This window comes from Lissotriton vulgaris, chromosome 1_1, assembly GCF_964263255.1.
Source record: "Lissotriton vulgaris chromosome 1_1, aLisVul1.2, whole genome shotgun sequence".
NCBI classification, from domain to species: Eukaryota; Metazoa; Chordata; class Amphibia; order Caudata; family Salamandridae; genus Lissotriton; species Lissotriton vulgaris.
Genome location: NC_141685.1, coordinates 877,086,187 through 877,230,365, shown reverse-complemented (window position 1 = coordinate 877,230,365; position 144,179 = coordinate 877,086,187). Strand labels below are relative to the sequence as shown.

The 144,179-nt window shown below is 46.6% G+C and overlaps 1 protein-coding gene across 3 annotated transcripts; it reads right to left on the bottom strand.

Moving 5' to 3' along the window:
- Positions 1-42,480: 42,480 nt before the first annotated feature.
- Positions 42,481-83,305, bottom strand: POFUT4 (protein O-fucosyltransferase 4). 3 transcript variants are annotated; one of them, XR_015308544.1, is made up of 4 exons: positions 81,906-83,305; positions 67,285-67,910; positions 44,963-45,342; positions 42,481-43,437 (listed from the first exon to the last, which is right to left on the bottom strand). XR_015308544.1 is itself a non-coding variant. In XM_086958388.1 (3 exons), exons 1-3 carry the CDS (start codon positions 82,929-82,931, stop codon positions 45,195-45,197), a joined length of 1,800 nt encoding a protein of 599 aa, XP_086814514.1. In that variant the 5' UTR covers positions 82,932-83,067; the 3' UTR covers positions 44,575-45,194. The 3 variants fall into 3 exon arrangements, 1 of the variants encoding a protein (XP_086814514.1); XR_015308543.1 differs by having other exon boundaries at positions 42,481-43,459; positions 44,985-45,342; positions 81,906-83,067; XM_086958388.1 differs by lacking the exon at positions 42,481-43,437 and having other exon boundaries at positions 44,575-45,342; positions 81,906-83,067.
- Between the last annotated feature and the right edge of the window lie 60,874 nt (positions 83,306-144,179).

The following is a 144,179-nucleotide window of genomic DNA, read 5'->3' as shown; positions in this document are numbered from 1 at the left end:
GGACGCACGAGGGGCGGCACAGACTTGGAGGGAACAATAGGGAATATACCCAGAAAGAAAGACTGAGAAGAGGCCCCAGGGAGAGGGGCAAATCCCAGCCACAGGCGGAGCACCCTGGAGACTTGACGCTTTAGGACATTCTGCAGGGTATTACCTCCTCAAGCAAGTAACTGGAAGCCAAAATTGATTCCCTAGGTTCAGACCTGGGCATCCTCAGAGAAGACCACAAGTGCCTAGCAGAGCAATTAACGACGAACGAACGCCAACTATTGGAGACCTTGCCTGGGAATAGCAGGAATGAAGAAATAGTTGACAATCCTTGAAACAAAAGTGCGCATGCTAGAACTTCGAGCAGAAGATGCTGAAAATAGATTGCGCAGGAACAATCTACACATAGTAGGTCTACCTGAAAAAATAGACGAGCCCAGAATGGTTTACTACCTCGAAAAAGGGCTACTCAATCAAGTGGCATCGGAGGGTTTGTCGGGATTCTACGCCCTGGAGAGAGCGCATGGAGTACTGGCGAAACCGCCTATACCGGGGGCTACACCCCTAGTGGTCAGAGCGAAACTACTCCATTACAGTCATAGGGACCACATCCTTGCACAACCACGCCACAAGGGGGACCTAATAGTGGGCAACTCCGCAGTGCGAATTTTCCTGGACTGCTCCAGGGAAGTGCAGAAGCAAGACTGTCCCAACTGAGCTACAAATACAGAATGCAATACCAGGCCCAGTTGCAGGTGACCACAGAGGATGGAACAGAATTCTTTCGAGCCCGGCAGGAGGCCTGGGAGTGGCAGGAGAGGCATGAAGGAGTAGAATCTCTGCGAGAGGCTGGACAGCGACAACAACGGGAGAGACGCTCCCGTACCGAACGGGCCGTGAGCGAGGCCATGGCCCCCACACAAGAGGAAATGCAACTGGAGTGATGGAAGGAGATGCAGGTGGTGATGCTGTTTAGCGGGAAGGGAACGAACCCCGCACCCCCTGAAGGACAGCGACGCAGCAGCAGAATCTGGCTCTGAACAGGGGTCTAGTGAGTCGAAGGCACAGAGCGTGGGCTCCCAGATGTGACACCGCAGATGACATTGATTTGAACTTTGAACTTGATGGGCAACGCAAGCCTTAAAGGGGCCCAGAGGGATGCATGAAGCCCCTGACCCAATAATAAGGTATTGGGGTTCTCATGGGGAGGACGCTGTGGGGGTCTCCTGAAATCCCAGAACTGGGTGGCGGCTGAGGAGACCAGGGAGCGACAGATTGGCCTTAATCCCCCTCTCATTTGACAGATCGAATGGCAAGCATTCACTTGCGGACACACGGTTCTAGTTGGGATGGGGGTGTTTCCCTGCTTGTCCTGGGGAGTAGTAGTTGGGGGACCTATTTATTGTTCATGAAGAAGGGACACCTTGAGTTGCATTGTATGCAGATTCAATTAGTAATAGCTGGGAAATGTATGCTAATAACAGGGCTCTGGGAGGGAGAGGGGCAGAGAACGCTAACACTGTCATATGGCTGACCTACAGAAGTACAAATGCATTACATGGAATATCAGGGGCATGCATTCAACGGCAAAGAGATATAAAGTGCTATCCTAACTCAGCCGGCGGGGCTTCAGATAGCCCTGCTCACACAAAAGGAGTGAACCACACTTTAGAGGCGCTGGAGGAGCCAAATCTATTCTACTACATATTTGGCATACGCAAGGGGAGTGTTAATATGGATACAGGCAGGGATCCCATTCCAAATGGTGGACTCATTAGTAGACACAGAGGGCCGTTATGTAGCAATTCAGGGATGCTTAGAGGGTCGTGAACTAAATATAGTAAATGTTTATGCCCCCAATGCGGAGCAGTCAGCCTTCTTTGCCCAATTGAACCACTGCTTGACACCATACTTGGCAGGCACTACCTTAGTGGGCGGAGACTTTAATAGCATAGACGATATACACATGGACAGGTCCCACCCTCCACTGCGAGGCTCTCAGGCAGCGTGTGCCTCACAAGCATTCAATACCTGGTGGAAAGGCTGGGGACTGTTGGACGCCTGGAGAATCCTACACCCCTGAGATAGGGACTTCTACTACTTCATCGTATTACACGCAAGACTAGACGCCTTCCTATACACTGCAGATATACAGAGCCAAGTCCTCACAGGGGAATATCTCACACGCACAATCTCAGATCATAATCCAGCTGTTCTAACGCTTGAAGGACATGCCCCATACCGGCGATTCCCACCTGGAGGCACTGCCCAGATACCTTGGATGACAAGGTCTTCCGAGAGGATCTGGGGAAAATCACACAATACTTCACAAATAACACAGGCACGACCTCCTCGCTGAAAGCAGAATGGGATGCCTTCAACGTGGTGCTGAGGGGACAATACATAGGGCACACCACAGGGGTCAGGCATACCATCCTGAGAGAGGTTTATGGAACTGGACCCAGTAGAGACTGAGAGCTGCAGGAAGTGAGGGCTGCCATCAAATACATGGCATGCAACAAGACACTGGGCACTGATGGCCTACCGGCCAAATTCTATGCGGCGTATGTGGAAGAGTTTGCTCCCAGACTGGTCTCATTATGCTAGGCGGCCCGCGACATTGGAACACTGCCGGAAAGTACAAGGGAGGCTCTCATTGTCCCGTTGCTGAAGCCTGGGAAGTCGGCACACAACTTTATGGCCTCAAGGCCATTATCCACGCTGAACATGGACTATAAAATATTAAGCAAGATACTAGCGACCCTGGTCCACGCGTAACAGACTGGATTTATCCCAGGGCGGAACACTGCCATTAACATAAGGTGGCTCCAAAGAGTACGACAAACCGGAGGCAGCATTGTTCGCAATGTACATTGAGAAGGCCTTTTATAGCCTAGAATGGCCTTTCTTGTATGAGGTCCTGTCTACGATGGGAGTGGGGAAGCTTCCTCACATGGGTGAAGCTGCTTTACGCATCCCCTACAGCCAGAGTACGCACTGGGAAAACGATTTCACCTAGCCAGGCGATGGAGAGAGGCACGAGGCAGGGATGCCCCCTCTCCCCGCTGTGATTTGCCCTTACCATGGAGCCCCTGGCTTGCAGGGCGAGGAACGGGCAGGACTATAATGGCTTGTGGACAGGAGACGTGAGGCACTACATAGCTCTATACGCGGACGACCTCCTGCTGTTTCTCCGCAATACAGCTACAGAGCTGATGGGGTGCGAGACATGCTGGCCCAATTCGGCAGGCTTTCCGGCCATAAGGTCAGCTGGCAGAAATCAAAACTGTACCCTATGACACATAACAGACCCCTGCTGCCCAATTTGGAAAATTTACAGTGGGAGCCCGACTGCCTGTCATACTTAGGAATAAAAATATACAATTGCTCAGCTAAATTATTAGAGGGCAACGTAGGCGGCGCAAGACGCTCAATACTGTCCTATATGGATTTCTGGAAGACCTTGCCGCTCTCAGTGGCTGGACGAGTGGCAGTCCTGAAGATGGTGGCACTCCCACGGCTGCTATACTTTTTCAGCACTCCTCCGGTGTGGATACCGCAAGCGACATTCAGGGACCTTGGCTCAATGATAGTGTCTTCGGGTGCAGAAGAACTCGTCGGGAGACACAGCAGAGACCAGGGTGGTGATGCGTTGTTGGGCCAGATACCTGAGGCGAGTAGGCGTCAGAATTCCTTATTCTCTGGACCTACCCATAGCAATGCTTTGTTGTCTCCCACAGGGAGAGCACAGGGCAAGACTGGAGGATTGGGAAGAGGCAGGTCTGAAAGTGATAGGAGACCTATACCAAGAATCGGTAATGCTTCCTTTTGAAGAACTTTGAACGGAATAAGATTTGCCTTGGGGACAGTTCCTGAAGCATAGAGCACTTATACAGAGGATTAGGAAGCACTGGTGTTCGGGCAACTGGGGTTCAGGCACTGGGGACCTGGGGAAACAAATCCCGGAGAAAGACTGCGGCACAATAGTGGAAAGTATCCCGAAAGCATCCAGGAACGCATGATTCAAGCTAATAAACTACTATGTGCTCCACAGAGCATACCTTAACCCATCCTGCATAAGGCAGTACTTTGGAGTAGACTCCGCAGCATGCCCCAGGTGTGGGGAGAGAAAAGCCCTCATACTACACATGTTTTGGGACTTCCCTATCTTGCATGCATTCCAGACCACTACCTATTGGGATGGTTCCCACATACAGCCAAAAACAAAAAAAACTGGACCTTTCAGGACCTCCCTCATGTCCTACCCAAGTGAGAGATAGCTAGGAACTGGAAGACACCAAGGGGGCCGCCGGTGGGCACATGGAAAAAGGAATTTAAAAAATGGGCGGGCGAAGAAGGAAGAATCTTAACTCACGGAAGCGAGACGGGGAATAGGTAAAAGAGTTAGCAGCTGAAAGTCAGGGATCCAGTAGAGCAGAACCCCGCAACGTATAGCACAGGACCGGTAAGAGGGGGGAGGTGAACAGGCAGATCAGGTATTGATTGGCTACATCAGCACCCTGACCCAAGACAAGATCCATAATGAGCTAGCGACACCCGGCAGCACATCTACTGAGAACCAACAGCAATTCTAGGGGGGAGGGAGGGAGTTTAGTTCTTTGGCAGTTAGGTTACATATACCAGATAATAAGCATATTACAATACATGTATAATGTTACTGTGATTCATGTACAATGAGACTATTTGAAAACCCAATAAAATCTGGTTTAAATAAAATAATATTACATGTCAATAACCTTTCTTGTATTCTTTTGTAAGGACACCTGGCCACTATTTGATCTCTTATCATTTGTGAAGGAAAGTTCTCAAATTCACATTTGACTGCTAGAACGTTTAACGCATTAATAAAAGTATCTATACCTTCTGTGAGTTTTGGTACCCTAGTGAAAAATGTGTACCGGTGTACAACAGTATTTTTTGTTTTCGTAAAATTCTTGTCTAATTGAGCTACAGCTACTTCAAATTCATTTGGATCTTCACCTTTCGCAGGTTCATACGGTGACAAATTATGAAAAACATTTTGACCTTCAACTCCTAAAAGATAATACAATAACATTTTCTTATTTCAGATCTAAATCTCTGGGCGTCAATGGCTCCTAAGTAAGTCTTGAAAGACCTAAACAACAGTTTCCATTCTAATGGTGAATCTTCTGGTTCCTGGAGGAAAGGTGCAGGGGCTGTTACTCGTTGCATGTTTTGCTGAATGATATGGTATTGTAAGCAAAATGTTCTAAGTACCTGATAAGCAAATTTGGTTAACACAAATTGTATACTTTGGACTAATAATAATTAAATAAATATGCTTCTTGAGTACCTGTAAAATAAAATAAGTTACTATCGTTGGTTTCAGAGTTTGCTACTAAAAGAACAATAAAAATGAAAGAGAGAAAAAAACTGAAGGAGGGAGGAGAAAGAAAAATATTCTATGGCAGGACCGGAGGCTTCTGTTGCTTTCCCATTTCTTTACTGCAAAACACAGCAGCCAATGAAATTAAAACTAAAGTATTGAAAAACTACAATACCCATGAGGCTTTGAACCACGCCTCTATCACACCAACCAATCACAGTGTACATTAAGCATACAAAGCAGGGAGACACTAATCTGGCCTCCTCTTTCTTTGCGCGAATCAGTCCAAAAACAAAGTCCTAAACTCTCAACGGAGAGAAACAGTTCCAGTAGTAAGTTCTCAACGGAGGACAATCCCAAACCAGCGAAGGAGTACGCAACCATCGTGAAGGCACAGCATCCCCATCCGGAGAAGGCACTTAACTTTTGTTGGAATCATTTCCTATAACAGAAAAACAAATTTCTCATCGGGTGGGCATCAAAGTTGTTAAAACAACATAACATCAAACAACTTAACAGTTGCATAACTGTCCCAATGGGTGGGATAATCCTCGCCTCCGTGTCCTTAATAGAATCTAAAATTCTTGTCACGATAGCTATAAAATTTTGTATTCTATGGCAGGACCGGAGGCTTCTGATTATGCTGGTTCAAAGCTCATCAATCACATCATCAGAAACATGAGGAATAGGTTTGTAATAAAAGACTTTAAACGTTGAATCAGAAGACCAGTCTGCTGCTCTAAGGATGTCCTCCAAACGGGACCCTAATAAATAGGCTTTATGTTATGTTATGTTAATTATATTTTTATTGCGCACAGATGCCCCAGCAAAGGGGCGTCCTGGAGCTAGACAGGTACTATAACATAACACACAAAGGGAAAAAGAAGAAAATGGCAACTACTCGGAGGCGGGAAACAAAAAAGTTTTGATTGCACGTCTGAAGGTGGACAGATCATTCAGGGCTCGAATGTGCACCGGGAGCGAGTTCCACAATCCCGCAGCAAGCACCCGGTAAGAGCGGCCACCCATTCTGCTAAGTTTAAAACGGGGGCAGACTGCTAGGTGAAGAGCCTCAGACCTTAATGATCTCGGAGGGGTGTAGGGAGTGAGCAAGTTGGACAGTGCCGGCGGTGAAGAGAGTTTCATAATTTTAAAGGCCAGACAGAGTGCCTTAAACTTGATCCGCGGTCTGACCGGAAGCCAGTGTAGGGCCGAGATGGTACCTGACACAGAACAATGTCTGGGAAGACCCACAATGGCTCGCGCAGCGGCATTTTGAACCCTTTGGAGCCTGGATGCCTCAGCCTGGTTTACCCCTATCATCAGCGAGCTACCGTAGTCCAGCCGGGATAGAATTGATGCCTGGACCACGAACTGTCTGGTGGGGGGATCAAAATATTTCAAGACCGGCCTTATGCCAAGCAAGATACCGTAGCAGGTAGCTGCAACCCTCTTCGTGTGGTCAGTGAAGGTGAGTGCAGGATCCAGCCAAATTCCTAGGTTTTTCACTCCAGAAGCTGGGATAGGAATAATGCCCAGCTCTGGGGGCCACCACTGGTTTCCCCATAGCTCGACATGTTTCCCTAGGACCAGCACCTCGGTTTTGGTGGCATTCAACTGAAGGCAATTGGTACGAAGCCAACTCGCTACTGCCACAAGTCCGGCTCGGAATTTGGGGGCCTCCACTTCAGGGTCTCCACTAAGTGTCACCGCCAGCTGCGTATCGTCCGCATATGAGGTCATAGTCAGACCCCACTGTTTGACGACTGCAGCTAGCGGCTTCACATAGAGGTTGAACAATGTGGGGCTTAATGAAGAGCCCTGTGGGACCCCCAGGTCCAAGGGATAGATGGTGGATTGGCAGGGTGGAATTGCCACTTTAAAGGTTCGATCTGAGAGAAAGGATCGAAACCACTGGAGAGCGGTGCCTGCTACTCCAGCTTCCTCTAGGAGTTGAATCAGAATCTGGTGGGACACAGTATTGAAAGCAGCGCTCAGATCTAATAATAGGAGCGCTGCTGTACATCCGGAGTCAAGCACCAGGCGTAAATGCTCAATAATAAAGAGCAAAGCAGTCTCGGTACTGTGTCCTGGCCGGAAGCCATTCTGGCTGGGGTCCAGTATCTGATTACGGGCCAGGTGTTCGGACAAGATCGAGTTTACATGGGCTTCAGTGACTTTAGCCATCCAAGGCAATAAAGATATGGGGCGGTAGTTTTCTGGCAAAAGAGGATCGGAATTTGCCTTTTTTAGGATAAGAGTGACTACCGCCTGCTTCCATGAAGATGGAACCGTTCCAGTTGACAATGACATGTTGATAAGATTTAGTATGGGAGCTCCGCACAGTGGAGAAAGAGTACTAATTAGAGCTGGCTTCAGCGGGTCCAGAGGAGAGCCTGATTTAACGCTGAGGCCAAGTTTGTCAAAAGCCTCAGTGGACAAATCAGGTAGAGAGGTCAGAGTCTCATACCCCAGGAGATTAGGGTCAACTAGCTCTGGATCCGGCCGACATGTATCAAAACCTCGGTATATTTTCTGCACCTTCTCCAAGAAGAAAGTTGCCAAATTCTCGCAATGGGAGTCAGTGCAGATCTCAGCCGAGGTAGCTCTTTTATTCATAAGGTCTTTCAAAACCTTGAATATTAGTTTAGATGGATTGGTGCTGGCTAGAAATTCCTGCGCATAGAATGCGGCCCGTGTTCTGCAAATTGCCCTATGATAGAGCTTAAGTTTGGCAAAATACAGGGTTTTCAGGGCAGGATCATAAGATCTTCTCCAATCCCTCTCTGCTCTCCGGCAAGTTTTTTTTAGCTTGGCAAGGGACTCATTATACCATGGGCTGGGTACCTTCAGATGACCTTTCGACCAGCGCATGGGTATAAGAGAGCCAAGAGCATCTGAAATCCATGAGCAAAACAGCTGGTAGCCATGATCCACATCCAAGAAAGCGCCCAGGGGTTTCTGCTCCAGCAGCCTGTAGAACTCTTCAAGTTTGAGTTTGTGCCAGTGCCTTTTAAGAATTGGCCTATCCACAGGTTTAAATGGTTTATCGTGGATAAGGCAAAAGGCTTCCACCAGCAGATGATCCGTCCATCCCATCAACAACGGTTCAGACACCTTCACCCTCACGAGAGTGGAAAAAAGGGGTCAAGAATATGACCTCCAGTGTGGGTGGGAAGGGTAACAAGCTGGAAAAGTTGAAGAGCTTCAAGATCCGCGAGCAAGGTGTTAACGGCTGTGGACGATCTGTTGTCAAAATGGATATTAAGATCACCCATGATGTTGAAATTCGCACAGCCGAGCGCTAAGGGGCTTACCGTATCGGCAAAAGCGGACTTGAAGGCAGAATCATTGTCAGGTGGGCGATAGATGAGCATACCGCTAAACGTAAAGTGGTGACTAAAAGCAACTTTAAAGAGGGCGCTTTCACATGCAGGCAGCCCAATAGCTTTCCATTCCGCAGGAAAGCAGGATTTAACTGCAATGGCGATGCCACCACCTCTCGTAGTCCGATTTAGCGTGAAAACCGTATAATTCGGAGGGAAAGCAAGATTTAGGATAGCGGCATCTGAGTCCTGAAGCCAGGTTTCAGTAAGTAAAAAAAGATCAGGAGCGTCTTTTTCAATGAGGTCATAAATAAACTGGTGGTGTTTGACCAGTGACCTCACATTCAAACTCCAGATCCGAAGGCCCTGGTCTGCATTGATATTACGTTTAATCTGGTTGACGCCTTCCAGAGAACGGATCATAGTCGAGCTTCCTATAGGCCAGGCCTTACAGGCGCAGACATATGGGCCGGATAAGGGGTCCACATGATGACATGAGCAGACCCCAGCCCTGTCCCCAATAGATATCAACTCTGCCCGGGAGTAATGAGGCATTAGTAAGGCGTGCCAGCTGGAAGTAACAACAAAGGAAGAAAGACAGAGCCCTACCACGTCTCGCGCTTCCTCGTCGCTGACGGGCGCAGACGGGCAGGACTCGGCACGACTCAGGCTAAGCGAGGACGTCCCACCTGCGCGTCCCGCTGCGCGGGAGAGGAAAGCTTTAAATAGGCCAACCAATCCCAACGCGAGCGCGAGGACACTCCAAGATGGCGCCCGTAGCTGGAAAACTGAGCCCAACTCAAAATGGCGCCCAAACAGGACCACCCTTGGGACCCGGACCCGCCAAAACGGCGGTGCAGCAACCTTTTAAATGCGGTGAGAGGGAGGGGGGGGCCAAACCCAGCCAAATCCCGCTAAAAGCAGGGGAAAAGTGACAAAATGAGCAAGCAAATCAAATAGAAAACGAGGTTATTTAAAATACAGAAGAGTCAGCAGCAGCGCGTGCGCAGCAGTGCTAGTACCCGTCAAGGAAGCTGGAAGGGTAGATCCGCCTTAAATAGGCCAACCAATCCCAGCACGAGCGCGAGGACGCTCCAAGATGGTGCCGTAGCTGGAAAACTGAGCCCAACTCAAAATGGTGCCCAAACAGGACCACCCTCGGGACCCGGACCCGCCAAAACGGCGGTGCAGCAACCTTTTAAATGCGGTGAGAGGGAGGGGGGACCAAACCCAGCCAAATCCCGCTAAAAGCAGGGGAAAAGTGACAAAATGAGCGAGCAAATCAAATACAAAATAAAAATTTAGAAGCCATAGCTCCCCTCGTAGATTGAGCTCCATATATTGAGACATCAATGCCAGCTTCTGACATAATCCATCAAACCCATCTGGCTAGCGTCGCAGCAGCAACTGGTTTGAAAGGTTTTTGCACAGCAATCAACAACTGACCTAAAGGATTAACCCTGTGTGAAACAGTACGTTCTTCATAACATTTTAAACACTGCAAAACGCATAATTTGTTATTATGTGGAAAAGCAGGATACTCTACTGATCGAGACATGGTCTTAGTCCGCCTTGTGATTACGAAAGGAACACCCTGCGGAGAAAACATCCTTACAGCCAGGTCTAACACTCTAACATCAGAAACTCTACGACATGATACGAGACAGAGCAGCATTGTAAGCTTAGCAGAAAGCTGTTTCAAGGAAAGATCATTGTTCTCGGGCTAGAATTCCAAAAGATTAAGAACCTTCGTAACATCCCATAAGGTGGAACACCTGGGCCGAGGGGGATTAGCCACACGAACCCCCTTCATCAACTTGCAGACCAGGGGATGAATCCCCACAGGCTTACCATTGACTTGATCGTGACCAGCAGAAATAGCAAACCTGAAATTATTTACCTACGTTATAGCTGATCCCACTGGATCCACCCGTTTTGAAAGGCACCAACCCACCCGTCTCTTCCAGGAAGCAGAATATCGTTTCCGGGTGGAAGGAGCCCACGCTTGGTGCATAAAGCGGGCAGCAGCTTGTGAAAGTCCTCCAATGCTCTCATGTCTCCTGAGAGCGTCCACACCATCAAGGTCAGCTGCTTCTGCAGGACCAGTGGGTGGCATGACCCCACTGGGTCCTGGAGAAGCGTCGGGAAAGTTGGGAGCAGGAAGGGAAGATTGACAGACAACTCGAACAGAGTGGGAAACCATGACTGAGTTGACCAAAACGGGGTCACTAACACTAGTGAGGCCCTCTGGCGTCGGACAAAGGCCGCCACCCTCAGGATCAATGCAAACGGAGGAAAAGCATAATTACTCTGCAAGCCCCAATGTTGCAGGAACGCATCAGTTCCCATCGCCATTGTGTCTGGTCTCCAGCTGAAGAACAGGGTAAGCTGGGCATTGAGGCGAGAAACAAACAGATCTATCTGGCATGGGCCTCGCATAGCCATGATCTGAGCAAACAGCGAGGGGTGAAGCCTCCAGTCGCTGAAGCCCCGAAGGAAGCAGGAGTTCCAATCCGCTACTTGATTGAACTTCCCTAGGAGATATTCTGCCACTGCAGAGATCTTGCGATCCAGGCAGAAATGCCTAAACTCCTTCACAATTAGAACTAACATGCGGGATCTCATCCCCCCCTAACCGGTTGATGTATCTCACTGCTGAGACATTGTCCATTCGAAGCAGTATGCAACAATTGCTCTTCAGCGGTGAGATAGACTTGATGGCAAAGGACCCTGCCAGCAACTCCAGACTATTTATGTGTAACTTTTGTTCTTCTGCTGACCATCGTCCTCCTGTGGTGAATTCCCCACAGCGAGCGCCCCAACCCCATTGACTGGCGTCTGACTCGACAACCACGTCCGGAGCGGTGCCGAAGAATGCTCGTCTATTCCAGGCAGTCATGTGCTCTAGCCACCACTGAAGTTCCTCCAGAGCTTCTGGAGATAGGGGAATGAGATGGTCGTAATGAAACTTCCTCTGGAGGTAAAATACTTTTAATCTCTGAAGGGCCCTGTAGTGTAATAGGCCCGGGAAGATAGCCTGGATCGAGGATGCTAGAAGACCCACAATCCTCGCAAGGAAATCATCTCCTTGGACAAGGTAGTTATGATTATCATTTCCCTCTTTATGGATCTGATTTTGCCCAGTGGAAGAAGGCGTTGTGCTGACACTGAATCTATCAGGAACCCCAGAAATTCCATTTGTTGGTTCGGTAACATCACAGATTTTTTGGTATTGATAACAAACCCCAGATTCTGTAACAGGGACGTCGTCCACTCCAGATGCGTGAGGAGGAGATCCCTATCCTGTGCCAGAATTAGAATGTCGTCTAGATACACAATGAGTGGCACACCCATCTCTCGGAGACGAGAGACAACTGGTCTAAGCAATTTGGTGAACACCCACGGTGCTGAGGAGAGGCCAAATGGGAGTGAGCGATACCGGTACCATTGCCCTTTCCATGGAAACTGCAAGAATTTTTGATGTGAGGGGCAAATAGGGACCGTGAGATAAGCATCTTTTAAGTCCAGACGGACCACCAGTCCTTCTCCAGCAGGAGGTCTCGCAATAGGTGAATACCATCCATCTTGAAGTGGCGATACACCACAAAGGGGTTGAAATCTCGTACGTTGAGTACTAGGCGTTGACGCCACCTTTTTTCAGCACAAAAAAGACGTTGCTGACAAATCCTTCTGGAATGAAGGGTCCCACAGCAATGGCCTGTTTGGCTAACAACTCTTCCAGTTCTGAGTCTATAAAACTCTGCTCTAGATGGGAAAAAAGGAGAGGATGAGGAGGACAAACCTGGCGAGGGCTCTCTACCATTTCTCCTGGTACCCTTGCACTGTCTGAAGGACCCATGAGTCGGACGTGAGGTTCACCCAATTCATTACAAAGTCCTGTAACCTTTCCCCAAGAGGAGTGACAGGACGCATCAGACTTACCAGAGGATTGAGTGTCGAAGTTCTTGTAACTTCTGTTGACACTCCGATTAAAGCGGCCCCTGAAGCCGCGGGATCTGGATGGGTAAAAACCCGCCTGGTCAGGCTCTTGGGTATACCGTCTGCCACGTCTGGGGGCGTATCCTCTCTGAGGACTGGTGTTGGAGAAGCGGCCTGTCAAGCGTCCTCTGCCACGCCCGGCCATTCCAGAGGCCTGATGTAAGACTCTTTTCAGCGAGGCCTGAGACCTATCCAGGGATGCAAAATTGCTAACAAATTTTGCAATATCCTTTACAAATTTATCACGAACAATTGTCCTTATGCCAAAGGTCCAGGCTCCGATGAGGCGAGCTCCACTAACTGTGGGTCAATGCAAAGAAGGACAGATTTCCTCCTCTCAGAGGCGAGGGCGCAGTTAGCGTTCCCAAGCATGCAGATGGCGTGCTGCGCCCAGCCCACCAGAACCTCGGGGTGAATGACGGCACTAGTTTCTTGAGCTTGGAGGGCCAGTTCAAGTATCTTAGCCAAAGGGCCGGAAAGGTCGAAGACCTTGTCTTGGCACGCTCTGAGCGCACGGTCAATCCCCTTTTTGGGATCCTTTTTGTATTTTTTGAGGAAGGTAGTCATGGAGGTGTCGATGTCGGGGGTAATGGCCACCTTGTGGGCTAGGTCTGTGTGGGGGCATTAGGACTTTAGGCGGGCTCTCACCTCTTTATCAAAGGCCTTGCGTAGGTTAGTTTCTAAGTAACTTGAAACTGCTGGGGAAGGAACCCAATCAGAAGATCTAGGGTGGACAATGTCCGCTGGTTCAAAAGTAAAGGGGGACAGGGTTACAGGAGAGTACTCATGTTTGCGCTTCTTTGCACGCCTTGGACGCTTGCGAAGAATCTGTGTCCGTGCCAGTATCAGTAGTTGTGTCGTCCACCGGGACAGGAGAGGACCGGGGCAAGGGAAGGGGTTGGGCGACATCACAAGCGCCTTCTTTAGCTTTGTAAAGCTTAGCATAGGAATGCACATGGGGCCATGAGGGACCAGAGGGGCAACTGGTTAGAGGAATCAAGGGTTGGGCAGAACCAGATGGAGGGGTGCTTTGGGATCGGACGGGACAAGCAACTCTAGTTTCTGGGCTAAGGGTAACAAGGCTGACGATAAAGCTTTATCTAGCTTAGCATCAAGTTTCTTATCTATGAGGTCTTCCATGGACTCATCATTATAGTACTCCTCGATACCCTGCTCACTGACAGTGTCTACTTCCTCCTGAAATCCATCAAATTCAGCCATCTTCCAAGCAGAGAAAAAAAACTCCAATCAAAATTTCCCCAGAGGGGAGCTTAATTATCAGTCCTAGATAAAGGGCGTCTGTGGTTTAGGTCTTTCAAGACTTACTTAGGAGCCATTGACAGCCAGAGATTTAGATCTGAAATAAGAAAATGTTATTGTATTGTCTTTTAGGAGTTAAAGGTCAAAATGTTTTTCATAATTTGTCACCGTATGAACCTGCGGAAGGTGAAGATCCAAATGAATTTGAAGTAGCTGTAGCTCAATTAGACAAGAATTTTACGAAAACAAAAAATACTGTTGTACACCGGTACACATTTTTCACTAGGGTACCAAAACTCACAGAAGGTATAGATACTTTTATTACTGCGTTAAAAGTTCTAGCAGTCAAATGTGAATTTGAGAACTTTCCTTCACAATTGATAAGAGATCAAATAGTGGCCAGGAGTCCTTACAAAAGAATACAAGAAAGGTTATTGACATGTAATCTTATTTTATTTAAACCAGATTTTATTGGGTTTTCAAATAGTCTCATTGTACATGAATCACAGTAACATTATACATGTATTGTAATATGCTTATTCTCTGGTATATGTAACCTAACTGCCAAAGAACTAAACTCCCTCCCTCCCCCCTAGAATTGTGGTTTGTTCTCAGTAGATGTGCTGCCGGGTGTCGCTAGCTCATTATGGATCTTGTCTTGGGTCAGGGTGCGGATGTAGCCAATCAAACCCTGATCTGCCTGTTCACCTCCCCCCTCTTACCATCCTGTGCTATCCGTTGCGGGGTTCTGCTCTACTGGATCCCTGACTTTCAGCTGCTAACTCTTTTACCTATTCCCCATCTCGCTTCCGTGAGTTAAGATTCTTTCTTCTTCGCCCGCCCATTTTTTAAATTCCTTTTTCCATGTGCCCACCGGCGGCCCCCTTGGTGTCTTCCAGTTCCTAGCTATCTCTTGCTTGGCCAGGACATGAGGGAGGTCCTGAAAGGTCCAGTTTTTTTTGTTTTTGGCCGTATGTGGGAACCATCCCAATAGGTAGTGGTCTGGGATGCATGCAAGATAGGGAAGTCCCAAAACATGTGTAGTATGAGGGCTTCTCTCTCCCAGCACCTGGGGCATGCTGCGGAGTCTACTCCGAAGTACTGCCTTATACAGAATGGGTTAAGGTATGCTGTGTGGAGCACGTAGTAGTTTATTAGCTTGAATCTTGCGTTCCTGGATGCCTTCGGGATACTTTCCACTATTGTGTCACAGTCTTTCTCCGGGATTTGTTTCCCCACGTCCCCAGTGCCCGAACCCCAGTGCTTCCTAATCCTCCGTGTAAGTGCTCTATGCTTCAGGAACTGTCCCCTAGGCAAATCTTATTCCGGTCAAAGTTCTTCAAAAGGAAGCATTACCGATTCTTGGTATAGGTCTCCTATCACTTTCAGACCTGCCTCTTCCCAATCCTCCAGTCTTGCCCAGTGCTTTCCCTGTGGGAGACAACAAAGCATTGCTATGGGTAGGTCCAGAGAATAAGGAATTCTGACGCCTACTCGCCTCAGGTATCTGGCCCAACAACGCATCACAACCCTGGTCTCTGCTGTGTCTCCCGACAAGTTCTTCTGCACTCCCAGTACTATCTTCGCAATCATTGGGCGGACGGTGCAGAGGGGCACCGCTCCCTACCTGCGTTCCTTCCAGCTGCAAGCCACTGGAGCCACTGGAGCCAGTCCTGCTGGGCTGCTGTATAGGATCCTTCAAAGTCTGGGACTGTTAGGCCTCCCTCAGCCATGGGGCGCTGCAACGTGGCCAGCACTACCATCCTGTGTCCCGTCCTCCAAAAGAAGGACACTATCATTGAGTCAAGGTCCCTGAATGTCGCTTGCGGTATCCACACCGGAGGAGTGCCGAAAAAGTATAGCAGCCGTGAGAGTGCCACCATCTTCAGGACTGCCACTCGTCCAGCCACTGAGAGCGGCAAGGTCTTCCAGAAATCCATAGAGGACAGTATTGAGCGTCTCGCGCTGCCTACATTGCCCTCTAATAATTTAGCTGAGCCATGGTATATTTTTATTCCTAAGTATGACAGGCAGTCGGGCTCCCACTGTAAATTTTCCAAGTCGGGCAGCAGGGGTCTGTTATGTGTCATAGGGTACAGTTTTGATTTCTGCCAGCTGACCTTATGGCCGGAAAGCCTGCCGAATTGGGCCAGCATGTCTCGCACCCCGTCAGCTCTGTAGCTGTATTGCGGAGAAACAGCAGGAGGTCGTCCGCGTATAGAGCTATGTAGTGCCTCACGTCTCCTGTCCACAAGCCATTATAGTCCTGCCCGCTCCTCGCCCTGCAAGCCAGGGGCTCCATGGCAAGGGCAAATCACAGCGGGGAGAGGGGGCATCCCTGCCTCGTGCCTCTCTCCACCGCCTGGCTAGGCAAAATAGTTTTCCCAGTGAGTCCTCTGGCTGTAGGGGATGCGTAAAGCAGCCTCACCCATGTGAGGAAGCTTCCCCACTCCCATCGTAGAGACAGGACCTCATACAAGAAAGGCCATTCTAGGCTATAAAAGGCCTTCTAAATGTCCATTGCGAACACTGCTGCCTTCGGTTTGTCGTACTCTGGAGTCCATAACAGTCAGGAGCCACCTTTTTTAATGGCAGTGTTCCGCCCTGGGATAAATCTAGTCTGTTACGCGTGGACCAGGCTCGACATATGAGGCAAGAGCAGCGTTGCTAGTATCTTGCTTAATATTTTATAGTCCATGTTCAACGTGGATAATGGCCTGGAGGCCATAAAGTTGTGTGCCAACTTCCCAGGCTTCAGCAACAGGACAATGAGAGCCTCCCTTGTACTTTCCGGCAGTGTTCCAATGTCGCGGGCCGCCTAGCATAATGAGACCAGTCGGGGAGCCAACTCCTCCACATATGCTGCATAGAATTTGGCCGGTAGGCCATCGGTGCCCAGTGTCTTGTTGCATGCCATGCATTTGATGGCAGCCCTCACTTCCTGCAGCTCTCAGTCTCTACTGGGTCCAGTTCCATCAACCTCTCCCAGGATGGTATGCCTGACCCCTGTGGTGTGCCCCATGTATTGTCCCCTCAGCACCACTTTGAAGGTATCCCATTCTGCTTTCAGCGAGGAGGTCGTTCCTGTGTTAACTGTGAAGTATTGTGTGATTTCCCCCAGATCCTCTTGGAAGACCTTGTCATCCAAGGTGTCCGGGCAGTGCCTCCAAGTGGGAATCGCCGGTATGGGGCATGTCCTTCCAAGCGTTAGAACAGCTGGTCTTGCGTGTAATACGATGAAGTTGGAGAAGTCCCTATCTCAGGGGTGTAGGATTCTCCAGGCGTCACAGTCCCCAGCGTCCCGCCAGGTATTGAATGCTTGTGAGGCACATGCTGCCTGAGAGCCTCGCAGTGGAGGGTGGGACCTGTCCATGTGTATATCGCCTATGCTATTAAAGTCTCCGCCCATTAAGGTAGTGCCTGTCAAGTATGGTGTCAAGCAGTGGTTCAATTGGGCAAAGAAGGATGACTGCTCCGCATAGGGGGCATAAACATTTACTATATTTAGTTCACGGCCCTCTAAGCATCCCTGAATTGCTACATAACGGCCCTCTGTGTCTACTAATGAGTCCACCATTTGGAATGGGATCCCTGCCTGTATCCATATTAACACTCCCCTTGCATATGCCAAATATGTAGTAGAATACATTTGGCTCCTCCAGCCCCTCTACAGTGTGGGTCACTCCTTTTGTGTGAGCAGGGCTATCTGAAGCCCCGTCGGCTGAGTTAGGATAGCACTTTATATCTCTTCGCCGTTGAATGCATGCCCCTGATATTCCACATAATGCATTTGTACTTCTGTAGGTCAGCCATATGACAGTATTAGCGTTCTCGGCCCCTCTCGCGCCCAGAGCCCTGTTATTAGCATACATTTCCCAGCTATTACTAATTGAATCTGCGTACAATGCAACTCAAGGTGTCCCTTCTTTATGAACAATAAACAGGTCCTTCAACTACTACTCCCCAGGACAAGCAGGTAAACACCCCCTGTCCCAACTAGAATCATGTCCGCAAGTGAATGCTTGCAGTCCGATCTGTCAAATGAGAGGGGGATTAAGGCCAATCCGTCGCTCCCTGGTCTCCTCAGCCGCCACCCAGTTCCGGGATTTCAGGAGACCCCCACAGCGGCCTCCCCATGAGAACCCCAATACCTTATTATTGGGTCAGGGGCTTCATGCATCCCTCTGGGCCCCTTTAAGGCTAGCGCTGCCCATCAAGTTCAAACCAATGTCGTCTGCGGTGTCACATCTGGGAGCCCACGCTCTGTGACTCCGACTCACTAGACCCCTGTTCAGAGCCAGATTCTGCTGCTGCGTCGCTGTCCTTCAGGGGGTGCGGGGTCCTTTCCCTTCCCGCTAAACAGCATCACCACCTGCATCGCCTTCCATCACTCCAGTTGCATTTCCTATTGTGTGGGGGCCATGGCCTCGCTCACGGCCCGTTGGGTACGGGAGCGTCTCTCCCGTCGTCGTCGCTGTCCAGCCTCTCGCAGAGATTCTATTCCTTCATGCCTCTCCAGCCACTCCCAGGCCTCCTGCCGGGTTCGAAAGAATTCTGTTCCATCCGCTGTGGTCACCTGCAACCGGGCCGGGTATTGCATTCTGTATTTTTAGCTCAGTTGGCACAGTCTTTATTTCACGCTCTGGAAGGAGCTCCTTTGCTTCTGCACTTCCCTGGAGCAGTCCGGGAAAATTCGCACTGGGGAGTTGCCCACTATTAGGTCCCCCTTGTGGCGTGCTTGTGCAAGGATGTGGTCCCTATGCCTGTAATAGAGTAGTTTCGCTCTGACCGCTAGGGGTGGAGCCCCCAGTATAGGCGGTTTAGCCGGTACTCAATGCACTCTCTCCGGGGCGTAGAATCCCGACAAACCCTCTGATGCCACTTCATTGAGTAGCCATTTTTCGAGGTAGTAAACCATTCTGGGCTAGTCTATTTTTTCAGGTAGACCCACTATGTGGAGATTGTTCCTGCGCGATCTATTTTCAGCATCTTCTGCTCGAAATTCTAGCATGTGCACTTTTGTTTCAAGGATTGTCAACTATTTCTTCATTCCTGCTATTCCCAGGTCTCCAATAGTTGGCGTTCCTTCGTCGTTAATTGCTCCGCTAGGCACTTGTGGTCTCCTCTGAGGATGCCCAGGTCTGAACCTAGGGAATCAATTTTGGCTTCCAGTCACTTGCATGAGGAGGTAATACCCTGCAGAATGTCCTAAAGCGTCAAGTCTCCAGGGTGCTCTGCCTGTGGCTGGGATTTGCCCCTCTCCCTCGCTGTCTTTTCCGCTGGGACCTCCTCTCGGTCTTTTCTTTCTGGGTATTTTCCCTATTGTTCCCTCCAAGTCTGTGCCGCCCCTCGTGCGTCCTGCGTTCATGTGGTGTTGCTCTCAGGTGTGTGCTTCTTTGAGTCCTGACGGTACCTGCGGGTGCCACTAGATGGATTATTCCAGCGTCCACTTGTAGGTCATGTAGGCCCAGGTATGCTCGAGTCTGCGCTGCTCCCACACTTCCTGGGCCAGGTCCCTGCACGGAGCCCTACAGTTACCATCCCGGCCCACTGTCTGTGTCTCCGAGTGTTGCCCAGGTAGGTCCAGCTCTGTCAGGAGTTAGTCTCTTAGCTCTCTTCTATCCCCTCCAGCTGTGTCCTGCCAGGCAGGAGTTTTCTGAGAAGGGGCATGGTAGTGCTGCCGCTTTCCGCGCCTTGCCGCTTTATTCCGCCGGACTATCTGTCTGCAAAGGCTCCTTCGGCAGTGGGGTTCAACCTCTCAGTTGGCGATCGTTGAGCTTTCTCTCTTTCTCTGGCCTTTGCTAGTGCTCTCTTCCCGCATGCCTCAACTGCAGCACCTCTCTCCTCTGCATCAGTCTTATGGGCCGCCCCGGACTGCATATTCCTAAACGTCTCATAGGCCCCATAGTGGCCCCAGCTGGTTTGGTGCCCCTGCATGTTGCAGTCTTCTATTGGGGAGGAGGGTGTTCCTATTCCAAGGGCATCCTCCCCATATTGCTGGTTACGTAAATCCGATGCTTTGGGCCTCTATTGCATTCCTCTTCGGGTCTGCAGCAGTTGTGGCACGCCCTTCTTCCAGTGCAACCCTGTTGGCAGTAGAGCTAGATCTCTGGCGGCCCAGTGTGCAGAAACTCCCTGCTCCTGGGTACTCTGTCTGAGGGCTGTGGGGCTCAGAGCGCAGCTCACAGCAGCGGGCGTGCTTCTCATGCTACAAGTGCCCCGCTGCTGCTCTTATTATTGTTGGCTGGACTGCAGCGCTGCACCTAGTTTTTCTCAGCATGCAGCGAAATCTTGGGGAGCCTCGCGGCTGGAGCCCCGATTCTCTTCCTGGCCAACGTTTCTTGCCTTCGAGGATACTCCAGAATTGGACGCTTCACCTCAGCTGGTGCCTTCCAAGAGGCTTATGGACATTACTTCTAGCCCTCCTCCTGAAACAACATTTCTAGAAATGCCAGGTTCCAATTAATACATTTTCATGTTCTACACAGAGCATACCTCATACTGGCACGCATAAATAGATACTTTGGAACACAAACAGCTGCATTCTCCTGTTGCAGAGAAGTTGGGTCCAAATTTGTACCTGTATTCTGGAGCTGCCTTAAGTTTGAAAGCTTCTGGAGGGCAGTGGTAACCACGCTAACAGAGGTGACGGAAAAGGAGGTGGCCAGCACCCCAGGGTCCTGTTTGTTGCATTGGTTACCTCATATCTCCAACATCTCCAAAACTAAAGTAACAAATACATTTCAAGACCTGGCACTGGTGTTGGCCAAGAGAGAGATTGCCAGACAAAGGAATAAGATCCTGAGTCAAGGTGCAACTAACCTTGGGCACCTCCCCCCCCCCCCCCCCCAATATGCATGCAAGTAATAGCCCCTTAGTATGCATCTATAGAGTGTTACGGGCAAGGACAGAGAACATGATTCAAAACCCTTCAGCGCCCAGGCCGTTGGGGTACCGTACCCTGTACGAGGTCATTATCTTTGGTCACAGCCCACCTAGTGGGAGGGAGAGTTGATTCGTTTGGGTTAATTGACAATATTATGGAGTTTTTAGCAAATGTGCAGAGGATAGAAAGATGACTGACACTAGATAATAAACTTGTGGTGGGAAAAATAAATCTTACACTGTTTAAGATGTACTGATACGCAGCCCAGTTTGAAGGACAGGCATCTGATTTACACGGAAACTGCAGCCCCCAATGTACTGAAAAATGTAACCAAACCGTCATATCTGTATATAACATAGGTACACTCTCAATAAAATGTGTTTTTAAAAAGGAAAACTGTACCTGTTGCAAACCTTTTTTATAGGTTTCAGCTAAAATGACAATTTGCAGATTCTACCAATTATAACGTGTATATTGGCTTTCAAGCAGCCTTAGAATTTGCTGATTAAACAGTTGCACACATTTACATTTCTTTCAGGAGCCGGACCCTGGAGAGAAGGCTTGTTTCTTCTTTAGCTGGCTCTCCATTTTGTCTCATCTTCTCCCCATTCAAACAGCGCAACTCAACCATTCACAATCTCTGTTTTATTGATAAAAAGTATGGGAACTGTTCTGATCAAATTAATAGAACTTGGAGATATTGTCCCCCTGCCCACTTGGACCTTTGTTCAACAGTATATCATCCCTTTAATTGCTCCAGGAGGCTAATTGATTGTGGAGAGAAAGATGCTTATTTTCATATCACATTGAATTCCTAGTACACATACAAATGGCTCAACGTTCGCAGGCTCAGGAACAGCATTTTATTGGTACAACTGTTCAAATGAATGTAGGGTCAGTTTTTTTCTGGATAACTGAGGACTTTGCCTTCAGTCGTACTTTATTTTATTTTTTTTTAAATTTTTTTTTTGGGTGTTCAAAACTGCTTTATTGCATAGTTAGAAAATTACACTGCTATGTATGCCCACAACCCGGAGGCTGGCAGCGACAGAGCCACAGTAGCACGGTAAAAGAATTGGTAGTGGTAGACACAGCCTTGATACCGGCATCCCGGAGGCCCGGTGGCGATAAACCATGCTAGATAAAGAGAGAAGGGGAGGGTGGGCAGGTGGTAAGAGGGGGAAAGGAAAAAGGGTGGATAGGGAGAGGGGAGGCGAGAGAGATAGGAGGAGGAAGATGGGGGAGGGTAGAGGGGAGGGGGAGGGGGAGAAGGGGCATGAACAGCCCAGGATTTACAGCAGTAGAACAGATTTTTTATTGTTTTCTTCCCAACTCTTAGCAACCCGGAACAGTTAATCAGAGAAAAGAAAAGAGAAAAAAGAAAGGAAAAAGGAAGGAGGCTTCGCACATGTCTGAATAAAGAGAAAAACAGAAGGACGTGTCAATATTGTTGCACATGGGGCATCATGCATAGATTACAACACGAGTCTGTAGTGATGGCAGGTGCTTCCGCAGGGCACATACAACAACAAGGCAGGGGTCATGCGTCATGTCCTAATGGAGTGGAAGTCGTGAGGAAAGGGTGGGGATGCGGCGTGCAGTAGGATGTAGAGAATCCGCTATTTACCCCAGGTGTCGCATCGGCATAATCCATGTAGTAGGTGGGGGATGCATGAGTGAACGAAGATGCAGGAGATGTAAGCGTTAGGAACGTAGGACTCCCAGTCGCCCAGGTATCTAGCACCTCTGGTCACCCCCGGCCGTCAGTCCGAGGTCGTGTCGTCGTCATCCTGTCTCGACAGGTAGGAAACCAGTGGTTCCCAGATGTCTTTGGGCCTGCTTGGAAGCGGTAAAAGTTCTGAATAAGTGACGTGTTGGACCTGACAGTGAGTCATATCTGAGAGCCAGTCCTTAAACTTTGGGGCCCTGCCACGGCCCCAACGACATGCCACACGCCGTTTAGCCATGAGCAAGGCAGTGTCAACAAATTTCCTGCTGGACTTCGGGATGTGTGGCGTGTACCCCAGCAGGGTGATAAGGGGGTCTGCTGCTACGGGAATCTTGGTCATTTCGGTGAGGGCCTCCGTCACCTCCTGCCAGTACGCCCGCACGGCCGGGCACTCCCAAGCGAGGTGCAGGAAGCCTGCATGATCAGCTCGACAGCGGTCGCAGCTGTCGGTATCGGCAAGGTGGAACCTGAATTTCTTAACTGGGGTATAGTATAGACATTGGAGGAACCTGTAGTGTATTATCTTAAGCCTGCTGCTAGCTGAGATCCTGGCAGTAAGTGCGCAGCAGTATTGCCACTGCTCATCAGTAAGAGCGGGATGCAAATCCGCATTCCAGGCCGCTCTAGCATCAGACTCAGGAGGGTCAATGTCCGACCGAAGTCGGCGATACAGGCCAGAGACTAAATGTGCTCCATCCTGCGAACCAAGCAAAAAATGTAGAGGGCTCAGGAGGTCTGGCTCACGGGGATAATCAGGAAGGTTGTCTTTCATCCCCTGTCGGAGGCGAAGGTAGTAGAATACGTCGAGCGGGGAGCGGACATGAGTGGCAAAGAAGATGTCAATGGATTTGAAAACTTTATTAGCAAAGAGGTCACCCCAGGTGACAATACGTAACCGACCACAGAGTGTCCGGAAGCCGTGCTCCTGCAAGAGAGCGAGCTAGGGATGAAATGTCAGAGGGAGAAGGGGAGAGTAGGGGAAGGAGGAGGAGAGCCTCCCGGCCAGGCGGCGCCAAGCGTCCAGGGTGCAGGAAACCGATGTGTTCGGAGTCTGGATCATCGACTCCGGGCAATGAAGTAAGCCATTGAGCGGTATGGGGTGCACGATCCAGTCCTCCACCGCAAGTTGCGGCATGAAGGGCGTGGGAACCATCCAATGAAAAGCATAGTGGGCCTGCGCACAGAGGTAGTAAGCCTCCATGTCGGGAACGTCGAATCCTCCGGCCTCGTAAGGTAGGATCAGCGTGGACCATTTCAGCCGTGGGGCTTTGCCCCCCCCAGAACAAGCGACAGAGCTCCGATCTCAGGGTCTTGAAAAAGAAAGCGCCCGGGTAGTATGGGATATTGAGAAAAAGGTACAGGAAACGGGGCAACACAACCATCTTGATGAGAGACGCCCTACCAGCCATGGAGAGGGGCAGCGTGATCCAACGGTCGATTGTGGTAGCGAGGGACGTGATTGCCACTCCGTAATTGGAACGAAGGGTCTCTTCCCGATCCCGCGAAATCTGAATGCCTAAGTAGCGAATGTCCGAACAACACCATTCAAGAGGGTAGTCGAGGGGGAAATCAACCACTGAGCTAGTGAGGGGAAGGAGCTGCGATTTGGACCAATTAATGTGGATCCCCGACATGCCCCCGAAAGCTACAAACTCCCTCAATAGAGGATTGAGATGAAGATGAGGATATTTAACATAAAGGGTGACGTCGTCCGCGTAGAGGAAAACGTCTATCTGGCGCTGTAGGCACTGCACGGCACCCTCTCGATGCAGTTGACGGAGCCGACAAGCAAGAGGTTCAACTGCGATCGCAAAAAGGAGGGGAGACAGAGGGCAGCCCTGACGCGTGCCCCTCGTGATGTCTATCGAGTGAGAAAGACGGCCATTGACGAGAACTCTCGCCGTCGGTCGTGTGTAGAGGAGCTGTATCCAGGAGAGGAACAGCTTGGGGAAGCCCACAGCCGATAACACCGAAAACAAGTAGGGCCATTCAACTGAATCGAAGGCTTTGGAAGCATCTAAGAAGACAGCAGCGACTGGGATATCAGGATGTAGCGTGCGGAGAAGCGAGAATAAGGTGCGCAGGTTATGAGAAGTGGAGCGACCGGGGACAAATCTCGACTGGTCTGGCAATACGATCCTAGTCATGAGCAAGGACAGCCTGGTAGCTAGGACCTTGGCTAATATCTTCACGTCGCAATTTAGGAGGGAAAGGGGGCGGTAAGATCCACAGGAACAGGGGTCTTTACCGGGTTTAAGAAGGGAGGTGATGACTACTTCACGCATGGAGCCTGGGAGAATGCCATCCGCGAGGGATTCCTCATAGACTTCACGAAGGACTGGTGCCATGACATCGATATACGCTTTATAAAATTCAGCCGGTAAGCCATCCAGGCCGGGCGCCTTACCGTTTTTGAGGGACATGATGGCTTCGCGGATTTCGTCCAGTTCGAACGGAGCCGCCAGGAAAGCCCTGTCGCCGTCACTAAGCCAACAGAGTGCCACTTCGCTCAGATAGTCTGCGTAGGGCATCTCCACTGTAGCATTGGTGGTATATAGAGTGTGGTAATGTGAGGTGAAAGTGGCAAGCAGTACTTCCGGGTCCCTGATCGTGTGTCCCTGATTGTCAGTAAGCTCCAGTATGGCTTTGCGGTCACGGGGGACACGAGTCAAGACCGCTAGAGCTTTACCCGGGCGGTCGCCTTCGCAATATTTCCGAGCCTGCCAGTGTTTCCCCTTGAATCTTGCCTCCCTGTCAGCCTCCTCTTCATACTTGGTCAGTTTGACCCTGAATTCCGCGTGTAAGGCAGGGTCATCCCCTTCGATCATACGATTCTCCAACGCTCGCAGTTCCCCGTGCAGTCGACGGATAGTGGCCAAAACTTTTAGCTATGTAAAATCCCCTGACAGTTACCTTAAAGGCCTCCCAGATATGCTCTACTGAGTCGACCGACCCCTTATTCCTCGGAAAGAAGTCCGCGATTTCCTCCCCCAGCTCAGAACAGAAAAGGGCCTCCAACAAAGCCGCCGGTTGTAAGCGCCATGGAGGTCTAGGGTAATCCCACCCAGGGAGTCTAGTATGCATCAGGACTGGGCTATGGTCCGAGTATGTTCTCGGCAGATGCGTGACTGTCGAGACTCCAGGTATGAGTCCGGGGGTGACAAGGAAGTAGTGCCAGTCTGCGGGGTGAAGTGGGTTCCCTCCTGTCTGACCTGTCGTAGGGACCGCCATATATCCACCAGGGCCCCCTCCGTCATGATGCCCTCGAGAGCCTCCCTCGCCTTAGGTTTGTAGTGGGCAGCCCCGTCCGCCCTGTCCATGCTGGGTACCAATGCCAGATTGAAGTCCCCACCCCAGATGACATGGCGGGAGCCCACGTCGAGGATCTTACCCCAAAGAGTGGTGAAGAAAGAGGGCGTGTCCACATTAGGGGCATAGCAATTTACAAACGTAACAGTGTCATGGCCCAATCTCCCCCAGAGTAGAGCGTAACGACCTCCCCCATCCAACAGCTCCCCACATTTGTGAAACGGGACAGCACCCCGGAGTAGGATGGCCACCCCCCTGGCGTATGTGGAATATGATGAGAAAATGCGGGTGGTAGCCCATTTACATGCAAAGGTGGTCCGCCCTCGTGGTGACAGGTGTGTTTCTTGGAGCATGGCAACATGTACATTATGCCTAGTGAGGTATGTGATAACATCACGACATTTCCTAGCATTATTGAGCCCACGGACATTCCACGACATGCAGTGAAGTTGTGTCACAGACCCCAAACCCGCCATTTAGCATAGTGTGATGTAACATTGCTTCTCCAACAAAGCAGAGCAACCATTCCCCAATGAGTCGAGTCTATGTGAGCAACACGAAGTGACATAGTCCAAAAAAATCTTCGGTGTGTAGGCCTCCCCCATCCCAACAATCCCCCCCCCCCACCCACTACAGCGCCCCCAACTTGCCTGCAGCCGTCCAGTCCCACCCTCTGTCCCCTCCCCCTCCCCCTCCCCCAACAGCAGAGTCTAACATTTTAACAGTCAACGTGGGGTACACCCGATGGGATGACGATATCAAGGGCGCACAACTGCTGTACCCGCCACTGGCCTCCAAAACTGTACCGCCCTCGGTGGAGACCAGGGCTAGGCAAGCGGATCCTGGCATACATTACCACAGAAGTGTCCAGGCATCGCCGAGTCCCGTCGAAGAGACTGCCATCTCGGAACCCACAGGAGGTAGAGGCTCCGTGCTCGCGCTATACAGACAAAGGTTCAATACAGGTACATGCTCACGATCAGTGTTCGTCCTCTGCAGCAGAAGGATCATCATCCCTTAAATCAGCAGCAGCAGCATGATCGCCTCCCCTGGCCCCACGGAGTGATTTCAAATAGCCTTCGGCTTTTTGTGGGTTTGTGAAGAAACGTTGCTTCCCCTGGTGCGTGATCCGTAGTTTCGCCGGGTAGAGCAATGCATAGTCCAGCTGCGCTTCACGTAGCTTCTTCTTCACAGGGAGAAATTTACGCCGTTCCTCCTGCACCATTGGGGTGAAATCCGGATAGATAGAAAAGGTTACACCATCATATTGGAGGGATCGTTGAGTGCGAGCAGCCCTCAGCGCCACATCGCGATCACGGTAGTTTAACAGTTTAGCGATGATTGGCCTGGGTGGTAGGCCAGGCTTAGGAACAGGCGCCAAAGACCGATGTGCTCGCTCGACAATGAACTGTGGAGAGAAAGCATCCTCGCCTATGGACCCCTTGAGGATCTTCTCGACGTAGAGCTCCATCCTGCCCGTGTTGGTCGATTCCGGAATGCCCGTGACGCGGATGTTGTTGCGTCGGCTGCGGGCTTCCAAATCTTCGTTCTTCGCTGCTATGACCCTGAGAAGATTGTCCATGCGGGCTAGCTGAGTGGTATGAGTGGAGGCAACATCGTCTGCGTCGGAAATGCGTTGCTCCGTGGCTGTGAGTCGTTCCTCATGCCGATCTACTTTGTGAGCCAAAGCGTCGAGTCTAGCGGTCACTCCATCCACCTTCTCCACCACAGTGGCAAACCCCTGTCGCATCTCCTGGAACAGATGATGTAGATCAAGTTCCTTGGCCGGGGAGGAGAGAGTGGAGGTGGAAGCAGCGCCGGAGCCAGCGTCGGCAGGGACAGCCTTCGTAGATTTCTTGGCGCCATCGAAGCTGATCTTCGTTTGGCGATTCTCAGGACGGACCATCCTGGCCCCCGAGATCTGCACCGCCGCCCGTCCAAACTGCACCCGCACGACACCAGTGGGAACCGGTCAAGACGGCAGGACGAGGCACGTGGAGGGATCCGCCACAAACACCTGTGAGCAGGAGTGTCCAACCAAGGTACAGGAGGGCAGCGAGGCACGCGTGGCCGCAGCGGTGGCAGGCAGGAGAGGACAGGCCGGAGGCCAAGGCTGCCCGTCTCACTGCTGCGTGGAGATAGCAGCACCGGCGAATGTAGGTAGTCACCAAAGCACGGGTATTCCCAGGGGAGACAGGCCCAATGCTAGTCAGCATGCAGGGCAGAACATGCGGCCCGCAGTGCAGTAGAGGAAAGCCGGAGGTCGCAGTGCAGGCTTCTGGCAGGCCCGACTGGGCAAGCAAACAGTAGAGGTGGAGGTCAGAATTGCGGTGACGCGACAGGCGTCTAGGGGCCCCCGTAGGCACTCGGGAGCGATCAGGCAGGCCAGTGGGCACAGGGGCCCGAGCAGGTCAGCACCGAGGCGATGCAGGGCCCCGCAGTCCGTTCTAGCCCCAGCAGGTGAAGGCGCAGGGTGGCAGCGCCAGCAATTGGTAGGTAGTCACCACAGCACGGGTATTCCCAGGGGAGACAGGCCCAATGCTAGTCAGCATGCAGGGCAGAGCATGCGGCCCGCAGTGTAGTAGAGGAGAGCCGGAGGTCGCAGTGTAGGCTTCTGGAAGGCCCGACCAGGCAGGCAAACAGGAGAGGCGGAGGTCTGAATTATGGTGACGCGACAGGCGTCTAGAAGCCCCTGCAGGCACACGGGAGCGATCAGGCAGGCCAGTGGGCACCGGGGCCCGAGCAGGTCAGCACCGAGGCGATGCAGGGCCCCGCAGTCCTTTCCAGCCCCAGCAGATGAAGGCGCAGGGTGGCAGCGGGAGGCAGGGACCGCGGGAGGGGCGCCACTCACCAGTCACAAGGATCGCGGGGGGTAATCTTCGGCGGCCGCCGGCGGTAGGCCTCAGCACCACAAGGCCACACTGCTTCTCGGGGGTCGCCGCGTAGGTTCACCGTCCGTGGCAGGCACTCCCCGCAACCGTCCGCCACAGGGAACCAGCGGACAAGCAGCGGTCAGGTAACAGATCTTCAGGTCCCGCGGCGATCCGAAGGCAAAACGAGGGTCGCACCGGAGCAGAGAGCCCCGGGACAGGCAGGGCCCACAGCCGCGTAACAAGCACCGGCCTCTCGTGGAGTCCCGCAGCCAGCCTCCACGTCCGACAGCACCAAGGGTCCTCACCAGCCCAACTTCACTCGGCGAGATCTCCGCCTCCGACGATGGGAGAGAGGTGAGCTGCGGAACGATTGTAGCGGACAGTGTTGGGCTTCAGATGGCTGGGTCAGGGACGATGCCGGTCATCTGTGGTCAAGGATTTTTGAGGATCTATGGCCAAGGTGCGGGAGCTGCAGCGTTAAGCAGCCATTTCGCGTGTGCGCCCTCTAGCGCCCCATTCGCCTTCAGTCGTACTTGACACATCTGTTATCACTGCCTTAAGCTCCTGCCAGAGATTAGGTAGGAATCCCAGGATTCATCACTTTGACTAGTAGAGTGGATCCCTAGGCCCGTTAACACCTCAAGTCTGTTTGTTAGTTAGGTAGGTAAGACACTAGTGTGCAGTTTGTAAAAACTAATGTCCAAATTAGAGTCCCTTTGGAGATTTCAGTCATTTGGCCTGGAGATTAGTATCCTAAAAGGAATTTCTCCATCTCCGCAATCTCCAATGATAATTGCGACAAATGAAAGTCAGTTGGAATGGGGAGCAACTCTGGAGATCATCATCTTCAAGGTCAATGGTCTCATGTCGAGCAAATGATATCCTCGAACAGGAGACAGCCATCAGCCATTCTGTGGGCTCTCCAAGAGTGTTTATCTCTAATTTGTCAAAAAACTATTTCCGATCACGACAATCGGGTAGAGAAATGGCATTTCTATTTGGAGGGTGGGATCAATGTTCTGGTTCTAGCTCAGTTATCCCAGGAGATTTGCCCTTGGGCAGTGACTCACTTATGATCCCTCAGAGCAGACTTAATTCTGTGGACCGAAAAGTAGATAGCAGTAGTTTTCCATTATTTGTGATTTACCAACTTCGAAAAGAGGCTTTCACATTACTGTCGATTGGTTTGAGTCACAGTAGCTGCATCTTTTTGTCTCCAAGGAGGTGGCTCTTCATCCTTGGTTCTGCTCAGAGACTTTATCTCAGGAAGTTTGGGGAGTGGACGCCCTGCCCCTCCCTGTCCTTCTTCCAAAGGTACTAAGGAAGATTTGAGGAAATGCAGAGTTGGTGGTACTCAACCCATCTCCTCTACTGTGCCCTATGCAATCACATTAAGTCCATCCCTGCCTTGGACCCATGACATAGAAATTGAAAGGGAATGGCTTCAGCTCCAAGGCTGCTCTAGAAATGTTGCTTTACATTTTAAACAAGTTCACCCATGCTGGCTCAAGAATGTACTAAACACACCTAGATGTTTGCAGTGTGTGCCTGCTTGTGTATGAGTGTGTTTAGTTACATTATTGCTGCAATGGTTACTTCTGTACCCCTGTGAAAACTCAGGCTCGGATATTTCCTGCCAGCTCAGACCGAGACTGCCGAGCCACGCGGCGGCCTGCGGGGCAAGCAGGCAGCTGCCACGCCATGATGTTCCGCAAAGTAGCCCAGCACCTCAACTAAATCCTCGCACACGGTGTCACTTGTCACTGCAGCTCCTCTTACTGGTTGCCACCCTTTCTGCCTACTTTTCGATCTGCTTCCTCTGCGGGCTTCCTCTTGCCTCTTCTGCTTCTTGCCATCTCTCTCTTCATCTAATTTCTTTTTCATCCTCTCTCCTTTTGTCACTGCTTGTACTCCATTCTGCCCTGTGTCTTCTTGCACCTTTTGATTCTATTTTCTTAACTTTTTCTTGATCTAGCTCTTCTTTTTGCTCTGTTACCCCCGTGCTGCTTTTAATCCATTTTATTATTTTTCTTGATTTGTCTCTAGCTTGTACTCCATCCCGCCTTGTCCTTTTGCTCTATTAGACTCTACTTCTTATCTTTTTCTACATTTTTACTTTATCTCCATTCCACACTCCTCTCATTCTCCTCTTTTACATCAGTCCTCCCTGTGACCTTTTCACTGCTCCCACTGCATCTTTTCTTTCCCTGCACTCTACCTCAATCCTTCCCTCTTCCTGTACCTCCTCCCGCCTCTCCCTACCTGCTCTCCTGCACCTTTCTGCACCCACCCCCCCCTCTCCCAGGACCTACTTAATGGCAATTGCAGTGCATTGTAGGCAAACCTGTCTGTGCCTGGAAGGACCCCAGCACCAGGAACCCTGGTCCAACACCCCCCCCCCCTTCACTACACGACACTGTGCGCTGCCACAACTGATGCGGCACACCCGCACCTCATTCTATGGCAGGCCTGCACTCACTGCCAGTTCACGTCCCACTACACACCCACACTCACCACCCACAAATAAAATGAACCACACCACACAAAACTCCCACACCACAACTCACACACATGCTCCTCAACACACGGTCACTAAGCAAACATGTCACTGAAGTCTGGGACCTAATACACCCACACACTGGACCTCCTCTTCCTCACTGAAACCTGGCTTAACACAGCATCGTCTACCGACATTGATTGGCACAGAAATACCGTCAGGATACAAGTTTCCACATTAGCACAGATTTCACAAGCCTGGAAGAGGACTTGCGATCATTCAAAAGAACACCATCACATGCACCACACTCACGTAATCAGTCACCCCCTTAATGGAGCACAGGCACTTCAAGCTGTAGACAGATGAACAAAGCACAATCAAAGGAACCCTTGCATACCTTATCACCATCCTCATCGCACCCCTCTCTCCTACAGCTCAAAAGATGTAATCCTCCGGGGAGGCCTCAAATTCCATCTGGACAACCTTATGGACTAGAACTCCGAGAGGGTGTGGCTTGCCGGGCCAAGATGGTGGACGCACACAGAGTGCTCCTGGACCCCTCCTCCATCCGCCCATAATCCTACCTTAATCTGAGCCATCTGACCCTGAAATCTGCAGTGCACCTGGCGCGGCGGTTCCGGCTGTGCCCGGGAGTGCGGAACTTCTACAGTGTCACCCTGCTGCGGCGAGCTGGCTTGCGGCGCATGCTCCCAAGATGGCGGCTCCCCTTTGCTGACTGCGGCACCGTCCACCCTGGAGGGTCTTGCCTGGCTCCGCGTTGGGAACTTGGGTTAGTGGAGGCGCCTTGCCGTGGATTCTGCCAGAGAGCGGCTGCCAGCCCCGGGAGGCTCCCCTCCCTCTGGTAATCTCTTGTCGGCGCTGAGGGAGGCGAGCCCGGTGCGTGGCACCTCTGCAGTGCGGCCCTAATCGTGCCCAGGACTCCAGTGGCACGGCTGCGCAATGGACTTGCCGCATCAGGCAGCGGAACAGGAAGCGGAGGACTGCGGCTGCAGCACCACATCTTCCGGAGCAGCCATTGATCATCCTGAGGCCCAGTGTACGGAGTTCCGGAGCGGGTGAGTCCCGGCGGGGGTCCGGGACAGTTGCATTGGGGGGCTCCCATGGTCGTGGAGGGAGGAAGGGTGTGAGGGCTGGCCCCGTGTGGCCATGTATCTGGCCTAAGGCACTCCCTGGGCTGAACGACGCCTGCATCAGCTCCCCCCCAAGACGCTGCTGATATCCGGGGAGACGTTTCTGGGCCGCGTGGGGCCCCTTAAACTGGGGTAGTCTGGTATGGATCCTCAGCCGCATTAATCGAGCAGCGGGGGTAACTTTGTGTGCCCTCCACCCGCTTTATGGCCTGGGTCGCCCTCTCAGGGGACGAGATTGGAGCGGGGCGAGAGGGGGGACTCTCTCTGGGTCGCTATCTTTCCTGGCGCCCTCCCTGGCTACACCGGTGGCTGGAGAATCATTAATTAGGGCTTTCGGCGCACAACTGTGTGTGGGGACCCGCTGAAATCCCCCCTCCAATGCTTTTTGTGGTGCGGAGTCTCTCCTTTTGGGCTAGAATTGGATAGCCCACCCGCCCACATCAGCACCTACTGACCTTATGGCCTAGGGAGGGTGAGGCTGCTTTCTAATCCAGTTGTTAATGCCCTGCTGGGTGCGAGGTGGCCTGGGCGGGCGGGGATCTGAAGCGGCCCTGGCTCTAGACTCTTCTTTATTGCCTCATCCAGGGGGGGGGGTGGACTCGGCCGCACGTATCGGTCTGAGGCGATCTGACCTGGGCCTCGTCTATGCACTGACTGCCCCTCCTGCTTGATTCTGGCCCACCTTGGGAGGTCTGTTGGTCCCAGGCTGTGAGGTTTGTCTGTTGCTTCCCGGGGTACCATCATGGGCAGAACGGACAGGTCATCAAAGAACCCTGCCACCCAAACAAAAATGGATCGCTTTGCCACCTAAGAGGTGGGGGCGACGGGGGCCGCGGATCAGGGGGCCCCAACATCCGTGGACTTGTCCACTATCTTGCAGGGCATCCACGCTTCATAGACCTCGGTTGAAGGCAAGATTGCAGAGATGTGCGAGGACATGACCCTCATCCGGCAGGACCTCCGAGTTGCCATGGCGCGGATTAAAGAAACTGAAACTCGGATCCCCACCATCGAGGATGATGTTCAGCAACTCAAGGGTCAGGTGGCTACTCTCCAATCATACATGCAGGAACTACACCGCTGGGCAGAGGATGCAGAAAACAGTTCCCGGTGCAATATTCTCCGCCTGGTGGGATTTCCGGAGGGGTCGGAGCGGGGCCGGCTGGTGGACTTAGTGGAGAAGTGGTTAAGGTCGTGGGCCCTGGAGGGCTCCCGCTCTCCAAAGTTCGCAATTGAGCTGGCTTACCGATCCCTCGCCCCAAGGCCGCCAACAGGCGCGGCCCATGACCAGTTATAATACGGGTCCTTAATTTCAAGGATCGTGATGCCATCCTATCTGAAGCTCGCAAACAGCACCGGCTCCACTACGAAAATCATGCAATCATGATCTTCCCGGAAAATACCCGTGAGGTTTAGGGTTAGGGAGGTTCAGGGTCAGCGACGTTCCTTTGGTGATGTTAAACAAAAGCTGAGGGCACTCAACATCCAGTATCGACTCCTTATCCCGGCACGCCTGTGTTTGCTAACAAGACCCTGTTCTTTGACACTCCTAATGAGGCCTGGGCCTGGGTGACGGAAGCGCGCCCCATGCCCGTTGCTGACCAACCCTCACTCTTAGGGGGAGCTGTCCTGTCCGCGCCCATCGCTCCCCAGCGCCACCGCTCCCGCATGCACCATGGACAGAGGGCCAGGTCAGACTCCCCACTGGTTCAATCTCCCCGACAACCGGTATCGCTCTCTGATGGGACCTCGGCTGGAAGGCGCTCTGGATCATCTGGGCACCTGGACTGCAGGGCTGCATCTCCCCGACCTTCCCTGCCCGACCTCCCGGACACAGCCCTCTCCCGCAGCCTGATGCTTCTGAAAGACCCTGCTTGACTGTGTTTCTGCCTGCCGGGCTTGGCTCCACAGCCGGAGGCCGTGCTCAAAACTCAAAAGATTTCTTCCTTTCCGATGGACTCGATTTGATACATCTCGATATGAGATGGGGTCCGCCACGTCTTCCCATTTCCAAGCATTATAGTTTGGCTGTTCACTTATTGGTTATTGTTAGGGCGACAGATGCTTCCGTTCTTGAAGTGTAGGGTGGGGGGGGGGGGGGGGGGCAGGACCGTTGTCTCAAATTATCTGTTTAATTCTGTTTCCTTTGTTCTTTCGTCTCAGCACGCCAGCAATCACAACTCACCCTGATATGCGCCACAGTGGGACAGGTATCTTTCCCTATAGTCACCTTGTTCAACTTGTTGAAGTCAGAGTTTATTTTCGTGTCTCCCCTTGAGGTCCCACTATAAGACTGTTCTGGCCACTTACATGCCTGACACACCTTCGTTAAGCACTTCCCTCTGCATCATGTCCTGGAATGTGAATGGCCTTTTAGGTCGTTTCAAACGCACAGCTGTTTTGCGCTATGCACAGCGCATGGGAGTGGACATTCTGCTGTTGCAGGAGACACACCTGTTGGGTAACCACTGTCCCTTTCTAGCCCGCTTTTGTCAATTTATTCTCCTCCATCAATGTAGACGGCAACCCTCGCCAAATGTGCCGACCACTTGGCAGCCTTACCCCTGGGTCCCACATTCCTTGAGGGCGACTTTAATGCGGTCTCCTGACCAGACCTTGATATGACCGGTCCTCCTTCCCCTAGTAGGATTGCATAGGCAAGACAGCTGATGACCTGGGCTGAATCCTTTGACTTATGTGACACCTAGCGGGTATGGCACCCACACTCTAAACAATTTACATACACCTCGGCGGCACACCATACACAGGCACGCATAGATGTCATCTTCGTTCCATCACTGATCCAAGATGCCTCACTCCTTCCCTGGGGTATTTCTGACCACTCTCCGGTGATGCTCCGCACGGGTCCTCCCCCTGCTATCGTCCGGCAAACATGGAGGTTCAGTGCCTGGTTCCTCCAGGATAAGGAGTCCTGGAAGGCGGTGGGGCGGGAACTTCAACACTATTTTCTTTCTAATGAAGAGTCTGTTTCTTCCCTGGGTACCCTATGGGAACCTGCCAAGGCCACAATTAGAGGGGTTGCCAAGGGCCAGCTTAAGATTCAACGTCAGGCCAAATTGGAACAAATCACTACGCAGGAGGCACAGGCTCTGCGCCTTGAGCGTTTCTCTGCCCATTCCCGGACGCTTCCGACCCGGCTCCGATCGGAGATCAAGCAGTTGTCGCTGGAGGGGGCCAAACTCCTTTGGCGTTCATGCGTGACCAGGGTTTATGGCTGGGGTGACAAGAATGGGTCACTCCTTCATCGCCTAGCCACATATCCTAGGGAAAATCGTATTATTCCCGAGATCGTGGCACAGGATGGCTCGATGTGCCTGTCCCCAGTGGACATGGCCCGTGCCTTTGCCACCTACTATCGTCAACTGTAAGAGGCCAGACCTCCAACCCTTTCTCACGCAGACCTGCTGGAGGTCGAGGGTGGAAACATTCCTTGTGTAGACTTTGTTACTTAAGCTGATCTGGACCGCTCCATCACCCGGGAGCAGATTGCGGAAGCGATTAGCCTTATTTCCTCCGGCAAGACACCGGGTCCAGATGGTCTCCCCAAGAATATTATGTGCACTATCCGGACATTCTGGTCCCCCATCTTGCGGGTCTATATCGGGAAGCTGTGGGAAATGGCTCCTTTTCCCCCCGGAGATGGATATGGCCACTATTGTGGTTCTGCCTAAACCTAACCGCCCTCGGCACGCTGTGTCGATTATCGCCCTATCTCACTCATTAACATAGAGATCAATCTGTTTGCCACAATCCTTGCCCAGCGGCTTAAACCTCTCCTGTCCATTTGGTTTATCCCGACCAGTGCAGATTTATGCCCTAATGCCGCACCCGGCATGGTCTTCATCGACTGCAGTCTGCTTTGGCCCACAGTCATCTCCTCACCCCATATCTGGCGATTCTTCTTGTAGACTTTGCGAAGGCCTTTGACTCGGTGGACTGGTGGTTTCTTGGGGATGTTCTGGAAGGAATGGAGCTCGGTCCTCAGTTTCGGGCAATGTTTAGGGTTCTTTAAGCCATACCGCGCCCCCGGGTCCTAGTGAATGGGGTCTTGTCCGAGCCCTTTTCTATTCACAGGGGAACAAGGCAGGGTTGTCCTCCATCCCCCCTGCTCTTCGCATTGGTGATGGAGCCCTTGCATCCCTGGTGCGGTAATGTAAACGTAAATTGATACTTGTATAGCGCACTACTCACCCGCAAGGGTCTCAAGGCGCTTGTACGAATACCGCTGTGTAACCTGTCCTGGCTTTCCCTGTGAGGCGTCCACTCCTGGGCACCCCCAGGTTGAAGGCCAGGCATCCTTAGCGTTGTGGGGGCCGTTGTGGAGATTAAGCAAGCTATTGCCCAGAGTTGCAGAGTGGGACTCTATGATTAGAATATGCACCGAGGCAAGAATTATCAGGTCCGTGGAATTTTGAGCCCAAGACCCGCCGAGGCGAGGAATTGAACCCTGGTCCCGGACTAGACCTCTGCATCAGGGTCTGCCACTCTAACCATTGAGCCACACTTCTCCACGGTGGACACGTGCATGGATGGGAATGGCCCCATAATGAACCAGATAAGATTGCCTCATCAACTTGGCGGACCCCGCCCGGTCAGGTCCCCATTGTCTTCGCGTTCTACACTCCTTCGAGCAGGCCTCAGTCCTACGGTTGAACCCCGACAAGTCAATTTTGGTATCCCTCCAAGTCTCCCAGGAATGCTTCGATTGGCAATCTGACATACCCCTGCGCCGCCTATCCTTTAAATATCTAGGGATATGGATGACCTTGCTCCCCGAGCTGAGCTGGGCCCTAAATGTTACTCCCCTGGTGAAACATGCCAAGGAAAACCTTCAGAAGTGGCAGTCGCTGCCCCTGAACTCCATGGGGAGGGTGGCTCTTTTTAAAATGATGGTGCTTCCCCGCTTCCTCTACATTCTTTAAAACACCCCTATGTGTTTTTCTTCAGCTTGGTTCCGTGAGCTGGATGGTATGATTAATATGTTTTTGTAGGGAAAGGGTAGGTCTCGGCTGGCGTTAAATACCTGCAGGACTCCGTCTGATTGGGGGGTCTAGGAATGACTCATCTATATATATCATCTTGCCACGCGACTTCTCCCTATACACGACTGGTTCAAAGGGGGTTGGTCTGACCCAGCATACAGACTCGAGTTGGGCCTGGCCAAGATTTACTCCATGATGTACGGGGCTCCTATTCCTTCTTCCCTACCAGCGGTGACAAGTTCTGTGTTATTTGTCTGGCGGGCTGCACTGCTGCACACTAAATGGACACGCAAACTGACCCAATGCACACCCTTGTGGCATGGGACCTGGCTCAAAGACGTTAATGAGCTGCAAGGCTTCAAAGCATGGGACCGGATAGGTATTTCGCAATTGGGGGATGTGTGGGTAGGGGATCATGTGCGCTCCTTCGGAGACCTTCAGAATAGATACTGGCTGCACCTGTCACAATTTTACAGGTATTTGTAACTGCGACACGCCCTGCATATATACCTCACTACAGGCACACAGCTTCCTGATCACAGCCCACCCGAAGCTCAGATAATACTTGGGGAGGGGAGGCATCTCCCGTATTTATTGTACACTGATCAACAACACCTACTTCTTTAGACTGGCTGCGGGCTCGTTGGAGGACTGGGTTGGCCCCTTGGAGGAGGAAGACTGGCGCAATGCCCTTGTGGCTCCTAGAACAGTCACGCTGCGCCTAGTGCAGCTCTATTATATGCACACTTTATATCTCACCCCAGAGCGCCTCCATCGGGCAGGTTTCAGTTCGACCCCAGCCTGTAATAGGTGCGGTCACGAACCGGCCGGCTTCCTGCATATGGTATAGGCCTGCCCCCGCCTGGTGCGGTTCTTGGAGGAAATTAAAGAAGAACTCACCGAAATCCTGGGGTGTGAGGTCCCCCACAACCCAAAGCACACACTCTTGGGCATCACTGATGGGCTGGATGGGTCTAGGAATGAGAAGGTGTTTCTAACCACAGCTACGGTGGTCTCCAAGAGAGACATCGCGGTCTCCTGGAAGTGCCTTGAGCCCCCGAGTGTCGGGCAGTGGCAGACTGGTGTGCCAGTTCGACCCCAGCCTGTAATAGGTGCAGTCACGAACCGGCCGACTTCCTGCATATGGTATGGGCCTGGCTCGGTCCTGGAAGGAAATTGAAGCACTCACCGAAATCCTGGGGTGGGAGGACCCCCACGACCCAAAGCACACACTCTAGGGCATCACTGATGGGCTGGATGGGTCTAGAAATGAGAAGATGTTTCCAACCACAGCTATGGTGGTCGCCAAGAGAGACCTCGTGGTCTCCTGGAAGCGCCCTGAGCCCCCGAGTGTCGGGCGGTGTCGGGCTGGGGTGGACTGGTGCGCCACACAAGAGAAAGTTATTTATGAACTTATGGGTGTACCAAGAAATTTCACAGAGTCTGGGGGTAATGGCTGGGGGGGGTGGGCGTCTAATAATAAAAGGGGATTGTTTATTTTAAGAAATTGCGTTTTAACACTGTATGCAAGATGGGTTGTGAATACTCCTATACGTAATCCTGGATTTTCAAGGGGTAGTGCTGAATGGCTGGCGTATTTCTTTCGCAAATCAATAAATGTGTTTATAAAAAAAAAAAGGAAGAAGAACTCCACTGAACTGCTTGAAAGCCCAGAGAACATTGGACTCGCCCAAGGCCAAACATACAACACTGGCCACACTCTGGACCCCATCTTCTCCTCTAGCAAGAAGGTGAAACTTCAGCCACTGCACCCCACTCACATGGACAGACCACTTCATTGTGTACTTGCACATCTAGGCACCGCAACCCACCACACTGAAAAAACTCAGCACACCCAGACACAAATGGAATAAAGTGACGGAAACAGACTTGCTCAACATCCTCCATACCAACTGACCAGATAATATCAACAATCTACACAGCAATAGAAGGATTTAAGAAATTTGAAACAGTTGGATCACAGATGGAGAAAACTCACTCGCACCAATCAAGAACACCAAACAAAGAAGAACCAACAAGCAAGCCAGCTGGTACAATGATGACCTAGGAGAATACAAACATTTCTGCAAGCAATTGGAGAGAAAATTGAGAACTAGTTGAGAGACCGCCGTCAGAACAACCCATAAGGATGCACTCAAATGCTATCACCACCAGCTAAGAGAAACAAAGAAAAGGGCTAGGAGAATAGAAACCAGCTCCAACAGCAAATACGTTTTTTCCGTTGTTGAAGAATCCTCCAACCCAGCAGCTGCAACAAACACTATCAACCCCTTGCAAACTCTGCAACAGCCTCTCTGACTTCTTACACATCAAAATCTCCAAGACATATAGCAACTTCAACCCTGAGCCCAACTCATCAGACTTCATCGGACAGGTAATCAACATCACCAAGGACAAACACCTGACAGACTGAAACCCTCTCACCTACGAAAGAAAGAATAGCCACAATCCTGAAGACTGTCCACTCGGACCCCCACAGACCGATGCCCCATCACATCTACAACTTAGGAGTAACCGTGATCATCGACGTGCCCACAGCCATTATATGAACACATCTATCAAAACTGTTACTTTCCCGTAAAAATGGAAGCACACCGAGGTCAACGCCCTCCTCAAGAAACCATCAGCCGAACTCTGCAAACTTAGCAACGGCCATCCCATCTAGATACTACAATCCCATCCAAAGTCTTAGAGAAAATGATAAACTAGCCACTCTCCAGCCACTTTGAGCTCCAAAACCTTCAGGACAGCTCTCAATTAGGCTTCCGCAGCACCTAAACTGCCCTCATTGCGGCAACAGATGACATTCTTGAACAAGGACAAACAGCAGCACTCCTACCACTCGACCTCTCTGCAGCCTTCAACACCATGTCACACTCTCATCATGAGACTTCAAGACAAAAGAATAAAAGGATCAGCACTCAAATGGAAATCCTCATTCCTCACAGGAAGAACCCAACTTGAAAGACTCACCATTCACCTCAGAGCTGAAGGAACACAGCTGCCCGGTCTTGCAAGGCTCATCACTCAGCCTCACTCCCTTCAACATGTTATTGAAACCGCTGGCTAATATTAGGACATATGGAGTGGGAACAGTCCCCTATGCTGACAACACACAGCCCATCATACCTCTCACTGAAGAAACCAACACCACCAAATCCAACTATGCAAACTGCATGACCAGTGTGGTTACCTGGATACGTGAAGACTGCCTGAAGCTCAACATTCACAAGACAGAAGTAATGCTTTTTAGGAACACAAGCTCACCCTGGGACTCCTCCTGGTGGCCCAAGGAACTAGGACCCATGCCCACCCGAATGGACCACACCAGAATCCTAGGACTTATACTGGACAACAAACTCACCATGGAATCACAGATCAATGTTGTCACCTCCTCCTGCTTTCACATCCTACATATGCTGCGGAAAATCTTCAAGTGGATCTCACTGAACACCAGACGCACCATCACGCAGTCCCTCATAATGAGCTGTACATGGCAACACACTATGCAGGAATCTCAACTACCTACTCGGCAGACTCAAAACTACCCAAAATGCCGCCGCCAGACTTCCTCTAACTTTTTTTTTAATAAAGACTTCTCATGTATACCCAAATAGTTTTCCTTTGAGCTGTCTTTTTTTCTTTCAGTGTGGTTGGAATAAATAAAATGTGCCAAGAGATAATAAAGTATTTACTTACTTGTAATGTTCAATGCTCTGAGTCCAAGCTTTCTTTCTCCTGGCCCTGTTCCCACCCTCAAAACTTACTTTTTGGGTACATTTCGTACTTTTAAACTTCCAACATTCATTGACTTAGGTACAAGGCGTCCTTTTTTTGGGGAGTGTCGAAGGATATGGAGGACAGAACAGCAACATCATGGAAAAGGAATAAAGACTTCAGAGATTTCAATGGAAAAAAGTATTTCTGCAGTAGTGTATTCACTAGGGTGGTCTGTCCAGAAGGTGGAACACCTAAATTAAGCAAGAACTGGGACAAAGAAAACTTAGACTCAGGATAACGAAGAATTCAGAGCCGTTCGAAACAGACATTTGAGTTTATGTTCCTTCAACTTTAAGTTGCGGACAACATTTTCCACTGAGAAATAGGAAAAACGCTAATTGTTTAAGCTTTAAGGTGTTTCAATTGGGAAGTTCAAACAATAAAATTAAACAACCTTTTCAGCATGGCTTCCTAATAAAATGCCTCTCGCAGCAGCTGTACAGAGAGCACTTATTAGAGGGGATTGTAATGATCCAACATGTAGAAGGGGCATTCGTAAGGGTGCCTTAATAGTGTGACAACTGAAAGAAAAGCACTAACCAGCATTACCATTTCTTCTCTAAACATATTTGCCTGCATTAATTACATCATAAATGAAGTCCGTATTTAGTGTGCGCTGTACATTTCTCTAGGGAGACAAAGCAAAATAATCTCCAATAAAGTGCCCTCTTGCTGGGCCCGACAGGCATCGCAGCGCCAGCCTGGTAAGGAGCAGTGCCCGATGATGAAGCATATCACCTTTGGGTGAGTGAGGGTGACTTTGCTTACAAGCTCATACTTCTTTGGGAACCGATGTTCAGCCAGGGATAATCTCTCTGTGGCAGCCACATTTCAGAACACTATCCTTATATTGCATTGTGATACTTTGGGAGAGTGTATACTGGACTGTCAGTCTCCTTGTCCTCCTTTCTATGTGCATTCCTCTAGGGAGACAAGATTGCACTGGATAGCTAGAAAATATGTTTTTTATGATGGCCCAAGTTTAAATTTAAGAAAGTTGTTGGACACCTTCATCATTGTAAACCGAGCACTTCATTTGGTCAAAGACTATATTTGTAAGTTCAGTAATGGAAGGCAAACTATAAATAAAAATAGGGCGGCTTGCCCCACAATACAGTCAGTATGATGTTCGTTGTGGCCATTTGTGTAACTATGAATTACTAATCATCAATGCCAAATATTACCTTCAACAACAAAGCTTTGTTAGACAATTACTATGCAATTTAAAGGTTAGTCCATTCGAACAATCACCTTCTGTTATGTCTTTCAAACCCAGTGGTTACTACATCATGATCATACAATTGCTTTATTTATCATCTTTAACTTGCCTTTTGTTCAGGCCTTTATGTTTGGCTTTTTCACATCTTTTCAACAGACAAAATGGTGACGAGTATTTTTCTTTTATATAGGTGGAGGAGTAGTATTCACCATTCTGTGAAACATTGAAAATAATTTTATGATATTGGGGCACCCCACAATGATGCTATACATTTTGTTTCCAGACCACCCACCACTCGCCTTTAAAGAATCTAGAAAGGGTGGTCCTGAAGCCGGACACAATTAACAATTTCCACTGAAACGTGTGTTGACCTGGCTACAGTGGTTCTCAGCTGGCAACATAATCAGGGACATTCATGAAGGACTCTCTCTGTGACCCCAAAACTGTATGCCAACTATGGTTCGAAAATGTGTGTATGGATGTGATGTGTGAGTGCGCTAATGTGGTGTTGTGTGAAAGGCTAGGATGAGAGTATGGTTGAAGTATGGGGATATATTGTATATTCCAATGTGCATGCACATTTTAATAACATGATACATCTGAAGCAAACATGTCATGTTTGTAGCAATTGTATTTTTGTATATTTGCACTTTATAAAAGCCTAGTAGTTTCACTTACATGTCTTAATTTTGTATAATTGATGATTGTTTTTAAAAATAGTTTGTCTTTCATAGATGAAAATAAGAATGAATTGACTAATATAATAAAATTAACAATAAATATAAATGGATGTTTGACTGATCTGTATAGCAGCGGGTAGCCCACAGAGCTAATGTTAGCGCAAGCGAAAGTACAAAGGTCGGTGGGAGTTTTTCTCAGCTCCCTGACCCATGAATGAACCCTAGGTGGGTACCTTCCTTTTTGGAATTGAAACTGTCCTTATTAAGAGTCAAGATTTCGGGGGTCCTTGATTGAACAACACATTGTGAAAATCCTGCAGTCATCCATAGTCTCGTCCTGAGCATCACCTTTTGAAAGCGTGTGCTGTGCCTACAAGTAAAACACTATCAAAGAAATATTCCCCCTTGACCTATATTATTTTACTGGTATATATCCAACACTTTACATTTCTGTATTTTTATACATCAGGGCAAACAACAGCTAAAGCCTTTTTTTTAGATTTTTATTATTTTATCTTTGGTTATTTTTCAGTACAAAAATGTCTTTCATTTATAAATTGATCACATCAGTTAATATATTTTATCAAAAAACACATAGTATAAAAACTCATCTTCAATAAGAGACTATTTCATGCAGGGAAAAAACAGATTACAAAACAATCAACATTCACACAGGTACATACACTCCTTACTTATCATACATGCTACATTCATTCTTGATTCTGCGTCCGAGGGATCACAGATGGAAGTGCAAAATACGCAAGGTCGACGCGTTTCGGCAGAATAAACCGCCTTCCTCAGGACCTATCTTGCAGAATACAAACAAATATTTTTATAGCCCCTGCATGGTTGAGTATCTGAAACGATAAATAACATACATTTGTTTCATTTCTTATAGTACTTTTTTCATTGTTCTAAATTACGATGCCCTATGTATGAACAAAAAAGACACAAAATACTTTACACATATTATACTTTGATTATTATGACTCTCTTGTGGTTGAACCTGCTGTGAGCAGAAGGAAGACATTACCGAAACTCTCGTGATGAACATAAAACTCAAACCATTTGTATTATCTTCGAGTCCTGTCTATTAAAACTGGGTAATGTTTGTGGGTAGGCATTATCTACAACTGTTGTTAGGTAATAGATCATAAACGGAAACGATATAATTGTCTATCTATCTGAATCCTCTTTAAGAAGAGAATTTTATCCTTTTTTTTATATCTCCTCGCACAAATCAGTTCCATCAACATGACAGTTGAAAAGTGTTGTCTCCGAATTTAAAAATCAAGTACCTGAGATTCTAGAAACGAATTCCTATCAAGGTACACGCATTTGCTGGGGGGTTGATTATTGTATGAATTCCTGTGTGAGATTAAAAATAGAGTCTGTCACAATTCCGTGTTGTTATTATTGTATCGAAGTTTTTCGTAAACTAAGGCGGTTGCTTACCTATTTTATCAGATATTGTGTTTTCTTCTTCTAATTGTCGGTGCCAAGGTTTGTTTTTTGTTGTACGTCTGGTGATGGACTGCAGGGACCATAAAGAATAAATACATAGAGAAAACCCTGACTGTCTAGTGCTACATATAGATGGCAGGTGTATTATATCACTAACATATTACTGACCTTGTTGGTACAATGTTGGAAATTTGAGGCTTGAAGTTAATCTCTCCGTGTAACCCAAGGCGAGTAGGGAGGTCGGTGGGAGTTTTTCTCAGCTCCCTGACCCATGAATGAACCCTAGGTGGGTACCTTCCTTTTTGGAATTGAAACTGTCCTTATTAGGAGTCAAGATTTCGGGGGTCCTTGATTGAACAACACATTGTGAAAATCCTGCAGTCATCCATAGTCTCGTCCTGAGCATCACCTTTTGAAAGCGTGTGCTGTGCCTACAAGTAACCTGATGGAAGCAATCTCTTAACCCATTTCATGTTGATGATGGCCCCCGGCCGTCATGCATCATGGTGGGCGTGTGCTGATGACGGCTGGGAGCCGTCATGATCCCGCCCACTCTTTAAAACAGCCGCACAGCGTGAAAATTCGCCGCGCATGCAAGGGGTTAATTGCACATTTTGTAACAAAAAAGGCATGGTTAGAGATCAATGCTGTGTGTTGTGTTTCGTGAATATGTCATGCATGTAATCCCAAAATCTCCCCAGCTCAGTCTCGTTCTGGCGAAGCATGGCACTGAGAGCTTCAGCCTGGTCAAGGCTCTGCCAGTAATCCTGGAGCCACATCTGCTTCCAGCTGAAACAAAATAAAAAAATGTGTAAAAACAGAAAATTACAAAATATAGGACAGTGTAAGAATTAGAAACAAATTAGAGCATGAAAGAAGTTTTGTAGAGCCGCGGTTCTTAATCTTTTGACTTCTGTGGACTCCTACTGACTCATTAATGGAATCCGGGAACCCTCAACGGAGTCATTATTGAAAGCCGGGGGACCCCAGGCCCCAGCTTTTTCTACGATTTAAAACTCATAACAATACACAAAAACATATAAACAAGTATACACTGAACAAATGCTCACATATTTTGTTTAGATCATAATAAAATGGAGAAAGTGCTTTTAATTTTAAAATGTTGTGTCTTCATTTATTCATTTTATTATTAGTCAGCCTTATTGACCACCTGGGGTCACCAAGCCACAGGCTAAGAACCACTACCGTAGTTCACCAAAGGGTAGGGTGATCTTTCCCAGATGGGGAGAGGATGTAGCCTTACGGCTAGAGCGGTCGACGTCGAAGCTGGGGAACCGGGTTCGAGTTGCGGCAACGACGATCAACATCCTGTGATTCTGGGCAAATCACTTAATCTCCCCGTGCCGAACAAAAAACAAAAATGATGAATGGGACCTTGTGTATCAAAACTGGTGCTATGTAAGACGCTGATACCAGATATCTTCGGGTCTAGTTCGCACTATATAAAACTGTTTACATTTTTTTTAAACACTGTGACTGAATCACCTATTAGTAGCAAGTCTGCAGAAAGCCTTCGTGTCTAGAGTTTGTCACAAATAGATCCTCTGACTTTGATGCACAATGACTGTAACCTTTAAAATTAAACCGGTTCTTTTAAGCTTAATAATAACAAACAAAGTCATTTAGATGCAAAGGGGATGGTTTACTAACGTCAATGTCCAAAAGGGCGTTGTGGCATCCATTACTGTGTCAAATACTAATCACGGACTGGTTTGTTGCAGAGAGGAGGTGGCTTTTTTTCTGAAACTTGTATCATTAACTCCATAAACATGTTTATAGTCTTAGCTCTAACGTTACACAATCACCTTTTGGTCACCAAACCTAGTAATTTCCATGTTCTCATTCATTCTACTTTTCTGTACGTCTGTAGTGGTGGGTGCAATGCTTATTGATAATCTGAACTATTCAAATGCCGATATCTAGGCCCTGCAAGTGGCGAAATAAAAGAAATGTTGGCTAAGTAAATAGGTCTGGCCTATGCGATTGTGTTTTAACCATGTTGAACACCAGGGTGGCTGCTGTTCAGCATGGCCAAACGTTAGTGGTGTGGCGTATGGTGGGGTAGATTGGACTGGGGTAGAGTGGATTAGAGTGGAAATGGGTAGCCTGGGGGTAGAGTGCAGTGGGATTGATAGGCGCAGACTGGAAAGGGGGTAGAGTGGGGTAGAATGGAGTGGGGTAGATTGGGGTACTTTGGAGTGCAAGAATTGGGTAGGTTAGCATGATAGGTTGGAGTAGGGTACATTGAAATTGGGTATATTGGGTTGGAGTAGATTGGAGGGGAATGTTGTAGATTGGTTTGGATATACTGCGGTAAATTTAGTGGAGTAGGGTAGATTGAGAAAGAGTGGATCGCGGTGATTGGGATAGATTGAAGTGGGGAGACCGGGTTAGACTAGAGTGGAATAGAGTGGGTAGATTAGAAAGGAGTGGGGTAGGTTAGAGTGGATTGGGGCAGAAAAGGGTGGATTGGGGCAGATTGGAGTGAGATAGACGGCAGTGAGGTAGACTGTGGTGGATTGGATTGGAGTACAGTGGAGTGGAGTTGGATAGAGTGGTGGGGGTAGATTGGGATGGGTAGACCGGTGTGGGGTAGAGTGGAGTGGACTGAAGTGGTCTAGAGTGGAGTACTTGGGATAGATTGTAGTGGAGCGGATTGGATGGGGTAAATTGGAGTAGGTAGGGGTAAGGTAGAGTGGGGTGGATTTGGGTGGAGTGGAGTAGATGTGAGTGGTACAGTGGGGTAGATTGGGTAGAGTAGAATGGAGTGTGGTAGACTGGGGTGGAATGGAGTTGGATAGATTAGGGTAACGTTGAGTTTGGAGTGGAGTGAGAATGATTGGGGGAAGAGTGTAATTGGGTGGATTGGAATGGAGTGTTTGGATTGGAGTGGGTAGATTGAGGTAGAGTAGAATAGGGTAGACTGGAGTGGAGTTGGATAGAATGAAGTGATATAGACTGGGGAAGAGTGGAGTAGGGCAGATTGGAATGGAGTTGGGTAGAATGGAGTGGGTAGAGTGGGATGGGGTAGATTGCAGCAGGGTGAGGTGAAGATGGATCGAATGGGGTAAACTGGAGGAGAGTGGAGTAATTGGATTTGGGTAGACTGGGGTGGGGTAGATTAGGATGGGGTAGATTGGGATAGGGTGGACTGGGGTGGAGTAGGTTTGATTTGTGTAGAGTGATGTGTGGTAGAGTGGAGTGGGATAGACTAGGGAAGTGGAGTAGATTGGAATGATGTGGCGTAGATTGGAGTGGAGTAGAGTGGAGGAGATTGAGGTAGATTGGAGTAGGGAGTGGGTAGACTAAATTGGGATAGATTGGGGTGGAGTGGTTTGAGTGGAGTGGAGTAGGGTAGATTGGAGTGAGGATGATTGGGGAAGAGTGGTGTGCAGTAGATTGGAGTAGAGAGGAGTAGATTGGAGTGGAGTAGGGTACATTTGAGTGAACAGCAGATTGGCGTGGGGTAGATTAGGGAGAGTGGGGTAGATTAGGGAGAGTGGGGTAGATAGGAGTGTGATAGACTGGAAGGATTATGGTGGGGTAGACTGGACTGAAGGGAGGTAGACTGGAATGGGTAGATTGGATGAGATAGATAGAAGTGGGATAGTTTGGAGTCGAGAGGTCTATCACCAGGAGTCAGAGGTCAGGATGCCAAAACCCGAAGTCTCAGTTGCCTATAGGAAGTCTCTGCCCTTGTTAGTATGTTTGCAGTAGATCCCAGACTTGCTCAACTCTCCCTGCTAAACCCAGACGTGCGCAGGACTGCTCGCACAAGTTAGCTGGAAAGAGAGGGCAGGCCGGTCACGTCTGCCAGACTATTTTTTCCACTCCTGATTTTCTCGATACCCCAGCTGTTTTAGAGGTGCTGAAACAAACAAAAAAAAAGTGTCCTGTAACAAGCGAAAGCCTCAACCTTAAAAAGTGCCTTTTGTTTCAAATAAGCAGACTTTATAATCCGCTGTGAAAACTTCACATTGAGGGTCTGTTTTTCAGTGCAAACTCAATCTTAGATTGTAAACAAAACAATGTGCACATGGGAAATAAAAAGGAACAAAATTAAACATTCCAAAAACACAGGCTGATCGGAAAGCAACTAAAAAACAAAAAATAAGTTGCAGCCAAACACATGGACGCCTATTCCCGGCAGGAGAGAAGTTGTGGCGTAACCTCAAGAGCTACCGTCTTCGGATCTGGGGAACCGGTTTAGAGTCTCGGTGTCGGAAAAAGTGTGCTTTCAAAAACAACTTAAATACATGACGATTGATCGTCACTAAAACAATGGCAAGGAAACAACAAAAAAAGGAATGCTGATTAAAAAAAATAACCCGACACGTTACGATTGCTATTTCCAACCAGGAGGAACAGTGAACGCATTGGATGGCAAACAAAAAGGACCAACAGTGAAATCAGATGGGGGAGAACCAAGCACCCTAAGCAGGGAAAATTACAAGCAATGCACTAATCAAAAGCCAGAATTTGTAAATGGCACAAGAAAGTACAAATGGAAAAATCGATGGGCGTGCTTGAAACCCAAAGAGGAGATACCGCACGTCTTGCAGGCAGCGCATGCGCGCTTCCTAGGCTCGACCTAAAGAGTCATTTTTTGGTCTCAGCTAGGCAGCGCTTGTGCGACCTCTTCGAGACATGTATATAATTTGTGGGCTTTAGCCTGCCCATAGGCTTCACATTTGCTGACTCCATCTTCGCTCTCCTATTTTTCCTCCCAGTTTGTCCATGACAGGTATGCGTCATGCCTCTTTCTGTGTTTAGCCAGCCGCAAAGCAGGGACCAATTACGCGATCCCTCCACTGGTCACATTTTTGCAGCTGTTTCAGGAACTACTTTTTTCTTTAGTGAAAAGCACTTAACACGAGCGCTTGTGTTTCCACTCACTGCTCCAAGAGCCTCTGAAAAACCAGCCTGTAAATCTTGTTTTTATCTCGTCTTGTGCAATCAAAGATCAACCAGTTCTCACGCTAGGCTGCTTTCTCAAAAGTATTCTTTTTGCTTCTCTAACGAAATATACCCAGCGCCGCGCAAGCTAAAGAATGGTGGGAATGGTTTTATGGCCGGTCATGGTTTTCTAGCCAAACACAGGGCTTACTGGAAGTGCTGCCCCCGTGACCCGCCTAGTGCTGCCAGTTGATTCGCTGGGGTTGGACTGTAGGTGTGTCACTGCGACCCCAGCTGATCAGGGCCTCCTAGTCTTACTTTTCACTCACAATACTTGCACTGCTCTCATGTGCTCCGCTGAAGAGTAGCACCGTCACCATACTTCCTGTCAATGCTCCTGCGCCACAGATTGTCTAATGACTGAGAAATAATTGTCATGGTAACCTAACTGTTGTTTTCTATTTTGTAGTGTGATCCTCCATTTTGTATATTTTTATAACAGGTAGACATGCTTTGTTTATCTAAGTTCTGCTTTTCGGTTATTTAGAGTTCATGTACACAGATGTGGGTAAGGAAAGTTCTGTTTACCATTGACTGCATTTGTTCCTTGTGGTGAGGGAAAAACCGATCACGATGTAGGAACATTTATGGCCAATACTCTGACCACAGGTTCAAAGATTATGAAAAATACATGTTCATCTTATATATTTACATAAGCAGCAACCGTCTGTCTATTTTGAGTTCTACTTCGGTTTTACTGTTTGTATGAGACTATGCTATATTGTGTAACGAGAACAGTTATGTATAGATATGTGTGCAGTGAACATACACATGAGAATGTGCTATTAAGCAGCAGGCTTCGCATATTCCAGTTCAAACTTGTAATAAACTGGATCGCCATGGTTGTGTCTCCATATTGACAGTACCAGAATTTGTACTTTCACAAGACCCAACTGTGGGCGCGTAAAAAGGGACCACTAAAAAGTGTGGTTCCTCAGTTGTCAGGTTAGGTGGCATCCCCTTCTCGCCCAGCAAACATATGAGTGGCCGCTGCAATGGCGGGAAGTCAGGGCAGTGCCACTTGAGAGGCGCAAAATGCACTCAGTACCCCCCTCATACGAGGACTAGTCTGTGAGAGCAGTAGCTTTGGGGATGTTGAAAGGGGGGACAGAAAGACTTCTTTGTGCCATTTGGGGTGAGGGTGCGGCTGATGCCAGAGTGCAATACCCACACCATTTTCCTGTGCCCTAAAGGCAAGATCCCTGGGGTCAGGTGGACTTTATACCCCATTCTGAAAGCAAGTTGTGGGAAATGCAACAGCAAATGTGTATCCCCGCAAACATAGTCTCTGTTCTTGTCAGGCTTCATGCTTCTTACTCTGCCTGTGTCAGATATGGATACAAGGGCAATCTTACATATCCTTTTAAGGTCAGGGCTGGGGTCCGCCAGGGTTTTGTGCTGGGACTGTTTACACTGTGCATCAATTATCCAGTATAGTGGCTCAACTTCCCTGGCAATGACGCACCTTAATTGGGCCCCCACAAAATATCCTCACTGTTATTCGCAGATGACATGTTTTTAATCTCTAAAACTAAGCATGGCCTGCAAGCGGTAGTTGATAATTTTTCACGTTTCTCCAGTGCTCAGGGCTTCAGCTCAAAATTTAAAAAACATATTGTATGGCTTTAAACCCATATAAAGTAGGGAGTGGAAATATTCTGGTGCAGGGTGTGCCCTTGGAGGGAATGCATGAGTTTGTACCTGGGGGTTTTCCCAACTCATAGGATGGATTAGTCCAGAGACATTAAAAAGAGCTTGTTGAAGCTATTGCAAGAAACAGGTGCAGTCATTAAAATGCGTAAAAAGACTCAGGCCTTTCCCTTACCCCAGCAGTTGAGTTGTTAAAGTCGAAAACCTGTTTGTCAGAAGTCTTCGTAAATCTTCCGCAGAGTGCCCCGCGCCTTCCCCAACTCAGACATTGGCATTTACAATGTTATTCTTATTGTGATGCTTGGATCCATCTTTTAGAGTCACATTGAAGGTCCTTTTAGGAATCTTGGGATGGGAGAAGATCCCCTTAGCTTGCATATATTATTCTACGGTTTATCAGATTGGCATGACTCTCCTTTGGGATACCTCAGATCAAGCCATGTTAATTTTGCACATCTTGGTTAAGGAACACTTAAAAGAACATTTCTGGTAGTGCGAATCGATGGGGGGCTATACCAGGGAGCCTAACTGGGAGCCTAACTGACCTGTTTCTAGATGTAAAGGTTACCCCCGCATACGAATCATTGCGTGATGTTGTTCCAGGATGTGTCCCTTTACAACTATATTTAAAATGGAGGTAAGGGGGTTTCCCTCTGAACAGCTTCTATGCCAAATGGGGTGAAAAATATTGTAGTAGTATTAGTAAAAGTTCCCCTCTGTCCCAAAACGGATGAAACATTACACCATTTTGTTTTTTTCTGTTACTCCTATGTATGTCTCCAAAGGAAATGGCTTATACCCATTTGCAAGCTCCTTGAATTTACCCAAGTCATCCCTGCTTTAAGCACTGATACAAAAGAATCGATTGCTATTGCAGTGACAAAATTTCTACATGCGGTTTGGTTTATTGGCAAGTGCATCACCCGTAGCAAGCAATCATACCTATTTAGCAGTAGTTGTTAATCTGTATGACCCCTGTGTAGCTTTGTCTTGTCTCTTTGCACTTGATCTTACTTCTACTGGATTCTGGCACGGTTTTACTTATTTTAAAGTATTTTAGGAATTGAAGGATTTTACGGATTCTGCTTGTTTATGTGTTTATTTAGTTTAAAGATGGGTTTTTCTTTCAATCTAGTTGCCTTAAGTCATTATATCAACTTCTTTTTAATTAGTAATGGCAGTGGTATTATGCGTGCAATTGTTTATTCAAAGGGCACAGTGGACTTATACCAGTATCTTTAAAGAGCCTGAGGGTGAACTATTATCTAGTTGTTTCAAGCTAGTGTATCAACTGTGTTTCATCTGCCATTATATATGTATGTGACTGATGGGACTATATATGTTATTTAACTGCTACAGTGTTGTTTTATCTTTGTTTATATTGTGTGTTCATTTCGGATTAGTCAATACGTGAAACACGTATGAGGACAAACCTCTTATCTTATCTTAAATGCCTTGGAAGAGTAGCACCTACCTTAAATTCCCTGCTCAACCCGGTGCTCAATATGTCCTTAAGCACGGGAGTAGTTCCCCAGGCCTGGAAGCATGCCTTGATCCTGCCGCTTGTCAAGAAGCCCAATTTGGACCATGTGGTCCATGCTAACTATAGGCCGATCTCCCTTCTCCCGGCCTTGGCAAAGGTGGTGGAGAAGCATGTACACATTTCTCTCTCTAACTTCGAGGGTAATGATATTCTACACAACACTCAGTCGGGTTTCCGTACCAACATGAGTACGGAGACCGCTCTTCTTGAAGTTACTGATGCCATCAGGGAAGTACTAGATACTGGAGGAAAGGCCATGTTAGTTATGCTGGATTTGTCGGCGGCCTTCGACACCGTTCCCCACGACTGTCTCCTTTTAAGACTCTGGGAGATCGGATTGTGTGGAGCGGTGTTGAAGTGGTTTGAGTCTTTCTTGGCCGGCAGCCGGCAAACGGTCTGGGCGCCACCTTTTTCCGCCAACATGCCGCCATTGGAGGTGGGGTGCCTCAGGGCTCCATCCTGAGCCCCACTCTTTTTAATATCTATATGGCCCCTCTGGCGGCAGTGGCGGAGTCGTTTGATGCCCAGATTGTATCCTACGATGAGGACACCCAGCTCCTTTTTACCTGCACAAAGGGCTCTGACTTTGACGGTATGCGGATCAGAGACTGTCTGGGGGCGGTCTCTGACTGGTTTAAATAGCACAGTCTGAAATGTAATTCCGATAAATCGGAATTGCTTTTCTTTGGATGCTCTCCTGATCCGAGATGGAAGGCCTAGTGGCCTCCTGACATGTACCCTCCGGCAGATGTCTCTTCCAAGGCGAAGAACCTTGGTTTCCAGATTGATGACGGCCTTTCATTTGGGCCTCAGATTCGCGAGCTCACAGGGAAATGCTTCGGCATTCTGAAAATGCTAAGAAAATTCCTTCCGATCTTGTCCCTGGAGCATAGAAAGACTACTGTACAGGCCTTGATAGGCTCACGCCTAGATTATGCGAATGTGCTCTACCTGGGATTGCCAAAATTTCTTCTTGCGCGCCTTCAGCTGGTGCAGAACTCCGCCGCAAGGGCCATTTATGGCCTTCAGCGAAGATGGAGTCCATCAAAGTTGCTTAAAATGCTTCACTGGCTTCCGGTCTCAAACGGATTACTTTTAAGGCATTGACTCTTGCCTTTAAGGCGCTCCACCTTGTAGGGGCCAAATACATCAGGAAGCGTCTAGCCTTCTATCTGCCTTCTAGAACTCAGAGATCGGCGTCTCTGGCTATGGCTTCGGTTCCTTCCATCAGGCGGGCTAGAATTGAAGGCCGCTCTTTTCGATACTTGGCACCTCGATGTTGGAACTCTTTGCCCGTCTCCCTTAGGAAAATCAGCAATCTACTGGTTTTCAGGAAGGAGCTGAAGACATGGCTTTTCACTCAGTAAATTTCTTTTGCCCTGCATCTGCCCTGGATTTTTTTCTCTCTCTGGTCTTTGTCAAAGCGCCGGGACACTCCTAGGAGTAGCCGTGCGCTATAAAAGAGCAGTATTAACATTAACATCTGTTCCCAGGGGGGCAGAAAGAAATGATAGCCTGCCCCTTCTGGGGCGGGGATATGGGTCAATGCTAAGGTAGGCCACACCCTCTTTTTTTGTTTTGGCACCATTTTAAATTCCCTGGAGTTTAGTGGTCTTTCTGCCCACCACAGGGGCAACCTGAAGGCGAACTACTTGTCTGGCCCAGGTTGGGCGCGGGGCAGCAGAAAAACTGGCATTAGAAACATTTTTAAATACAATCGTTCCCCGACGCCTAATATCTCCCCCCGAGGGGCAGATTGGGAGGTAACCACCCCCATATGTCCTCCAAGAGGGTAGAAAGACTGATCCCACATTTTTTGGAGCTGGGGGTATGGCAATGCCAATTGTGGGCAGCCCCCACCCCTACATTTTCTTTTATTTTTCTAGCGTCTAGTGAGCTATCTGCCTCCATCCGCTCCCGGGGGCGCAGAAAGACTGAAATATTTAAAGGGTGGTGGAGGGGCACACGACGAGGGGCAAGATGGCAGCCAGTACGCTGGCCGAGTGAGCTGGTCCTAGCAGTCTCGCTCTCAGCTTGAGCCGCCAACTGTTCAATGTGTAGCGTGGGGCGAAAGATCTACACAGAACTTACCTCTCTTTACTGGATTAATTCTTAAAAGGAAATAATTGCTGGTTCACCATCTACCGCTGCAGTTTCACAACTTTGTTTGTATCAACGCAGCGTTTCTCTGGACACGGCTTGTTTCTCTCGCATCAGCGGGCTCGTCTCTCGCAGCGCCACTTCGTCAGCGCGGTGATGCCGCCAAAGCCCCAATCGAAGACTCAGTCCCGGGCAGTAGTTAAACCGCCAACTGTGTCTTCGGCGTCTCCCCAGCTAAAGATAAATCGCCGACTGCAGAGACTTAAAAAAAAAAACAGATTAACGCTGCCACAGGCGCTACGGGCAAAACCGCAAATAATACTAAGGTGCTTCCCTCTACGGTGCCAGCAATGTTTAAAGCACGTGGAGGTACCACAACCAGGAATCAACACAGTCCTGCCCCGCCAACTACCTCTAGTATGTCTGCTGCTTCCTCCTTGGCCTCCTAACTGCCTGTTACTGGTAAGACCAAACTTGTTTCTATGACACTCTCCTCGGTTTCTTTATCAAAAGACACTGCTGGGGGGGCTGCTACAAGTATATTGGTACAGCTGGATGAAGAGGGATTACCCGCAAACACTGGGGGGAAAGTTGTATTGAACGATCCTATTCTGGTTTTGGATGTACAATCCAGTGGGATGATGGGAGTTGTAGTCCCTGCTCTACTAAATACTGAGGGAGAAGTCGAAGTAGATAATTTTTACGCTCTTTCAGAACACACAGGCTCCTCTGTTGATGACAACGGTTTGGGCAAAGACTGGTCCGACGATGAAGTTAGCGAGATGGGGGACTGGCACACAAATGATGTCCTGAATTCTGTTGCCAGCGTAACTGGGCTTTCTACAGTCCGTAAGTTACCCCAGGACTCTGGATCAGTTATAAATACAGGCTCCCTTGCCTGGAATTATTCATTCTCCGGCCCATCTGGAGCACAAGAGAATTCCCACCCCTCAGTTTCTAATGTTCCGGATTTCAATACTGGCCTCCCCCAGGCAAAATGACACTTGCAATTTTGTATCAAGCGATAATGGCCCATCGGGAGGAGACCCAGCAGGAGAGTGCTCGAGCAGAGTTCAAAACTCTCTGTGCAGAGTAATTAAGACCTGCACTGACATCACATCCAGGATCACGGAGGCAGAGACTCGTATTCCCACTCTTGAAGATGACGTGGTTGCCCAAAAATCCACTATCGATTCAATATAATCTCAGCGGCTTGATATCCAAGGGAAACTCGTGGACTTGGAGAATCGCGCACGGAGAAACAATTTAAGGATTTTGGGAGTTCCCGAGGGCACGGAAGGTTCGGACACCTGACAATTTGTTGTTGATTTATTTACAGAGGCATTCCCTGAAGTTAAGGATTGGGACTGGCAGCTGGAAATTCAGCGTATTCCTTTCAACAACGCCCGGGTCAAACGCTCACTAGACCCCGCGCTATCTTGATTTGCCTGCAAAACTTTTTGGCTAGAGAAAGGATTTACGATCTAGCAAGACCTGACAAGCAAAGATCAGGAAAGGGCTGTCAATTTTTTGTTAGGCCAGATTTTTGCCCAGCAACGGTTAAGCGGAGGTGGCAGCTCCGCCAGCTCATTGACCCCTTCCAGTTGAAGGGCGCATAAGTTTTCTTGCTCTTTCCGTCTAAACTTAAGATCATTTATCAAGGTCAGACTAGATTCTTTGATTCAGAAATTCATCAAAGCTATTCCTGGACTCATTGTAATTAGCTGTAAATGCAGGAGTACAATGATATTTTTCTTTCCTTTCTCTTGTTCCCATTAGTAGGGATTATGCCCCTATAGGGGATGTTCTTTCTCTTGGTTTTGTGAAACATAACCTCATATGTTTACTTTCTCATTTTACATCCCTCTGGGGGCATATTGGTTATTTGCAGGGTTTTTTTTGGGGGGGGGGGGGGGGGGGGGGGGGGGACTCGGAGTTGGGTTTCTGCTCATACCAGCTTCTCCATCACTTGGACTACGGTCCTGTTGCCCAGATCGGGGGGTGGGGGTTTCAGGGGGTGGTGGTAGGGGGGGGGGGGGGGGGGGTTCAGGGGGCGCTTTCAAAAAAACAGCTTGAGAAATTCTCTTCATGTTGTGGCAATTGTGAATTAAAACAGACAAATATCCTAATCCTACTAATCCTAATTTTGATTTTCTTTTATACATTTTCTAATGGCGTCAGGTAGAATACGTATAGCCTCATGGAATGTATGTGGTCTGAACAATGGGAAGAAGCGGGCTCTGCTTTCACGAATCATCCAGGGCCTTCGATTACAGATCTTATGTTTGCAAGAAACCCATGTGCCCTGGAATAATCGGGATTGTTTGAAAATGCCTGGCTTTGATTTAATAGCGTGCTCCCAGCAGACCTCAATGATAAGAGTAAAACGTGGGCTGGGTACTTGTGTAAGATCTTGGCAAGATACTTGTGGGAGATGGGCACTTGCTGAGCTCGCGATCAATGGCACAGCTCTTACGGTCTGCACTGTGTATAGTTCAAATCTTGATGGCCTCGCAGTTTTAGACTATCAAAATGTAGAATTAGCTTGATGGCCCCATCCCGTTTGCCTCTGTGGGGATTTTAACATTAGTTTAGCTGAAGTTTTAACCTAGTCACAGGGCAAAATATGCGGACCAGAAACCCAGGGTCTTTAGGGCCTTGTAAGCGCTGGTCCAAGAACACTCAATGGTAGAGCTTTGGTTTCATCATTGCAAGAATTTGGATGGCACCACATATTTCTCAGCCCCTCATAAAAAAAATGGTCCAACTAGACTATTTCTTTATGTCAGATCAAGTCGCAGACACTACTTCAATCTCTATTTCACCTAGAATCATCTCAGACCATAATCTGCTGATTATTGGCTGTACCTTGAAAGACATAGTAAGAACTCCAAGTTTGTGGACATTTGAGAGAAAATTATAATTAGACCAAACATATGTAGATCACATGAGATCTTGGATGAGCGCATTCTTAGATATTAACAGAGGCTCAGCTTCTAGTAATATCGTTTGGGATTAATTTAAAGCTGCGGTTCGTGGAGAGACAAAAAGCTTTTAGTTTTCCTGCCAGAGATTAATACAAGAAAAAAACAAGGAGCGTGTTGATGAATTACATCGGGCAGAGGTTCAACTTACTGCTGCGATTAGGGATGGCTGCGACATAGCCGCTACTCAACTACAGGTTGCATGCATTAAAGCCTCCCTACTGGAGTTTTTTGGTCCGGATTTGGCAGACAAATATCTTCAGTATCGCTCGACGATGTTTGAGTTCGACGAAAGGTTTGGCAGGGTCCTCGCCAAGCGGCTTCAGCAGCGTGGCTTGGCTACTCGTATTATCATGATCCAGGGCATATTCATGACACTCCCGGAGGGGTACCGACAGTTTTTTCTGAGTTTTATCAGTCGTTATATACCGAGGAAGTCCGTGACCTCACCATTGGCTGCGAATTGGCTGCTTTTACCTCTGGGCTTAATACGTGTAAAATATCAGATCATCAGATTTCTGTCCTTGCCGCCCCTATAGAGTGGGATGAGGTGGTACTAGCAATAAATTCTCTGGCCAATGGTAAAGCATCTGGTCCCGACTTTATTCCTTTAGAATTTTATGCTATATTCCGGTCAGAGATTCAGGAAGATATTTTAATAACCTTTAGAAATGCCCAGCGTGGAATTATTCCAGACTCTTGGCATCTTACAACTAATATCTTGATTGAAAAAAAAGACAAGCCAGAGTTGGATCCTGCCTCATTTCGTCCCATTTCGTTAATCAACACGGATAGTAAAATCTTTTCAAAAATCTTGGCTGCCAGGCTTGCATTAGTGATAACATATTTAGTTTCTAATCGTCAACACGGATTCATTCCTGGAAGGGACACGGCGGACCATGTCCGCCGTGTCATAGCTTTACTGGATTTGGCTCAGGTAACAAATTCCCCCATAAGTGTAATCCTGTTGGACGCCGAAAAGGCGTTCGACAGGGTTGCCTGGGGGTTTTTCTGGAAAGTTCTCCAGTGGAAGGGGTTTTCTCCTAATTTTATTCATGCTTTGCAGTCTTTGTATATTGCCCCTCAAGCAAAGTTATCAATATCAGGCCTCCTTTCAAGACCGTTTAATATTAGCAGGGGCACTAGACAGGGGTGTCCTTGTTCGCCCCTGCTTTTTGCCCTATATATTGACCCATTTATCAACACAATTGAGCTCTCTGCAAATATAGTACCTGTTAAGATCAATCTCCACGAATTTAAAGTTTTGGAGTATGCCGATGATATTACTGTTTTAACCACCAATGTGTCATCCTCATTCACTGCTATACGGAATCTGGCGAAAGCGTATGGTCAGCTCTCAGGTTATAATTTAAATGTTCAGAAAACCCAGGTTATTCAATCTACCACTATGGGTCCCTCGGAGGCGCCAGTCGTTCAAAGCACTAAATATTTAGGGGTCCAAATCACGGCAGCAGTGGAGCTCTTACCAGAAATGAATATCCTCCCAATTATTGACACAGCCGACTGTACCTTGCGCAGGTTGGATAATCTGCATCTTTCACTATTTGGCAGGAGGAATGTCTTAAAAACGCTTATATTGCCCAAATTTTTGTATATTTTCAGGACTATCCCCTTGGAATTTGCTCAGTCCAGTCTTGCCTGAGCAGAAAGGTGTTGTAACAGGTTTCCGTGGAGTTATCACTCTCCTCGTAGGGCCGCTAAATGGATGCACCTACCTTTGGATAGGGGCGGGTGGTCAGTCCCTGATTTGCTTCTCTATAATTGGTCAGCTCTCTGGCAACACCTTGCTATACCACTCTTTGGGGCTAGAGCCTTACTTTCACCAGCGTGTACCCCCTCTATCTTCAAGATAGGTCTGGGGGACGACGCCAAGGGGGTTCTCCTTTCGGTGCTTGAACCTAGTTACTATAAGAAAAGTAAGTTCAAAGTTTTTTTAGCTATGTATTCAGTTTGGAGGAAAGTACGCCGGAAATGGTGAATTCCTAACTTTAATTATTTTACACCTTTGGCTGCTGCTATGCTTTAGCCCTCTATCTATCAAGATTTTGTCACAATTAGGTGGAGATCATGGGATTTTTACTTTGGGGGATTTATCCTTTGAGGGAGAGATGGCCTCTTTTTCATTTTTAAAAGATAAGTTCGGACTAGGTACGCAGGAATTTTTTTAAGTACTTACAGATAAGTAGTTATATTGACAAACTCTTGCAAGATAATCCTATGGTATTGGTTAAAAATACTCTTATGGAACTTATCTCCAGAAAGGCCAGTTTCGGGGTTCCCTACCAGAATCTGATATTCGGCCTCCCAGATGACCGCCCCTCTCAGAACGCTAAACTGGATATTAAGCTGGGCAAGAATGGTATTGATGTCTCATCAATTCTGGACCTGTCCAATTCTGTACTAATCGCCGGGAGTTTACGGTCCCAAAGTTGTATGGCCCTCTTTAATCTTTATTACACCCCTGCCAAGATATCTAAATGGGGAGGTGCCAGCGGCCATGGGTGCCCAAGATGTGGTCAAGCAGCAGCCAACGATGTACACATGTTTTTTTCATGTTCTAAATTGGTTTCATTCCTGCAGGTTGACCAGCAATTAATTAATGGTGCTCTTAAGATCTCGATGGACCTATCTCCCGAGTTGGTAATAACGGGGTGCGATAGCGATTGTTTGGTTACTAGACCAGCTCATGAATCAGCTTTTCTCTATCGCTATGTCTTTACTTCGACTGAGCATAACTTCTGAATGGATTAGCCCTATCCCCCCTACCTTTAACAACTGGAGAGCAAGGATTTTAGTTCTTCATAATTTGGAATCTGCTGTGTTTCAAAGAGGGGGTAGGAGGAGGCGTGAGAGGGGCTCCAAAATATGGGCACCATTCACACGATGGCTGAACAATTGAATGATGGATGGGGTTTCTTTTTCTTTTTTGGTGTTATTATGGCTTGGCCACAGCATTCTCATGAGATGTTCCATCTTTCATTTTTTTCGTACTTGACCCCGATTTTCATTGTACTAGTGATAGTTACAAATTTTTAGGAATAATTGGTGTTGTCTGTTTTTGACTATGTATAGGAACTGTGTTTAGACATAATTTTTTTCAGATATTTTGTCATGAAACATCATTTGACATGATATTTGTAAATTAGTTGTAAACTTTGCTATCAAGCTGATTAATATTTTTTTTTTTTAAAAAGCTGGAGGGGCACACAAGCCCTTCCCTAAAGGACCACTCAACCATGTCTCTCGGGCCCACTGGGTGGGTACCTGCTTTGGGATATCTCTATTGTCGCGATCCCAAAGCAGGGATCCACTGGGCAGAGATATACCCTGAAAGGGGAGAGTCTCCCCTTTCCAATGATACCTTCCGCGATGCAATCAGTGCTCAGGAGGTTTAGATAAGCCCCCTAGAGCACTGTTCCCCCAGTGCTAGTTTAACTTTCACTTTGCTGTAATGATGTCAGTGCACCCTGCTCACTGATTGTCATTACAGTAAAAAAAAAAAGGAAAAACTCAGGGTGCTCGGGAAACTCTTCCAGAGCAGCCCAAGGTTAAAATAGAACAATGTACTTCCACTAGGGCAGAGCACAATGGCCGGCACACGCACTAACGGGGTGAAAAGAATTATAATATTGTGTACCTGCCCATGAAAGTTCAATCTCAGGCAGCTGGATAAATAAACACAATGATCACTAAAGTGTGGAGGACAAGCACTTTTTTGTGGAAGCACACAACTTCTGCTCAAAGCATATACTCCTGCATCCCAACATGTGGGGGGACCAAAATCCCTCTCTAGTGATGGTAATATAATAGTTTGGCAACAGCTGTGCTGTCCGACCAGATCATAAAAACATTTAAGTTTTAGACTCAATCAAGCAAAACTACTGAAATTCACCGGTAGTGGTATGCTATTGTTGTAATACTTTATTCGATATTATCATATCATAAAAGTACATACATTCAAGTTAAAAAAAGACATATATAATAAAATGTCCCATTCATAAGATAAAAGGCAATAAAAGTACTATTTACACTTTAAAAACAATCTAATAGCAGTAGTAAAGTGCAACAGCAGTAGGATACATATGGGGTTTCAGTGCACGCAGGATCTATACTTTAATGGTGTTTAGCAACCTGGTGCAAGTAAGCCAGGCGCTTAAAAGATAATTTGCAACTCCGCATACAACAAACAAAGATGTTGTGTCAGTTGAGAGGATGCGGAGGGCAACCCTGAAATCTCTGACAAACTCCCTGCATACTGGTTTCAACCATCTCGATCTCGCCCTCTTGTATGCTTTGCTTCCAAACAGAAAGTGTGGTAAGGATTCCGTCTTACATGGACAGTTTGGACAAGTACCACATGAGACCCGTGATCCCTTCCATCAGTCAGTACATTTATTAAGGGGTAGTGTCCCATACCTCATTTTTAGAAAAATCGATCTATCTTTTGGTATTTGGATAAGGTCCAGGAATGGTTCAAACCTTCTACTAGGCTTATGTTAAAAGAATTGTGTGGTTAATGCTCCCCATTTTGTACTCTTCTGTTCCTTTGTGTGTACCCACTCCCAATAGATTTTCTTGACAACTTGCTTTGGGGGAGGGGACTGTGAGGTCCAGGAGTCAACCAATCCCAGCTTCATAACTATTTGCCTCAATTTGTTTAGCCACTGTATTTTATTCGTACTATTCAAGGTGATCAATTCATCCATCACCAGTGCATAGTTTGCTAGCTCGGGGGTCCTCCTCAGGCGCACCCAGAACAGCAAGGGGCCTAGGCGGACTATGTCTAAAATAGAGCGTTTGCCCATGCCGTGGAAAAGGGGCTTCAACGGAGTCAAAATAGGGAGGGAAACAAGGTCCCTTATAAACGTATTCGCAGCTCTGACCAGATGGACTACGTTTTCGCAGCCCCACAGTTCAGACCCATAAACTGCGGAGGACAACGCCCTCCCTTCATATACAGCAGGAGCCGGCGCTATAGGCCTACTAACTGACATACGCTGACTCTTCAGAATAGCTCCTGAAACTCTCTTAAGGTTTAGCAGCATCTTGCCTACATGGGAGTCCCACTTCATTCTATTATTAATTCTGATTCCCAGGTAGTCAAAATCCTCCACCGCCTCAAGAGGCAACCCATTAAGGGTGATATTAATTTTCTTTGCTTTTTTTGAAGGGGCAGCACCATTAGCTTGGTTTTGGATGTATTAATAGTCAGTCCACGTTCATCGCAGAACAGACTAACCGCCCGATTCATCAAACAAAATTGCGCTCGCAAAGGGCCAGATTCTCAGAATCTGGCCCTTTGCGAGTGCGATTTTTGCATTTGGGATTCAGCATCCCAAATGCAAAAATCGCTAATTGCGATTTCGCAATTTTGCGAGGAATTACATTTAAGGAATCACTATTTGAGATTCCTTAAATGCAATTCATCATCCAATTTTTTTTTGCGAATTCGCAATTTCTGGCCGCAATTTACCGCGAGGTCAGACCTCGTGGTAAATTGCGAAAACTCAGAAAAATGCATTTAAATGCATTTTTCGGAGTTGCATGTTACACACACACGTCCTTTGGACATGTGTGTGTGCAACACCTGTGTAAAATTTCATTTGAGGGGTGCTACAGGGTGTCCTTTGGACACCCCTGGCACCCTTCAAATCGCTATCTTATTTGCGATTAGCAAATTGCTAATCGCAAATAAGGAATACTCCCCATTCATTCCAATGGGCCTTTTGGCCCATAGGAATGAATGGCGAGTTATTCCTTATTTGCGATTAGCAATTTGATAATCGCAAATAAGGAATATGTAGGAATCACATTTCTTTATGCAATTTCTACATGAATCCCGTTTTGCGAGTCCTTAATAGCGATTCGCTATGAATCGCTATTAGGGGCTCGCAAAACGGGAGAATGATGAATCAGGCTGTAAATCTGTCCAGCAATTTCTGCATCCCAGAGGGGGTTTTGGACAACAGGAGGGTGTCGTCCCCGAAGAGGAGAGTAGGTGTTTTCTCCCCAGCCAGGACCGCGGCATCGGCATTGTCCTCCCTCAAATGGTCTACCACCCCATTAATGAAGAGGGGGAAAAATGTCAGGGCCATCAAGGGCCCTGGCGTACCCCCCTATTCACAGGCACCCTCCCTGTTAACTGCCCCTGGCTCCCCCATCTGATTCTAGCATAATTATCCTGGTGAAGTTTAACTATGAACTCCAGAAGGTATCGCTGGAACCCCATATCCAGCAGTACCTTCCAGAGCTTATGGCGGGGCACCAAGTCAAAGGCGCTTTTGAGGTCTATGAAGGCCAGGTATAAGTTCCCCTTCATAATAGTTGCTGCTTTCCAGTATATTGCCCAAAACCTGAAGACCTGGTCCATTGTGCCCACATTCTGGCGGAAACCCGCCTGGAAGTGGGACAGTATATTCCCCTCCTCTAGCCACCTACCCATTCTATTTACAATGACCCTGCCAACTACTTTCTGCATAGCATTGATTAAACTAATCGGCCTTTAGTTGGCAGGGTCCTCCCGATCACCTTTCTTATAGATAGCAACAACTTCAGCGCCCCTCCACGAGTCAGGAACAGGATATCCATGAAGGATTAGATTCATTAGAGGGGCAATGAAGTCAGACCACAACTTAGGGTCATGTATGTATAAATCGCCCGGTAACCCATCCGGGCCTGCCTCTTTAGAGGGGGTATGCAGTTGAAGCCATTAGTCATTTTGCCTACTATGTTTTGGTCAGGGTTATCAGACTTTTTATCCCAGAGCCACTTATAGAATGGTTGTTTTGTGTTATCTGCATGGTGGGCAATGTGAATTAGGGTGTGCATTGTATGAGTTGTTGCGCACCACTATTTCAATGGTTTTGCACGTTTCATGATTTGATTTGATTTGTATATTTATGAGGCGCGCGAATGCCAGGAGGAGTCTTGGCGCTAAAGTCCGATGAGCAGAGGATTACAGATATGTTGGTGGGCTGACTTAACAGGTGAAGAGCCAAGTTTTTACGGCTTTTATAAAAGACAGAAGCGACAGGCTGCTTTTTATCATGATAGGGAGATGGTTCCAGGTTTTCGCTGTCCGCACCAGAAAGCTTCTCCTTCCCCACCTAACCTGCTTGAACTTAGGAACTTGTAAAAGTTTAGTGTGAGCTGATCTCAAGCTTCTTGCTGGCAATTACCAATTCAGGTGTGTTTTCAAAAACTGCAGTCCTGTACCATGAAGGGCCTTATAGGCCAAACATAATGATTTGAACATCATCCTTTTTTAGCATCGGTAACCAGTGGAAGGCTCTCAGTCTATGTGCGACTGGCTCAGATCTGGGAATATCCAGCACTAACCTAGCTGCTGCATTCTGCTGACGCTAGAGTTTTGTTAAATGTTGGGCTTGAATCCCCGCATACAGAGCATTGCCATAATCCAATCTGGACAGGGCCAATGCCGTAACTAGTGTATTACGTGAGTCCATGGCAATGAATGGGCGTATTCTTCTGATCATTTTTAAAATGTACCAGATAGTTGAAGAGAGGTTGTTTATCCGGGTGTTAAATGTCAATTTATAGTCCAAAACGAATCCAAGATTTTTAACTTTGCACACTGGGTTTGGGCAATCGCTTAGACTAGCAGGCCACCATTTAGGAGACCAAAAGTCTGCATCTGATCCTAATAGCATAACTTCAGTTTTGTCACCATTCAGTTTCAGGTAGTTAAGCTGCATCCAATGGTTAACCTGTATCATACAGTCCTTGAAGCGGCTGTTTCCTCCACATTACTTAAAACCAACACCACTACTTGGGTGTCATCAGCATACGAAACCGGCAAGAACCCACACTGCCTGATAATCGATGCCAGGGGAGCTGCATAAATATTAATAAGAGTAGGGGTCAAGGAGGAGCGCTGCGATACTCCACAGGACACCTTAAAGGATTTGGATGCAAAATCTCCCAATTTGACTGAAAAGATTCTATCCATTAAAAATGATGACATCAACGTGAGTGCAGAGTCCTGGACCCCCAATTCATCTAGATGAGCGTAAAGTATCTTGTGATTCACAATGTCAAAAGCCGCCAATAGATCCAAATATATCAAGACGGCCTTCCCTCCTGCATCTAGTATTCTCCTGAGTCCCTCTGCTATCATGACCAAGGCTGTCCCTGTTCCATGCTCCTCCCTGAACCCAGGGCCATAACTCATTTTTCGCTGTGTTATTTCAGTAAATTTCTATATACTTTTTTTAATTTATTTATAAGACGCTCTTTTCCCAAAACCCCACTGCGCAAGGCCAGGGCCTCACACTCAACCTGCTGGAGGAGGCTAATCCCCTCAGCGCACAGCCTTTGGCTATGCTCTGTGGTGTTGTGCTGCATAGCCTATCTGAACTTGTCATGGGCAGCAATCCTTCACTGCACATGGCTGCAGGGAACCAAACCCCAAAAGATGTGTGCAACAGAGGTGGTATACAGAACTTTGCTTTTTCTTTTTAGAGAAAAAAATGCAGTACAATTTTTAGAGTTAAAATAAATTTGCGACTTTCAAAAAAATCGAAATGTTGTATATAAAATGCTTCCTTTTCTTAGCAGCATACAATGATGGCCGTAGGATCACAATTTTCTTAAAAGTCCAATTTAACTATGGCAAACTTAACCTTTTTCAAGTTTTTAATCTTAATTTTTCAGCCTCTGAGTGCCCTCCAACATCCCCTGGATATGGGCACCTCTCATGGTGCACCACCCTTCCCCCCTCCCGTTCCGGAAGTTTCTTTCTCCGTAGTGTGAAAAATCACAATTTTTTAGAAAAAAATTATAAATGTTAAGATGAAAGAAGAAATGTACTCCCTGCATCACCAAATTACTTTTGAGAGAAAATTCAGATGTGATTGACTGGATTTGCTATTTTCTGAAAAGTGTTTTCACATGACACAGATATACAACCCTTTAAAGCCCACTCAAAATGTTTAGTTGTTTTTGAAATTTAAGTGTTTAAATAAACAGATTACACCCAACAACAAAAGCACGCTTTCAAAGTAAAGTTCCACTTTCATACCAAGTTTGATGTAGACCCGTCAGAACTTTTTGCGCAAGTAAATTTCCTATTTGAGCTAAAATGGAGCACACTTCCCCTTTAACGTTTTTCCCCTGCATGAGTCTATATAAAAATTGTAATGCTGGATACTTGTTGACTACGCCAAGCGATCATCAAATTTGGCACAGATCGGCCTATAGAGTCAAAAGAGTTAGCCAAAAAAATACCTTTTCAATAGAAAGCATGGCTGAAATAGAACTACACAAAAGGCGACTACCAACGTATATTGCACACACATTTGTATAGATTTTTTTGAGATGTTTTGACCACTAAGACTTGCTAGAGTCAGGACTCTTGTTCCAGCATTGTGATTCATGCATCATAACACTTTTGTTCAATAAACACTGTAGATCCATTGCATTTTTATTTTATCTTACCTGTCACTTGCAGTCAAATCTTCCACATGTCCAAAACCTGGCACTGGCATAGGGCATCCCATATGACTGTATTCAGCTATGTGGGGTGTTGGTGTAGCCAATTTGCCACCAGACTTCCGATGTTTTCTCTCTTTTGCAATACGTGTGTTTTCTTGATCACAGACAAAACACTCAAATCCACTGAGGTAGTTGGGTGCAGTCATGTCATTCACTCCCCACTCACGACCCTCCAGGCTCTCCAGCAAAAATGTGTTGGTTACTCCACCAGGTTTCTTGTATTCAAGGTACTGCAGGTACTTCTCGTCATCTCCGTCAAGGGACTTTATGAACTCAGCCAGCTCTTGAGGGTCACGGAAGTTGTCCACCAGAATAACTGAATGGTTGTTGGGCATCCAATCCTGCACCAAAGCAGACCCCCGATAGATTGGAATGGCACCCAGATGCATGGTACGCCAAAGCTTTTCAGTCATGTAATCGGGACACAAAGCATTCTCCATGGCCAGGTGGAACTTGTATTTGGAAACAAACACCATAAACTCTGGATCTTCTGTGGTGGCTGTGGATGTGTCCTCCAACCGTACGTTGGGAAGCTTTCGGTTATTAAGACATTTGCCATACGAATCTACCTGAAATATCAAATGCATGATTAGAAATAGTACTGCCTTATAAATCTTTTATAAATTGAAAAATAAGATAAATCAAATGATTCAGAGCGTTGATGTTTTTCCGCACAATTTTTCCTATGTTGTTTACCAGTTCAACATACATCTTATATGAGATTATACCAATGCACATAGAAAGGCAAACTTCTAAGAAAAAATTCTTTTGTAGATTCAAATTTCAGTTCTAGAATACTACAATATGTTTAGAGAAAGGTTGGCATTAACTGCAAAATGTAGTGTTACATCACTTGCAGTACACCAATGTTTAAACTTTTGCTTATTTAAGTTATCCAGAATATTTTCAAAAGCAGAAAACTGAAGGGGGCTTGGCTAACCGCCGACGGGAATGGCCGCTCTGTAGTTTTACTCCGGAGAACCACTTCCAAACTATCCTGGATAACTTCATTCCTGCTGGCCTGATTCCTGTCCTTGTGCTGTCGGAGTGAGACTGTGGTGCCCGGCTACGCCCGTATAATATTGGAGTCAATCAACGAGGGTGCCCCGCGAGTGCTCCAGAGACCGAAGCCTCACGGGTGTCCTTGCCCACAGGAGTGCGAGAGCTGCCGGATCCCTGCGGCGACCATCCCTAGTAGCCCGGTGTGTAAGGGGGTCCAAGTGGTTGGTGCAGCAGCCCCCGTCGTGGGTGAAAGTGCGGGACATTGTTTCCACATGCGTGTGGGCCCAGGGCGGCCCAGAGGGCTATACGCAGTTGTAGGGAGAGAGCTAAGGGCGGCCAATATTGTCTGTAAGGTGCGCGCTGGGGGCCCTGAGCCGCCTGGTACATTTAGCAGTGAGGCCCAGGAGTGGATGTGATTCACAGGCGATTGTCATAAAGGCACTGAGACTTGAATAGACGCTGAAAGAGACATAGTAGTGCCCCCCGCAGTACTGGTAAAAGCTGACAATAACGGACTGGTGAGAGAGGGCTGGAAGTGGCCCTCGAGCTGCACTACAATTTTTCTGGGCTCCTGCCCATGGGGCCCTAACTGAAAAACTTTATTCAAGCTTCTACTGGAGACAATTTTGACTCTTGAACATTGTGCCACCTCATAGACATAATGTCTGGTCTGGAGGCAAACTGAAGAGGCCAGGTGTGATTCCTGGAGGAGGGCTTGTTACTGCTAGAATGCGGAGACCCGGTGGGTACTACTACGGGGCCCCGGAGTGTTGGGAACAGTTCGACCCATGCAAGGCGTGACAACTCAGCTCTTGGCGTGGTGAACATGGTGGAGGCGCTGGTGCTCCGGTGCACCCGAAGTACCTCATTTAGAGACTCTTGCCCCAGGGGCCCCTAAGCCTGCTGTCTCCCCGCACGATCCACATGCCACACAAGTGAAACACACTGCAGCTAAGAAGTGATTCCCATGACCGGGGGAATCGGGCCCTGATCCTCGGCTGGGAAACTGGTGTGTGTTGATCTTCCTGCTACAGCCATTGATTAGATACCCCTCTGTGTGGGGTGCCTACTGCGAAAGCCGATAGGCCGGGTGAAGGATTTCACTGCAGGCGGCGGGGAGTAGTGACGGCGCCTTAATCAGTGGTGGTGTCTCCGTGGCAATAGGCAATGGTGTCCGGCCGTGATAATCGGACGACGACCCCGACCAAGCTAGAGAAGTTCACTTGGCAGAAACAGCAAATTGAAGACCGTGCAGAGGCGGCGACACCGGGGGACGCTGCAGAACCGTCGAATATGGATCTATTTGAAGCGATAACGGCAATAAGGACCTCCCTTGAGGTGCAGATCAACACAGTGGCCACAGATGTGGCACTGATCCAAGAGAACATGAAGAAAATGGCGGAAAGGGTAGGAACTGTAGCGAACACTGCCAAGGAACTGGTTACTGACACCGCCCTGCCCAAGAAATAAATTACTGACCTCGGCTCTTCCCACGAGGTGATGGCCTTGCAGCTGGACGACTACGAAGGTCGAATGTGACGGAACAATGTACGCATTATCGGCGTACCGGAACGCGCAGAGGTGCTGGCGGCAGACCTTTTTGTGGAGGAACTGGTCCTAAAGCATCTCCAACACAGAGGACTCTCCAAATGCTTCACGATTGAAAGAGCTCACTGAGTGCCATGGGGCCGCCCGAGGCCTGGAGCGCAACCTCGACCACTGCTGGCGTGGGTGTTTTACTTTCGAGACCGCAATGTTATTCTACAAACGGCAAGAGCGGCCCCGCCACTTTCCCTGGAGAACAGTAAAATCATGTTCTTTCCAGATTTCACATTGGGAGTACAGAAACTGCGCTGAAGTTTTCTGGAGGTGAAACAGGCCCTACTTGACCAAGAAATCAAGTATGCAATGATGTTCCCCGCCAAGCTTCGAGTGGAAGGAAATGGAAAATCATGGTTTTTCATTTGACCTGAGGAGGCCTGGGACTGGCTTGGGGGATGGAGCACGGTCGAAAAGAAAGGAAAAAAGGCATTCTCGGCGGCGGATGACGACGCTGTCTGGCGCCAGTAGAGACAATCTCCTCCCGATTCGATGGTTGGTAAGGCTGTGTGGGTTTGCAATGTCCTCCTGACGCCCTCACGAACTCTGTGGAATATGGTCTTGGCGCCATGGCCTCCCGAACATGAGATCGTATAAATCTACTGCTGAAGGGGATGCTAGGACAGATTCCCGATACTTATGTCACATGGATTGTGTAGAGTCTGGGGATGGCCTAAGTTGCTTCTGTTGCAGATTGCCATGATCGTTCAACATTTTGGGCCGTTATTGGGGGGTCTTCTACGACTTGTTACTGCACTGTTAATGACAATGTGGTTGCCACATGACATCTAACGAGGATCGTCCCGAGCCTCTGTGTCGTGTACTTCTTTGGGTTGGGGGGTCGGAGAAATGTCTGTATAGAGATATGCAAATTGGGAGTGGGGTTACTCGCGTTCCTTGAAATTGTTTATGGGTGGGCGAGAGGCACTCTGCATGTTGGTGGTGGCGGGAAGTTTTAGTCCCGTTAAGCAGGAAGGGGGGGTGAGTTTATAGGCGGAGGGTAATCTGGCGTTTCATTTGTTGGGGGGGTATTTTACAGCAAGACAACGCGATTGCTTGTGTAGACACGGCTTGGTTGGTTTCTATGTATAGATGGCAGCAGGAGATCTCCAATATTAGGAGGTGGTCATTGAAAGTCCGGGATCGCTCAGTTGGCGACAATGGAGGGCTTGGGAGGCTAGGGCGGCTACATGTCTTCCATTTATACCATTCTTCCGATATCTGTGACAATATGGCAAAAGGTCAGAGACTTAAGCTGATAACCTGGAATGTCAACGGGTTAGGAGACAAAATCAAGAGAGGTATTGTGCTGCAGTATGTCCACCGTCATGGGCTTGACTTGGTGTTACTACAGGAAACTCACTTAATTGGCAACTCTTGCATAGCACTCGACAGGAAGGGGTATTGAATGGTAGTCCACTCAGGTTTCACCACATGATCCAGGAGGGGCGGGTCCTCCTTCAAAAATGCTGTCCATATGTGATACAAAATACCTGGACAGATCCACAGGGTAGATAAGCAGCTTGCACAGGTATGTGGGAGGGCAGATCCGAAATGTTGTTTCTGTGTATGCTCTAGCGGGTCTACAGCGACTGACACCGACAGATGTTGGGACACTTACTTAACCTACCTGTGGGTACACTGATAATGAGGGGTGACTTCAACCTGACGTTTGACGGTCAACTAGACAGATCACCGCCCAGACGTGACTCAGCACACTGCTCCCAGTTACGGGACTTTATCGAAGCCTTGGGGAATGGTAGATATCTGGAGGTGGTCGCACCCTCATGACCAACACTTAACGTTTCATTCTGGTGTACACGGAAGTCAATCACAAATTGAATATTTGTTCACACATGCACAACACATGCAGGACTTTTCCAACTGTGGGTGTTTGGTGCGGGGGATGTCGTAACCTTCCCCGGTGCTGACGGTCCTTGGAGTGCAACGCCCGCCGAACCTGGTCCGATACAAATTCAACTTTGAGTACTTAAGAATCTGCATTTTAGGGACACCTTGCAGAAAGATACAGAATACTATTTTGAGGAGAATATAGGTCCAATTGGCCACTACGCTTTGGGGGGCATATGGTGCAGTGATCAAAGGGAGGGCACTATCAGTGATGGCTGGTCACAGGGCTAAACGCCGAAGAGTGTTGGAGCTGGAAGCTGAGATCCTGTCACGGCGCACGCTGGGAGCAGCAAAAAAACACTGAAGAGAAAGGTAGTTTAGGAATCATGGAAACGATAAGTTTCAGGGAACTACAGTTCCCAAGAGGCAATGGGGGACGTTTGCCTCTAGTGTCATGGCGCACGCTGGAAGCCGGTAAAGTGCTTCCTGTTTTTCAAGACTGTGCTGTTAATTCTCGATTCCACGTCCGAGGACCAAGACTTCGCTTGTATGCGGTAGGGGTGCCTTGCACCATAATAACTTTCCTTGCGGCTGTTTTGTTCCGGTGATTCGCTCTTTCCTCGAGCGGTATCGGAACTGGTGCAACCTCGTTGGAGGTGCCGGGCTTGGTTCTTGCGGGTTGCTTATTGTTTAGTGTTTCATTTCCTTGTCCCCTCTGTTCTCCACGGATAAACACTGTGCGTGGGGTTCATTAATTCCGGATGCTGAAGCCCCGTTGGATGAGCTAGTTAGTTCTTACGGGTTTCGCTGTTATTCTATTCACAGACCTTGGGATCAGTCTGTGTGTAACATTTGGGTGTATCACCATTTAAAGGCAGAGGTGCGGCTGCACAGATGCTTTGAAGTATTTTATTTTGATGGATTACTAGTCCTGCTTCAGTATGAGAGTAATACTGCCAGGACGGAAGATTTAAACTGAGTTACAATTTCTGACTGTTGATACTGATTGCTTATGATTTCATTGAAAGAGCAAAGTATAACGGTTCCATCCACATGCTTCTTATCTTTTATAACAGTGGCTTGTAGAGCTTTTCAAAGGTCGGCTCCATACCCCTTCTTGCAGCCACTGTGAAATTCTACATATTCGAAACTGTTACTAGTGAACTACTCATCACAATTGCTGGACTTATTTTTATGTTTAGTAATGTCCTTCTTCTGTCCTCAGATCTAGTAAGAGACAGTGGTCTTTCTGCAGACTCTACCCAGGATAAACATACAGTTATTTTTCTTTACAGGTATGGGGAAAAGGTATTAGGGATAGTTCACACATATGGTTGTTTGTCATTCTCGAGAATAAGGTGAGAGGTATTCAACATTGTGTGTTTCTCATTTCAGATCTTCCTCCCTGCTGACCCCTTCCTTTCCTTCCCCCGCCTGATCACTCTTTTGAGTCTGTGGTATTATTCAGACCTCAAGGGCTATCAGGAGGTGGACCCTATAGAGCATCGTACGCCTCTGAGTATTCGAGGACCCAACATATCCTACATCTTGAGGTTGATATATCTCGGGCCCCGGACCCTGACACTCAACACCTGCTTAGCATAAAAAGGCAAGATTATAAACAACTGCTCCTAGAAGACGCCAATAGACGCGCTCTGGCCACCCGGCATTGTATATATGAACAAGGGGAACGCACTGGCAAATCGCTGGCGTAAAGAACAATCAGCGAGATGGGTGCACGCGATTAAGGGACCTGATGATGTTCTGATACAACCACTATAAGACTGTGTATGGTATCCCGCAAGACTCGCAGGCTTCGAGAGCGACCGAACTCCTTGCCACTATCGGAGTGACGTGCCTCTCAGAACAGGATAGAGAGGTGTTGGACGTTGACTTGTCGCTTGAAGAGATTCATAAGGCAATTCAAGACATTCACGCGGGTAAAGCGATGGGCCCGAACGGGCTCCTGATCAAACTGCTCAAGCCTATGGCTTTCAAACTAGCACCTCATTTACTAAATCTATACAACGAAAGTTACGAGAATGTCCTCCTCCCGAATTATATTCGTGAGGCCACTATTGTAGTCATTCAAAAACCCGGTATGCCAGTACATGAGTGTGCCTCGTATAGACACGGTGGAGGCTAAAATTCTTGCAAAACTTTTGGCGACTCATCTGCTCCCCTATCTCATTGACCTGATTCATCTAGATCAGTCGGGATTTATGCCGGGACGGAACACTGCGCGCAACCTGCGTTGTCTGCATGGTTTATTGGGCCTTGTAGGCACTCTAGAAGAAGAAGCTATTCTACTGGCCCTTGATGCCAAAATGGAGTTCGACGCCATAGCGTGGGAATACCTGTTCGCAGTGCTTGGCTGCATCGGGTTCAGACCCAAATTTATGGGGTGGGTCAAACTGTTATTTACGCAACCCATGGCTCTCAGTGAACAATCAACACTCTACTCCTTTCCCCCTGTGTCGAAGGCACAAGGCAAGGATGTCCGTTGCCAGCGGTCCTTTTCGCCATTGTTCTGGAGCCGCTGGCAGTATGAATAAGGGGAGGCCCGGGCATTAGATGGACGAATGAACACGAAGACCGCATATCACTGTATACAAATGATATCTTGCTTTATCTTGCCTCACCGACGCGCTCATTGCACAGTGTATTCCATAATTTTCATATTTTCAGGGCGCAGTCTGGGTATCAAATAAACAGGTCTAAATCCCAGATGTATCCCATTTGGGGAAAGCCACCGCGGAGTCCTCGAGGTTGCGATATTCCGGTAGCTTCACAAGGCTTTTGATTTTTAGGGATTTTTAACACTATCGATGCCACACTTTTTTTAACGGAACCGGTTAGGGCAGTTACAGAGATTTCGCTCAGATGTCACCCATTGGAAAACACTCCTCCTTACCTTGTTAGGACGTACGTTCCTATTCAAAATGCTCGCTCTGCCACGCTTTCCATAGGCGTTGCAAAACACTCCCATTTCGGTGCCCGAATCTTACTTCTTGCAGATTGATGCTGCAGTATGAGATTTATTATGGGAAAATAGACCGCCTTGCATAACCATGGCCAAGCTTACTATGGGATGGTATGATGGTGGTATAGGACTACCAGATCTGCGCCTCCATTATCAGTCTTCACACTTGACAGCCATCAATCAATGGGTGTTCGGGCGACATGATGATCCCAGCTTTCGCAATGACCACTTGTTGCTAGGGAAAGGGGGTTACAATAGAGCACTGTATACGAGCCACAAGAAATTATGCTTGACCGGCCCTATGGCGCGTACGGTGGAAGTGTGGCGCGGAGCGCAGAGGTGGATGGGATGGCAGGGGCGCCTCACAAAGGCTACCCCTCTACGGTAACCGGACATCCTGGGCCGGCTTAGTGCCAGGGCAGGATTTAATAAATGGGATATGATAGGGATCTCTAAAGTGGGCGATTTGTGTGTCAAGGGCAAGAAGGCATCGTTCTCAGACCTCCAAACTAAGTACCAGCTGGTACCGATGGAGAAATTTCGCTAACTCTAAATCAGTCATGCCATTGACTCCGCCCTCCCAAGGAATACCCCCCTTCAGGACTCCTCTCCCCTGGAGGACCAGCTCTTGCTGGATCCTATGACCCGAAAGGCCGTCTCTCTCACATATACGAAATTGATCAATAATCAAGTCGATCCAATGTTGAAGCTGAGGGCGTTTTTGGGAGGATGAACTGGGAGAACTAGCCGATGAAGACTGGCTAGAAGCGTTATCCTCACCCCAAGAAGTAGCCATCCCGATGCGACTTCACCTGGTGCAGCTTAAAATTCTTCATTGGGTATATTTTGATGCCACACTACTACACCGATTAGGAAGGCGACCCGATGCTCTCTGCCTCCGGCACTGTAACCAAACGGGAATATTCCTGCACATCCTATGGGGCTGCCCTCTTATACAGCAATACTGGGCTGATGTGACCAGACAACTGACTAGGACGTGTGACTAGTCCATCCTCCCAACTCCCACACTGTCTCTCCTCAATATCTGGGAGGCAACGGACCTCTCGCAGGCCGAGCAATCGTGGGCCACGATGGGGTGGAGCATAGCGATACGAAACATAGCTTAGAAGTGAGGCGAAGATACCTTACCACTGCTCAGAGACTGGGCAAAAAATATGGATCATGCCATGATCGCCGAAAAAAATGTTTATAAAAGTAGAGGATGTCCACGTAAATGGGATCACAAGTGGGGGAGCTGGAATAAATATAGGGGGGGATATGTGTCTCTCCCACAGTGGAACTGTGGAGGGAAAGACTCCTGGTGTTGGAGGAGAACGTGTATGAGACGCTCGATTAACGAAAATTGAGGGGGCCTCCCTGCACGGTTCGAAGAGGGGCCCCCTCCAGGTTCAATCAGGAGCTCTCTGGCCAGAGTGCAGTGCCAAGGGGGCCTCCTGCACCACGGGGGGTGCGCAGGCCTGTGTTACGGCCCTGGGATGAGATCACAACACACACTGTGGGCAATCAGGATTGGTTAAGCATTGGTGAAGTTTCCTGACCCGAGAACATTATAAGTGACCCACCTTGGATTGTCCGGTAATTGATGGAATATGCTGCCCTGGGCTTCTGCCGGATTAAGGATAAGGAAGATAATGCTGTAATTTCTTGAACATCTTTACCTAAGCTGTCGATGTAATGTCTTTATTGCTGCTTTTGTTTCTAATAAAAAATGTTTTAAATAAAATAAAGAAAGAAAACTGTCAAAACCTAGAACATGTGTTCTCACAATATCAACCTCTCTGCATGTGTGGGCAAACCCCACTGCCTCAATAGGCCCTCATTGAACATTACAGTGATAAAATATCTTGAAGTAATTCTCCCGTCCCAGGGCTACTGACATTTATTCTGTGATTGCCATTGCGTTGTATTCTGCCAAAGAATGCAAATCCAGGCAATGTAGATATTGCACATTTAACAATAAACGGTAAGGACAGCAACACTAGAATTGGTTGGGCAGGTGAGAATAGAAATTCATCGAAGACCAGAAGCTAAGACTCTGTTCCCCCTGCTCGTTAACCCAGTGCCACATGGGTGGTCTTTGCTTTTGATGCCCCAGGGCTTGTACTACTGTAGCTCTGCAAATTGGGCCAATTACAGCCTTTTCCACACTTGACTTTCAGAGTAGCGAGCAGTCACAGTTGTCTATTTAAGGTATAATGGGGGTGCCTGAACTCAGAGCTCAACAAACAATCAATACACCACCCAGCGCCTATCTTTTCAAAAACAATTCTATGTCAGGACCAGAGACGAGGCTTAAGCTCTACTTTCTTTTAATTCCATTCCATCAGTCTTCAACGAAAAAACTCAAAGAACTAGCTTTCCCAAGATGCACAGGGCAAAGGTCAACACAGCTCAAACAATCAACAGCCCAGGATATCCATAAAGGTAGGAGCACCCTGAATAGCTTCCTCTTTCTTTTTCTGCTTCTAGCAGGTAACTGTGCTATTTAAATGATCTTGATTTATGGTGTATTTTACTGATGTATGGTGTTTATAGTATACTGTTACTGGTTCTCTGAGCGACTATTGAGCTGCTGTTTATGTGGGCAGCGGAAGCACTCATTACCCCATTTCTGGCGCCTTTAAAGCCTCAGGATCGTGTGAGTGTGGTGAGGCCAGCAACCAATAGAGGGGGCGAGAGCGGTAGAACACATCTAGTTGCTCTGCAAGGGGCGCGCTGTAATCAACTCCACTGGACCTGATGAGTTTGCTCCACAACGCCTGCCCGAGCCGCCTGGAAGCCTCCAACGTCCGTTCTACACAGGTCTACATTTGGGAGCAGCCTAATGTCGATGTGTAATTGGGTCTTTATTTACGACTCACAGTGCCCCACCTCAGCGCTTCTTAAGCGCCCCTCCCTCCCATACCACCCGGCTTTTACGGGGCAAGGCCCAGGTGCATTGACAACATGGTGACAATAGGGCGAGTCAGCCCCAAGACAGAAGCGAGTTTTGCTTTGAACTCAGCGCATCCAAAATATTAGGACTACTACAGTTTGCCAACAATTTAGCCCTAGGCTATAAACATATATATCCATATATTTTGTACTACAGTCACTGTAGCTGTCCTGAAGTGTGCTGCAGGTGCACCTGCTTATATTTAACAAGCCCTCGAATCTAGTGAGTCCACGGAGGAAGTGTATACAGAGGAGGAGTCCTTGCAAGTCCTCACTCTTGACGATGAATTCTGCCTTGAACCATCATGCTTTGATGGCAGCCATGCAGCCCTTTGAGTGTCACCTGATGGAAATGGCCTATGCCTGCCCGGGCCCGAGTCCAAGTTGGAGGATGCCTACCCAGCACAGGGGGCTTCTTCCTCAATTATACATGCACCTAAGCGCAAGATTGACTCCGGCATCGATTTGAGTGCCTTCGAACGACTTACAAAGGCTTCTCTTCAGCTGATGCCAATAGAACTGAGGACATAAAGCAGATAATATGCCACTTCAATTAGAAGGGACTGTCAAATGCTGTACGGGACCATTCACGGCCCAAATTGTATTTATTACGCCCTGAGGAAGCTCCAGGCCGAATGTCCATGTAGGGGGCGAAACACGTGTTGGCTGTCACCTTTCTTGATCCTAGCACTGAAAACTTGACTAGGAGTTATATCAAATAAAACCTTTTTCCAAACAATCATTTAAAATGGATTTCTGCAACGAATCAAGAAAACATCCCACTTGTCCTGACTTTCTCCTAAACGTAATGTTTATAATGGGAAGGGGGTCTCCCATTGTCGAGAACAAGGACCTCACCCAGACTCTACTCAATCAAATACGGGTAGTACGGGATTGGGACCTATAACCCCCTCTTACCCTACCTACAAGGACAAGTATTTGGCAGTCCCCATTTTTCCTCCACATTGTAGATTCCTGTAGTTCAAGTGGTGAAACCAGGTTTACGAGTTCATAGCTCTCCATTGCGGGCTCTCCTCAGCTACCTGGTGTTTCCTCAAGGTTCTAAAACCAGTGGTGGAATCTCAAGGCTTGAGGTTTTTGCCTCTTTATTTAGACCATCTCCTACTTTTGGGCCAGTGCCCAACACGGCTGGTGGTACAGTTACAAATGGCAGTGGACCTACTGCAGAGTTTAGGCCTAGTGGTTAATGAGCAAATATCACTTCTGGTTTCTGCCAAGCAGAGGATCTTCCTCAGATTTGTCATAGATTCAGTGGCAAAGACTTTCAGCCTCCAGTCTCGGAAAACAGCCAAGGTTTGCAGAGAGTTAAGGAGAAAGTTGTTCAGATCCACGACCTCTCTCAGACAGGTAGCCAGGATTGAGAGTCTTCGATTATCCTCTATACAGGCGATCTTTCTGTGCCTTCCTCATTACAGGGCCCTCAAGCGTCTCAAGGTCTTTCACCTCTGCAGGGATCTTCAATATTCAGAACAGATTCCACATATGGAAGAACTGAAGGTGGAAATGAGATGGTGGCTGAACCACATGGAGGCGTGGATTAGTCGAGCCATATTCAATTAAAACCAGGATATCGTTTTCGCGTCCGATGCCACCAAGTCCGGTTGGGGAGCCCGCTGCAGGGACTCCTTTACAGGAGGAAAATGGTCCACAGACAAACAGCAGCTCCATATCAATTGCTTGGAGCTGATGGTGGAGTAATTTGCAATAAAGTATTGGATAAATCGACTGCAGTGTATTTCTCAAGATGGACATTGTGTCAGCAGTACGCTACATCAACCCTCTAGGGGGTACCAAGTCCAAAGTCTTATCAGATCTGGGCAAGCAGTGTTGTACCTTCTGTCTATCTCACAATGTCTTGGTGACAGCAGAGTATCTTCCCAGAGCGTCCAATGTGATAGCGGACTGGTGCTCCAGAGCACGGTTGGACACGAGTCTCAGGCAACTGAACCCCCTGGGTTTCTAGAGGCTGGACACCCTTTGGGGTCCTTTCTTAGTTGATCTTTTTACCTCTCACCCAGACCATTACCTTCCCAGGTACTTCAGTTGGAAACCAGATCCCCTGGTGACAGCAACTTATGCATTTCTCCAAGACTGGTCTTTGGAGACAGGTTACTACTTTCCAACATTCGCCATGATTATGAGGCTCCCAGCGCAGGTCCACAGGCAGGTAGTGAAGATGGTCTTGTTTATTCTCGACTGTAGATCTAAAGTATGGTTTCTAGTTCCTCTGGGACTTTCCTGAATTTCTCTAATCCTTTCACCACGCATTCTGGATCTCCTTCAAGATCCTCTGGGCTATTGCCACCTAGTATTCCTCAGTAGTTGAAATTAATAGGTCAGATTTCCCTAAACCTTGCAATAAGTTGGGCACTACAATTAAAACTTTTGGGCATAAAGAATTAATTAGGAGCATTATTTTTAAAGAAATGTTCTTTTATGTGTCAACATTTGTGTGTTTTCTAAAATAAAATGCGTTAAATCAAAAACCTTGAGAAATCTTCTCTCCCACTTGCTATGGCGAGTAAGATTTTATATGGGTGATCTATTTTCAGGGACTACTGACCCGATCTGGCAAGCAAACGCAAGCTGACAAAGAAAAGGAGTTCTGTTTATTCAGAAAGTGAAGGATCAACAAAGGTGCCTTTAAGTCTTGTTTTTATCTTGTTACATTTGCAGTGTATTCGAATGCAGAGATCAAATGTCAGCTTATATCTTCAAACAAATTGCTGCCAATCTTTTACTGGAGACTGCGGTTTACTTTTCTTTCTCTGACTGTAAAGTTAGAAGTTTTGGCAAAGTGAACTGTCTAACAATCGTGTTGGACACACAACATATACATAGCTTGTGAATGAAGTGTAAAATTATTTCAAAATATATTTCAGTAGTTAGAAAGCACTTTTTTGTAATTCTGACGTGAGATGGGCACATATTTTAGTAGGAACAAAATTAATTCATTACTTGGTGATACTTTAATGGTGAGGTGCAAAAGATAAATATTTGCAGAAAACCCGATTTCCACATGGTTTGTAAGCTATATAGTATTATCAGTAAAACTGCATATCAGTAGGATCTTTTGTAGCCATTTTAATGGAATATGCCTGTCTGTAATTCACAGAGAGGTATCACATCATGCTTGCTTAATATATGTGTTAAAACTGAGAAAGATACCTGCTCCTGTCCTGATAATGTGTACGCTATATGTGGGCGGGATTTTTATTATACATGGAGAAAAGGTTTAGTCTATTAAATCAAACAAGAGTGTTTATGCACAGCAGACATGCTGAGCTCACATATATGAAGGTGCTTTTGTATGTAAGAATGAAGAAAAAGGTAACACTTGAAATGAAATATTTGACTAGGGTCACACAATTTGAGAAGAATTTAGGGGTCAATTGCATTACAGTTAGGTCGGGTAGATTTTTCAAGACACTAGACCTGCAGGTCTTGTAACATTTTTCTCATTTTTCAGAGCCTGGAACCTATTGTTTCCCCTGAGCCAACCTTACAGCCCACTCAAAAGTGGATTCTTAACTCTTGCCGGATTACAACTCGAAGCCAACCCTATAAGCTTGGTGCAAGCCCGTTCCCTAAAAGTAGAAAAGTAAACCCCGTGGCTTTCGATATGGACAGTTCTTTATCATCTAACGAGGCCCTAACTTAACCCTCATCTTGACCCTTACTTTAACCCCACAGCTGAAACCAATCCTAAACCTAGTCTCCACCTGTTCATAGATATTTTGATGAATTTCATTAATTTGATTTTCATTTTAATGAGATGGCGTATTCGTTGAATGTTTCCATTAAATGTTTCGTCTAAATGAATTGGGATGAAATAACATAATATCATTCATCACTGACTGAAAAGCCACCTTTCCGATTGAACTGTTATAGTACAATTCAATCAACTAAAAAAATGTTACTGAACCGTTCCTACTTTCCAAGAAGAAATGGCACAATCAACATACATTGTATCAAGAACTCCATAAAAGTGCCAATAGTATGGAACAGAAAGCAATCAAGAATGGAGGTTCCTAAAATTAGATACAATATAATAGAGGGTGAAATGCTATTTTCCATATGCCTGTTGAAAAAAGACAAATGTTATAACCAAACTGCCAAAGGACATATTTTACCTGTACTGGTCATTCATTACCTGGATGTACTTCATAAGCTCCTGTACATATCGGTCCCTGTCCGATGGGACATCACAATGTGACTGCATATACAGTATAGGGCCATGCCCACCTTTCTTCCACTTGTTTTTCTCCGTTAAGGACACCGCGGGATTTTGCAGGTATTCAATACTTGGCAACCATTGTAGAGATAAGGGGTAGTCAGACTCCCTTCTGAAAGTCGCCGTGTAGTTAAAAAGGCTTATTCCAGACAAATGTGATAACAAGTAGTTATTCATAGGTGACTCCTCGTGGAACAGAGCCCACGTCTGATGTGGCAGCCGAGGCAATGGTACCTCGTATGCCCTAAAGTCGGTCCCATAAAAGATGATAGATTTAGTCCTGTTACGGAGCTGAACTTTTTTGTTTTTGGTAACCAAACACGAGCTTCGTGGACAGTCTATACGTTCAGTGTCCCCAGGGAAATGGGGGAAAATGCTTTCACTCCACCAGAGGAGGATGGGCAGCTCCTTGTTTCGGCGACTGTCGTTGTTGCCAGGTCCACGGTAAGAGGCAACGGTCATGGATTCAAACTCGAGTCCCGCCAAAGGATGCGAAGGCTGGAAGGAAGCACTCTCCTGATGCTCGTGCAGTGGAACCCGTTCCCCCGCAAGGGGCTTCATGTCGCGGGCGTGTCCTTGCACTCCGTAAACTTCTTCCTGGCCTGGCTTACTCCAGATGCCGCCTTCCTCTGAGAATCTAACTCCTGACAGTCCCACTCCGTCGTTTTCCTTCGTGTATCCATTTCCTTTGGGTTCCCGGTCCAACCTCGCCACGGAGTCAAAGGTTGCAGCGACTGCACCGAAACACCAAGCCAAGGACAGGACAAGAATGAAGCACTTCCTTCCAGGAGCAACGGGTCTCCGCAAGGGTCTCTCTGGGACGGACGAGGGGGCTGGCAGGCTACTTCTTGTCATAACTTTGTGCTCTGCCGTAAGTACGCCAGTGTGGAGAAAGTTCGGGAGCCCGCATGCTATTTTCTGAAGGAGAGATTGGTTCCAGTGCATGACTATCAGTTGGTCCCGGCTGCGAGCCTCTCTGAAGAAAAGATTAAAAAAATCGCGGACCCAACCTGCTCACACCCATACGTGGCTAACTTCCCGGAGTCCGGACGTAGAGGGGAGGGTGCGAAACCCCTGCTTATTATCATGTCTCTAATGGAAAGTCTCGAAACCCGCCTACCCGTTGTTTCTGAGTAATGAGCTACTGAAAAAAAAGACGGTAACAAGATCTAGTCCGAAAGCTGGTTTACACCCAGTGAGAAATAAGGGCGGTACTCGCGTGGACTCGGCGACGGTACTGCGCCTAAAGCAGCCTAAGATTGATTAGCAAAAAATAATAATAAAGCCGTCCCCGGAAAAGACTTCTCAACAGACGCCACAGAAATGACCTCACGGAAGCGGTAGCTCCAGCTACTCGCGGCCCGCCACGGCAAAATGGGGGTCGTGATATTTATGCTTGCGGCAGGAACGAGTTAGGGCCAAATTCCGAGGGGTTTATGTCCAACCCCCTTGCGCCGCCGGTACACTTTTTTCCCCAAATGAAAACAGACCCACCGGCTGCGCAAAGGGCTTGTAAATAAGCCCGAGTTTTTTGCGGAGCGGTGAACCACAGCGCCACCGTTCCGCCACAGCTGGCCCTGCGCCCCCCCCTCCCCCCCCCCCCCCACATATTAAGAATTATTCGTACTCGTAGACTGACCGGTAGCGTGTGCAACAGTTAAAGCCCAAACATCTGCAGTCCTTATGATAAAATGCAAACGATGCGACTGCGATAGAGTGTAATATAACAACAGTATCTCCTTCAAATTTCAACAGATGCTGTCTAGAAACGTAAACAATGGCTAGTTGCATAATACTGCCCCACTCACTCTTGCCCAGACCCCTCCCCGCATAAACCAACATTAAGCAATCGTATGGCAACAGAGGAGTGCACGAACTCCAGACGTCCTCAGATGTAACTCAGAAAGCAACAGTGTGATCCTGGGCAAAGATATCTCGATGTGCCTCAGTTACCTTTCAGCCAAATTGACTTATTTAAAGTTTTGGATTTGCTTTCTAGAAATGTCACCTCGGTCAATGTGTACAAGGTATTTCACGACCACCGCTTTGGACCCCGATATGAAACAGCAATGAATGAGCCAAGGAAGGGATGAGCTGGCTTCAGAGATTTAGTGGTTGGTGTGAAGGTGGCGTAACCGTGACATCAGGATTCTCAGCTACTTGACAATAAAACGAGTGGTCCTGGGCACAACATTAGATCTCACAGAGCTTCACTTGCATTATCTACCAAACGTATTAGTGCTTCGAAAGAGTTTAAGGGCTAGTAAGCGCTACACTCAAAGTGCAGATTTGAGAGTACATACCTCGGAAACTGCGGCAAGCTTGACGCAGAACAGACCACGCACTGTCTTCAGCTTCACCGGTGGGTCCGTGTCCAGGTCAATGTTCCCTCTAATTATTTTTTTTCCTCTGTGTGCGACAGTGTAGGGTCTCAGCGCGCTGCAGCTATGGCTATGTGCGCCAGGAACCAGACCGCACGTGTGTGCAGCACCAAATATCACTCCAAACTTCTGCTTAAAAAACTGAAAAGACGGTGCATTTCCACACATAAAGCACCACATAACGGGTCTTAAGGCAGATTTGCAATTTGGATACACATGCCATGACATGAATTGGTTACACAGGCAAGTACACTTCAGGTTTAGAAAAGCACAAGACTCCAACGGTGGTACCATTATAAGATTTTACTAAAGATTCTTAACTGGAGCACTGTTAATTGGGTGGGGAAATGTTGAGAGCCTATTCCAGATTACATATACCCAATAAGTTACAAAATTTCATAACATATTTACAATTTGATGTGCAAGCTACTTAGTAATGTCCTGCTATCCCGTCAGAGATAGTTTGTGAAATGTGTGACATCTAGGCAAACATGGACTGTGGGAGAGGGCCGTTCACACAAGTCAGACAGTAGATGAGAACTATGACTCCATATATAATAAGATCTTTGAGACACTAGATAAGGAAATGCCCATCAAAAATAGCAAAACCCATCACAGGCCTCCAGCACCTTTGAACAAATAACTGTTAACGGGTAAAAAAAAAACCAATGCAACTGCTAGAAAGGAAATGGTGAAATGGTGCAAATTCTACCTAGAAGACGATAAACAATTATTAAAGAACACCATAAATGAATACAAAAAAGAGGTACACAAGGCAAAAGCGAATTACTACACTTCAGTAATTCTAGAAGCCGCAAAATGTTAAAAAAAGACATTTAAAATCATGCATGAACTGACAAATCCAGATTGTGAACTGTTTAAACCTTCTCAAGCATTTAGTAATGATCTAGCTGTGTTCTTTGAGAACAAGATTAAAAAGATACTAGGGGACATTAATAATACCCTCCCAATGATAGATCACAGTTTTAAAGAAGGCCTATTGAAAACTAGAAATAGTAATCAAAGTTCAGATCAGTCAGTGCTGAATGGTCTCAATACGGCTGATATTTCAGTTAGTCACCTCAACAAGCTAGAGTCTTTTGACAGAATGACAGAAGAAACTTTAGAGCAATGGCAATGTCTACCTCATTAGGCTAAACAAAATGGAATCCACTCAGAGGGTGGTAGTGATCCCTAAAGTGATGGGGAGCACATAGTGTTGTTTAAGTGCCCCTCACACACCAACAGGCCCCTTGGTGTCATGCTTCATCATCGGGGCCTTCACACCCCTCTACGGGATGCGGCGTGCTGCAACTCACGAATACGTAGGAGCACTGATAGTGAACTATGTGTTTGTGTGTGTGTGAGGGAAGAGTGTGAGTAGTGAGGTGAGGTGAAAAAAGTGAAGGTTAAAAAATACCTGGCTCGTAGGAAAAACTTATTTATTATGTCCTCGGCTGGTATTGTTAAAAAGGTGCAGTGTGAGGTTGACAAATATACGTATTAGGGTATATCAACCTCTGAAAAGCGTCGACATGTTTTGGAGTACAGCGACTCCTTCTTCAGGACGAGGATATGCACGTTATCCTCACCTTACTCACATGGATGTACAATGTAAAAGTGTAATTTACCAAAAAAAACTAGGTGTCAATGTACCTATCAGTGTTTCTTTGTAGATAAGCTCTGTTGCGCCCAATTGGCGTGTAAAGAACCTGTGCGGTAAAAAACATAGTAAACATCACAGTTGGACGTCCAGGAACAAGGAAAAACAATGATTTCCAGGTGTATGAGGGTAAAAGTGAACCAGAAATAAGGTTCAAGGACCCTGAGAAATAAAACATTGAAAAGACACACAGTAGACACAGACATACATTTAGTGGTAAAACGCAAAGGCCACTTTCCCAACAATGACTGTGGAGGAAGGAAGAGACTTTAATAGAGGCTTACTTAAAGTTCAAGATTGTCTGACCTCATGAGCCTAAGCGTGGTATTGGGGGTTCCTTCCTCACTGCTCAGTATAGCAACCTAAAGGATGTTAAGGGTAGGTTTTAGGTTCATAAAATAGTCATGGGAGAAACTGGATGGCCCTTAATTTCACAACCCAACTCCCGGTTACTGCATGGTCTCGTCGACTGCCATCCCCTCAACGCGGCTCCGATGACGTGAAGGATTCGGTTGACTCAGGCCTCTTATATACTGCCAAATGCGTCAATTAGTGAGTTTATTAGAAGCGGAACCATGCCCAATCAATGGTACAGTATGCAGGGCAGGTCTGGTATTGCGCGCTGATCAAGGGCATGGAACGCGGTTGGACCGCGCATGCGCTAGGGGTTAGTATACCTGAACGGCGCGCATGCGTATTGCATGCAGTGCCACCGTCCGGCAAATCTAAACGGCGCGCATGAGTGTACTGCAGACGCTGTATTGTAGCGCATGCTACCCGGCAGGAGGGTGGGAACCAAGCGGGGATTCTTAGCGCTAAGGTTACGAGTACCAAGGACAGCGTTAACTAAACCAAAACAGCTCACACCAGTATGGAAGTATTGATAGATTCATAATTAAAACAGCCTAAATGCATAGATGTTTCAGTACAGTTTCGCTGTCATCATGGAAGGAAAACAAAAGATGTCTATTATGTCAGACCAGATCAACGTAACTGGCTCCATGGAATGGAATCATTTAGCCCTGTGGTGTCAGTCCCAAGGCGAAACACCCACCTCTGCTCTTTTTCAAATAGCCCTGCTTCTGTGGGCAGTTGCTCAATCACTGTCCAGTGTATTTCATTAACACAGTGTTGGTATTCTAGAAAGTGTGCTGCCATTTTCGTGGTTGTTTTTTTGCATCTTATGTTGCTTTTGTGCTCATTGATCCTTATTTTGACTTGCCTTGTTGTCATGCCCACATATTCTTTGTTGCAGGGGCATGTAATTAGGTACACCACGTTCTTACTGTTTCAGTTAGTGAATGTGCGTTGTTCCCAATTGGTACCATTCATGAAGGTCAGGGTCTGGCTTTTCTTGTTTAAATGACAGCTGTTACAATTGCCACAAGGGTGGTGGCCATGTAATCCTTGTAACCTTGTTTGTTCCACTTTGTTTGTGGGAGGTCTAGTATGGACAAGCATGTCCTTTAGATTCCTACCACGTCTGTGGGCAAACAGTGTTTTTTCCAGATTCAGTGAGCCGCTTGTCAGAGTGCGCCAGTGTTTGTTGACCAATTTTGAAACTTGGTTCGAGATTGGACTGTAAGTGGTGACACAGACTGTTCTGCTAGGTTGGTTGTCTTTCGGAGGTCTGTCTTCCAAAAGGGCTTCACTGTTATTGTTTCTAGCTCTTTTCATCGCCTTTTGAATAACCTGGTTCGGGTATTTTCTCTGTTTCAGTTTTTTACCCAGGTCCTTGGCCTGAGATTTGTACTTGGCTATGTCTCTACAATTGCGACGTAGGCGTAGGAACTGCCCGTATGGTAAATTCTCCCTCAGGTGACGTGGATGGAATCTGTCAAACCTGAGGAGGCAGTTCCTCGCCGTCGGTTTGAAATGTGTCTCAGTTTTTAACAAACCTGCCTCATGGTAGATGTTAAGATCTAGGAAGACCATGGAACTGTTGGACATTTGGTGGGTGAACTTAAGGAAAGAGTTCTGGTTGTTTAGCCATTGCATGAACTCAGTGATCGATTGGCCATCCCCTTCCCAGATCACCAGGATGTGATCGATATAGCGTCGACACGTGCGGATTCTCTCCCTGAAAGGATTGTCAGGGTGGAGAACCTTGGAGGATTCTAGATGGTGAACGTACAATCCCGCCAGGCTCGGCGCAAATGTGCTCCCCATACTAGTTCCGTGGTTTTGCCAGTACAGAGTGCCCTCGTATTCAAAAAAGTTTTTGGTAAGTGCTATTGATGGACCAAGGATTTGCCCGTAAAGCGCCTTGCTCGTATGCAACACCCTTGTCTAAACTGCATAATAATATTAACCTCGTTATTCGTCATTTATAAAGCGTTTTCCCAACACGCGGGTGTCCCTAGGATGCTTGCTTGTTTGTCTTTCCGTACTAAAACGAAGCTTGCACTGAAAATGGCTGCTTTGCCGAAATTCAGTCTGCGCATGCGTCGGTCATACCCATGTGATGTGACGCACTCGCATTCTGGAGGGATTCTGTGCTCATGCGCATTGATGCTAAAATATGGCTGCTTGTCTCTCACCACGCTCTCTGCTTACTGCAGCAGCTTTTAGCCTATCTATCTTTTCGCACTAATCCATAATGCTATAGCCATTATAAAGTAAGGGTTGGTTAAGTTTTAGCTTGGTATACAGTGCGATCATTTTTATGTATGATTTTAATTTGTTTTCGCTTACTTTTCATGTACCGCGTCTTTGTGGGCTGGGGCAATCATGAGCGGAGCCATACTTGAAGCTCTGCTGGGCACCGTCACATGACCGGAGAAAGTTCCAACCGCGCAGAAGCTAAATCTAGCCAGCTGGCTCCTGAAGCACAATGCGCCTGGGAACCTCGCTGGGAATACGGAGTCTTACCTTGGAAAAAGCAATACTGTTGCTACATATTGTGAACTGTCCTGTACTGCTGTATTCTATGCATGGGAACGTGAACCTGGGGGGCGGGTGTTCAAAATTGAATATTAAACATGTGAAAACTGAATTCTAGGAGGTGGTATTGACCGCACCACCTCTCCTGACCAATCACAATGTAGGAAACTGTCACTTGCAACATTAGTGGGTGGTCTAAGGGTCCCCAAAACCGTATAACTGCCCTAGTTTAGCTTAGGAAAATTGTCCGACTTGTCGGAGTAGCAGACCTGTCACTGACCCTACGATCTCAATAGGTGTTCATTCTGAAAGTGCTGCGGAGCACTTTGTCCATACTTTCCACAATCCCCTAAGGGGTGGAAAATCCTAAGTGCTGGCGAAGCACTTTGCTGGGGAATTCGAAAATCCAATCGGGGTTTCTGGCGGATTACTTGCAGGAGGGGGTAACGCAGGCGTTGCTGTCCGAAGCTGTGGGTGTTGGTCGTACCCTGGGAGGCCCAGTCCTTGACCTGAACCTGAGGGGTATCCTGTCCTCACTGTCCGTGAGCTGTACCTGCTCGCATTCTGGCATTCCTTTTCTGAGGGTCCCTGTCCCCGTCTTCCCAACTGACCCGTGGCCAGGGTTGGTCTTCAATCTGATCTAGGTAAATATAGATTGTGGGTTTACGTCTCTCTCTCTCTCTCTCTCTCTCTCTCTCTCTCTCTTTTATCTGATCTGGTAAAAGCATTCTTACCTGTGTTATTGCTCTATTGCCATTGCAATTATAGGTGTCTGAATTTTAGTTGGTTCCTTCTCTCCCCCCATCCTTTAGAAACTCATTGATTTTATAAACCATAGCATGTTCCTGTTTTTTCCCTTTCCTTTAGTGGTTTGCAGTGAACTTAGCAAGAATAGTTTAAATGCTTAGGTTAAGTACATGTTCTAGGTCTCATTCCCATTCTTACGTTCTAGTATAAAATTGCAGTGACTAGTTTTGTTTTAAACCCTCCTACCTTTAGTCTCCCCATATATCCGAATGGTCATATGTTTGATACAAAGTTACCTGTTGGTGTTGATTTTAATGTTTGATATATTACTCCGTGTATCGCTTATTATCTTGGCATCTTCTCTTTGAATTCTTATATAAAGTTTCTTGACTTCATCAGGTGTCTGTGGTCATTTTACAGAATTGTGGAAAGTATATTACTGATTTTAAGGTGTATTGGATGTTAGGCCTGTCTACTATTTTCCCTAATAGCTCCAGGTCCGTCGGATGAATTGTGCCTGTGGTAAGTCGGGTGCATGGTAAGCAGAGGTAAATCCAAACTTATTACTCTTAGCAGCGCGCAGGAGGAGAAATCCTCACCCGGATCACCCAAACAAGTTAGTGTGATGATAAAAAGTATTTCCACGCCAAGGGCCCAGTGCGTGTAAAAGAATTGGTAACTCGGGTGACCGGGGGAAAACTGCGCGCTCTAGCAGTAATTTCTGGCAGCCAGAGGATGGTTTGGACTAGTTAGATTAGGTAGACAGGATAGGCATAAACAAACCTTGAATATAAAAACGTGCTGCTGATTTCTACTGTATTTTTCCAAAAATTTATGAAATGTGTTTTTTTTATGTAAATGTGCATGATTTTGCATTGCTGTTATAAATATTGCATGTTGAATTAACCCAGAATTGTTTGTAAATGTTCAGTGTAGTCCGAATCCCCGGGGAGGTATTTTAGCTAACGGTGAGTAGAATCCGGTTAGCTGTTGAAGTCACTAAGTTTGAGGTATTAGTGCAGGGTTAAGGATAACTGGAAGCACTAATTAGGACCTTTGTTTCTGGAGTGAATGATAGCTACGAGTCCCTTATAAAACTTTCATTGCGATATCACCTAGTAAGGGTCGCATACGGAGGGAGTAGTAGGGTCTCCGAGGCTTGTCTGGTAAGTAAAATAGTTCGCTGGTGAAATCCTGGCTCAGTACATATCCCCGACTAAGGTGGATGAGTCAGAAGAATAACGGGTTCTAGGTTACTAGTGTGAAGGGACAGGCAAAGAAGTCTATCCAGAGTGAATGAAAAGTAGACAGAAGTGGTTTACTAGTAGCGAAAGAAAAGTCTTTTCTCTCTTTAGAACACTCAGACATAGTGGCAAACGTTGTGTGTTATTGACTAAAACTTGCACTCGCACTTTAGAGAGAGTAAAAAGTTTCCGTTACCTTGTGAAGGAGGGAGTCAGTCGGAGAGCTGCTCTGACGTCACTCCGTGCCGCGCTGGTATTGGTCAAGTCAGCGGGCGGATAGTGGAGCTGAATTTGTAAAGGAGGGGTGAGTGCCGAAGCGTGAGACTCTGTCTTGCGAAAAGGCCGCGCACCCATTGGTTAACCGTGTTTGTATTCTCTGAACTGATTGGGTGGTGCGAAATAAAATTCGCGCTAGCATTGGAAGCTCAAAGGTAAACAAAATTAATCAAGCCGAGCTAGAAGCGAGTCTGGAGAGTTGTATGTGGTATCCAGACTTCATACCGAATCCAAAGCACCTAGGATTTCATAAGGATCAGCTTATACGAGGTAGACCGCACATGATGTATGGAATAAAGAGAAAATTGTCATTTTCGGATAAAGTAAAGAATTTTTTCAAAACTGACAAGCCCATTAGAACGAGGGAAGGCGTACTCATTCCCCCGCCAAATACCCCTGCCTCTTTCATGTTGTTTGATAAAGGGTATCACACTTGTGTCTGGCTAGAAAATTGGGCAAAGTATACTGTAGATGACGGAGTCCTAGCATTCCCTGTTGAAGGTACTTTTAATGGTCGGATCCTGTTTAACTTAAGGACCCGCATGAACGAATTACACCCTAGACCTAGGTTGACCCAGTACGAAGCTTTGGAGGAATGGGAGATTGAGGCTGCAGAGCGAGATAAACCCCGAATGGATAAAGGAGTGAGTAAGTGGTATCCCAGACTTCCAACGCCAACCAAAGAGCAGAAAATGAAACAGTGGAGGCAGTCTATGTTAACTGAAGGGCTATTCCCCATGATGGGGGTATTAGAGGAGAAAAGAGGAAAATGTAAAGAAAAGACCCATCACCTAGCACCTATGGGGGACATAGAAGATGAACACCTGGAAGAATTGTTAATGAAGGATCCACCTCCCTATGTAGCAGAATCAGATTCGATGCATTCTCAAAATTCTGTTACCAATTACCCCCGAAGTAGGAGGGAAAGTGATTCAGACGGGACAGCTACAGGCAGTAAATATAGTGGAAGGGATGGGTTTTGCAGACCTAAGTCCACAGTCCCGAATTATCAGCCATTCGGGGAAAGTCCCCCTCGATTGGTTGCCCCGACTGCCCCGAGTATTTATCCATCCTTAGTACCCCAGGTATTGCATGGCAATTCTGCTGAAAGGGGGTTGCAGGAAAAAGAGAGAGAAGCCCTGACTAAACAGCGAGAGGAATTAGTCAGAACCATTGCCCAGATGCATCCCCATCCTGATTCCTTGACCATTCCGGTAACTATTGGTCCTGCTATCCCAATGTATAAAAATGACTTGACTAGTCCCCTTCCTCCTGTTATTACCCCAATATTGCCTACTCCTAGCTTCCAGACCCCGAGGAAGGAAGTATTCATAGAGGAGGATCAGGAAAGTGAATGTGAATCTGGAAGTTTGATGGACCTGCCCATAAGGGAGTCAAGGGCCAGTGTAGTAGGGACAAGAAGTCAGCCCAGACAAAAGGAAGTGGTGATTGAAAGTGCAACTGGAATTAGGAACGCCTCTTTAGTTTCCCCTGAAGAATTAGACAGATGGACAAAGGAGGTAGAGAAGGAGACCACTCCCCAACCTAAAGCATTGGAAATATATAAATTAAGAATAGAAATAGAAGAAATGATGGCTGGGAATGTGGGAGTTGAGCGCCTGAGCTCGTATAATGAGGAAGAGTTACTATTCATCAGTAAAAATCTTACCCGGAGTGCTAGGGTGCTCCACGAAAAGATAATGGATGCCGCCACAGAAATGGGAGTTGATGTTAGTCGCTCCAAAATTCTTCAGAAACCCTACAGAGTAGACTTCTCAGACAAGGATTTAGAAAGCCTGAATGTGATGGGAAAACAGATCCAAGTAAAGGAGTTGTTGAAAATCCTGCAGAAGTGGGGCGAAGTGGGGAAATGGAGAACCCGGTGGGCAAAGAAAAAGGAAGGCAGCAGGGCTGGGTCCGTAACTTCAGAATTCGTATTGAAGGAAGTAACCCCAACAGAAAAATTGTGCCCCATGAGAGAGGTCCCGGGAGGGAAATATGTCCATGTCCCTTGGTCCAGACAAGACATTGTGTCGTTTACAAACGACTTCCCGAAATTACGTGAGAAACCAGTTGACTGGTACAGACAGGTAGAACGTTTCATAAAAGTTCAGAAATGTCTGCTGAAAGACCTGGATGGGTTTTTCGACATTGTGGTCCCTGTAGATTTGTGGACCGAATGTAAGATAGAAATTGATTGGCCTAATGATGAATATCCCAGGGATGAGAAAACGGGAGCCCCTTCACCAGATGTAATGAGGAAATATGACCAGGTCATACAGTACCTTAAGAAAAAGGTGCCAGCAAAGGAAACAGATTGGACCCGTATAGATAGAACCACCCAAGAACGTGATGAAACGGTGCATTCATTTTACGAAAGGTTACTGCAGGTATTCAAAACTTACAGTGGTATTGATAACGTAGACATGAAAGACATGACCCATTTCAGTTACAGATTTGTGCTAGGATTGAGGCCTGAAATATCACAATGGATTCGGGATAACAAAATCAGTTGGCAGGGAAAACCCATAGATGATGTCCTGAAATATGCAAAATACTGCGAAGATGAGATCGAAAATAAAAAGAAAGCCCTCAAGGAGAAAGTGATGTGGGCACAGGTGAAATTAGCTGAACAGCAAGAGAAACAGTTAAGTAAAATGACTTCTGATATTAATGTTCCGAATACCAATTCTGGGGGGGGAGGAAAGCCCAGACCTAAAATGAGTCGTGAAGAGGCCATGAAAAAGTTTCCGTGCCATGGGTGCGGCCAGATGGGGCATTGGAGAGACGAGTGTCCACACCTACAGGCTGGTAATGCCCCTGTAAATGGTTTAAATCCACAGGTGCCGAAAGAGGGGACAAGAAAAACCCAGCAACAGGTAAAATTACCTCCAGTACCACGCGCTCCTAGACAGAATTATAAGAGTCAGGGTCAGCAGAATGAGAGGGCGGAAGTATGGGAGGTTGAGAGTGAAAGAAATGCAGTCATTCCACAGTACTTGTTAAATGATACCTTCCTTTGTGAAGATCAAGATTGACGGGGCCTGAGAGGGGAGGATGAGGAGTGCGTACTTGGCGCCTCCTTACCGGTAGACCAGACTGGACCATACATTGAAGGAAAGGTTGAAGGCAAAGACGTCACCTTTCTGTTGGACACTGGTGCTACCCGATCTACTGTAAGAACAGTGGATGTTCCTAACCTACCCCTCTCGGGAGAAGCAATCCAAGTAGTGGGCGTCTCAAATCAGATAATAAGTACCCCTGTAACTGAACCAATGGAGATTTCCATAGGAAATTTCAAGGAAATGCACAGATTTGTGGTCTGTGATTCCAGTCCTGTAAACCTACTGGGACGTGATTTGTTGTGCAAGATGCGTTGTACCATTTTCTGCACACCAAATGGCGTCGAAATTCAGACCCCCGATGAAGATGGCCTGTACAAACTGATGTTAGTCAGACAAGATGCTGATATCAAGCCTTTGACAATTGAGGATTTACCTGAGGAACTCCAGCTAAGAGTAGTACCAGAAGTGTGGGATTTCACGGGAAAAGATGTAGGCCTGATGGCAAATGTGGACCCAGTTAAGATAGCAATAAAAACAAATGCTGTATACCCCAAAACCAGACAGTACAAAATGAGTGCAGAAGTGAAGGCAGGAGTAGCGACTGAAATCACGAGGCTGCTAGAAGCGGAAATAATAGAAGAAGTGTTGAGCAGCCCTTGTAATTCGCCTATCATTGGGATCAAAAAGCCTAGTGGGAAGTACCGAGTGGTGCAAGATTTGCGCAAGGTAAACCAAATTGTTGTGCCTTGCTGTCCTATTGTACCCAACCCTGCAGTGATACTCTACCAGATTCCTTGGAACGCAGAATGGTTCACTGTCATCGATCTGTGCCACGCATTCTTTTCCATCCCATTGCATCCAGAAAGCAAGTTCCTTTTCAGTTTTGAATTTGACAGTCATATCTATGTCTGGAATCGTGTCCCCCAGGGGTACACCGAAAGTCCATCGATTTTCAACCAGATACTGAAAAAGTGCCTTGAATCCCTAGTGCTGCCGAGAGAGTCTGTTTTGGTGCAGTACATAGATGACCTGTTAGTGGCATCTAAAACCCAGTCTGACTGTGTCACTGACACAATTGCCTTGCTGAATCACCTAGGAAAAGGAGGACATAAAGTGTCGCCTGACAAATTACAATTCTGTAAAAACTCAGTAAAATATCTGGGGCACCAGATAGAAAAAGGAATCAGGAAGGTCACTACCGAAAGGATCAAAATAATTAAAGCAATGGAACTGCCCACAACCCAGAAAGAGGTGAGAATGTTCTTGGGAGTTGTGGGTTACTGCAGGCAATGGATTGTAGGATTTGCGGCTCTAGCCCGACCCCTGATAAATATGACAAAGAAAGGAGTGGAAGACCCCGTCCACTGGGACAGTGAGAGCATGAATGCTTGGGTAACTCTGAGAAACTGCCTATGTACCGCACCTGCATTGGGTATGCCTGAGTACACTAAACCCTTTGAACTGTTCTGTGACACCAGAGAAAATTGTGCTCTTTCAGTCCTGACCCAGGAGCACGGATCAGTCAGACGACCAGTAGCCTACTTTTCGGCCACCTTAGATCCAGTGGCCGCTGGATTGCCTGGATGCTTGAAAGCCGTTGCGGCTACTTGCGTCAGTCTAGAACAGAGTGAGAGCATTGTCATGGGACATCCCGTCACTGTCTATGTTCCTCATTCTGTTGTCATCCTACTGACTAGAACTAAGACCCAGTACCTCACACCTAGTCGGCTGACTAAGTATGAGAGAATTTTGATTGGTGCTGAAAATGTAACTATTTCCCGGTGCAATGTCCTAAACCCTGCGACACTGTTACCTGTTCCTCTGGATGCAGAATCTGATGAGGACGGGGAACATAATTGCATCGATCTGACTGAATATAGCACCAAGCCCCGTCCAGACATTCGTGAAATAGCACTACGGGACGGGGATAAAACAATGTTTGTGGATGGCTCGTGTTTGAGACATGAGAGTGGGAGTCTGAGTGCTGCCTATGCTGTGGTTACACTGACAGGAGTCGTCGAGGCATCTTACATGCGCGAGGTGAAATCTGCACAAGTGGCGGAGCTCATCGCGTTAACTCGAGCATGTAAGAGGGGAAAAAACAAAAGAATTACTGTTTACACAGACAGTCAGTACTGTTTCGGGGTTGTTCATGACTTCGGCCAATTGTGGTTACAAAGAGAATTCATGACTTCCTCTGGCACACCTATCCGAAATGGAAAAGTAGTGCATGACTTACTGGAAGCTATCCAATTACCCAAAGAATTGGCTGTGGTCAAGTGTGCGGCTCACAGATCTGGAAATGATGATGTGACTGCCGGTAATAGGTACGCTGACCAAATTGCACAGTTTTGTGCCCGACACCAGATGTCCCTACAAATTGCCCGGTGGGATGGAACCAGCTGCCAACTTATGTTGTTTGATAATGTGTCAACGTGGGAAGAATTAAAGGAGATACAACAAGCAACAGACAGGCAAGAAAAAGGCAGGTGGGCCGCAAAGGAATGCGAATTGCGAGAAGATGGTGTGGTGGTGAATCCGGATGGGGTGCCTGTACTGCCTGATAGCTTGATCGACCCCATGGTCAGAATGATACATGAGCCAACACATATGGGAAGAGACGCGATGTGTCGGGTGTTTGAACAAGTGTTCTGTAATTCAAAGTTCAGGGACCAGGCGGAAAGGCTTTGCCAGAGGTGCCTAGTGTGTCAGCAATTCAATGCAGGAAAGAAGACTGTAGTGAAACAGAGTACTATTGGAAAGGCAGTAGGTCCCTTCGTTAGAATGCAGGCAGACTTCATAACCATGCCCAGATGCAAAGGATATAGATATGTCTTAGTCGTAGTATGTCTATTCTCCAGGTGGGTGGAAGCATATCCAGCTAAGAAAAATGACGCTATCACCACAACCAAATTATTGCTCAGGGAGTTGATACCTAGGTATGGGATCCCAGAGACGATCGAAACGGACCAAGGTAGGCATTTTGCCAACGATGTCCTATTGGAACTCTGTAGAGCGTTCAAAATGAAGCAAAGATTGCACTGTGCCTACCACCCAGAGGCTTCTGGGGTAGTGGAACAAATAAATGGCACTCTGAAGTCCAGACTGGGAAAAATGTGTGATTCCACAAAAATGAACTGGATAGAAGCTTTACCCCTGGTGCTGATGAGTTTGAGAAGTATCCCGAATCGAAAGACTGGCCTAAGTCCCCATGAAGTGTTGATGGGAAGAGTGATGCGCCAGGCATGGGTACCCGGAAACAAACTGCTAAGCATTTCTGATGATATGGTGCTAGAATACTGCAAGCAGCTGGGTGACCAAGTGCGTTCTCTCTCTCAGCAGATTGGAGAGACAGAAGACGAGTGGCCAAAGACTCCAGCACACAATCTGCAGCCAGGAGACTGGGTGGTGTTAAAGAAACACACCCGGAGCAGTTGCCTGAAGCCAAGGTGGGGAAAGCGACGACAAGTGATCCTCGTCACTACCACTGCTGTGAAGTGCGCTGGTGTACCGAAGTGGATCCACGCCAGCCACACAAAGCGGGTATCTGGAGAAAACGCGACTGGAGCTGAAGGCAGCACAGCTGAAGAGACTTCCGAGGAGGAAGGTCCGGAACTAGCTGACATCGAACTGCCGAGCACAAGTCGAGACGTTGAATGGTATCCCGCCGACGAACCAGTTCATGATCCAATACGAACCAGGAAATATTCCTACTTAGACAGTGAGTGGGATAGTCCAGGTGAGTCAGAAATAGAAGAAGCAGGTCAGGTCAACGAAAGCCACAACACACCTGATCAGGACATAGGCCAAGTAGGGTCAGATCAAGATCTCGAGACTCCTCCTGAAACTCAGGAGCCGAGAAAGGGACAGTTAGAAATTAGAGCTGACGTTCATGCAGAAGAAAACGAAGAGATCGAAGAGCATGAACAGGAACAGATAGAACTAGATCAAAGTGCTCAGACAACGGAAACAACAGTAACCAGAAATAAAAAGAAAGTGCGATTTGAATCTGAGCAGGGACAGAATAGGGACCAGGCAGAAGAAATAGACGAAAGACCTGGAACTAGTCAGACAGGCAGGGAAACAGAAGTGCCACATCAAAAAGTGAAAAGAGTGCACGAGGAAGGCGAAGTCTCCTCAACCACTGGGAGGCACGGAGGAAGAAGTGCACCCCGATACGTCAAGAGACTAAGGCTCAGACTAAAGACAGTCGAAGAAAACGATAAAGACCGAAAAAGGGCTCAAAGTGAAAGGAATGCAGCCCAAGGCAAATCGCTGAGAAAGAGCGACAGAATAAAGAAACAGAACCGACTGTATCGGAGCCCTGAGTGGACGTACTTTGTGTTGGAGGAAATTGACGAGCCACACCACAGTGGCAACAGTGAAAACGAGTCTATTGCTGATCGGAGTTCAGACGAAGACCCTCCGTAAGAGAACCCCTGAAGTGAGCCTTTGGTACAAAGGAACGAAGAGGGGTAGCAAAAGCCACCTGTAAGCTAAAAATGTCTGATCCGAGTGTCTCTGGGAGATCCCGGTGTGGGTGTCTCAAAACCTGTTGTAAGATATGCTTGTGTAGTATAGCTATGCTAATAGTAATGTGGATAGGACTAACAGTTTTTCTACCCTTTATGATAAGTAGAGATCCAAACTTGTCCCCTACTGAACCCGAAGCAGTAGATGTAGGGGTTGTACAGACTGCAGAAACACCACGAAGACTAGAAAGACGCGACAAAAGAGTAGGACTGACACACACGCGACCTAATTTAGAAGCACCAGATGAGGATGGACTACATTTTCACAAAATGAAGAACAGGACACATCTAAATGTTTTTGCTAACTTGTTAGTGCATTATGTAAAAGCCATGGAAATAGAGGACTGTTATGTCTGCATGAAGCTACCAACCTCAGTGGCTGAAGGCGTGACATACCACCATCTACCTTTGACCTATGGAATCTCCTGTAGTATATTAGCTAGCTTGTTCTATAGAAGCACCTTGCAGTACTATTATTCAAACGATGACGTAGTATTTTCTGAACTTCCTGTTAGAGGACATTTGAACCGTGTACATACTACAAGTGACGTGACCCGCTATATGGGAGAATACTTCCTGACTATAGGTAACATAGACTTAGATCAAGCAAGAGAAGACAATCTGACCTGTTCACTGCAAGAGCAGGAAAAGATGTTTATAAAGATGGCAGACAGAAGGAGAGAAAAGTTTCAGAAGAAGGCAAATGACGAGAAGGATAGAATCCCTAGGTGGGCTGAGCACATGGATAACACCTCAGAAGGCGAAGCCAGTCCTGCCTTGTTGCTGGATTTTGAAAGAAAGGGGAAACTTTGTATCCATAGGGAAAAGACAGAGTACTATAACAATGTATTCATCGGTTCCAGCGAGTGTGAACATAATTATAAGGTAATTGGAGGTTGGGGTTTCAAAAATGGGTCAGAACCTGTGTTCCCCGGAATATATTATATATGTGGGAACAAGGCTTATTTCAAACTGCCGGATCACTGGTATGGAAGCTGCTACTTTGGCATTGTTTTCCCGAAAATATACCATGTGAATAACGCAGCTGGAAGCGATGATGAAACTAATGGCTTAGTGCGTAGTAGACGCGAAAGTGTAGGCGAAATTGTAGGTGATATTTTTAGTGCACTGATACCTGGAATGGGGGTAGTTCTGAACACCCATAGAATCTGCAAATTGTCTACAGTAGTGGACCGGTTATCAACGGACACTGCTGCTGGTTTCCTGCTGGTCAATACTGAAATGGTTGCGATCAGATCAATGGTTTTACAAAACCGTCTTGCCCTTGACACCCTATTAGCAAAAGAGGGCGGAGTCTGTAGAATGCTGAAAGCGCAACATTGTTGCACCTACATTCCTGATAAAAGTATCGAATTAAAACAATATGTGAAGAACATAACTAATTTGGAAAGGGAACTCAAACCATTGGAGGTTGACAGTGCCTGGACGAGACTGACTGGAGGTCTCTCCTCTATAGGTAGTTGGTTTACTAACTTAGGTAGGAATATTTTGTGGAAAATACTGATGCCAATAGTTATAATAGGTGTGATTGTATTGATCATTTTTATCTGCTGCAAATGTCAAAGGTGCAAAAAGAAACATACAGTCAATACGAGGGGGGTGAAAAGAAATATTGATGATTTAGAATTAGAAGAGTTGAAGAGCGCAATTTACAAAAAGGCGAAAAATGACCACTCTCATAGAGAAGCTGCAAGAAAACTCAACGACAAATTTGTTGAAATTCGGATGAGTGATGTGGATGAATGAGAAAAGTTGGCATCTGTTTCCTTCATGTAGTGATGATAGTAAATATCATCAAAGAGGGGATTGATGGAGCAAGGATTTGCCCGTAAAGCGCCTTGCTCGTATGCAAAACCCTTGTCTAAACTGCATAATAATATTAACCTCGTTATTCGTCATTTATAAAGCGTTTTCCCAACACGCGGGTGTCCCTAGGATGCTTGCTTGTTTGTCTTTCCGTACTAAAACGAAGCTTGCACTGAAAATGGCTGCTTTGCCGAAATTCAGTCTGCGCATGCGTCGGTCATACCCATGTGATGTGACGCACTCGCATTCTGGAGGGATTCTGTGCTCATGCGCATTGATGCTAAAATATGGCTGCTTGTCTCTCACCACGCTCTCTGCTTACTGCAGCAGCTTTTAGCCTATCTATCTTTTCGCACTAATCCATAATGCTATAGCCATTATAAAGTAAGGGTTGGTTAAGTTTTAGCTTGGTATACAGTGCGATCATTTTTATGTATGATTTTAATTTGTTTTCGCTTACTTTTCATGTACCGCGTCTTTGTGGGCTGGGGCAATCATGAGCGGAGCCATACTTGAAGCTCTGCTGGGCACCGTCACATGACCGGAGAAAGTTCCAACCGCGCAGAAGCTAAATCTAGCCAGCTGGCTCCTGAAGCACAATGCGCCTGGGAACCTCGCTGGGAATACGGAGTCTTACCTTGGAAAAAGCAATACTGTTGCTACATATTGTGAACTGTCCTGTACTGCTGTATTCTATGCATGGGAACGTGAACCTGGGGGGCGGGTGTTCAAAATTGAATATTAAACATGTGAAAACTGAATTCTAGGAGGTGGTATTGACCGCACCACCTCTCCTGACCAATCACAATGTAGGAAACTGTCACTTGCAACATTAGTGGGTGGTCTAAGGGTCCCCAAAACCGTATAACTGCCCTAGTTTAGCTTAGGAAAATTGTCCGACTTGTCCGAGTAGCAGACCTGTCACTGACCCTACGATCTCAATAGGTGTTCATTCTGAAAGTGCTGCGGAGCACTTTGTCCATACTTTCCACAATCCCCTAAGGGGTGGAAAATCCTAAGTGCTGGCGAAGCACTTTGCTGGGGAATTCGAAAATCCAATCGGGGTTTCTGGCGGATTACTTGCAGGAGGGGGTAACGCAGGCATTGCTGTCCGAAGCTGTGGGTGTTGGTCGTACCCTGGGAGGCCCAGTCCTTGACCTGAACCTGAGGGGTATCCTGTCCTCACTGTCCGTGAGCTGTACCTGCTCGCATTCTGGCATTCCTTTTCTGAGGGTCCCTGTCCCCGTCTTCCCAACTGACCCGTGGCCAGGGTTGGTCTTCAATCTGATCTAGGTAAATATAGATTGTGGGTTTACGTCTCTCTCTCTCTCTCTCTCTCTCTCTCTCTCTTTTATCTGATCTGGTAAAAGCATTCTTACCTGTGTTATTGCTCTATTGCCATTGCAATTATAGGTGTCTGAATTTTAGTTGGTTCCTTCTCTCCCCCCATCCTTTAGAAACTCATTGATTTTATAAACCATAGCATGTTCCCGTTTTTTCCCTTTCCTTTAGTGGTTTGCAGTGAACTTAGCAAGAATAGTTTAAATGCTTAGGTTAAGTACATGTTCTAGGTCTCATTCCCATTCTTACGTTCTAGTATAAAATTGCAGTGACTAGTTTTGTTTTAAACCCTCCTACCTTTAGTCTCCCCATATATCCGAATGGTCATATGTTTGATACAAAGTTACCTGTTGGTGTTGATTTTAATGTTTGATATATTACTCCGTGTATCGCTTATTATCTTGGCATCTTCTCTTTGAATTCTTATATAAAGTTTCTTGACTTCATCAGGTGTCTGTGGTCATTTTACAGAATTGTGGAAAGTATATTACTGATTTTAAGGTGTATTGGATGTTAGGCCTGTCTACTATTTTCCCTAATAGCTCCAGGTCCGTCGGATGAATTGTGCCTGTGGTAAGTCGGGTGCATGGTAAGCAGAGGTAAATCCAAACTTTTATTACTCTTAGCAGCGTGCAGGAGGAGAAATCCTCACCAGGATCACCCAAACAAATTAGTGTGATGATAAAAAGTATTTCCACGCCAAGGGCCCAGTGCGTGTAAAAGAATTGGTAACTCGGGTGACCGGGGGAAAACTGCGCGCTCTAGCACTAGCGAGATACACTCCATAACCACTCCCCGGGGGGTTTGGTATCTCCACCTGTCAGAGTGAAGTACTTCCTCGATAATCTGAAGTGTCTCGTCATGTGGAAGGCTAGTGTAGAGACTCTCCACATCAAGGCTCAACATCATTTGGGATTCGGGATCAAAGGGATGGTTCTGTAGCAATTGCAGAACCGCTTTCGTGTCTCTGAGGTACGTGTCGGTTGCTTGCACCAAGGGTCTTAAAAAGGCATCGGCAAATTTTGACAAAGGCTCAAGGATGGATGAAATGCCGGACACAATAGGGCGGCCTGGTGGGTTTTCAAGGTTCTTGTGGACCTTGGGTATTGTATAGAAATACGGAGTGCGGGGATTTTTTTGAACAAGGAATTCTGATTCTTTTTGGTAAGCCAATTGTGCGCCAAGGCTTCCTCAATCATTGACTCTATTTGTACTCGTAGAGGCTCAGTGGGGTCTTCTGACAAAACTTGATAGTTCCTTCTGTCAGAAAGGAGTCTCCTGCATTCTTTATCATATGCAGTTGTGGTCTGAATGACCACTGCCCCGCCTTTGTCTGCAAGTTTTATGGTGAGGTTTTTGTTCTGTTTTAGTTCTCTGATTGCCTCATTCTCCAGTCTGCTCATGTTCTGGAACACCTTCTGCTTGGTGTCTATTTTGCTTAGTTCCAGCATGATGGCCTTCTCGAACGCCAAGACTTCCACAGGAAGTTGGTTGTCTAGGGGTGTGAAACTAGACTTCGGTCTTAGACCTGTATCGGAGGTTTCTTGAGACGGTTCTTTGTCTTTAAAAAAGGCCCTCAGTTTGATTGTTCTGATGAAATCCTGGATTTCGTCATGCAAAAGGAAAGTGTCAGGTTTATTAGTGGGGACATACCCTAAGCCTTTGTTGAGTACCTCATTTTGTAGGTTAGTTAAGGGCCATGGGGTTATGTTAATGACTAGGTCCCCCTCTTGCTCGTTGATGCTTGGTTCGCAGACATGCTCCTCGTGAGGACCCTGGGGTCTGCTTCGTCTGTGGGTTGCCAGTTGACATTGTTGCCCTTCTTGTTCCTCCCTCTGCGGGGTCCTTGGCCCCATGATAAAAAAGGCTGAGCATTGTGGGGTGCGTTAGTTTGGTCTGGCACCCATTGGGGATACATTTGTCCCATTTGTGGCGGGCCGAATTGGTATTGAGGGAACTGGAAATGATTTTGGTACGGATTGTATTGGGGTCCCTGGAAACCTCTCCAGCCTCTCTGGCGGGGGAATTGATCTCTGTTGACGGAAACCTCCCCTCTGTTGTTTCTTTTGCTGGAAACCACCTGAGTTAGTGCTGGTAGAACAACCATCCGAACTTATGCTGTCGGTGTCACTAACATTACCTTTCATCACATAATCAGCTCTTGTGTATGGATACGCTTTCTCTGGGGTAAAGAGGTCCTTATCCTTTTTCAGTTTGTTAAATTTGCTTTGTTTTAAAGTAGCCTCAAAATCCTTAATGTGTTGATTCAGTTCTTCCAACCCTTTCTTTAAGTCTGCTGGTGAAATGAAAGCTTTCAGTTGTACTTCGAGTTTCTGGATTTCTACTTTTAATTCCAATGATTTTCTTGTGGCTGTTTGAACTATCAACACCAGCCAATCTCTGGTGCAATGCCAGGAGATAAGGGACCAAGCTTTTTTAAACGTGAGGTCGTCCTGAAAGATGAAAGGTTCATTTCTGACCAATAAACCCTGCGGGGCTATTTTATTCCTTAAGTATTCCCTCATTAGTAGGCCATGTAGGGCCGCCCTTATTTGGACTTTTCTTAAGTTCATCAATTCATCCCAGTCTGCTACTGCTGGGCTCGGGTCACTCAGGGTCCTTGAACCTTATTTCTGGTTCACTTTTACCCTCATACACCTAGAAATCATTGTTTTTCCTTGTTCCTGGACGTCCAACTGTGATGTTTACTATGTTTTTTACCCCACAGGTTCTTTACACGCCAATTGGGCGCAACAGAGCTTATCTACAAAGAAACACTGATAGGTACATTGACACCTAGTTTTTTTTGGTAAATTACTCTTTTACATTGTACATCCATGTGAGTAAGGTGAGGATAACGTTCATATCCTCGTCCTGAAGAAGGAGTCGCTGTACTCCGAAACATGTCGACGCTTTTCAGAGGTTGATATACCCTAATACGTATATTTGTCAACCTCACACTGCACCTTTTTAACAATACCAGCGAGGACATAATAAATACGTTTTTCCTACGAGCCAGGTATTTTTTAACCTTCACTTTTTTCACCTCACCTCACTACTCACACTCTTCCCACACACACACAAACACATAGTTCACTATCAGTGCTCCTACGTATTCGTGAGTCGCAGCACGCCGCATCCCGTAGAGGGGTGCGAAGGCCCCGATGATGAAGCATGACACCAAGGGGCCTGTTGGTGTGTGAGGGGCACTTAAACAACACTATGTGCTCTCCATCACTTTAGGGATCACTACCACCCTCTGAGTGGATTCCATTTTGTTTAAACGAATTACCAGGGGAGACTGAACCCACTTGTCTCTCTCCCTCCCTCCTGTTGTTATATTTACCTCATTAGGCTCTCAGGTAGATCCATTACAACCTAGAATATGGAAGAACGTTGCAGAGGAGCTAATTTCACCGCTATAACAGATTTGTAATCAATCATTGGTAACAGACCAAGTTCCCAGGGCCTGGAAAAAGCAATAGTAACCCCCTATTAAAAAAGCCTACAAAGGACCCTGTGGTGTTTAGTAATTTTAGACCAATATCTCTACTACCTTTCCTGTGAAAATTCTGGAACGATCCGCAAGTAGAAGATTGTCAACGCAAGATCAAAATTTCCTAGAAGAGGAGCAATTTGATTTTAGGTTAGCATATAGTACAGAGTCAGCATTGGTTCTAGCAATAGACGGACTTTTGATGACAGTGGCTAGAGGGCAAAGGGCAGTCTGAAACTACTTGATCTGTCAGATGGTTTTGACATGGTTATTAACATGATACTCCTGTCAGGATTAGTAAAGAGTCTAATTGATGGAACAGTTATGAACTAGTTAAGTTCATATCTGCATTATAGATGTCTACCTCCATAGTGATCTGAATTTAAGCCATGAGACACTGCTTATAAGTGCCACACTGTGCCCGCTCTGTATTAAAAAAGGTATTGCAAAATTCGTGTAATCCATTTGGACTTTTTAACTGTCTAGTAAGACCATGGCAGAAAATGTGTCTATGTCATGTAAATTAAATGTCATGTTAGCTGCAGTGCGTATTTACACCACCCATATATAGGACAGAAATCGGTCTGTCAAGTGCTATGGAAGGGCTGCAGTTTAAAAGCATTGCATTGGCCCATGGTAGGCAAAAGTTCTTTCCATGTAAGAAAATCGTATTTTGATATATTCATAAATCACACCTAAAGTAACCGCCAGTATGGCCCTAATACGTTTTTGGCAGCGCCAAGGGTCAGGGGAGCCCCCAAAAATTTCCCAGTGGTGTAAAGGTGAAATTGCCATTAGTGATCTGTCCTGAGCGAATGAAACAAAGCCTCATTAAGAGAAGTGTATGGAGTGCTGGGATTAAAGTTATATCCGCAGTTAGGACATGCAATAATAGGCAAAAAAGAACTAAGGACACTGGGATCCGACATGTCCCGTATATACGACCGAGAGTATCTCTTGCGGAAAACATCGGTGTCCCATATGACCAAGGCTTGGGAATCAGAAGAACAACAGTATCCCTATTTAGATAGGTTACCGAATTACCGTCTAAGACGTGAGGTACTAAAAGTGCAAATGGGGATAAACTCCTGCTACGCGAACAATGGGGTTAAAAATTTCATGATGAATAGTGATGGAAACTGTACTTGTATGTTAGGTACCCCCTGTGATATTGTACATATTTTATTAGACTGTATGATGGTTTTAGATAAACGAAAGGAGATTTTATCCCAGATAAAAAAATATAGGATTATGAATAGGATGCAAGCTGCTAACCTTTTACTGGAAATGACAAACTTAGATATAGCCTGTGCTTTGGGGAAACTTATGAGCAAAGTTAGGGTGTATCTCCAGTGTACAGAGTAACCTGTGCAAGCAGTTCCTTTAGTATAAAATGAGATTGCGTTTTTAAAGGATAATAGTAATGTAAGTATTTTATTGGATGGATTGGATATATATGTATGGACTACTGTGATTTTAATAATTTTAGGAGGACACTTGATTAGTACCTAAAGGAGCTGCGCTATCTTTTGTGTAATGATTATGTGTTGCATTTTTATGACTTTATCATGTTTATGTGCTTTTCAAAAGGTTTACAAAATGTAAAGTGTATACTTTTATGGTTGTAACAAACCAAATAAAGTTTTATTGACTGACTGACACACCTAAAGTGTGCCTGGTGGGCTCTTGGGACAGGGTGAAGTACATTTTGGGGTTAATGTCAAAAAGTGGTATAAACGATTTGCTGCAGATACAAACGTTTATTTTCATGAAAAAATACATTTCAGACCACAAAGAAAATGTGTAATCCGCTCTCTAATGTCCCAGCACAATTGCTGAATTCTCACTCTAGCAACACTCCATGATGATACCCTCCAGATTCTACAACATGCACAGTTAATCAGCTCACTACCACTATTAGTGTGCTCTCTCAGTGAAGTAAAATTCAAAAGCTATTGTAGCGTGCAGGCATTGCTGAACAGGCATAGATCACATTAGAATCTATATTTTCTATCTCACCTGGAAAAAATACTTAAAAGCTATTTCTTACTTAGAAAAGTAACTTTATAAATAATATTTTTGTGGTGTCTGAGCTAAAAGGACTAAAATCAGTTTTGCCCCTCTAAAGCTCAAATAAAGATCATAGGCCTTGAGAGTTAAGAACTCTGGCTCAAAGGAAAATATCCTTTCTCAGAGCCAAATAAGCACAGATGTGTGTGGGGTGTGTGCAGACTCTGTTTCCCATAGTTTAGGTGCCACAGCTGGGGTGGGACTATGTCCTTAGCCCAGGAGGAGGGGCAGCCAATGTGCTAAAGGCATCGTCCCATTCCCCCAATGCAGGTGTTCACAGACTCGGTTTACCTCAGAGAGGGGGCCACAGACTTGATTCCAGGCTGCAGCTGGGGTGAAACTGCATCCTCCAGCAGTCCTCTGCCCGGTAGGTGTGGCAATCAATGTGCTAAAGTTGCCGTCCAGTTTCTGTAGTGCGGGTGTCTGCAGATTGGATGTATGACGTTAGAACGCGCGCGTTACCACGACCTACTATTACAACGCGGTCGTAACAACGAAAGTTGTTACCACGCATTGCGCTGGGGGGGCGCAAAATTGAATAATTTAATTTACTATTCCAACACCAGTCCCCGTGGATAGTAGGGAAGGTGTTGGGATAGTAAATGAAATCATTTCCTATCCTTGAGCGCCCCCCAGCGCAATGCGTGGTAACAACTTTCGTTGTTACGACCGCGTTGTAATGGTAGGTCGTGGTAACGCGCGCGTTGTAAGCGTTGCATACCCTGCAGATTCTGTGTCTCGCAGTGTGAGGGGCACATACTTGATTCCTGGCCGCAACTTTGGTGGGACTACGTCCTCCAGCAGTTGTCAGCCTGGGAGGAGTGGCAACCACTGTGCTAAAGGTGCCCTCCAATTACTGGCGCGTGAGACGCGCTCGGGCGCAGGCCTGGCCCAAGAGTGTGTCCGTCTGGGACCATCAGTGGCTAGACTGGGCCTCCTCTCTTGGCTCTTTGCTCCTCCATCAGCACTCATAATAGGCTAGCGTAAACTGCCACCTCTCAAAGTGCAAGGTAAGCCCAGTTCATCAATTTTAAACTACTTGACTAGCATCATGGGTGCACTCGACAAAGAAAGAACTTCAGTTGAACAAAGAATAGGATCTTGTAACCATGCTGTTGGAGATACTGTACGCTCCTCTTGTTTTGCTGCTTCTACCACTAAGGGCCCCACGGCCATTTCTGTTGGAACAATTGACGGGTGTATCCAGTCGAATTCACATGTAATTAACTCAATTTACCTATCTGATTCTTTCATGGATCCTCCACATAAACATATGAAAATTCTGAATCCCTTTCCGGTTACATCAACTGGCCCTACCCGAGAAGGACCCTCTCAAGGCACCAAAGCTGCTGTTAAGCCACGCAGGCCTGTTGCAAGAAAGGGCAAACTGACCAGAACCCGAGCAGCTAGTACTAAGGATTTTGACTTTATTTACTCCTTCACAGGCGTTAGACATTTCTGTCAAATCTTCCCTGGATTCTCTCTGAGAGATTAACCCTTATTGAAATAACTACCTCCAGCCGCCATGAAATTCTAATGCAAACATTACCCATACCTTCCCGGGTCATTTGAGTTCATCTAGTGGGCTTTTTTTCTGGTACTTCACTTCTAGTTCAATTCGGTACAGTAATAATCTTTCCACCTGACATACTTCAGGACCGGATGCTGGAATTCCATCCACTAGCAATCAAGTGCAGCAGACTTTGCGTGCTAATATCCAGCTTGTTAAACCAAATGTCACATTGTCAGACAGTGTAAGCGGGGGACCACCAAGAGTCCTGGGTCTTCCCCCAGAAGCTATGCCTTTCGTGGTGATTCTTGGGAATGTACCAACTATTTCCCAGGATTCAGGGCCAGGCTGGGTACGTTGCAGCGCCCGTTTGCGTTGCAATTCACAGGAATATTATCTAAAAGGGTCACAATCAGCCAAGCAGCTGTGCAAAATTAAGAAAGAAAAAGCAGAGTCCCAAATACAGCGTTTGCTAAAGCACACGTCGTGTTGGAGACTTTATTTTTCTTTTCTTAACAGTGCACAGATGTGGGCTGATTGTGGGCCTTTGAGATAGTATTCTTATTCATTTCAGCGCCTGTGTGCGCTGCAATTACATGAATGCTAGCTTCCTTGCTTTTTAAATCACTCTTTTTTTATATTTCTTTTTATTAAACAAACATCAGCAAAACATTACACTTCAGACGGTCAATTACAGTAGCCAAGCACACATTTTGGGTTACAGGATAGACACAAATTTTCAACATTAAAGCGGAACTTCACGGAGATGGGAAATCATAACGGACAGCACTCATGGGTGTGTACAGATTTCTCCTCTGTAACTGTTCCAAGGCCCCCAAATCAATAACCACTTCCGGGGACGTCCCCTAGCAACATAAGTAGTCTTCTCCCTGAACATACACCAATCCAAGTTGTTTTCCCACCCTCCAAAGACGGGGCCGGCTCAGCTCCCCACAATTGGGCGATATTCCGCTTGGCGATCATATAACATAGCATGACCCATTGTGTCTGCAAAGTGTTTAAGTCAGTGGGTTCCCATATATTAAGTAAACACCTTCTGGCCTCTGGAGAAAGGGAAATTCCAAGCACTCTCTGTATAGTGGTATGTATGCTACGCCAATATGAGGTGACATGTTCACATTCCCAAATAATATGCATAAAGTTGCCAACCAGCCCACATTGCCTTTTACACATCCCGAGTCCGAAAGTCCCATTTGCACCATCCTGGGCCCTGTAAGGTAAATCCTATGTAAAATCTTAAGCTGAACCAGGCGGAGGCGAGCTGGAATTGCTACCTCCTTAGGAGAGGACACCGCCATTCGCCAGTCTTCCTCATCTAGCTCTATGCCATCCTGCACCCACTTATCTCTAAGCACCTCAAGCGATTAAGTCCTGTGATTAATCAACTTTTTATATATTATGGAGATCATTTTGTCGGGGAGATGTCCATCCAATATTCTATCTTCCAGAGGGGAAGCCTCTGAAGGTTCGGCATCACCAGGCAATAATGACAGGAGGGAATGCCGAACCTGTCCGTATCGAAAGTACTCAGAGTGAGCGAGTTTATACTCCACCTGCATTTTCTCAAATGATTTGATCTTCCCCTTCCCCAGACATCCTTAACCGTGCAGATGCCTATGAGTTCCCACCTGTCGAAGCCTTTCATCTTCCACAATTTACCAACTACTCGGAGTCCCAAAGCAGGGTAGCCATAGTTAACCTATTCCTCCAACCCAAGGAGTCCGTGGCTATATGCCAGACACACAGTGTTTAGTGGGGCCCGTTAATGTTACCCGATTAGGAAGCGAATAGAGGGCTCTATTATAGTTATTACCGGGTAGAAGCCATTTGTCCGTGGCATAGCCAGGGTCATCGACCCGGCCATACGTTCAGTGGTTAAATGCCGCTAAATGGGCCACCCAGTAATACCGTTTAATATCGGGGAGGGAGATGTCTCCGTCATACCAAGAAAGAGTCAATTTAAATAATGCAATGCAGGGCCTCCCCTCCCATAACAAACTCTGCTGTAAGCTCTCAATTTCTCGGGAAGTAACTTTGATGGCACCACATCTACAGTATTTTGCAAAGCATAAATAAAGCATGGGAGGGCCATCATTTTAAACAAGGACGCCCTACCCAATAATGAACGAGGGAGCTTCTTCCAGTTGGAGATATCACTCCGAAGTCGATGGAGAGGGGGACGCAAATGTCGAGAATATCTAACTGAGGGGTCCAGTGACACGAAAACCCCCAGATACTTAAACCCCACTACCCTAAACATTATGGGACAGTTTCTAGGAGGTATCGGAGGGTCACCCCTCAATACAAACATGACAGACTTTTCTCAGTTGATCGAGAGGCCTGAGTTTCTCCCGAAGGAGGCCAGGACATCAATCACCACCATAAGAGACTTACGGGGGGAGGCCAAATAAAGCAAGATGTCATCTGCATATAGAGATATGCGGTCCTTCCACACTGAGGACCATCGCAGACCCCTAATCGAAGGCTCCCAACTTAAATCACTCTTGCATGTTTTTTTCATCCTCGGTTTCTCTTCTTGTCACTGTTTGCCACATTTTTTCCTTTTTCTATTTTCTGTCTTGCTCTCTCTCACACTGGGACAGAGTGTGATGTTGGAAAATAAACCCTGGTCGACAAAAATCAAAATGGAGGCTAGTGCAAGGCACCTGCTGACACCATGCCAATCAAGCACTGAGAAGGAGTTATCAAGATCTCTCCCTGATTGTTTCTGAGTTTCCTCTTCATGGATAGGAACATGTAGGCAGGATATGCTAGGGGAGAACAAGGGTATTCTCCATGCTCTCCAAGATTTATCTGTGTTTTCCATTTTATTTTAGAACTTTAATACCGGGCAGCGTTGCAATTTCCCTGAATGAAAGGGAAACATTAGTGGTAGCAAAATGTTATGAGAAAAAATATATAGGACAAAATTATTTTTGTTTTAATAAAATGATTCTGCTTTAATGGTTTTAACATTGTGATATGTATTAGGAAAGAGATGACATTTTTGTGACCATTTCTTAGTCGCTGTCTAAGATTATTGTAAAAGATAGTATCTCTCCAAATGTTTGTTTTTATCTTTACATATATATATATGGTTTATGAAATATAAAATGTTTTTTAAAAGATACAATATTGTCTGATGTTTTGATCAAACTGCAAATAATAATAAAAATGTCAAGGTTTTAAATATCAGATTACGTGTTGCTACACATAGGGAGATTTATTCTCTTTTTCTATGGTTCATTGTAATAGATTCGTAATTTTTGTTGTAGGAGTAAGATTTAACATAAAAAGGGAAATGTATACATTTTTTCTGATTACAATCACCCGGTCCCCTTTGGGTAAAACCTGGGAAACTCTCTCTTTCTGAGATAGAAGCAAAATGTTATGCACAGCCCTGTTTCGCGTGTGTAAGTTATCCACCCCCTGGCTTCACCGATGAGAAAACAACCAGTATTTGCTCACAATTAATATGAAAAACGTCTTTGCAAGAAAACTGAAGCATTGTAGTGGCTCTTTGTTGCACTTAGGTAAGCATGGAGTAAAATTCAAAAGTGCATTTTAATATCCCCCAACATAGATGTGCTTTGTAAAGACCAGCAAGAGAGCCAAACATTTCAAGGATGGTTCAAGAGGAATTGGGATGATAGGGCGCATTTCAGTTGTTATATTTTGCGTTTCTTTTTTTAATCTTGCCACAAATCCAGTATTTGAAACTGGAAACCTCGTGACCAAGGGGGGAAATGTGATGGTCAATGTTAAGAAAAGAAAAACAGAGTTGTGTTTCAGACTCTCCTTTTCTTTTCTTTTCTTAATTGTGCACAGCTGCGTGGCTGATTGTGATCATTTGAGATAGTATTCATGTTAATTTCAGCACACACAGGCACTGCAATTAACATGAATACTATCTCAAATTATTACAATCAGCCCCGCAGCTGTGCCCAATTAACAAAAGAAAAGCAGAGTCTCAAACACGGCGTTTGCTTAAGCACACACTGTGTTTGAGACTGTTTTTCCTTTCTTAACAGTGCACAGCTGCGGGGTTGATTACATACATGCCAACATTTTAGGACAGGGACGTGGGAGATTTAAAGCAAAAAATCAGGAGAATAAAAATTCCTCATTGACTTCTATTGTAGAAATTGCAATTTCAGGTGGGAGACAGCTAAAATAAAGCCTTTTTTGGCTTGAAAAATCGGTAGTCTCCCACTTGAATCAGGTCTATTGGCATGTATGTGATTGTGACCCTTTAAGGTAGTATTCATGTTAATTGCAGCACCCGTGTGCGCTGAAATTAACATGAATACTATCTCAAATGATCACAATCAGCCCGCAGCTGTGTACAATTAAGAAAAGAAAAGCAGAGTCTCAAACACAACGTTTGCTAAAGCACACACTTTGTTTGAGACTCTGTTTTTCCTTTCTTAACAGTGCACAGCTGCGGGGCTGATTGTGACCCTTTAAGGTTGTATTCATGTTAATTGCAGCGCACTTGTGCACTGAAATTAACATGAATACTAAGGAAGTGCAAGGCCACTTGCCAATCAGGAAATTACAGTATTTTGCGCCCCTCGCGTTTTAAAAGCGGCGGAGCGAAGGGTCTTGGGATATGTGCTGTGTGTGCATGCTAAATGTAGCACACTGCGTGCCTGGTGTGACATAGGTGTGCGCTCACGTTATTGGGAACAGTGGTCCAGGTCTCCCTGGGTTCTCGCCGATGCCCCGCGCAGGAAACCCTGCATGATGGAGTTAAGATGCTTCCCAGTGGCGAAGAGGGCTTTTCTCACATGCTGGCAGCTGGGCAGCAGCTGGGAGACTGGCGAGTTCTGGGCCTGCGCTGGGGCTCAGCTACCGGACCAAAATAGGCTGAGGCGGAGGGCAGAGTCAGCACATATTTGCCGCCGGAGGTTAATTCGGCCACGAAGGCCGAGGCGGTGAGCGCGGTGCATTCCCGGCACGGTGACTTATGCCCTGGGTATGCGGGCACCCATGCACGGTGACACACGCAGCCTGTCAGCACAGCCCCTCGGCAGTGAGCGGGGGCCGGCAGGGGTATGTATAATCCCCTCGTCCTAGAGCACCGAAAGGACCAGGGAAGGAGGATCACAGGATGTTGAGCCGGCAAAAAAGTGAAAGCGACTGCGAGACAGGCAATTGTAAACAAGCACGCATGGCAACGCTAATTAGAAACAGATGGCCCCTGAGCGCCGCTGCTCGCTCCCGCAAGGTGGATTCTGCCACACGCACGCATGTTAGAAAAGTACAGACCGATTCCAAAAGTTCTACCCCTAGAGCAACACATGCGCGCTGCCCTAGGCTCGACCTAAAAAAGAAGTGGGGGGACTAACCTAATCAGTGTGCAAGTGACATCACAGCTGTGACATCATAAGAAGTGACATCAGATCTGAAGCCCTCACATATATATTTAACAGGTCTATCCTGAGTACATTTGAGCACATTTCAGGTATACATGCAAACCCTCCTGATTTAGGCAGAAGATTCACACTTTTGTAAGCTACAATAAAACAATGTTGCCTTTTGTCAGCATAAACTTCCTCTACCCATAGTGCTTTACAAGAAAAAATAGCGTCATTAAATTATTACAACACCTCCCCAGGGGTAGTAAGCACTATATAAATGCTATTTATTTTGTGTAAATACCTGGAAAGACCAACACATCTGACATTCTTACAGGCATGCATATCTCTTAAACAGAGCCTAGTGAAAAGCTGCCTCTCTTGAGTATGTGTGAAGTGCTAACAAGGGTTGTGCCTGTTTCCCCTCTGCTGAATTTGCTTCTAGGTGTGAGCTTTTGACTGCCTCCCAGCCAGGAGACTGTAACCAATGGATTTAATCTACATCTGTTTTTAAATGTATTCTGACACTGTGATTTATTTATTTTTATATGTATTGTAGTGTTTTATCTTTGTACTTTTTATGGTTTCGCTAAGATGTAACCAAATAAAAGTTTTATGACTGACTGACTGACTGCTCCCAGCCAGGAGACTCAAACAAAAGGAGGCCTGATGACCCCTCACACTGTTATGGTCCCAGCAGGAGTCTGAACTAAGAAAGCGCCCTCCCCGCCTGCACGGTGTTGCGGATCAAAAGCAGACAACTACGTGCAGGCGTTGCTGAATGTGTCCCGACATTTGCAAATTACAAGAGGACGAATTTAACATATTTTTCAGTGGGGCCCAACTTCTTGGCAGGGTGAACATGTGAACATAGTGGGTGGACACCGTCCAACCGCGTGTAACCCTGACTTGTGCCCTACATGTATGCCTTTGTTTCCTCTCCGTCAGGCTTTTCATAGCTGTAGAACAGCCATGAAAGGCCTAACTAAGAGGAAGCTTTTAATGGTCCTGCCAAGCATATTGCAGCCTCTGAATGCTGCCCCTACGCATTGGAATGCCAGTTCCCCGGCAGAGTCAGCAATCCGACTGCCCGAGTAGCAATCGGGCAGTCTGACCACGTGTGCAGCGGTGGCTCCGCTGTGCTATCACCAGTGCTTTAAATGGGCCGGTACTCACCAGTACTGAGTACCAGCACTTCCAGATTTTCTAGCTGGCAGTACGGCACCCTTCTTTAGTCAGGAAAAGTACCGGAACCCTGATTGATGGCACTGCAGGCTCAGGTTCGGTATCTCTTCCAATGTGGGCCGAATGCTGCTCTGCTTCTGGATCTTGCAGTCACATTGAGCCCCTGAAGTAGCCTTTTGCAGAGAGCCTGCTGGATTAGCAGTGCCCATTTGAATTTCCCCAGACTGCAGGGGTTGGAGAGGGCTTGCGTCATGCTGAGATTAACAAGACAAGGTCTAGCCAGACCCTGCCTCTCCCCCCATACCCCTGCTCTGTCAGGTGTGTTTAATGGGCTGGGGCTGCTGGTCAGTAATCCAGTCCCATTTAGGGCACTGGCCGTACTAAAGCAAGTGGCAGCGCAACACAATCCTACACCTTAGCCAAAGCTGGTTTTCTTTCCATGTTTTTTTTCAGCACAGGAGCTGCCTTTGTGTGCCCCTCCAACACTAATAGCTGCATTTACATGATTACAGCGACGGATCCATGGGTGTGAAAGCAGCCCTGCCCAAAGAGAAATGAATAGCAGGGAACGCTGCAGCACCCCAGTAATGAGCTCCTGCGACAACTGGCAATGGATCTGGTTGGTGGAAAAACGAGATAAACATAGAAGGAAGGGGAGGGAGAGATGTAAAAAAGTTTGGTGACAGCTGAAGTGAGGGTTTCCACTTTTTTCATATACAAATATCAGATATTTGTTCAGGTCTGAAATGGGTGCTTAGAAATGATATTTTAACACAAATGAGTGTAAAGTAAAAAATCTGCTGTATTCCGTGAAGTAATTGGTTTAACTATTGATGAACCACATGCGATTTCAATCGAATTGCCTCTTTTAATGCCAGGAAGCAGTCTGATCAAGAGAAATTAAATAACCTTTAGCTTGAAATTTAGTTTAAAACCATGTCTTGCAGAATGTACAGGGCCCGACGGCACATATAGTCCACTAATCACTGCCACATACCTGCCAACATTTTAGACGAGGAAAGTGAGAGTAAAAAAAAAAAGAATCAGGAGAATGCATTTTCCCCATTGACTCATATTGAAGCAGAGACACTTTCAGGTGGGAGACAGGCAAAATAGGGCCATTTTTGGCTTAAAAAATCAGGAGTCTTCCGCCTGAATCGGGTCTATTGGGGTATGCAGCCAATATGTCCCCTCAAATATGACAAGCATCATCTTGACTGCCTATTGTTTTGCAAACTGCGTGCACCTCAATAACCTTCATGTAACCATTGGAACCAAACATCGGTGTGGCCACTTCTTCCACTCAACCTGTTGTGCAGTTCATACCAATCCATAGGACCTGCTCATTGTTCAGACAACATAAACCAAGTGCTTGCTGTCAAAATTGATTCCAGGCACCCCTGCAGGACATGTCGGCCTATAGACCAGCTAGCTCACAGTGCCACTGCAACCCCCCTAATTTACCAGGGAGCAAATGGTTTCTGGCAACCACGGACCATGACAACCCTGTCCCCTCAGGGATCGTGGAAACCGTACAGAACTTTCAGCTCAGTTGTGCTGACTAAGTCTCAGAAAATATACAGAGAATACACAGTGAGACGTTTTCAATAATATTTATTGAACCAATGTCAGTCTTGCATAAAATACGGGTTCTGCAATGATTAGGAGACAGAAGCAGATAAACGTGATTACAAGAACCAAAAGCGTAAATAGTAGGTAGAGTTCTACCATGGGGCTAAAACAATGTATATATGCAGGCATATAAACTAGACATTAATCTGGCGTCCTTCTACTATGCTATGTGAACCCTACTCTAAATGTACCTTGAGTGTATGTAGGTGCATGTAGGGCCATGATTCTCCTCAAGGGACAATCCAACCCCATTACCTGAGGGGAAAGAGTGAAGGAACCCGTCTTGGATGGACATGAACTGGACACCCCTTACAAGATGTCAGCCCTCTGCGTGGTGATCTCTCAGCATGCACGGACCCTCAGTGTCAGCAGAAATACCTCCTCTACTAATCTATTGGGATTCTCAGCTTCTATAATAGAAAGCAGCCTTGCGATGTACACATAGATTAGTGATGTGGATATGTAGATAGCCTTGCTGCCCCGTGGATGAAGGGGAACAGCGTTTACAACGCAACTTTTACCACGCAGTACCTTTACCACGCAACTTTTACATCGCAAGTCGTTGCTACGACTTGCGCTGGGGGGCGCTGTAGGATAGGGAATAGTTTAATTTACTATTCAAAACCTTCCCTACTATCCACGGGGACTGGGGATGGAATAGTAAATTAAACTATTCACTATCCAGCGCCCCCCAACACAAGTCGTTGTTAATGACTTGCATTGTAAAACCTGCGTGGTAAAGGCATGCGTTGTAAAAGCATGCGTAGTAACGACATACATCCGTGGATGAAGATAGTGCTGACATTTGTACATAGTAAGGAATGAGACCTTTCACATGATGCAATAAGCTGCTTCGCTACATGGGAATATAACACCCACTCCTCATACTAAGGGTTGATATCTAAAAAGCTATCTAAAAAGCCAGCAGACAGTTTTAAAAACATTAAGATCGGCTTAAAAGCATCTAAAACTAGGCTTCCCAATAAATTATATATATTATTTGAGATCCCAAGCACTCAGAAAGATATGGTGCCTAGGAAAAAATAATTTTTTGGTATATTTTGTTTTTTTTTAAAAGTCAAAATTGTTCCCACATGGAAAAAGGCCAATTGATTATGTGGTAGACGCAACATAGTTGTTGCCCACATCCGCAGACGTTCCCAGAGGCGCACCGCGTAGCATGTTTATGGAGCAAAGGTGATTCCATCCAGTTCCCACAGCAGCTGCTGAGAGGCGTGTGTCCCACAAGTTGTCCCCAAAGCCGTTGTTCACCTCACCAGGAGCGAAAGCATCCCAGTGTGGCTCTAAGAATGCGTTTATCATCAATGGAATATGCTGGGGACAGTAATACATATGGGCCTATAAGGGGTCCATCAATACTTCAATGTCCAGTGGCGCAACCAATTCTGATCCGAGACAAATATCCAGGATGCATTCTTGGCTCCGAAGCAGGCAGCAGAAGACAGGTTAAATTCAGTTAAGCCAGACCCGCCTGAATGACAAGAATCAGTGCTCCTTCAGTTATTGAAGCCGAGGTGTGCTTAAGCAGTGTATCATGCACTCATGACAACGTAGCACTAGCAGTGCTGTCTCCATTGCAAGTTAAACTGGGACGTCCACTGCGGAGTGGAAAAAATAAAATAAGGATCACTGTTACAAGTAGCAGGACAAGCGGGAGCCCTCCAAAAACACTTCCTAACACAGAGTGTATGAAAGATGGTATAACTCCGAAAATCATCTGAAAGGTGCTAACCAAACCAGAGCCGATACATAAAAAAAAGTGCCCTCCCTTCGTATCAGACATGTTAAAGATACGATGGACCATCTCCTCAAAATGCAGTGGGAAGTTAGTAGGAAGTAGCGCTGTATCTCAGACCATGGCCTTACAACCTGGAGATCAAACGTTTCTTTGGCTGAAGTTAAGGCCACATCTTTTTGTATAAGCATGGCTTTCAGTTTTCTCAGTGAATCAAATTTAATGTCAGAAACATCTATTGAAGGCCATAGCACTGCTTCCCTAACTGTGTGGGCAAGTGGAAACAGTACTTGTGTAGAACAAGTGACTATTGGATTAACCGTCACAAGATAAGTAATGCTGGTTCCATTCCACAGCATCCTTGATATTTCAGCATCAAATAGCTCCCATTCCAGAGCAGCATGAATACAGGATGAATCACAGCTGGGGAACCCTTCAGATAACAAGACAAGTTCACCATTGAAGCATTGAATGCCTTGTGTAGAGAAATGTCCTTGCAAACCAAGGAGCTGCTTATGGTTAAGGCATTTTCACAGTCAGAGCCACTAAGAAAAACATCCGTATCCCCATTCCTGCATTTAAACCTGAGCTGTAATTCATAATACTCGTACGCATATCCTTCGCCTAGCACTTCATATTTGACTACCTGTTGGTACTGGAGATAATATTGGAATTGAAAGGTCGTAACCGTAAGATGATGTAGCCATTAATTATCCAGTCAGTGGATGGTGTCTTAGCCACAGTGAAAGGTAATTGGTCTAATTTTTCAATGTGCAACATGGTATATTTTGCATCTCTCCTTGCCATTGTCACCTGTCTTTCTGTGATATCGTATGCTGAAAATAGATTTGTACTGTTGATGTAACACCATGGCATGTGGCCAGAACATAACGTTTGTAACGCCCAGCTCTACCAATCTTGCACAATCTCCCAGCAGCTTCCTGTTGAGAATTCTTCCACAGCTTAATGTATATTCTGTGCAAATAGTGCTTTTGACGTGGGTTCGGGGGACCTAATAAAAAAATCCATGAGATCCATGTAATCAGAAAAAAGACAAGCGTTGTCTTACTTGGGAGAGTGTTGAGGTCTTTAGCCATTCAAGGCATAAATCCCCAAAGCTATATGACGTCACCACCCGAGTGTTCTATTTGTACATATCTTTGATCATTGATTCTAAACCCTTCGGTTTTACCCAGGAATATATACTGATACCCGTTTGTGTCCACAAGCCAAACCAACCAATCCTTCCAATTGGGCACTGATGAATTGAAAGAACCATTTTGTTTCATGGTGTTTAATGTATCCTTACTAAAATGTGTAAAATGCTGCCAATCCTCAAAACCTGAGAATGCGAGAATACGTGGTGTGTTCAAATCCTTTGTTTTGCTATACCCAGACATTAAGTTTATTTCACTGTCATGTAAACGAAAATCATTTGATTTGGTATGAGGCACACTCTAAATAAGGCCTCAATTCCCTGAACCTGCCAATGTTTTGTCCCCAGATAGATTTTGTGTCTATGGTGTCTGTCCAAAAGTTGAAACCCTGTATAGATAGTTGGGAAATAAATGAAGCAGAATATAGCAGCTTGGTGTTTGTAAACATATTTTTTAGCAGGTGTCGGTTCAAGTCTGTTGTAATATGAGGCTGGGTCTGGTGTTTTAAAATCTGAAAAATAAGCAAACGTTTGTACAAAAGTCTTTGAACTACCTTTCGGCGGTGTTGGGTAGTGTTCCTATTGTGTGTAATGATAAACAGCACGTGGAATACTAGCTTTATGTAAAAAATGGTGACCATAATGCTAGTAACAGAACATGTCTCCAAATCTACTAGTGCCATCATACAATTCATCATTAGAAAATGCAGCTGATTGATCTAAGTTTGAAAGTAAATTATGCAGTTTTAATTTCCCAATCATCAGAGAAAGTACTAGAGGGGATGATGTCATTTAAAGAAATTTAAACAAATATGGAATTTTCAAAAGTTCAGTAGGACCATATCCATCATATGATACCCTGTCCCATATAATTCCTTCAAGATCTGGAACCGCTGTAATGTTCACCAGGGACAAGTCTGTTAGTTCATGGTGTGATGACGCATGTGGTTTAAGGACCAAATTCACAAGAGGTACTTGAGAGCATTCAGGGAGAGAGTGTCGATTCAGAAATAGGAGAAAGACAGTTACTATACCAATCTAAAGTACCAGGAAAAGTAACCCAATTGTAATCCATAGAAGTATCCAGGGAAAAACTAAGGGCCTCATTAGGATCACGGACGGACTTGCGTCCGTCCGCGACCCCAGAGCAGGAGGGAACCTCCGCATGGCATGCGGAGTTCCCTCCTGTGCAATTAGGATGTGACCTCCACCCTGGCGGTCACATCCTCTATTTTTAACATTGCGGCGGGTGCGGCTTCAAGCTGCACCCGCGGCAATGTTAAAAATGCAGGTGCTGCATTTGTATGCAGAAAGAGGCAGGCACTGCGCGGTGCCTGCCGCTTTCCGCAGACAAATGCAGGGGGGTACCATAGGTACCCCCCATGTGCACCCCCCATCCCCCCTTCACCTAGGGGGCCCGCAACGGGCCCCCGCAGTGAAGCTACACATGCTTTTCCACGGCGGAAAACCCGCAGGGGAAAAGCATCTGAAACAGGCCATCCTAATATGGCAGACGTTGTCTGACAGACACCGTCACCATATTAGAGCTTTTCCACCGCGGTTGTAAGCCAGCCGCGGCGGAAAAGCTGCGGACGGAAACCAGGACCCACCAGCCATCCTAATGTGGCGGTGGGTCTTTGGTGGGTCCGCAGCGGATTTTCCGCATCCTCCGGGCCGGCGGTGGCTTCCGCCGGCCCAGAGGATGCGGAAAATCCGCAATCCTAATAACCCCCTATGTAAGTATTTTTCATCCAAAGATAGAAAGCATAAACTCGAAGCTTGAAAGGGAGAGGTGGTGTCGGCAGCTCAGATTCACTGGGATTCAATGAGAAATCGTCATAATGCACGAAGTAGCTAGATGCCGTTCGGTCTATTCTTGGCAGTTCAGCAGGATTTGTGGAACTGGTGGATGACTCGATTTGTGGCATGTTGTCATAGACGCTGTCAATTTTACAAATTGAAATTTCTGTACCTGGTTGATTGTATAGTTGTAGATGTTTCAACTGGAAGAAGTATAATTTCATTGTTGTTTGCAGCTTCTCTTGTTATTACAGTTTCCATCTGTACTTCCTGTACAGTAGCAAGAGGAGTGTGACAGCTACCCAGGATCCCACGTGCCCTCCTGTTGAGAATTGGCCACATAGTGTGGGTTGATCAGATCAATTGAGACAAACCTTTTGTCTCAACAGCTGTTAGTGGGCAGAAGAAGGACAGTTCTCGGTCCTTCAACAGCCAGGACAGGTACAGGCGCTCAGTAAGTTGGCCCAAATTCTTTCTTGTCCACAATTTTCGATCTGACCAGGTCCTCATTCTTTAGGACTCAGGAGGGTCTTGCTGTTACCATTTTCACTTCACCAGTGGCGGTGCATTTTACTTGGATGTTGCTCTGTAAAGCTCGGTATTCTTTAAGGTCCTGTAAAACATCCAAACAATCATTGAGGTCAAATGGGGTTTCAGCTGCTACTGTGCTGACATTATTGAGGTCAGGTACCCACATTCTTACCAAAAGCAGGAGCTTATAAGGTGTATGAGCCCCTAGGGATTATCTTGGCATGTTGGTAAGTGCCCTCTGGACCCCATATAGGTGACTGCCCCAACTGCCACAGAGCCTAGCACCCTTGCTGTTAAGGATTGCTTAAAGTCATGGTTTTTCTTCACAAACTACCGAATTTCCCTCAGGATGAGGGGGGGGGGAGGGGGAAGTACAGCAAGGCCACACCTAAACTTCCCATGGCTTCTTTGTAAGCCCAAGAGCCAAACGCCGGGTTCTGGTCAAAATGTGGTGTGCCAATTGCGTTTATCCCGGTGAAGACCGCAAATCCTATGTAACAGTTTGTGAGTCTGCCGAACGCTGGGGCCAAAATCACAGGAATCTAGTGCATGAATCTCCTGCCACCAAGATATACTTGTAAGCCACGTCTGAGTGTAAGGGGCGCAGTGGTCCAATTAGACACACACAAGTGGTTTGTTTGAGATTAATAAAGGTGTTTGTGATGGACGTGCTACATTGAAGCCCTTCATCCGCTGGCAGATGTTGCATTCATGGGCAAAGTCCTTGGTCTTTTTAGTAAGACCGGGCCACCAATAGATCTGCTTCAGTAACACAACTGTAGCAGTGATCCTTCCATGAGCGGAACCCAGACCCTTTTGTGCAGCTACTATTAATCCCAATCTGCGATCAGTGTTTGGTATTACTCTACCCCATTCCTGAAATTTGAGCATACGGAATGTTTTGTGCATCTAACTTGTAGGTGTACTCGAGTGGAAAGCCTTTCAGTAGGGCTGAGCTGTTGCGCGTGGCATTGTAGTCGCTCTGTCTCTTGTAATGCTAGAGCGAGTTATTGCTGCAATTGTAGCAGTGCGTACTGTTGCCTCGATGGCCTCATCCGCCATTGAATCCATTTCAACATGAATGCAAATACTTTGATGACTCAATGTATGAATAACATGAGCCTGTGGCAAGCCTTCTTTCAGCTTTGCCACTTGTTCCCAAAGCATCTTGTGCTGTACTGTGCAACCTTTGGAATCCCTAAATCCATTCTGGCCCCAATAATGTAAATATTCATTGTAGGACTGGATACAATAGAATGAATTGCACACTAGGAGTGTGGAGAATTCTCGCTCTGTGTTCTGTAGTGCCAGTATCAGGGCTTTTAGTTCCGGCAGCTGTGCTGTACAATCTCCTAGAGACTGAGTATGTGTTTTTACCGAGAATTAACTTTCAATCCCGCATGCACCCTTTTACAATTGCGCATGACGCAGAATATGGTTGTTTTGTTTCTCCAGCCGGCTGGGCAGATCCATCGGCATAAATTATACATTCATATCGATCTAGAGGCATTATTTCATTCGGCATCACCCAGCACATCAGCGGCCTCCACTGGCTCCCCGTCGAAAGAGGAATAACTTTCAAGCTGCTCACGCACACCTACAAGGCCCTCCACAACATCGGACCCCAGTACCTCAACAATCGCCTCTCCTTTCATACCCCCAAGAGAAACCTCTGATCAGCCGACCTCGCCCTAGGCACTGCCCCACACTTCTACAGGAACAGAGCAGGTTGGAGGTTGTTCTCCTACCTCGCAGCCAAGACCTGGAACAATCTCCCCCTTCACCTCTGATGTAGCCCGACACTGCACCAATTCAGGAAAGACCTCAAGATCTGGTTCTTCAAATGACCCCAACGGAGTTGCACCCCCCCAGCACCTTAAAATCCTAACTGGTGAGTAGTGCACTTTACAAACCCCTGATTGAATGGTTGATTGATCAGCAGAGGATATTCTTGTTCGTACTGTAGGAATGCTTGTGTTTGCAATGTAGGATTAAATCTGAAATCTACATGTGTTACAGTGAGAGAGTTAGCCCACTGAATCCATCGTGGATTTAATGTTTTAGCATTTGGATGCTTGCCTTTGTAATGGCCTCTAGGGTCAGTACCGAGGTCACAACAATTATCAGTTTTCCCATCTCTAGTGACCTCTCTCTCACTACAGCAGTCTGTACTACTGTGAGTATTTTTTCTGTATACAATAAGTACTGTATTGCCTTCATTGAAAGTGATGTAGTTGACACATGTGTGTAAATGTTTAGAAACTATCATGTCAGCTTATACGAAAAGTAGGATATCCGTATATTCCTGTGTCCAATGGTTTACTGAAAAATCAGGTCTAATTAATCGTGGAAATGTTTTACCCTTTCTGCGTTATCCAAAATGTATGTTCTGCCAAAATTCAAGAAACCCAAAATGGATTGTAGTCTTTTTAGAGTCGTTGGAGATGGAGCAGTGCGCTTTTTCTAAAAATTGTACAGCCAGGCTTTTTCCTTTACTTGACAATTCACATCCTTAAAATAGGACATTGAGGTGGGCGATTTTTGATTTTTTTAAATTAAATTTGTATCCCAAGTGGGCAAAAACAAGAATATTGTGGTTCACCCTAGCCAAGTGTTCCATTAATTCATCTTCCACTAGATAGATGTCATCTACTTAGGACAATGCCTCTTCATCAAAACTTTTAAGTAACTCTGTTACCCTGGCTGAGAACAACCTTGGGCTGTTCTCATACCCCCTGGGGTAATCAATACAATTGGCATTGAGATCCTAGCTCCAAGAATGCTGTCAAATATCTGCTCCCAGCCACTATGTTTTGACAGAAAAATCCATTTAAGGTGTCTAGTGTTGTTTTGTATTTTTTCCACATGATGGTATTTATTATTGCGGCACTATGTGTATTCTGTACCGCAAATGTGCATGTAGATGTGTTTAAATGTCTGTAAACCAACACTAGACAATATGAATTATTGGGTTTCACTAAAAGGAAACAAGGGATTATTCAAAGGTGAGGTACAATTTTCTATCACACACTGGTATTCAAGTTGATCTAAGATCTCCCTGACTTGTTTCTTTGCCTCATGTTTAATCGGGTTTCGTCTCTGGGGTTGAGGAATTGATTTTAATGGGATCTCATGATGAGGTGACTCATCATCCCATCCTACATGAATACGGTAAAGTGCAGGAGCAAGTGCTGACACCCACTCCTGCGCATATGAATTTTTAACTAATTCTGGAACCCTATATCAGGTTCTCCCAAAAGATAGCCTTTACTTTCCTGAATATGTCCCCCTTCATTTGGAGTGTTAATTCATGTAAACGATGTGGGACACTTACCCTTGTATCCGGTGTTTCCACCGGGATATGCTCACTCGGCGCTAATACAAGCCAGAAAGTCCATCAGATTCTGGCGATATATTGTGACTTCTGCTGTGCTATCCAGCATCGTCACTGCCCATTCCTCGTTCAGAAGCAGAGTCACCAGTAGCCTGGGATTGTCTAATTTTAATCCTGACTACCTTCTTTTTTTTAAATTGAGGTTTTGAAGTTATTTACCGATTAATGATGTAGTCTGAAGTGCGATGTGTCTCCCTTTTCGGCTTGACTCGCTATTCCGATTCATACTTTGACAGTCCGTCTCTCTCTGAACTCTTTTCAGATATCTCCTGAAAGGAACAAAGTGAACGTGTATCAGTATCCTGTTAGCTGTCAGGCTTTCTAATATTGTCACGGTTCCACAGATTATATTTTCGTTTGGTGTGCTCCCATTGAAGAGACCCACCTGTGACAGTGTTTTGTTTTGTTTGTGTTTTTGTTTATTATCCCATTTCTTCTTTGAAGGATCATCTGCTTGCTTAGACTTATCCTTTTCAGAACTACTCTAAACTATTGGTTTCCCAGGTTTGGCTCCCAGATTATCTCTGCCTACGAGGCATATGTTTTATCCGATAATCTTTGGTAATTCGTGCTCCTGCTGTGCGGGAGTGAATTAGCTCTGGCGTTGGCGTATAGCTACAGCTGCTGCCTCGCCTTTTATGTTACTCAACATAATGAATGATACTTGGGCAAAGATGTCCACCAGTTTATTTCCCAGATTTAAGGCAGGTTCCGCCCGTACTCATTCTGAATTTGTTTCAGTACTTCTGGTATGACTTCTATTGAGGGGGTACCATGCGTTCTGGTATATACAGCAGAAAAGACTGTACCCCAAGTGACACAATCTTCTATCGGGGGAGCCATCCCCATTGACAAGCAAATTGTCAATATTCTGTGTTTTTCCTGCGGGCCGGTATGGGGAAAAAACGCTTCAAGCTGTGCTGTTTTTTATGCTGTCCAGAACGAGTTTTGCTCCCACCAGCCAGGAACCTTTCCCATAATTGCATTTAGTATTCATGGGCTAATACCTGTAGTAGCCATGTGTGGCTGTGTAGCATGAGCAGCCCCACAGGTTGAACTGTCAATGTTCTAATTACATATTGTGTTAGATTTCTGAAATTTTTCTAAATCTCTGTAAAGTTTGTGCATTCCTGCTGATGCTAAGGCAGCAACGTCTGGATACGGTATGTATGAAGCTAAGACCGGCCATGACGCTCCATCTCTGCTGAGTGGACTGAGTCTCACATGTTTTGTGGTGTGGAGTAGGGCACCTTTAAACCAATTATTATGTTCTTGGTAGGTTAAGGGGACTTCTTAGTCCACGTAAGGAAAATATTCATCAGGTGGTTCATCTTCAATATATTCATGAAATAACTGTGTGTGTGCATCTGCAGGTGGGAATTCAACTCAAGAATAGAATACCTCTGTTCTGAATGCTTTGGGTGCCTCAACCACAAAGGTAAATTGTCCCAGGGAGGCCTTCTTGTAATAATTTCATGGTTACGGCCTGTCTGCGATTTACTGAAATATTCAGTGCATCTATCTGATCTCCAATGTTTTCGTTCTGTTTGGTCATTGTTAGAAAAGTAGTACTTAGCCACTTTTTTTATAGAGATATGGTATGCAGAATGTGGGAACTTCTAATCCTCCAAGCTTGATTTAACCACCACCCAATACATAGGGGATACCTACTCAGCTGAGGCGGATTTGTTTCCCTTCCCACTACGGATGTCTCTGGTAAGGATGTGAGTAGGGGTCTCTGAGAAAGCACGACTGAACTACTCAGATTTGACCATTAAATAAGTGCCTAACCAACATTGGCGGTGCCATGTCGTGTAGTTCCTACCAATCCATAGGACCTGCACATTGTTCAGACAACACAAACTAAGGGCTTGGTGTTAAGACTTATCCAATCATCCCCACAGGATAAGTCAGCTTATAGACCAGCTGACTCACAGTGCCACCGTAAGCCCCCTGATTTACTAGGGAGTGAATGGTTTCTGGCAACCACTGAACATGACAACCTTGTCACCTCAGGGATCATGGAAACAGTACAGAACTTTTTGCTCAGTTTCTCTTGCTGACTAAATATCAGAGAAATATACAGAGATGCACAGTGGGACGCTTTCAATAATATTTATTGTACCAGTGTAATTATTGCATAAAATATTTTTGCTGCAATGATTAGGAGGCAGAAGCAGATAAACGTGATTAATAGCACCAAAAGCGTAAGCGTAAATAGTAGGTCCAGTTCTATCATGGTGCTGAAACAATGTATATATGCAGGCTCGCGGTTTTATGGTATTTATTTTTCTGCCATTTCCGTCTGTATTTAGCCATATTTATTTTTTGCTAATTTTATTTGTATTTAGCCATATTTATGGGGGTTTGTGGAAAATGTAAGCTAAAATTAGTATATTTCCACATTTATATAACCAATAAATATGCCCTCATGCTTGAAGGTCTGCCAGGTTTCAGTGCTCTGAGCACCCGCAAAAGATAAATCAGTGCACTTATATGAAAAATTGCAAATTTTACTATCAACCTTGTGCATATCTACTGCTGTTAAAGCCTCATTACTAAAATTCCTTTCTTTTTTATCCTGCTTATCTATCAATCCACACATCTTTTGGCCTGGCAGTCATGGCAAACAGTATTTAGAATTACTCAAAAAGGAACCCAATTTCCATTTTTCACCACATTTAAAAATAAATACAAACACAAAAATTAATGTTTTCTGTCTGTATTTATCTGTAAAATTCAGTAAAAACAGAAAACAGGGAGCCTTACATATAAACAAGCCAGTAATCTGGTGTACTCCTACTATTCGAATCCTACTCTAAGCGTACCTAGAGTGTATGTAGGTATAGAGCCAAGAATCCCCCAAGGGACGATCCAACCCCATTACATGCTGGAAAAGAGCGAAGAACCCCATCTTGGTCACAAACTGGACACCCCTCATGAGATGTCAGACCTCTGTGTGGTGATCTCTCAGCATGCACGGACCCTCTGTGTCAGCGGAAGTAACTCCACTGCTAATCTATTGGGATGCTCATCTTTTATAATAGAAAGCAGCCTTGCAATGCACGCATAGAGATGTTGTGGATATGTAGATAGCCCTGTCGCCCCGTGGCTGAAGATAGTGCTGACATGTGTACATAGTAAGGAACGAGACCCTGTACAAGATGTTCGTGCGAACCTAGATATAAAACAAGTTTAGTTTCAGAGAAATTAATCCAACATGGTCATGCGCGCATGTGTATGCCAAAGGTCATAGCTTGGAAATGTTATTCATGAGGACAATTAAGAAATAAGCTACTCCGCTACATGGAAATATAACAAACACACTGCCGAACATTACTCTCCAAACGAGGACCTTTAGTTCATGCATCAGCAAACCACTCCCTTCTCGACATCAGGCTAGAAATTACATCACTTTTGCTTCTGATCAGAACCTGCAAGACAAAACATATATCTGGTACTATTCTTTTGCCGTAAAACAATACTATGTGTGGGTGAGCACTGACTCAAATATTCCATGAATGCATATTCAAAAAGTATTAAATCATCTTACCAACAATTAATCATAAGCATTGAACCGATATAGACGTGCCATTACTGTTATACATCTCCGGTTATGCCCTGCCGTGTCACACATTCGTACACGCACCCACACATCCTGACCGCAAGCATGAAATTGGGATTTTATTAAAGCTGTCAGGAAAAATCCTTTATGTAGCTAAGATCATTTATCACCACATCTGCAACAAAGGGAAGACAATCATGTTTATTGCATATGCACAAGATAAAACAGCTGGGAGAGTGACCGCACCATGAGAGAAGCACAAGTCAGTCTCAAATTACACACAATACAAGTCCATTCTTATAATACTATTTTTGGCAAAAAGCCATAACTCCATTATAATATACACCCAATTAAGGCACGGCTGCTTACCCATCGGGGCACTGACTCTCTCTGGTCAGGGAAAGAGGATGGTTCCTGCCCAGCATGCAATTGTACTAAAGAGGACATTGTTCACATCCTGTTCTTTTGCCCGGCGTATAGCAGTATACGTAGATGCTGGTTGGTACCGTTGTGTAAAAACTTGGGATTAAGCCAATGTGCCCAGGCCTGCAGGATCCTAACCTATGACACCTCTCCCGCCATTGTCTTCTCGGTTTCCCGCTTTTTACATGGAATGTGGCGAAGAAGGACTTCTTTGCTTAATTATCTGTCTTTTTTTTATTCTTCTTTTACTGTGATGGCCATTTCTTGATAACTCACAATTTAATAATGTCTTATCTTAAAAACTCTATTTATATTTTTATTATCTATGTACATATTTTATCTGTGCTTTTATGGTCTTTGACCGAAATAAAGTTATCAAAATGAAATGAATATAATATTAACAGTAGAAAAAGCTTTGTCCTTTCTCTCCCACCCAATCTGCGTTCTTCATAATCTCACATTTCCTCAGAGCACAGGTTTTCTTTTTTCATGACTCTAGAGTCATGCTACCTATACAAATTTAAGTTGGGAACATCCTCTGCTGCTCTGAGTTTCCTGCTAAATATCCAAGTCACGAAGGTTCCCAGAAACACACATTGTGCAGGAGGAAAAAACACCTAAAAATCAGACCACATTTAGACCTTTTTTCAAAGCAGTCTGTAGGTCATTTACCACATAAATGTGCAACCTATACATGCACTTTAACCACAAGTTTAAATAGCCTCATACAAAATTTCCTTCTTTACACGAAAATAATGCTTCGTAGTTTTTGGGTGAGAGACAAGTGAACCAGAATAATGAAAAGAATGATTTGGGCCTAAAGCTAAATTAGGATTTTGATTCCTTTCAAAGCAATTGACGGAGTCGGGTGCACAGGTTTTGCTCCGCAGTTTAAAAACAGCAGGCTGGGCTCCGCATCATCATTTGTCTGCATCAAGCAGGGCCCGATGTGCCAGAATACTGGCGAAGAGGGGGTCGACCCCGTCAGTCCATCGATGACCGCTGCAGGCACCGCCCATTTCTTCATGAGTGCATCCACTACTCGTCAAGTCAAGGAGTAGCCTGCACCTACCTACAGTGTCAGCAGCCGAGAGCTACAATGCCACTGGTGACCCCAAGGTCAACGGGGGAGTGCCCTGCCGCAGCGCCAACACACACTTAGCACATCTGGGCCCTACCAGTCCTGCTTGCCAGTCTTGTGGCCTTTTCACGACCCTGCGGCTTGTCCTGAGTGGCGAACCCACACACTCACCAAGGTAGTCACCCAGCCCCATGTCACAGGAGCCCCTGCTTTCTGGCTCTGCTCCTTCCCAAGCTGCAACCCAAACCTGTCTTTACTTGTGCTGCCCAGTATTGCCCACCAGCACACCCATGTGAAGCTGTGCCATGAGTTACGGGGCCAACCAACAGCCGGCTCCCCTTCCAGCTGACACCACCACCTATGAACAAGGCCGACTCTGGCCCACGCACCAAGTAGGTGGCGCTTCCAATCTGCTGGTCCCCTTGAGTGAACTGAGTGATCCTGCTATGACACCGACAAGATGGCGCAAATGGGTAGCGCATTGAACAACTACTTGAAGGCCATCAGAGAAGCTGATGGTGAGACAAAGCAGTCATTCCACCTTACCTAAGCCAGGGAGGAGATTTTCAAACTTTTTCACGGCCTCCCCAATACTTACAGTGACGCTGACTACGATGGCATCATGACAACCCTTAATGTCCACTTTGATTCCCAGATGAACCCAGATTTTGAACGCTTTAACCTGTGCCAGGCCCATCAACTTGAAGGAGAGTTCATCATTGTCTTCTACGCCAGGCTGTGGGAACTCACAAGTACCTGCACTGATGATGACACCTGAAAGGAGGTTCGTGCCAAAATCATCCAGGGCTGCAGGTCATCCGTCCTGCAATGCCAGATCCTCCTCCAGGCTGGCATGCTCACCAATTAGATTTTCACCTCTTGCCTTCTGTCATGAACTCTCAAACAACATTGCTGAGCAGATGGAGATGGCGCTCCACAGTCTTTTGGTGAAGCAGGAGGCCGATTACAGACCGATTTAAACCGAGGTTACTGCAGCCATCTCGTGTGGCATCCCCAGACACTTGGCCCAAGAAAAACCCCATCAGTTTAGTTTAAATAACTTGTATTACTTTAATTAAATAGACCTTAGTGCAATAGTGATAGGCTTATAAAACAGATCACAAAGGATGTACATTACTTATACACTAATTTGCTTTAAAAAGGTAGACAGGTCATTATAATAAATAGATTATATAGGTTAAAATGAGAAATATCTAAATAACTATAATTTACAGTTTAAAAGTGATATCAATATATCTCATATGACATGCATCCACAAGCATTCACGCATATTCCAACTACTGTATATTTCATACATCTCTTCGGTCAAGTAAAATGAGTACAATAAAACTATAACATCAATCCCCTCACCCACAGGTGCCCTTAATCAAGAAAAGCAGTCATAAATAGTGTCAAAGTATTCCAAATGGACAAGTATGTCACAGTAGTACCCACTATCACCCAATTTATCAGTATTAAACTAGGTTTCCCTTCTCTTACCAGCAACGATTTGGGGAGCTATTCGATGAATCTGTGTCTATTTCTGGAGCCAACAAACTATCCACCAGGTCGGTGATTCCCAATCTGTCGCCGCGGCACCCCAGTACGCCTTAAAAACTACCCAGGGGCGCCGCACACCAAACGCACAGTTAGGGAACCAAATCAGGCGTGCAACGCCCATTGGACTCACAGGGCTTCAGCCACCTCCGTTGTGTGTGGCAGCTCGGGATGAGACAGCTTCCCGGGCACACACACAGCCGCACTGAGTACTTGACTGGTCTTTTAAAGACCATTTGCTTGTTAATGAGGCATTGATTGTTTACTCCCCTTCTTAGAGCCCCTGCACCTCCACACTGCCTTTTGCTTGAAGAATCAGCCCCCCCCCCCCCCCCCCCCAAAATTGTTTCTTAGCCCCCTCCGAAATTTGACTCTAGGTGAACCTCTGAACCAAATTCATTTGTTAATCCCGTCCTATCAATAGTTCAAGAGAGTATGTGGTATAAAAAGGTGCGGAAATGCCATTAATAACAAAAATCGATAAAAAAAATACAAATGTACTTGTTGAGAAAGTCCGTGATCCACAGTAGTAATGCACGTCTGTACGCAGGAAAATACTGCCGAAGGTGGCAGTACCTAAAGGGGTCGCTGTCGGTTGAGCCAGAGTCACTCCTAGTGTTTGTAAATAAATCTCAGGTGGCAGCTGCAGCGGGAGACCTGGGCTGAACCTGGCAAGCTGGGGTTAAAAGGCCGAGTCGGAGGAGAAAGAAGCCTGGGTGGAGAGAGGGGCCGACAGGAGAGGCTTTACAAGGGGAGTAGGCGCAGACGTCACCAGTGGAAGCCTTTACTGAAGTGTTGATTACATGCTCTAAACACAGTAATGGCATTATGGCAGAGCTGGAGACTGGATAGTGTGTCTGACGAATAAACCCTGCCTTTAATGCCCTGTGTGCTAAAATAAATTCCACTAGAGACATTACATACTTCAGCTACTCCATCCCGATATAGTTCTCCAACACGGTAAACCCCAAAGGTAGTCCATCTTTCAATCCCTGCTAAAGCTCCTACCACAGCCACTATTGTCATCCATATTAATGGCACATCAGCTGAATAGGATACCAGGACTCAGGTTTGCTGCAGGCAGCGTTGCCAAAACTGCTGTATCACTAGCAGATCTTGAGAATTAGATAACAGTCCCCGCTGAGGAAGCAAGAAGACTTTCGATAAGTCTTGCAAATTAGACAGTAAGCCAATAACACCCTCCCCAGGGTTCATTTGACAGTAAACCCACCTATTTAACCATTGCAGTTGAGCCACCAGATAATAAGATTCAAGATCAGGAGCAGCCAACCCCCCCCCCCTCTGTTACAGGGCGCTATAGTTTTGTTAGTACTCTATGCCTACCTGTTCCCCAAAACAATTTCAGAAGTAGCAATCTTGGTAGCGCCACCATCTTAGCTACTGCTATTCTGCAGCCACAGATAATGGTAACCGTGTCCAAAAATTAATACTAGTTCTAAGTGTTCTAACAGCTGCTCCAATATACCCATCTCATAAATCTTGCTGGCCATGATATATTTTTATTCCTAAATATTTAATGCAGGTAGGGCTCAAATTGAGCTCATGTAAATTCAGGGGCTGTGCGGTATCTCAGCAAAGTGGAAACAAGTGAGATTTTTGGCAATTAATATGTAGCGAATATACTATACCAAAGTGGTTTAATAAGTCTATACAACCAGGCAAATCCATCCCAACATCTCGGAGAAACAGCAGCATATTAACAGCATATAATGCTGCAAAATGGGTTTGCCCATGGACCTCCATCCCATGATAACAATTCCCGGTTCCATTGCAATAGCAAATAATAAAGGGGAACATTGGACACCCCCGTCTAGTCCCACGTCCCATGCCATAGGGTTCAGATACCCCTCTTCCATTACGCACTTCTGCCTCAGGACCTGTATAGAGAAGTTTGATCCAGCAAATAAATCTTGCATCCAAACCCATTTGAGCCATTACAGAATATAAGTACTCCCAGTTTAAACTGCCAAAGGCCTTTTCAAGTCTATTGTCCTGGCAGTTGCCCTCTTCTTATCCACAAAATCATCATTTAATAGAGAAATGAGCCTCCGTATATTATATGCTGTAGTACGCCCAGGAATAAAGCCAGTTTGATCAGTTTGAATTAAAAAAGGATATGTGGTAAGAGCCTGCTCACCAAAAAATGGCTTAGAATTCTATAATCTACATTGAGCATAGACAATGGCTTATAGGATCTAACATCAATTGAAGGGCATCCAGGTTTCAAAAGGGGAATGACCAGCGCCTCACATGTAGACACTGGCAGGTGTCCTTTCTTCCAAAATGTACAATAAACTTCCACCAATCTAAGAGACAATTCATTCTAGAATGTAGCAACGAATTCAACATATTTTTGATGGCAGCTCTAATTTCTTGTATAGTTATATCCCCCCCAAATCTTCTGCATCCTCATGCGAGAGGACCCACTGTTGGCTTATTGACAAAAAATCCTCATTATCCTGAGGTAGTGTCTAGGTCTTGGAGCATATAGAGAAAAACTCCATCAGATTCCGAAAAATGAAATGTGTGTGGGTACTGTTGGTTCTCCTCACACCTCCTGTCAGAATGCCCTGCCAGGGGCTAGACATGGTCTGCCTGCCAATGGACTAACCATTTTTCTAAAGTCTGCAGGTGCAGACCAAGGGCATTAGGGCTGCTGGGGCATAGTGCCCCACGGTGACAAGGAATACTCGCCAACACATCACTGGACGAGACAAGAGTGATCGAGATGAGAGCTGGACCAACCCTGTGCGTCTTGCCCATGTTAGTTGCAAGCCAGCTAAAGGAAACCAGTGGGATTTGCGTCTGTGTCGAAATGTGGCTACCCAACAGAGCTATCAGGAGAGAGTGGAAAATCACCCTAACCATTGGCGATCTGATTACGGATCTTGACTGGTCTAGGTGGGTCTACGAGTTGGACCTCAATGCAATGTTTGAATTCCAGGAGGAATGCCACTTTTTCAATGCATGTGTGCCATCGCCGTTAACCCAGGCTAAATGTTTGCACATCATCAGCAGCAGAGGTGTTCCAAAACACATTTTGGGAGGTCCGATCCGGCCTGGAAGGTGTCATCAATGTCAGAGATTAAATCATACATGTCTCCACTATTGAGGACCACAGTTTTTTTTTTTTAAACCTTTATTTTAGCATTCAATAAAATACAAGCATGGGCCTACAACCGCGGGGGCCGGCCGCTAAACAAATTAAAATCGCCAATATCACAGTACAGTACGACACAGCTCATCAGCCGACAACCCAGAGGTCTGGCAGCGATTCAGTATAAAACTTGTATTAGAATGCACAACTGGGTTCCAGGATGAGACAGAGGTTTCATTTTATATTATATAAGAGAGGATCAGGTGCCATACAATTAAACAGAAGAATGCGGGGGACAGGGTAAGAAACAGGATATGCATGAAATAACCACTATAATGGAGAGTTGGCGCCTGAGCATATAGATCGGTACAAAAGAACACATAATTTACATTCCATGTTGTGCCAGTACTCGGGGCCTGCCCACCCAGGAATCAGGATATCATAAAAGCATAAGCACTAAATACAAGCACACGATAAGAATCCGAATGATTCGAAGCTATACTGATCCTTTAAGAAGGAGAGAGAAGGAAAAGAAAGGCCATAGAAAATAAAAAAGGCAAAATAAAAAACCCCGTCCAGCCCCCCACCCTGCACCCCTGCAAATGGCTACAGCCTAACCCCCCTAGCAGCGTGCCTGTCGCCCCTAATAACTAAAACCCCAAAGGTAGGAAAAAGAACGGAGAAGGGCATATCCATGTGGGCTCCCAGCCCCTTTAGACCCCCCGCCTGAAACAGCCACCCCCTAACACTAAGAGACAAACTTATGACAACAATTTAGAAGAAATTAGAGGGTACCTTGAGACGCCGCCCAGCCTCTTAGAGCAAACAGTTGCAGGTCCAACACTTGTGAAAGCCACTCCAACCCTTCCCGACCCAGTCGATCTTAACCTTTGCCCTTCCGAACAAGAACATGAACCCCCCCCAGCGAGACCCAAAGGCACACAAAGAAGCAATAAAGGAGAAGAGAGTTATCAGAAAGCAGACCATGGCTACTGGCAGGCAGTGAGTCCACAGGAACTGTAGACGCAGAAGAACTCTCCCTCCTAGATGAACAGTCCCAATGTATCTTGCACAGGAGTCGTGGCATCACCAGAAAAGAAGGAGATGACCACAAAATGAATGGAAAGTCACAAACAAAAGTCTCCGGACGGGGAACGCCTGATGATATCTCCAAAGCCGGTACTGGTGGAAGGTTCAGCAATACCATGACATCCTCGGGAACACCGTCTCCCAGGGCACCATCCGATGGTTCCCATACTTGTTTCCTCACGGGGTTCTCGCACGGAGTCAAAATGGCCGTGATTTGAATGGCTGCAGATTCCTGTTTCAACAGTAAGGCTTGGTCCGGTTCCACCAGGAGCATCTCAGATAGGCGCGTGTCCAATTTGCTCAACAAAGTATCCACATGTGAGCGAAATGCCCAAAGTTCTGCCAGTATTGACCTCAGCGATGGCTCATGCACCGTTCGATCCATATTCTCATTCCTGTTATCAATCACAATCACCTCCCCGGGTGAATCTGGCATCCTCGGGGGGGACAAACAGGATCACGAACGTGCAAATGCGAAGGGTGACCAGTCTTTGTTCGCAGCCACGGTCAACCCGGTTAAGGCCGCAGGCCAGAGACCCCGAACCACCGAAGCCCGGCGGGCGCAGACCGGCTCCGCGGGACGGGGGCCCCCACCCACAGCCAGCAGCAAGCAGAATCACTCCTCCGTCGATGCTGAGCAATAAAAACGATCGCCGCCAAATTCGGGCTAAAACAAAGCCTCCACTCCGGTCGACCGGACCCAGCCTGATTCTCCTGGCCGATGTTGTTGCACTACAGCCCGGCTGTGAAAGTACTCCAGGCCCCGGCTTCACCGCTGGAGTAGGCCGCAAACTTCAACTCGATGGAACTTCGTCAAACAAGCCGATAAAAGTTTCCGGATTTCACCATCGGAGTGCGGAACAGTTCATGCACACAAAGACTAGGCGTAAAGTCAGGATAATGTACAGGATATCGTGGCGGGTTACGGAGGTCGGCGGAGCCGGGAGCCTAAGCAGCCATCTTGTTTGCTGACGTAGCTCCTCCCACGAGGACCACAGTTTTGACTCACCGTTTCCCTCATGGATCACTGAAGCTGGCCTGACACTCAACTAAAAGAAGTGCCAGTCCTGATGAAAGACATTGAATTGTATGGCTACATTTTCTCCTTAAAAGTAATTCATGTTGAGCCAGAAAAATGGGCGTATATCAAAGACGCTCTGAACCCCATTTCCCTGGTGGAAATTTGCAGCTTCCTGAGCCTTGCTACGTAATGCAGGAGATTTATCACCAACCTGGCCATCTTTCAAGACAACCCCGACAATCATTGGAGACTGGATGTGACCCATGGCATGGGTGAAAGAATATGCCAATTGGATCATGAACACCAGAAGCCCTTGCACAGTGCAGCTGTCCGACATCGTAGACACAACATCCACTGACCTGACTCCAGAAGGCAATAGAGGTAATCCGTGCAAACAAATGGAAAGAATTTCTCAGGCATGCCCATATCCACAATAACATTTCCGAGCGAGACCTGAAAGCCCTTTGGAATGGGTGGAAAAGTTGAGTATCACAGACCAAGCAATCCTCAAGCAAGGTGTAGGAAATTTTCCTTTTTGGCTTATCACCCCCTACTTTTCACTCTAATGCTGATGGTTATGACTCTGGAAGTGCACTGGAACCTGCTTCCCAGGCCCCAGTGCCAGTGCCCTCTCCCTATAATGGTATGTGTAAATAGCATCTGCAATTGACAAGGGCTTTACTCCTCCTGAGTAAATGGTACCAGTGGTACCCACTGCATGGGTGGTAAAGGGCCCCCCAGGGCTTGCAGCACTGTTTGTGCCACCCTGAGTGACACAAGTAAACTAGTGACAGCAGGCCTGTCATTGCAGACTACAGGGGCAGTATAAACTGCTCTATTTGGACGTTGCCGTCACCATGTGTGGCAAAGCCAATGCACTGCTTTTAATACATATCAGTCACCCTGACTCCAGGAGACAGGGAGCTAGTACTAGTGGCGTGGGCATGTAAGTGCAAGCTTATATGTCCCTATAGTGGCCTTTACTATTAAAGTACACTGAGCGTAATAGGCCATCTATAGAAAAACATAGGCTAGCACAAGGTTAAACCCGGGGTCGTTTGCCCTATTATGGTACCACCTAGATATGTTGAGTTTTTTCATCAAACAACACGCCTTCTCACCCCTGACATAAATCTTGGTTCGAGGGCGATGTGGCATGCACCCAGGTGCCCACCTTAGAAGTTACCCACCTGGTTGCCCCAGTATCTCTGCGCTCTGGCTGGCAGCCCACACTTGCTGACTTCGCGCACCGGAGTCAGCTGCTCTGGCCCCTGCGCTACACCTTTCCCTAGAGATAAAACAGGTTGACAAGCGTCTTATTGTTTCTCTCTATAGGAAACCAACAGAAAGAAACATGTTATTGCAATATAAGAACTTCCCTCCTTGGGAATTAAAAGATTTTTTTTTAGGAAGGAGCAATACTCAGTGAGAAACCCCATGAGAGAGGTTACCCCAAACAGCTTGTGAAAAATTCTATGAAGACAGCCTGGTTCAGCCCTAAGGAGCAGTTACAGACCAGGAGTGGGGACACATCAGATACAAAATAATGTGTGAGAACATTCTGCCCAGAAAGCAATAAGATAGTAAAGAATATATGGCCCGTTCTAACCACCATTAATGCTCTCAAGGAACACCCATTATTTTCATACATGAAAGGCAAAAACATCTCGGACTATCTTGTACATGCTAATTCTTATGTCACCATACCAAATGACACCATCCTATCTGCTTGGGGCCAGAGCCCCATCAAGGGCCACTACAAACGTGGAAACTGTGTCTCCTTTGAGTACACCACAAAGACTTTTACACATGGTGATAAACAAACTGCTTTACAACACTACACAAACTGTGATTCAACAAATGTGATTTATTGCATTTGGTGCCCTTGCGGCTTGCTCTATAAATGACAAACATCAAAGCCAATCAAGGCCAGATTATCACAACACAGGAGTAGGATTCGCTGTCAGATTTTGACAGCTCCTATGGTTTGCCGATACATGAAAAAGCAGCATAATGTGGAAGACATCTAGTGGCAGGTCATTGACAAAGCTTATCCTGCGCCCAGAGGTGGTGATATGTGGCACAAACTTAACCGCGGCTCAAATTTCGGCGGTTTGATTAAGTGGGCGGGGCCGCATCGGCCAACGGACGTGCACAGCACTACGGAGGTAGTGCTCGCGACGGGCGTTGGCCGACGGGCAGAGCAAAGGGGTTAAAGACTGGAATGTAAATGGATAAATATATGCGACTCCATAAGAACTGGAATGACCGAACTCAATGAAAGAATTGCTCAACTTTATTTCTGTTCTGAATTGACTTTTTTAGTTCTGTTCTCCTAATTCATCAGGGAGCTCATGAAAACCTTGGCCTTTGTCATTCTCTTTCCATTACTTTCTGACAGGACTAAGGGCCAAGTTTGTGTAAAAAGCATTTTTTGCGATTCTCAAATAGCGATTTTTATCGAATCACTATTTGATAATCGCAAAATGCTATGTATGTAGGTATCGCAAAACATTTTGCGATTCCTTAATATTACCTTATAGTGATTTGTTAAATAATGAATCGCTATTACCTACTATGACTCCATTTGCTCCTATGGGCTCAAAGGCCAATAGAGGCGAATGGTTTTGCATTAGCTAATTTGCGAATACCGAATTTGTAATTGCATATTAGCAAAGTGTGAGAAAGTGCCATCTTTCTTGCATTGGTATGCCCCCACTTTGTTTTGAACTGCTGATGTGCTTTGACTGAGTGTGCCCTGGGCTCCTGCCAACCAGGTACCCAGGGCCTGTGTTCCTTCCCTAAAACTGTGTTGAAACTAAAACCCAATTGGCATCTCTGGCCACCTGTCAGCCCCTAGTAAATGGTACCCTAGGTGCCCAGGGCATAGTGACCAGAGAAGACCCCTGAGGGCTACAGCACTTATTGTGCCACCCTCAGGGGCCCTGTACCCTGACACCCACACACTGCCTTTGCAGGCTGAGTGTCTAGGTACAGAACTAAACAAAGAGTCGACATGACACACATTCCTGTGTGCCATGGCCACAGAACCCACGCCCTGGCATACTTCAGTCACCCCTCTAGCTGGGTACCCTATGCCAGAGGTGTGGGCACGGGTGCATGAGCCCTGTGCCCCTACAGTACCAAGGGCCATTCCTGGGCACTGTAAGTGCAGTGATGCCATTAAGAGTATATGGTGCTGGGAGGTTGTCATTACGAGCTCCACAGCACCACAATGGCTACACTGAAGACTGACAAGTTTTGTACCAAATTTCTCAGCACATTAAACCTGCACTGATGCCAGTGTGGGATTTAATGTAAAATGCACCAGAGGGCATCTTAGATGTGCCCCAGAAAACCTAACCTACAATCCACGTCGGTGCTGAGTGGCTGCCCAGGCTACCACACAGCAGACATGTTGCTGGACCCCTGGGTGGAGAGCCCCCCCGCTCTCCTGGGCCTGCAACAATGCACATCCTGGGCGAGGTGCTAGGTCTCCTCCCCCAGGATGGGCAGGGGGAAGCTTCAAAGGCATGTGAGCTTCTCCAGACCATTTGCTGTACCCAGCAACTGGCCCCCACCGGTTCTAACCCCCACTGTGGCGGGAAGACCGGTGGAAAACCCTACGTCAGGAAGGGAGGTGTGCCAGCCTGTGCCAACCCCACCCCTCAGGTGGAGAGGCGAGGTGAAGCACGACCCCAGGATCCGGCAATCTTGCTCCGCCCATGGCCTATTGGTGTCTGCTACACGCACCAAAGCCCATATGTCTTCACTTATCGTGCCCAGACACGGGTGCGATAATTGAAGACATATGCCTCGCAGTGGCGCGCGAGCGCACACCACTCGTGGGCTTTTTTTTGGGATCCATTTCGCGGGGAAGCCGTGTTTTGTTCGGCGTTCTCTTCACCTATACTGCCGGGTTGGTTTCTTCTTCACACATGCCCAGCTCTTCCTCCTCCCGGCCCCTGACATTCCACGGGGGCAGTGTTGGCATCTGTTTCCGTTCCATTCTGTGCCTTTCATCTCTGAGCCTACTCCTCCTGGCTGTCCCCATGTGTGCTCGTGTACAGTCACGAGGCAGCCCCTGGTGCCCAGCACGGGTCCTACCAGAGCAACATGGGTGGCAGTGCTGGGGGGAGTGCCCCCCTCATCACCAGTGACCCCCACGCGCCCCTTGACCCCACCTCTGGTACCAGGCTGCAGGCAGCTTCCTGCAGTGAGAGGTGAAGTGCCATCTGTCAGGCTACGGGCATGTGCCAGAACCCGGTGCTGACACGGCAGGCAGGGCCCGTGCAGAAGGAGGAAGATGGAGCTAGGGTGGAGTCAGTGTCACCAGCTGCCCTGGACAGGAGAGACAATGCAAGCGGCTCCTTGGGTTACTACAGCTGCCATCTCTGTGCACCCTAGGGGCGAGAGGCATGGGGAGGGGAGAGTGAGGACTGAACCCTTGGCATTCTCATATTTCCAGCAGGACTTCAAAGCATCAGGGCCCCCACCACAAATATTTCCAAACCAAAACACGGCTACACAGACCGCTTCCCACACTGCACATGCAACAAATGCTCATGCCCTCACCCACAGGCCCATCTGGAATCACCTGGATCGTTTTTAAGCGCTATGACTTCATCCTAGCTGCGGCTGTGCGCTATACACATTCAGGATAGCAAATATGACCAGCGAGCCCTCTTTGTTGGCACACCATTGAATCTATGTCTAACTCTGTCTTTTCGTTACAGAGCTGGCATGGTCCATTTTAGAGTATTTATGGACAGAATCCCTACTATCTTCACACCCCTCCCCCACTACGCATAGTCTCTCCCACCCAAGAAGCCCCCAGTAACCTAGGCGACAGTACGTGTTTGACCTAGGTAACTTCCAAGTAGGCGTTGCTTATGACTAAAAACAAGGCCCACCATGGGCGAAGGACGTCACTAGGGAAACAAGCATTTGCAATGCAATAGCATAATGCAACACCAATAGCTCAAACTTTAATAATGCGAGACCTATTGCATTGCAAATGCTTGTTGGATATTTGGGGTAGTTCGCACTTAGGCCCCTGTAACATTCTGTCCACATAAGGTATCCGTGTCAAATTTGCGTCCTTTTCTACCAATATTCTGAGGATTTTAAAGGTACCCAGGGTTTGTGGATTCCTTTGGAGGGGACCTAGAAATTAGCCAAAATACAGCTAAATGTGGGGTTTTGGGGAAAAATTGGAAAAAAGTGCTGAAGAAGAAAGCATTCGTTTTTTCCCCCTTCAAATTGTATCAATAAAGCGTTTGCGGGGATATAATCACCATCTTCCCAGCTTTCAGGAACAGGCAGACTTTTGTTAGGAAACAAAAATTCTCTACACTGTTTTGGAATTTTAGTGGGACATAGCATATTTTTTTCTATTTTTTGTGCTTTCAACCTCCTTTCAGTTAGTGCTAGAAATTGATGTAAAACCAGTAACGAATCCAAGAAAGCTACACATTTCTGAATAGTAGATAGAATTCTGAATTCAGCAAGGGGTCATTTATGTAGACCCTTTAAGGTTTTCCTATAGAAAGTAACAGTTGAAATTAAAGCTTATTGCAAACAATTTGAAAAAAACAGCCATTTGTGTCTGCATTTTCACCTGTAACTTCTTCTAAGTATGGCAGATTTTTACAAACAATATAACATTATGTCCAATGGAGCATTATAGTTGCAGGGGTATGTAGGACTTGTATGTTCACCAAGAACCTGAAGTGACCAGAGCCAATAACTGAGCTGCGCCTTGTTATGGTTTTTCATTGTGTACCGGGTATACAGCAATTCACTTGGTAAAATATAAACAGTGAAAAATAGGTATCAAGGAAAACTATTTATTTCCGAAATGGGAACAACCTATGGAGGTTAGAAGCAGTGGTTATCTGCACAACTCCGTATATGTGGGTACCTATACCAGCATGTGAATTAGAGGACATTTTTTTGAAAAAGAATTATGTTTTACACACTGTCTTACATTTGGAAGGAATAAATGCATAGAAGTCAATTAGCAATAACACTTACTCTACTATTCTGTGTTTCCCTAAGTCTCTCAATAAAAATGGTAGCTCACTTGTGTGGGTAGGCATAGTGCTCGTTACAGGACACAGCCCAAAACGCAACATGGGCACATAATTTGTTTCCAGTGAAAACTGACCCATTTTTTGCAGTGTGCCTAGCTGTGGTTTTTGGACCCTAGCTCAGCTGGCACTTACGGAAACCTAGCAAACCTATACAGTTTTTAAAGCTAAACACCCAGGAGAATCCAGTATTGGGTGACTCCCACCAGGTTCTGTTACCCAGAATCCCTTGCTAACCTCAAACATTGTAAAAAGAAAATTTCTGTGATGGAAAGTTCTGGAATCTACGTGGATCCACAAAATGCCACCCACCTCGCATTCTCCAAAGTCGCCTGATGAAAATGGCACTTTACTTGTGTGGGTGGGCCAAGTGCCCA

Excerpts from the sequence above, each read along its gene's own strand:
- POFUT4 (XM_086958388.1), bottom strand. The coding sequence starts at position 82,931 with ATGCACTGGAACCAATCTCTCCTTCAGAAAATAGCATGCGGGCTCCCG. Across the intron at positions 67,911-81,905 it reads AGCTTATGAAGTACATCCAG|GTAGATTCGTATGGCAAATG; the intron begins GTAATGAATGAC and ends TTGATATTTCAG. Across the intron at positions 45,343-67,284 it reads GATTTGACTGCAAGTGACAG|CTGGAAGCAGATGTGGCTCC; the intron begins GTAAGATAAAAT and ends ATTTTGTTTCAG.